This window comes from Hemicordylus capensis, chromosome 2 (genome assembly GCF_027244095.1).
Source record: "Hemicordylus capensis ecotype Gifberg chromosome 2, rHemCap1.1.pri, whole genome shotgun sequence".
Taxonomy (NCBI): domain Eukaryota; kingdom Metazoa; phylum Chordata; class Lepidosauria; order Squamata; family Cordylidae; genus Hemicordylus; species Hemicordylus capensis.
The window spans coordinates 344,529,681-344,640,877 of NC_069658.1; the positions used below are offsets into that span (position 1 = coordinate 344,529,681).

The 111,197-nt window shown below is 41.9% G+C and overlaps 2 protein-coding genes across 5 annotated transcripts; both read left to right on the forward strand.

Moving 5' to 3' along the window:
- The first annotated feature begins 1,043 nt into the window (after positions 1–1,043).
- On the forward strand, positions 1,044–30,689 carry GFPT2 (glutamine-fructose-6-phosphate transaminase 2). The gene is made up of 19 exons (XM_053303487.1): positions 1,044–1,225; positions 8,462–8,569; positions 10,429–10,527; positions 11,812–11,937; positions 12,406–12,464; positions 13,451–13,585; positions 15,651–15,712; positions 15,935–16,014; positions 17,331–17,448; positions 18,865–19,028; positions 19,823–19,918; positions 20,025–20,122; positions 20,528–20,648; positions 22,205–22,362; positions 22,537–22,651; positions 24,033–24,160; positions 25,009–25,176; positions 28,619–28,780; positions 29,639–30,689. The coding sequence occupies exons 1-19, from the start codon at positions 1,219–1,221 to the stop codon at positions 29,681–29,683; spliced, it is 2,049 nt and encodes a 682-aa protein (XP_053159462.1). The 5' UTR covers positions 1,044–1,218; the 3' UTR covers positions 29,684–30,689.
- A 3,689-nt stretch (positions 30,690–34,378) lies between these two features.
- On the forward strand, positions 34,379–107,187 carry MAPK9 (mitogen-activated protein kinase 9). 4 transcript variants are annotated; one of them, XM_053292597.1, is made up of 13 exons: positions 34,379–34,558; positions 51,867–52,041; positions 54,281–54,410; positions 56,751–56,809; positions 58,432–58,570; positions 64,324–64,489; positions 66,028–66,099; positions 83,582–83,764; positions 85,088–85,212; positions 85,906–85,969; positions 91,451–91,522; positions 95,669–95,874; positions 105,515–107,187. In XM_053292597.1, exons 2-12 carry the CDS (start codon positions 51,920–51,922, stop codon positions 95,809–95,811), a joined length of 1,275 nt encoding a protein of 424 aa, XP_053148572.1. In that variant the 5' UTR covers positions 34,379–34,558; positions 51,867–51,919; the 3' UTR covers positions 95,812–95,874; positions 105,515–107,187. The 4 variants fall into 4 exon arrangements, with proteins under 4 accessions (XP_053148572.1, XP_053148574.1, XP_053148571.1 ...); XM_053292596.1 differs by lacking the exon at positions 66,028–66,099 and adding an exon at positions 66,401–66,472 and having other exon boundaries at positions 34,386–34,558; XM_053292598.1 differs by lacking the exons at positions 34,379–34,558; positions 66,028–66,099 and adding exons at positions 46,469–46,586; positions 66,401–66,472.
- Positions 107,188–111,197: the final 4,010 nt, after the last annotated feature.

Here is a 111,197-nt window from a genome sequence, read left to right on the forward strand (position 1 = left end):
GAGTAGTTGGTGGGGGGGGGGAGGATATAAAAAATGCCTCTTTGAATCCCATCAAGGGTGCATCAAGTGTGAGAGAAAGGGAAATAAAGGCTGTCAGGTAGCAAACACCATATGAAATGGCTAGAGAAGAGCTTGCTTAGGGCTCTCCGGAGCCTGGATGTCGGAGAGGAGAGCTCGCTCAGGGCTCTCTGGAGCTTGGTGCGCATGATATCACGTGAATGGGGGCTTTCACCTTTTTGCCTTTTCCATTGGCAGCTTGCGTTCTTTGAACCCATTCACACAATGGTGGCTTCGCCACTCCACCCCTGGCAGGAAGCTACCTAGGTTTTCCTCCTCTCTTGCTTCCACACAACTGAAACTGGGGGCACACACAGAGTCCCAAACATGGGTAGAACAGTTTTTGATTATGTGAATGATCTCATGGAGAGGCACTCTGACTCCGCTGAATGCAGATATCAGGGGAAGATAATAGGCAGTGTTCAAAGGTGGGGCTTGTGGGTGCCCTGGCCAGGACACTTTGTCCTCCAAACACTGAACATGCGTGGGGGCTGATGTGTGTCTGAATACACGCATCTTCTAAGTGTGCAGAGGTTTGAATTCACTTCTCTGCCTTGAAAACAAAGAAACGCTCCGGAATGTTGCAAACATGTATTCAAAGCAGCCACACCACACATTAAAATGTCTGTAGTCTTTTCAGACGTCCACTCGGTGCAGATGTAAGAGGTTCCTATTTCCGTATCCCCCCCACGCGTGTTCAGACTACACAGACTGAAAAGGGCGTCTGGCCGTTTTCAGCCCGGTTCTCTGCTAGCCTAATCTGCCTGGCGGCGGATTGTAACAATAGAGTACTGTGTACGCAGTGAAATGAATACAGCCAGCACAGCAGCAGGAAAGCAGGTAGGGACATGAAAGCGGGGAACATCGGGGTGCTCATCGGCCCTTTGGCGAGAGCCGCCTCCCAGCGACGACGGGACTGTCCTTTGCTCCCCCCGCCCGCTGCCTTGCCTTGCATCACATCGCACGTTACTACAATGTGGTCCCCTCCTTCCTTCCACGGCACTGCCGGAGCTTGCGCTATCCGCCAAGGGGGCGGACCAAGCCACATTATAAAGGGCAGGCAGAGGAGCTGGGGGCTGATCCTGGACTCAGCGTGGCTGCTCCTCGTCCGGAAAGGAAGGCAGCGAAAGGGACTGCGCGGCGACATCCTCCCTCTCAGCCATGTGCGGTGAGTGCGCGAGCGGGGGGGGGGGGGGCCTCTGGCGCTCTCGCGCTCTCGGCATGGCTTCAGAGGCGGGCTGGGGGCAGATCGTGTGAAGGGGCTGGGGGCAGCATCGCCATCTAAGCGGGCTGGGGAGTGGACTCTCGGCTTCCTTGCTGAGTAAAAGCCCTTTTGTAATAATGCTTGTGAAGGGACCCTGTGTGGCTTTCCGGGAAGCAGTACCATCTTATTTCCAAGGGAGCCAGAAAGGTAAAATCTCCCTCGGATACACAATTTAAAAAAAAAACGCGTTTCTTATTTCCCCCTAGTCCTTTCCCATTCAGGTTTTTTCTTCCCATCCCAACCCGTTCCTTGTATTTCTGCTCCCCTCCCGCCACTGGGTAGGCATTAGCGACAAGCGGACGTAGAAATGCTCTTGTTTATGGAGAAGATGTGTGTCTGATGGCCCATGCCCTTTATGATGGCACAGTCTAGCCTCAAGCCTGTAGCTCGATGTAGTTAATGCATCCCTCCTCTCCCCCCCCCCGCCCCCAGCATAGGATACACGTTGCAAGGGAACAGAGACAGCAGGGGCACGATACACTTTATTTTTCATTTCACCTTTGCCCTTTAAATGCCTCTTGTCGTTAGCTAAAGTTTTTGAAAAATCCAGGCTTCTGCACTTACTTAGTTTGAAAATCTACTTATTATTGTTGAGGTTAATACACAAAACCTAACATGCTCTTGGATTGCCATTTCCTCCACGCTTTTCATTTCTTCTGATTTTCTTCAAGTACAATCAAATTTCACTTTCTTTACTTATCCAAGCTCCATTTTGATGCCAACCTCTCTTGAATTTTTAAAATGTATTTGTATGTTTCTTTATGGGACAAAGGACATTGTTACAGTGTTCACTACAAGCCCATTCCATATCCTTCCCTGAAATAAGCAAGCAAAAATGGGGTGAAATTCTGGTCCATGTAGTCAAGATGATGATTGTCATTCCCAGACAGCCATAAAGTCTGCTCAGTGGGACAGTCACTTTCCTTGTCTGGATGACTCAAAGAGGTCATCTGAATTGAATGATGTGGACACACAGGCCAGTTCTGCACACCACCATTCAAGCCATACTAGGAAGGTTTGCAAAGACCAGTGAAATTTCAGTTCGTGTTCATTTCAGCAAAAACTCTTTTGGAGACACTCAAAAGCGTTTTCAAGGAATAAGAAGGGTGGGTTCCAAATTGTGTAGATAGGGCATCCTGTGTGTATAGGCTCCATTCTGGTGTTGAGTGGATCAGGGGGTGGAGCCTGCTGCTGTGATGCTGCTTCTGAGCACATGTTTTCATTAGATGCACTTTTGAATCACTGAAAAGTGCTAAACTGATGCTATGATAATGGTGGTATCCAAGTAAGGAGGAAGAGTGTCCAGCCCCATGCACACAGGGAAGCTATATGACTGGATCTCTTTTAAAAAAACACCCTGTGAAATTGTGGCAGCAATTTCTTGTGTTTGTAATTATTGCTGAACTAAGCCAATAAAAACAAACAATTTAGAAACAATGACCCAGTGGATTTTAAAAGATTATAAAATTGAAGAGGACAATATTAAAATGAAAGGGATTGTTTGACAATGAGTATGTATGGGTTATATATCTGAACCTATATATTAAACCAATACACTCTCAAGGTGAACAAGAAGTGCCTTTTTTCATCTGCGTAAGATTCCATTCCAGCAATCACTAACCCATCTAAAATATTCAGTGTCCCCACTGTGTTTAAGAAAATCTGATTTTAAAATGCCATTTGTTACCATTGGCTTACTGATTCAAGATTCTGTAAATATACTGCAAAAGAATATCATCATATGTAACACATTTGTGTTTTGATTAGGAACTAGGGGTGTTGCACTGTTGAACTAAGTGCTAAGGAGTGGTGTGACTGGCTCAGTCTGCAGTAACAATGAATCTGGTGTGATTTCTGAGCATTCAACCTTTCTAACACCCATCTCTGCTGCCGTAGCAACCAGACTTTTTTTTGCTGATGTAAAAAGGATATGTAAATAGAACTCTGTTCCAAAAATGTCACTGGAAGTGGGAAAGTAAAGCTTTCTGCTCTTGACAGAAATTCTTTATAAACACCCCTGGCAAAAACAGACATGGCACTTTCTGTCATGTACATTTTTTAAAAACCTTTAATAAAATGGACACCAGTTTAAATTATTTTCACCAAAGGTGGGCAAATTTTTTCAGGATTTGGAGGGTGACACTGAACATGCACTGTGACGTACTGGGTTTTGATAAAGTTACCACCCTAGCTGTGCATGATTGACATGAATTGTAAATACTACCAACAGATATATGGAGCATCATACGGTCTGTCTTGTGACAGTCTTACTCCACATATACTCCACATATTGGAGAATTCTTGGTAAGCTCAAATCAAATGAGCTTTGAAGGAATGAGAAAAACCCGAGGAGCTTGGGAGCCTTTTGTTTGCCTTCAGATTTCTAAGCCACCATTATTATCATTTTTTTAAAGGTGGGACTTGGTCCTGTGAAATTCAATGAAGGCCTACCTTGTCCAGCTTTCTGTCTTCAATTGGTGCTACCCAAGTACTTCTGGGAACTTCTGGGCCTGTCCACCCCAGCATCAGAAATTCAGTGGTGTACTACCTCTGAACATTCTATTTAGCTATCAGGGCTAATAACCACTGATAGACTTTGTGTAACTTCACATATAACACAGCAAGTAAGGTTACTGCGAACTGCCAATTCCCAGAGCCTGCGCAGGCAGAGGTGTACCTAGGTAATTTTGGAGTCTGGGCCTAAAAGCCTTTGGAAGCCCCCCCTCCCCTGTGAATTAAGCATCATCTTGCTCCTCTGGGTGACCACACCATCCGGGACAAACTAAAGAGGATTTGGGGGGGGCAGGGGCTGTGGAGGCCCTGGACTTCGGCCCCGAAGTCCAGGGGTAAGAGCACCTCTGTGTGCGGGAACCTGACTTCCTGTATCAAGACAGCCATGCCAACAGTGAACATGTCTGCATATTTATCCTAGTTGTGGTTCCAAACCTGACATCTTGGGCCTAGAAATAAAATAGCATACAGATTCTGGTTCAGAACAGCGAGTAGGGTGGAACATACCAACAAACATTGCTGGGTTCAGTGTTGGCATGCCTGTCCCAATGTCAGAAGTTAGGCTTCCATGCACACTTTGTGAACTGGCAGTCTGTAGCAAGCGAATACTTGCCACATTATGTGTGAAGCTACACTTGGTCTAATTCTTTTTTTCAAGCCATTCAGCTGTCGTAAGATCTAGGGTTCAGCCAGGTGCATGAAGGTGACACATAAGCACATCTTGCTGCCATACCTGTATTTTAAGTCTCGCATCTGGGTGTTAAACCCTGCAGTGAGTAAGAAAGTATTGGAGATTTATAGTGAATTCAGCACAGAAAATATAGGAGTTCAGACTGACATCCATACTAAATTACTCTTGGTAGTCCTTTAGAGGAACTGCTGTATAATACTATTGAGTAACCTATTTTGGATGTCGGTCACAGTCCCCAGAATATAATATGGAAGGGAGACACAGTGAAGTTAAAATATTGCATAAGAACAGCATAGAAATATATGGGAGCATAATCCAATATAGTTGGGAGGAGGATGGATCAGCTTCAGTAGATTCTTTCCATTGTAGATAACATTTTTTTCATGGTACCTGTAATCCTCTCAGCAATACATATTTTAAAAGAATTGGAGAGGGTCGTTGTCACTACTTGTTAGGCTCGAAGTATGAGATAGTCCTATCTTGATCCTGGTTAAATAACTGCAAGCATTGATGTTCTTGTGGAATTTCCCCACTGAAACCTTTCAAGGATCCTTCCTTTACAAACTAGGTGTATTCCCGAAAGAGGAAGCAAGAACTTCAAAGCCTTGATGGGGGATAAAAGGAGGAGACTTAAACAAAGATTGGCTTGTACAACTTCTTGCTGACTCTTTGCTTGAACTTTTAAAGTTTAAATGCCAGCATAGATGCTCCCTCCCTCCCTCTTTAGCTGGAGAGTCTTTTCCTGTACAGAATTACTTCTGTGTAATCAGTTAAAAGGAATGTGATCCTTTTTGTTCTTATCAAACCTCATTATTAAGTCAGCTGTAAGTAAGCATGTTTAATGTCATCCGTTTATCTACTCCTTGATAAAGTCAGGAACATGATAACAACTAACATAGAGCTCTTCTTTGATTGGGAAATGGGATCTAAAGAAATAAAGAAAATAGATAAATGAAGATAATGAGGTCTAAAGAGAAATGGCAGAGTTAACAATGAAAGGTTTATTGTAGGTCAGAAGATTCTCCTCCCATGGTGTTTATTTTGTTAGGTGTTTGCAAGATATACTTCAACAACTCTGTATTTGTAAAATGCAATAGTATTGCTTTTTAGCATTAACAAAAGATAAAGCTCAGAAGCACATCTACATCGCATCCTAAAAAATCATACCATTAATTAACTTGCATTTTGTTTTTTGGTTTTTTTAATTATCTAAGATATTTTTAAAAACCAACCCACCCTGCCACCACACACACACAAGCTTCACTTTTAGCAAAGGGAGTGGGTCTGGTTCATATCTTTGCACATGTATGGTTCCTTTGCTGCTGTTGATGCTAAAAGACTTATTTCAGTGTCACTCAAAACTCTCCATCATAGGCCTTTGTCCACTCTGAGTGCAGATACTGGGGGCGTCTGTATTCAGTCTGATCTGGGTTGATTTTGCCATTGTCAATTTCAGAATGGCTGACTACAATGGAGGCTAGAGCTAAACAACATCTAAGAGCCTCACAACTTCCAACTTCACAGCACATAAACCCAATTACAGGGCAATCTGTTTATGGAAGGATGTGCGTGAGTGCATTTAAATAGGAGGCACTATAGAATTTGGCTACAATCTCGCAGAGAGTTAAGAGCGCCTGTTGAAATCAGTGGCTGACATCCAGACTAAGTTACTCAGGAGTTATAAAGGACTACTTAATTTCAATAGGACTTCTGTCGAGTAATTTAGTCAGGATGTCCACCAGTGGGCTTAAGTAACCTTAACTCTGTGTTAGATTGTGGCTTTTTTGTGAAAGTGAGCAGTGAATAAATCTAACAAGGCACAATAGAATTTGTGAGTTGAAAGTAAGATTTCTTTCCCATGACCCAAAGAATCTGTAAGCAGCCCAGCCTGCTGCTATCCTTTTCAGTGAAATAGTCTCTAGTGGCTTCGAGGTCTCCTGGTATGCATAAATAGAAGCCGTGCTCAAGTTCAGTATAAACAAGGAACCTTTACCAATTGCAGTACACTGGCTGCATTGTGGAGAGATCTCTCAAAGAGGCCTTTCCTAGAGTGACATGAGCATGAAGATACTGTGCCTTAACAAAGGAACCTGACAGGCCTTGAAATAGAGATGCTGTAAACACTGGTTCAGAAAGTAGCAAAAAAGGTTGCTTAAAAAAAATAAAAGCAGTTTGTAGTGTGCTGCGCTGGAAAAGTAGCAAAAAACTTGTACTGGGAGCCTGAAAAAACTGCTAACAGCTATAACTTTGGGGGATTTCCTACAGTCTCGGAGCAGTTTTGTTTAATTTTTGCAGATATTAGTATATTTGGTACCAGAACTGCAAAATAAAATAAAATAAATAAAGTATAATACATATGGGTGTGATTCCTTGATCAACTTGTGCATAGAATATTGGCTGTTCAAAAATGTGAAGTTTATGGATTAGGTTATTTGTCAAAAGTCTGCCTAAAATGTGAGTTTGCATATGGAAATCTAGCCGCTCTCTTCTGTTGGCCTTTCCTGTCTTTGGTTTTTGTATTAACTTGGGGCTGGTGGTGCAGAAACGGCGGGGTAGAGACTTACAGCTTAACTTTGGCTTTAAACACTCCAAGTCAGTTTGTGTAGCATACCTGCCAAAATGTCCCTATTTTCTCATTCACCTGAATGGGGAAATAGGGAGATGTTGGCAGGAATGGTGTAGTGGTTAGGGTCAGTGTTCTCTCTAATTTATTTCATCTGTGTACAGAATGAATTTTGCTCTGGGCAGCAGTATCAATGCAGTGTGCGTGCATGTATATTCAGTGTGGGACCATCCTGATTCTATCTGAGCGGGATCTAAAATTAACTGAGCGGACATCAAAAAACTTGTGTGCATGCCTTAGAGGTAACACTGGTTAGGGTGTCAGACTAGGCATGGTTAGTTCAAATAGTTCAGTTTAGGCCAGCTGCTATCTCCTTGCCTGACCTAGCAAACAGGGTGGTTATGAGGATAAAGTTAACAGGGAGTTCCTTGGAAGGTATATAATGTAAACTTTTGGTGCTAGAGAATATATATATATATTTGTCACAAGATATGACTACCAAGTAATGGATTCCTTCTTGTTTTCCTTCCTTTCATTTCTTTAAGAGGACTTTGAACACAATTTGAACAAATTTTGCATTAATTTACAGTATATTCTGAGCTGAGATGTTGCTAAGGAGAATTAAACTAGAATTAACTAAAAATGGCCCGACCCTGTATGAATGATTGAATAAGACTTTGAGGCTGTTCTCACGCGCAGGCAAAAATGGGCTAATGAAGCCAACCCCGGTCTTGCCCACAGGTGAGATCCGCCGGGATTGGTCCCAGTCTTTGTGGCACCTTGGTGGCAAATGCATCAAGCCATCCACCCTTCTAAAAGGAGTTAAGAGAGCAAGTGCACTCTTAACCCCATTTTCCGGATCACCTGACAGCTCCGGCTGCTTGCAGCCGGGGCTAGGAGACAGCAAGGTTCCCAGCGGGCATTGGGGGAATCCCCATAATGCCCTGCGCACTTGAGTGGGGTCATTATGGGAGTTCTGGAGGGGGGCGAGGAGATGCTCCCAGCCGCCCGGCCCTCCACTCTGCCTGAGGAGGGAGCTTCTGAGTGGCCAGACTCTTCACGAAGATTGTCTGCATGGGAGGTGAGCTTTTGAAAGCTTGCTCCCCTCGCCCCTTTTGAGCCCTTTCTCCAGTCATGAGGAAGGGCTCCATATCATCTTGAACAAGGTGAAGGTGATTTATCATGCAAAAGAAGTCCTGAATACAAGGAGATAAAATGGCTTTGCCAGGGCCTGCTGGTGACAGGACCAAACTTTAGAGGACTTGTTGGGAAATGTTTACAGTTGCACTTTGTCTTCAAAGGACTCTATTTTTTTCTTGTTAATATATTATATAAACATATTAAAATACTGACTCTGCCACCCTCTACCCAACAGGAATCTTTGCTTATCTGAACTACCGAGTGCCTCGGACCAGAAAGGAGATATATGAGACACTAATAAAAGGGCTACAAAGACTAGAATACAGAGGCTATGACTCTGCAGGTATGTAAACTATTTTGCTGTGGACATTAACCCTTTTTGCTGCTTCCTACCTTGCCTTGTTACCACATGCATATCCTCTTAGCTCACTTTTAGTTGGGTTAAAAAATCTGGGCTACCTGGCGCGGCAGTGCCAGGATCTGGCCTGATTCTGGTACTCCACAAGAGCAGCCCTATCCGGGTAGAGCTGTGCAAGCCTGGGTAGGACTGCCTGTGTGAACCACCTTTATATGTTTTATCATTGCCTTCTGTCATGGCAGGGCACAACACAGCTCAGTCACACAAACTAGATGTTACAAGGAGGGAGAAGGAAGAGACATGGGGGTGGTGACGGCTTCATGCCTTTTGTAATGCGGACCAGGCCATGCTGAGCCCTTTTGGGCATGTGTGGCGGCCTCCAAAATGGCTGCCATGACGGAAGACAGAGCTGGAACAGACCAAAGATCGCCCAAACCAGATGATTTGGGGCTGTGATGGAGGCCAGGGGGGCAAGGGGGAACCTCTGGAGACCCTCCCATGGCAGTGCCCCCCCTCGAGGGGGTATGTTAATTAAAAAAAATATATTTTACAAACATTTCACGATCCCTCCCAAACCGGGGGGGAGGGGTTCAAGGGGGTGCAAAACTGAACTGGTTCAGTTTGGATCCACACAGGCAGCCCTATCTAGGTTTGCACAGCCCTATCTGGAATCAGGCCAGATCCTGGCACTGTTCTTCCAGGTAGCCCAGGTTTTTTACTAAAAGTGAGCTAAGAAGACACACACATGCCCTCCTACCCTACCACCCAGTTGTGTTGCAGCACAGACTGCCTGCAGCCCCATTTGGGCTGCTGGCAGTCTGTGCTACCATAGAGGCCAGGGGAAGGCGCACCCTGGCCTCTAGAATGCCTTCAATGCACTGCACGGGCAGCAAGGTGCATTTTGGGATTTCTGGAGGCCAGGCATCCTCCCCATAGCCTCCCTGTTAATGCTCCACTCACTACAGCAGCAAAGAGTGGGTAAGTTAATTTTAAAAACTTCGAACCAACCCCGCCCGAATAGGTGGGGTGGGGTGGGGTTAGGATCAATACTGAACTGGTTTGCACATCCCTATATATAGAATATATTAATAGATAAATATTCTGTCCCTAAATAAAATTAACTCTTATTAAAGAGTTCTCCAAACTGAGAATCTGGAAATGCAAAGTAATTTTCCTTGTTGGATTCACCCCTTTAATTCCTCAAAGGCCTGAAAATTTGACTAAGGCATAATCCTATGTAAGTTTACTCAGAAGTAAGCCCCACTGTGTTCAGTAAGGCCTAAGCAAGTGTGCATATGATTGCAATAGCAGCATACATCCAAGTGTTGGCTGCATTTTAGAGTGATAATGAAAAGAAGCTTGTAATAAGTTCAGTTTGTTTAGAAACCTCTAGCTTCTACTTCAGAAGGTTAGTCTAAACTGATAATATAGGACCCAGCTTCAATAAATGAAGTGTTGTGGGATAGATCAATACTTGGCTAGTAAACCAAGAAGCTTGGTTAGCAAGCTAAACTGAAATTTGTGGACCGTTCGTGAGAATTGGTAATTTTATTTTAATTCATATGTCTAATGTCATTTAACAGTGATTTAATATCACTGACATACAGTGATACAGTCAGACATCAATCAAAGGAGTTTATTTCTTTAAATATTAATGTTAAGCTTGGGTTAATGCAACAAAACTAAATATAGCTTAGAATTAGGTAGACATTTTCAAAGAAATACAAGAGCTTTACCTTGGAATACTTGCCATTCAAACATTCATCTCACTGTTTAAAAGGCCATTTATCCAAATGTCTTCCCCATGGGTTAAATAATGTTCTAAACAGAGTTCTGTGTTTCAGGTGTGGCAATTGATGGGAATAATAATGAAGATAAGGAAAGGTTCATCAAACTAGTCAAGAAAAGAGGAAAAGTAAAGGCTCTTGATGAGGAACTGCAAAGTAAGTGTGCAAATAGTTATGTAATGTTTTGGTATGTGTATGGCTAATCTGACATGCAGAGCAATTGTAAGCATGTTTACATGGTGTATCACTTTAATAAGAGTTATTTTTGTTTATAATATTAACAATTAATTGATTAAATAAAAATAAGAAATATGAGATGTACATCTAAATAAATACTAACTATTTAAAAATGAGTTTTAAGGCCAAATATGTAAATAAGTAATATGTAAATAAAATAAGTAAATTCATATAGTAGATCTATAGAACATAATATAGTTCAAATATATGACTGATCACTAGAAGAGTATGCCTTATTCTGCTAATATAAAATGAAACGTCTTCAGGAAATCTATTGCATTTTTGTTGTCCTTCTCTAACTGTCACCATGACAGTTAATTTCACCATTACTGCAAAGTGAAATAACTTCTTTTCCCACTTTTCAAAATTTGAGGTTTCTCATGATTTCCAGTATTTTGTATACCACCACCTTCAGAGCTAAGCAGGATAACAAGGCTGGATAATGCATCATGAAACAATGAGTCCAGCAAGGTCTAGCAGCTGGCTGCTGGTTCTTATGGCCATGGACTGGGCAAGGCTAATTGGCCCTGCCTCTGCCCTTAGAAATGTGCTATTCTTAAAGGGGCCTTGCCTAAATTTTCAGGCATTGGCTCTGGTGACATGGGTGGCCTCTGCTACAGCTGGCAGATCCGTGGATAACTCTTCCAAATGAGAAGGAGGCAAGGCTGTGTTCTTGAGTCAAGGCGGGGGTGCCGGCTCAGGCTCTTCTTGCTCTTGGGTTGCAAGGGACAACCTAGGGTCTGGATCCTTGGTTGTCTCCGAACTCTCCGTGTCACCCCCCAAGTGTGTGTGTGATTGTGGGGGGAGTTTCCGAGGATCCAGGGTCATGTCACATAGTCCAGACATCATCTTCCAGGTTTTGCTTGAATATTGAATTTTCATAGTACCAGTTCAACTCTATTTTGTATCTAGGAATTTATGAATCTTCAGCTAGCATATCCATTGTTGTGGTGATTGTTGTTGGAATATGGTTGTGTAAATGTCTGGTGTCATCACAGCTGTCCCCTGTTGCTATTACTGAACTTTCTGCAGTCCAGATAGCATAGACAACCCAATTTCAAATGATTTATTAGAAATATAGAAGCTGATATAAGACAAATATTTTGAAATGTATAAATTCTTCTCTTTTGTAATCTTGACTTTAGAGGTTGGTTGGAATAAAGTTTTTCTTTATTGCTTATTCTTTTTTCTTTTCCTGCACAGAACAAGGTGGCCTGGACTTGAAAGCAGATTTTGAGACTCATTTTGGCATTGCTCACACTCGCTGGGCAACCCATGGAGTACCAAATGCAGTGAACAGCCACCCTCAAAGATCAGATAAACATAATGGTATGTTAAAAGTATGGTCAAACCTAAACATATGTTTGCAGTGAAATTCAAAGAGAATGCTTCTGAAACCAGTAGACTGCTGTCAGATTGATTGTATATCTTAAATGAGAGTCGTGATTCAGACAGGAAATTGTGTGGTTTTTATCAAAGTACATCTCCAACACTTATGACAGATGAAAGTAAGTGATCTTAAGGTGGAATCTAGTAGAATGCCCTTTTATCAACAGATTTCCATTCACAAATATATCAAGATAAAAATTCTTACCAAACCCTGTTATGAAAAAACAGAATCTAATGATGGAGATCTACCTGTCAAAGATGTCAGGAGAATGAGAAAGCACCATGAGGCACTTTGCATATTAAAAGTGCTATAAAACAATTATTATTTAAAATGTTCAATTTTAAACCACTAATTGAATTATAGGTGTGTGGATTGCTCTTACCACTTCCTCCTCTTCTTCTTTTCAGAATTTGTTGTTATCCATAACGGGATCATTACAAATTACAAAGACTTAAGGAAATTTTTGGTAAGTTTATAACTGAATGACTTAAAAAACCAAATACTTCATCTCTGTGGAATGGTTAGATTTCCCATGTGAAACTGGGGCTCCGGGTATTTTGGAAGATCTCTTCCTGCCTACCATTTGCCTTGACCAGGTACTATGAAGGTGGTTGTCCAAACACCCCCCAAGAAGGCAGTACCTTTTCCTCAGTTGGTGCTGTTCCTTCTCTCTTTGATGGGTCAGATCTGGAAAATGGGGAATGCACAGAACTAACTAAGGGGTACCACAAAGTTGCTGGAAAGCATTAACCACAGATTATTATGAAACAACATTGATTTCATACTAGCTGACCCAGGCGCAGAGCATCTGTGCCCCTAGTTCTTCCTTCCTCCCCCTCCATTTCAGGGCTCAGAAAGTTCTCCTCCCATCCCATCAGCCAGTCTCCCTCACCATCCTTTCCACCAGCAGCTCTCATCCTCCTCATGAGGAGGCTGGTGGCCCTGTTTTTACTGCCTGCTTGGCTGCTCGCAGTAGTAGCGGCACTGCCACCTCCTCCTCCCTCCCCCCGCCAGCTCTTGTTCTCCTTGCGAGGAGCCCAGTGGCCTGTCTGTCAGCTGCTCGCAGTGGTGGCAGCGCCTTCTCAACCTCCCTCGCCACCCCCCCCTCGCCAGCTCTCATCCTCACAAGGAGGCCAGTGGTCCTGTTTTCGCTGTTTGCTCAGCCATCCTAAGAAACTCGCAATGGAGGTGCCGCCTCCTCCTCTGTCTCCCTCCCGAAGTCGCACGAGAGCTGCCACACACAAGATTAGCCATGGGTACGCCTTAGAGAATTTTGATTGTTTGTTTGCTATTGTATGTATGCATGAAGTGTTTCTATGTAGCTTGAACATATCTTTTGATTGGTAGTTGGAATGGTAATTGTGATCAAGGTAAGTGGATACTTCTTGATGGTGTGATACGGGAATTAAAAAGCTTGAGAATTTCATATATAATCCCTTTAAAACTTTCTAGGAGACCAAAGGCTATGAGTTTGAATCTGAAACAGATACTGAAACCATTCCAAAGCTGATCAAATATATGTATGAGAACAGAGAGACTGAGGACATGAGTTTTTCTGCACTGGTTGAGAGAGTCATTCAGCAATTGGTGAGTGGGAAACTCCTTTCTTTTTAAAACCTCCTAGGATGGATAATTGTTAAGGCAATACTGAAATGATTGTCATAATAATGTGCGATTGTGAAATAAGTATTGAATTTAGAGAAGGAAGGTCACTTGCAATGCCTAGTTATATCTTGGTTTGTTTTGTTTTTGAATAGAGAACAAGGCTGTTCTCAGGGCAGCCCAGCCTTGGTTAGGCTGCTTCTGTGCAGCACCGGGATCTATTGCAGATCCCGGCACTGCCCGCCCACCTAAACCAGCTTTTTACTCAGCCTTTTACTGAAGTGATCATGTGGGTGCTTGGGCTGCTTGCACAGAGCACCCATCTCATGGAGATATCCCCTAATGCACTGTGCATTGTGGAATATGTGGAGGCCCGGATGCATCATCCTGGCCTCCAGAGATCCACGCTGCGTGGAGCAGCGTGGAGCAGCGTGGAGCAGAGTTCGCGCTCCCAGAAGCTTTTCCTGGATTTTCTGGGGGAAAGGTAAGTTCTGCACAGCCTTCCCCCTGCCCACCCACTCTCCCTGTCGTGTGAATATAGGAGAACCTTGTTACTCGCAGGGATTCTGTTCCTCACCTACTACCATGAGTAATGGAACTGTGAGTAAGGAGGCATTACGGCTATGGGGAAAGGGAGGTTAGATTCCAGGGTGGAAGGAAAAATAGGAAAAATCCCCCATACTGCCCCAAACATACTGTGGTATGTGCTACAGTAGACTTGAGCCCAAAACGTTTTGGAGGCCATTATAGAAGCCTCCAAAATGTTTCGGCCACTGGGGCTGTTTCAGACTTCGGAGGTGGCAGTGGTGCTTCCTTAGGGGCGGGGGAGGGTGCACTTACCTCTCCTGCTGCATTTCCCCTGCCGGTGCTCCATTGTACCAAAGCCCCTTGGGGTGGCAGCATACCTCCCTGCCGCCCCGTTGCCATCCTCGGCCGGAGGATATGCTTATGCATATGCCCGTCATGTGCGCACCCATCTGCCATGCAGGCACACGCACCCGGTACTTACGGCCACTTCCAGCAACTTCGCAGTGCCTGGACCAATATGAAGTAAATTGGGTACAGTTGTAGGGACACATAGGTGTAGTTTGTAATGTCATCATCTACCCTGGTTCAAGATGGCAGACATGTGAATGTTTAAGGTTGAAGTGGGCTAACTTGTGAGGATGGTAATTATCAATTAAGATTTTAATGAAAATAAAGTGTGCAGATTAGGTCTTACCTGAAACAACTTGCTTTGGTTCTTCAACCAGAGCCGGATACAAAATAGTTGCTCAGGGACTGAAACCAATTAGCAACTGCCTTTCATGGTTGGGGATTTCTTGGATATATAAGTAAACAGGAGGGGGGAAGCATCATGCCAACAGGAACAAGAGGAGAAAGTAGGAACAGTGCACTGAAGGTTTATTAGAAAGTTGGGTCCTGATGCCTTTCGAGGTTGTATACCTCTTCTTCAAGGGAAGAACTTCATAAAACAGGATGTAGCTTGGATGTACCTTACCTTAAGTGGCACAGCGCATCCTGTTTTATGAAATTCTTTCCCTGAAGAAGAGCCATACCACCTTGAAATGCGTCAGGATCTATCTAATAAACGATCAGTGAACCATTCCTGCTTTCTTCTCTGGATATACAAGTATAAATTGGCATCTTGGTTTCTAGAGAGCAGAGATTCTGGAAATAGGAAGCTGCCATGCAGAGTTAGACCATTGGTCCATATAGCTCAGGATTGTCTAAACTTTCTGCAGTGCCTCTCCAAGATTTCAAGCAAGATTGGACCTGGAACCCTCTGCATGCCAAGCGGATGCTCTACCACTGAGCTACAGCCCAATCCCTGATATTCTAACATGAAACGTCTTAACTGACCAGCTACGGCAGACATTTCTTTTACTTACTATTGTTAAGCTATTGCGAGTCAGAAATCCATGCCAATTGACTGCAGGTCAGCTAGAGACCTGCCAAGTGATCTCCCTTCTGCCTGCCTCAGTTTTGATATTGTTGATACTTCCCCATCTTTTAAAACCTATTAATGCAGACTTTTTTTTCTTCCCAGGAAGGGGCTTTTGCTCTGGTTTTCAAAAGTATCCACTATCCAGGAGAAGCTGTTGCTACAAGGTTAGTATAGGTGTTTTGTGCAAGAAATATACAGCGTAATATCAACTGGGGTACATGGAAAACACTGTGAAGGGCTGGTTTGCACTTAATACACAATGTGGTAGAAAACCAATATATGGGACTTGTGAAATAAATTGTTTTGCAATGGAAATGGTTATCGCTTCAGCTTTTCCTTCATGAAATGTTTGTAACTAACTTGCTTGTTGTTCCACTGTGTGACAGGAGGGGGAGTCCTCTACTTATTGGAGTTCGTAGCGAATCTAAGCTTTCCACTGAGCAAATTCCAGTCTTATATCGAACATGTAAGTTGTTGGACTATGAATATAAATGTGTGTGTAAGGGAATTGATTATAAGAAAAGAGAGTTCATTATAAAAGAGAGAGAGAAAGAAAATGGTTATGTCACTAGAAACCCCACAGACACATTTAGGTACTTGGATACCATTTGGCAATCTACGTATGTTCAAAATGGGTCCTTCTTGGTTAAAATGGCACACCGAAATGAATGTCCACCAAATGTATTGGTTAAATTCAGAGCACGGGGAGTCCAAATGTATGACAATGTGTGACAACAAGGACTTTATCTGAAAATTCTGTCAAATTCTTGGACATACATTTGTAACTTCCATTTGTAACTCAGTCAAGCCAGAGTTACACCTGTGCTTGCTTATCCCCCATTGACATCAATAGAAGTGCTTAGCAGATTTTGTTAGTGAGGTGATCTGGCTGAGATACTGACTCACCACACTCAGCTGTCCAAGGTCCATGGTGCTCCAGCATCCCTTCTTGGTGGAAACCCTGGCTTAGCCCAGAATAGGGTACCCTTCCCTTGAAGCTCCTCCGGAAGAACCTGGGAACATGGGGATCCTATGCCGCCCAACTAGCTCTTGGTTCCACCCTCATCAATACTATATTGAGCCAGAGCTGAGCTCCAACACTGGTGGCAAAGTGCCTGCATGGCAACCCATGACATCTCTCTCGATGGGCCTGTATGGGAGAAAGGAAGGCCAGTTCAGGTGCCTGCTGCAGATCTGGATCTATCTCAGCTCCAGGATGATGCAGAACCACAGTTCCTTGTATAAGCCCAGCATGTGTAAGCCTGACCTTTGCTGGTGCAACAGCTCCGCTTTGTGAGCTCCTCCTAGAACCAGCAACAAGTTCTAGTTCCAGCTCGAGTTCTGTTCCAGTCTCTGCTTTGGCAGCCAGCTCAAACCTCTCACCTAGTCACCCTGCTCCCTGATCCTGCCTCTCTGTATTGACCCTTCAGCCTAGACTGTATCGTTGAGCCCAGATCTGGGACCTCTATTTCGCACCAAGGTTCCTCACCCTGCCAGGCCAGACACAAGGTTCCTCACCCTGCCAGGTTTCTCCTTGCCATGCATAATTTTATAAGCCTCTAACCTTTTTTCAAACTAAAAAGCTCCAAACAGTTGAGCCTTTCCTTTCAGGGGAGGTGCTTTAACCCCTGGATCATTTTGGATGCCTTTCCTTTGCACTTCCCCCAACTCTACAATAACCTCTTAGATATTCTTTCTAATAGAAGGTTTCAAAATACCTGTTTTCAAACTAGTGGCATTGTGAGTTAAAATGAATATCTCTCATGTGTTTAAAATTGACAGGTAACATTGAGAATGTAAAAAACAGATGCAAAACACGAATGAAAAGACTGGATAGTTCTACCTGCCTTCATGCAGTTGGAGACAAAGCTGTTGAATTCTTCTTTGCTTCAGATGCAAGGTAACTGAAGATATCTGCTGTGGTAGCAGAATAGATATGGCATTGGTTTAGTTCTTAATATTGCCTTTGTAATATTCTCCTTTGTAATGGAGAAATTAATTCAGTGGAGGTTGATGGCCTGCTGCTGGCCAGTACATCTGAGCAGCCCAAGCAAGAGTAGCCTATATATAAGTCCCTTGCTCATAGATGCTAGGCCCCTTGTGGGATGCACAAGAATGTTCTTGTGATGTTATGGGCCTGAACTGAAGGTTGCAATGGAGCCTGCTTGGTAAGGCAGAATACTTGGCCCACCGGGAACACAGGGGCAGGGCTTGGGCCCCACCCTTTTTTCACCTATACTTGAGGAGGCTCAGGAGTCACCTGGTGGTCAAGATGGAGGGATGTGGCTATCTGCTGCAGCAGGAGATAGCTACAAGGCTCTGAGGGGTGGAAAGAAAAACCTGCCCCAAGACCAGAGAAGTGGGAACAATCTGAGGGGTAGGAAGCTTGACAGTCACCAAGGGAACTGTGACAGAATTAGCACCATACAAGCAGCTGGAGGGCTAGGGTGAGGTAACAACTATCCAGATAGTAATAGTTATGGTAAGAGCCCAATAAGGCATGTTTTTGAACATCGAAAATGCCTATGTCTGTCCTTTCTGGGTCCGGGTAGTTCCCTTAGGTTCCTTTGAAATGGAGTTAGTGGGGGAGGAAGACAAAACAGATGGCAGGAATATGACTAACATGGCTATGAGTAGAATGGGGTAGAGAGAAAATCATGTTCCTGAGACACTCGGTCACTGGGTGTGTACTTGACCCCTGCATCCTTTGGTGCACACAGAGACTCTGCAGTCCACCAACTACATGCTGCAGTGGTTGAACCTAGGTAGTGAAAAAACTGTCCCTTGGTTATTATTATTCCTTTACATTCAAGAAGAACAAAAGGACCTCGTTATCTGTGGCCCTGGCACCCACTGTTTCGCATATCCCTGGTCAGGCCATGTGCACCTGACCTCAGCATACATGGTTAAATAAAGGGTTAATATCTGTAGTTCCTAGGTGGCTGGAAATGATCTCCAAGATCATTTATGGCCACTATTTTGTTAAATTGAGACATTTTGTGGCTCTCGTTTTTAAAAAATAAAATAAAAATCCCCCCATGATTATTTGCGGGGAATTGGCAAAATTCAGCATTGGGGTGGGAGGGCATTGCTGGAGACCTGGAGAGCATGGTATGGCACTTTAATTGTCAGATTTATGTATTTTTAAAATTTCATGTTTAGCCTCCACAAACCTAACCACCCCAATTGCCATTGACTCACTGTCTCATTACCCACAGAAATCAGCGGGAACAGATCCCCATGGATAACTAGATGTATTTTGCATTGGGCATTCTGAAATTATTCTAAATTCCCTCCCCCACCCCCTTTTTTGTAGTGCTATAATTGAACATACCAACAGAGTCATTTTTCTAGAAGATGATGACATTGCAGCAGTGGCAGAAGGAAAGCTTTCTATTCACCGGCTGGAACGTTCTGCTAGCGATGACCCATCTCGAGCTATACAGACTTTGCAAATGGAATTGCAGCAGATCATGAAAGGTAAGGTAACAAGAGCATGTGAAGATAGGAATCCAGATTTCTTTCCATTCACACCTTGATTATGGGAAGCATAGTACTGGAGTTGGTCAGAGAGCAAACACAATTACCATTTCATAATACAGAGAAGCTGATATGTGTAACCTTATTACTTCAGTATCCTTTCTGGAAACTGGCCCTGTAGATATTAAAGACATTTGTGTTATCATGTATAACATTATGCATTATTATGCAGTAAAGTTATTCTGTCTTCATTTTAACTGTTATTAAAAACACTTTCTGCCTAAATGGCCTTAGTGCCATTTAGGCCCCCAAGGTTCCTTGCAGTCAAAGTAAAAAAATAAATAAATCAGTAATTATAAATGCAAAACAATAGAACTAAAAAGACAAAATAGTAACCAAAAGCTATCAATTAACAAAAAGACCACCAGCTGAAAACTCAAGAGCCAGGTGAATAAAGAAGTATTTAACATGTGCTCAATATTGGTAACCTGCCAAATGTTCCTCAGGTGGGTATTCCACTATCTGGGTGTTTGGACTGATTTGATTAAGTTGTGCTATGTCACTACAATGTTTAAATTATAGTTAATAATTTCATATGTGATTACAGCTCCTCTTTCACAATACACCTTTAACTAAGCTTCTCCTTAGGAAGCTTAAATAAATCGAGTGGAGTAAGTGGGCATAATCCCTTCTACATCCAACCTCTTGTTGTAATCCCCATTCTGTTCATATTTATTTCTTTGTACACTTCATTCATGTGAATGAAACTAACCAGTCATGTTTTGTCAAAATAGGCAACTTCAGTGCTTTCATGCAGAAGGAAATATTTGAACAACCCGAATCTGTTTTCAATACGATGAGAGGAAGGGTAAACTTTGAAACAAAAACAGGTAATTTGAGAGAGAGAGAAACAGTAGTATATTCTAACCCCAATCAACATTATCACCACTCTTTCTTGGAAACCTCTGCTGAGGCAACGTTATTTTTTCATTACAGTTCTCTTGGGTGGCTTGAAGGACCACTCAAAAGAAATTAGAAGGTGCAGACGACTGATCATTATTGGCTGTGGAACTAGTTATCATGCTGCGGTGGCTGTAAGTTGAATATGTGAGAGCTTTCTAGGACTCTTCAAAGCATGGACACAGGAGTCATGTTTTAAAAGTACCTTCGCAACTTTCCCTACTGAAGTTCTGCACGACAAATACATCATGCACTTGCAATTCAACGTTTTGGGCTGGCAGTTTACTCTCTAGATGTTCACTTCATGTAAATAGATTATGGGCAAGATCCAGACTAAGTTCCTTTATACTAATGGGAGTTAAGTATTTATGTCTAATTTATTTCAGTGGTACTTTGTCATGACTGGCTTAGTCTGGCTCCTGTCCATTGTCGCACAAACCTGAGTAGCTCCGCACTTTTATCCACTGTTTTCACTTAATTTTGCTCGTCTTTGAGGTTTAAGACTGAAGCTGATTGTAATATTGTTATGTTGACTATAGACTCGTCAAGTGTTGGAAGAACTGACGGAGCTGCCTGTGATGGTAGAGCTCGCCAGTGACTTTCTGGATCGGAATACACCTGTGTTTAGAGATGATGTATGCTTTTTTATCAGCCAGTCAGGTGAGTTGTACTCGACTTTATATGGGTAATCTTGGCCTGAGCTGATTCTCTAGTGAAGCATAGGTAGTGGCAAGGTTTTCTAATTTACATCTTGGATTTCTAATAGCTGCTCTAAGTAATTCCACATGCTTGTCACTTTCTGAACCAGTTTGGAGCATTTTTTTTAAATGCTCCCATGCAAGGCCAGGCCAACCTGACTGTGTGTCTATACCTGTCACCTCTCCAGAGGTAGATGATCCTGAGAGTCTAAAATTTAGAAAAAACATTATTTATAAAATTGTAGATGCAACCTAAAGGAACTACTTGAATCAATATGAAATACAGAGAACATGAGGCTGTCTCTGATGCTGTCATTTGTACTCAGTCAAAATTATTACTACTTTTTTTAATCCTACCCTTCCTTCAAGTTGCTGAGGGTGGTGTATGTGGTTCTCATCCTACCCTTCCCAATTTTGTCCTCACAAAATTGTTTCGAGTTTAAGTTTGGTTGAAGATAGTGTGTGGCCGAAGGTCAATGCATCACCTTTATGCCTGAGTGAGGATTTGAATTCGGTCTACCCAGTCATAGTAAATTGCATCGTACTATATTTCCCAGGGCTCTGGCCACCAGGATCACTTCCATGGCAGAATTCCCAGAACCAAATGGGGAGTGAGGGAGAGAGATGTCCCTTCTACTGTGACCAGGTGGGAGGGAGGAGTTTTTTTCTGACTCAGATTAACATTCATTCCAAAGAAGAACTCAGGGGATCATAGTACTCATGTAGTATTTAAGGCAAGTATTAGGAGTTGCCAAGGTTCACATTCCTAGCCAAGGACTTATGAATTATGAGGCCATCAATAACAGAAAGTAGGACAAGCAGGCATGAACATAGGAAGCTGCCTTCTACTGAGTCAGACCGGTATTGGTCTAGCCAGATCTAACTTGGTATTGTCTACACAGACTGGCAACGGCTTCTCCAAGCTTGCAGGCAGTAATCTTTATCAGCCCTGTCTTGGAGATACCAGGGAAGGAGCTTCTAACCTTTTGTATGCAAGCATGCATATGCTCTTCACAGAGCGGCCCCATCCGGGGATATCTTACAGAGCTCACATGTAGTCTCCCATTCAGATGCAAACCAGGGCAGACCCTGCTTAACAAAGGGAACAATTCATGCTTGCTACCACAAGACCAGCTTTCCTGCCATATACTACTACTACTACTACTACCACAATTAGTATAGGCTTTCTGTTAATCGGTAGTACATTTTCAGTTGCATTGCTCAAGCAGTGTTCTCTCATTTTTTCCATCTGTGTGCAGAATGAGTTTTGTTCTGGGCAGAAGGAACAAAGCAGTGTGTGCACACATGCATTCAGAGTGGGGCCTTCCTGATTCAACCTGAATGGCATCTAGAATTAACTGAGTGGGCATTAAAAATGTGAGAGCGTGCACACACACCTTAGAGGGAACAGTGGACTCAAGCCAATCTCTTTTATCTTGACTATGATAGATCAAACAATTCTAAGTGCTGTTGCAATTCTGAACTAAGCATATATGTCAATATGTTCTTGAATTGAAGGTGAAACTGCTGATACACTGATGGCTTTACGGTATTGTAAGGATCGTCGAGCTTTGACTGTTGGAATCACAAACACTGTTGGAAGCTCAATATCCAGGGACACTGACTGTGGCGTACATATCAATGCTGGGCCTGAGATTGGTGTTGCAAGCACAAAGGTAATTTGCATTTACAATTGTTGGTGCTTTTTAGCTCCAATCCTAAACATTCTCCTTCATAGAATGCCAAAATAATAGCCTTGCATACTAGTCATATTTACACTTCATCAACAGATGCAGTTATTTGTTGGTGCAATCAGTTAGCCAAACTTAATGTCTCTTTGTCATATTCAGGCTTATACCAGTCAGTTCATATCTCTTGTGATGTTTGGTTTGATGATGTCTGAAGATAGAATTTCCTTGCAAAACAGAAGGCAGGAGATCATAAGTGGACTGCACTCATTGCCTGGTATGCATTTCTTTACTATTCACTGAGAGAGATTTACTTCTCTCTCAACCTAACCTACTTCACAGGGTTGTTGTGAAAGAGAAACTCAAGTATGTAGTACACCGCTCTGGGCTCCTTGGAGGAAAAGTGGGATATAAATGTAAAATAATAATAAATAATACTCACTTATGTATGTGAGCTTCTATTTATTTATTTGATCTTGGAGAGGATTAAATCTAAAAATGTGAATGCAGTCTATGTGTTTGCATGTGGCTTGTGAAATTTTCTTTTAGGCACTGCCCTCACCAGATCCTCTAACTGCTTTCAAGCTCTGGGTTTCAAAAACAGTTTGGGGGGTGGGTGGGTCTAATGCAGGTATCCCCAAACTGTGGCCCTCCAGATGTTGCTGAACTACAACTTCCAGCATACCCAGCCACAAAAAATTGTGTCTAGGGATGCTGGGAGTTGTAGTTCAGCAACATCTGGAGGGCCGCAGTTTGGCAATGCCTGGTCTAATGTGAGTCTGAGAGTTAAGGAGAACTGCCTCTAGTTTGATTTGTTTGCTTCTGGACATCTGGAACAAAACCAACAATACTATATCAGTTTTGAACTTCCAGCTTAATTCAAGGAAACACAATTAAAAGCTATTGATATTTATTACTCCCAGAATGGTTTGGGGATTTTCTGGCAGAGTGAAGCTTCCAACTTTGGCTTAATGTGTTTGTTGAGCATTCTAGTTTATAAGTTTGTCAGTTTGCAATATGATAACTTCATCAAATATTAAGATATCAGAATTTTATTTGATATACAGACAGGATGCAGTTCTGTTTTTCATGTCTGAATACCAGCTCAGATCTTAGACCTGTTTTCAGAATGGGGAAGGAAAATACAAAACAAAACCCCACATCAGGGTGGATTTGATTTAAATCAAACTGATTTAAATCACGATTTAAATCACTAGCAGGGTGGATAAAAATCAAAAAAATCCGATTTAAATAAAAAAAATCTGATTTAAATAAAAAAATCTGATTTAAATAAAAAAAATCCAATTTTTTTGATTTAAATCGGATTTTTTTTATTTTTATCCACCCTGCTAGTGATTTAAATCGTGATTTAAATCGTGATTTAAATCAGTTTGATTTAAATCAAATCCACCCTGCCCCACATTGAGACATCAGAATGAAAAAAGTTCAGGACACAATTCTATATCTTGGGTTCAAAATTACTGTTGTATGTGCTTTCAAGAAGGCAGGAGGAAGCAATGCCTTTTAATAATCTTACTAATAAATAAAGATAAAACTACAAAAACTGAATTCATATAATCCTGATTATGTATGGTATTTAACAGAGACCTGTTGGTATTCTAATAATGTAAAATTTATCAATTCTAATCTATTGGCAGAGTTGATAAAAGAAGTATTGTCCTTGGATGAGAAGATACATGATTTGGCACTTGAATTATATAAACAACGCTCACTTTTGGTTATGGGTCGTGGTTACAACTATGCCACTTGCTTGGAAGGGGCATTGGTACGTATCTTTCATTTAGGTTTGCTCTAGTTTGTAAATCAAGGAATAGTCTTGTGTTGTTGTTTTTTAAAAAAATCTTTGTACAACTGCCTTTTCTTCCCCTTTCCTGACTTCTGTTTGTTTATCTGAGAACTTAATATAATCAAGCCATGCTTGAACTAAAAAATAAATAATGCTGCAATGTACAGCTGTTTGGTTGTATGTATATTGTATACTTGTTTTGAGAAAGTCCAGAGCAACCTGTCTATTCTTTTCAGGTCACAACTTGAGGGGCCTTTTAAGCTCTAAAAGTCCCATGTCACAGCAGAAAGGATTTCTCACTTGAAGCACAGTGCATGAAATATTGCTGTCATTCATTAAATCAAGGCTTGTGCAGGAGATGCCACTTAGCTTCCCTTGAAACATGTAGAAAAGATGCAATGTCAGTGCTTGACGGAACAGACTTTTACAGGGGTTTATCATCTCAGACTTGAGATATAGATGATATATTTATTTGCATTCAGGCACAGGTACTCTGTACACATAGAGACCAGGATCCAAAGGACCACATCACTAGTTGAAGTCCAGTGGGACTTTGGATGGTTTCTTGAAGAGCAGACCTTTTCTCATGCTGCAGGACAGACCACTTTTGAAACAGAGCAGTTTCAGAAGCCACTTGATATGGTGATAAGGGTTTTTTTTTAAAAAAATCAAAAATCCCATTGAGAATTACAAAGCACTTGATCACACTGAAAGTTCTTTTTGGGTCCTGACTACTGTTAGCATTACATTTTTGGTGTTTAATTATCCTGAAGAGTATAAAGAAAGCATTCTGCCTAGCATGTGAACTTGTCCCATTTGCTTTGCAGAAAATCAAGGAGATTACATATATGCACTCTGAAGGTATCCTGGCTGGGGAACTGAAGCACGGGCCACTGGCTCTTATAGATAAACAAATGCCAGTTATCATGATCATTATGAAAGACCCTTGTTTCACAAAATGCCAGAATGCTCTACAACAGATCATTGCTCGCCAGGTAAGCTGTCTAGCAAATATGTCATTATTATGAGAATTTCTATAAACTTTCTGAAGGAGGAACATAACTGAGTGTAGTTATGTAGCTTATCAAATCATGTTTGTTATGAGAAGGGGAAATTTCTTGCTCTCAATTCCTTCCACATGATGCTTAATTTTATATATCTCTGTCGTATTCTTGAACTAGTCCTTCTTTGACCTGTAGGGAAGGTGTTCCAACACCTGAACTGTTCTGTTTGCCATTTTCTGCACTCATAGAAGCCCTGTTTCTAAGGATGTGCACAAAGCATTTTGGTATCTCTATTTCAAGGCGCCGAAATGCTTTGACCTGCGCCTGCCAATTTGTTTCAGTGGGGGTGAGCGGGAGCTTTAAAAGGAGGAAAGCAGGTCCTACCTGCCCCCATGGCCCCTCCACTGCCCCTTGTTGCCACAGCATGGCACTGTTGGGATTGAATGTTCCTCCCAGCAGCCCATGGGCAGTGTCAGTGTTGCTGACCACTCAAGATGGTTGTCTGTTCATGCTCAGACGCCCATTTCTGTGCTTCTTGCACATTCCTATCTGTTTGTTCTGGTTGGTGTTTGTGGGTTAGGGTATTTGTCCTGTCACCTCTGCAGGTGTAGAATTCTAGCCTCCCAGAAGTTGTTGGTCCTTTGGCCATTTTCAGCCTAGGGAAACATGTGCTCAGCCACCTAATACTACATTTCCCTATGCTGGATCATCTCACATTCTTAAACTGGTAAATAGTTTTAGTGTGAGAAGTCAGATTTTCATATTTCAGTTTTCCCCACTTTCTGCCTTTTTCGTGGGGTGAGGGATGAAAAAAAGTAGTAAGATTTTCTGTATACCATATAAGTTATGGTAATGTTTTATAACTCTAGTGCAGTGGTTCTTAACCTTTACTGTAGCCCGCATGCCTTTGGTTCTCAAAATATGTTCTCATGCCCTATATAAAAAAATCATTGAAGTAGGTCAGTTCTTTAAACCTAAGATATATATCATAACTATAGAATGAAAGAGAGAATACTATATATTTTAATTTTGCAGTAAAATTAAGAATACATGAAAAAGTACACACTTTTTCAAAGTTTACCAGTTCAGTGACTCTTCTGCTACTGCTTTCATTCAATTATGTTTGAGAAATGAGGAACTTTTTTTTAAATAGCCACACTCATGTAATCACTCACATTTAAGCAGTTTCTGGAAATCTTCTCACACAAGTAGGTAGTTGCAAATGGCACAAGAATCTCCAGCGCTGTCTTCGCCAGGTGTGGAAATAATGCTAGTTGAGCACACCAGAAATTCTCAAGCTTCATTGTTTCAAACTCCATTTGGATTCATCCATTGGCTTGTAATTGAATGAGATCATTTTGCATCAAATCAATATCATTGATGGAATCCAGGTTAAAAAGAAATGGATCCACCACTATCCATTTCTTTGCCACATCAAGATCTCCAGTGGAAAAATATCCTTTGAAAGAGTCACTCAGTTGTTGTAAATACTTTGTCACTTTAAGTTGCAATGGTCATACCTTCATTTTCCAAACAACTGTTTCTTCAAGCAAAGGAAAGTTTGTGAAATTTCTTTAACAAGTTTTATCCTAACTGGAAGTTGCCGAATAATAACAAATATTTATTTACCGCTTTTCAACAAAGGCTTCCAAAGCAGTTTACAGAGAGAAATAATAAATAAATATGATGGATCCCTGTCCCCAAAGGGCTCACAATCTAAAAAGAAATGTAAGATAGACACCAGCAACAGTCACTGGAAGTACTGTGCTGGGACTAGGTAGGGCCAGGGTTTTTTTTTACATTTTATATCCCGCTCTTCCTCCAAAGAGCCCAGAGTGGTGTACTACATACTTAAGTTTCTCTTCACAACAACCCTGTGAAGTAGGTTAGGCTGAGAGAGAAGTGACTGGCCCAGAGTCATCCAGCAAGTATCATGGCTGAATGGGGATTTGAACTCAGGTCTCCCTGTTCCTAGTCCAGCATTCTAACCACTACACCATGCTGGCTCTCCCCCTGCTAAATAAAGAGAATCACCACATTAAAAAGGTGCCTCTTGGCCCATTTAGCAGGGGAATAAAAGCAGATGAGGCTATTCATGAAAGTAGTCCAACCCAAGCTAGGGCAGCCCAGTCTTGGTTGGGCTGCTCTTGTGGATCACTCTTGATCCTGGTGTGTCCGCCTCGCTAGCTCAACCTTTTAGTCCAGCATTTAAATAAATCTGTGGCTTGTTGAACCTTGGCAGGTGATTGTGTGCATGATTGCTGCTGGGTCAAATGGCTTCTCCCTGGCCCCATTTCCAGCAGTGAGCCGGAGGGAGGAGTGGCCACAGTGAGCACGGCAGCTACTCTAATGAAAGTAGCTGCTGTGCTCTTGCCACATGGCACTATGGGATGCAGGAGGGGGAAGTCCTGTTCCCTGATCCTGTCATCTCCATGCTACTGCTTGTTTGGATGTGTGGAGGGGAGGGCAGCCACTACTTATTTGCTGGAGAAGGCAGGCAAGTGCCTGTCTTCTCCGCAGCCACTAGTGGTCGTGTGCATGACCTCAACTTCTCCCTGGCCATTACTGTGTTCATCCCAGTTCCTTACATAGATGTGTTGAGTTCATTTAGATGTGTGATTACATCTGCCATGTATGCTACGCAAAGGATAAAACTCACTGTTTTTGAAATAGTCAACTAAATTACTGATTTGGTTACAAATAAAGTGACTTATTCCTTCGTGCATTTCAAAAATACGAGTAAGCATTCAGCCATAGGAAAGCCAGCACACTTCTGTATGGAAAAGGACAGTCTGCTCAGTACCAATTCCTTCACAAAAAGCACAGAAGAGGTGATGATTTAGAGCATGTCCTCAGGTTACCACAATATTTTCATTGTGCTTTGAGTAGCAAGAGTTCTGTGCCAGACTTTGTGGTGTTTAATAAAATCTTTTATTCTTTCAGACTGAATTGTGTTAAATAATTTAAAATATATAATGTTAATAAATACATAGGTATGATGAAACAAAGTAGATGTACTTACGTGCCTCTGCTTAATTAGTGTTTTCAATGATTTACCTTTTAAAATCTGGCATATCTCGCATCCCCAGAAAGGGCATCTCACACTCAAGGGGATGTGTACACCCCAGGTTAAGAACCACTGCTCTAGTGATATATCATTTATTAATGTTTTCCCCTTTGTATAACTGTTAGCCTATAATGGTGATTATTTAATAACATTAAGCTGCTAAGATACTAACTTTGTTTTACCATAATTGGTAGTTTAAAACTAAATCATAATAGACCTGCAAGCCACCCTGCTCAAAAACTCCTAGTGAGTTTAAAAAAAAAAGTAAAATGTAGCTTCATTGATTTCTTACTACAGGTTGGATATTCTTTTGAAATAAAAGTATAAAGTATAATTATCAGTATAATTTAATTTCTCACTTTATAGTGTCGCCCAGTTATTTTATGTTCTAGAGAAGATACTGAGAGTTCAAAATTTGCTTATAAAAGCATTGAGCTGCCGCAAACAGTGGACTGCCTGCAAGGAGTTTTAAGCGTTATCCCTCTACAGCTGCTTTCATTCCACCTGGCTGTTCTCAGAGGATATGATGTAAGTCCTTTCTAAATATAGGCACTCCAGTGAAAAGCATTTACACAAACACATTGGACACTTCCCCTATTTCTTCAGGCTGTTGCAGGAAGACTTGCATGGCATATAAGCAAAGAGCTAGTTTTGCTCTGTTAAGCTGGAGATCTAGTGCCAACTGTCTGATTTCATTTACTTTTCAACTGGGGCATAACCTCAGCTAAAAGTGGAGTAAAAAGACAATTAAAAAAAATAGTCATGGGGCATATGCCATTTTTCTTGACACATTTGTAGACACAATTCACATGAATGACAACAATCACTCATGCAGGATGTGCATAGCCTGTCTTTGGAGCTCCTCTATGGCTGATCACATGAGGAGGCCTTATGGGTGGATTGATGCTAATTATTGGCATATGCATTTGTGTCTCCATGAATACAGCTAGCTGCAATTATTATGACCCTAATTTGTTTCACAAACATTGAAATAGGCCACATTCTCTCTCTCTCACACTAACTGTATGTGTGTCAGATTATACCATACAGTTTCTACAAGGCCTGTTTCATACATATTTCTATCATCTGATAGGCATCTTGCTAACATGGCTGTAGAGACAGCCTGCAGTATGAATAGGACTGAGGGGAAGGGAACTCTGGACTCTGGAAGGGTTCAGTTGAGGCAAAAAACAGAAGGTTGAGGACAAGAGGAAGGCCACTGGGAAGGGATATGGGTCACTATGGCCACACTGTCTCATACATTCCTACCATTTGGCAGAAACTCAGCTGGTAATGCCTCGTTTATCCAGTGATGCATATGAATTTTTCAAATGGAAAACACTGTTTTAAATGTATAATATTCTGAGATTCTTTTCTTTGTTCTAGGTGGATTTCCCAAGGAATCTGGCCAAATCTGTGACTGTGGAATAGGAAATATGCCATAAAATATTTGCTATCAACAGTCCGAAGTTATATTTCCATCAGTGAGTCTCTAGCAGAGTGGACTTTCAATTCCCATCTACTAAGCATATCACTACAGAGCAAAACTCAATGGGAGTTTTGATGTGGAAAGCTTGAGCCAGTGTAACTGATACATCTACTGTACAGTGGGTTCATTGCTAACTGGAAAGTATTTGGGAAGGTGGGATTTTTTGTGTGTGTTTTTTAAAAATCTGCTTTAAGTGCCTTTAAATAGCTGTTACAGGCCTTGCACCTAAGTGCACTTGCTTATAGCCTATAGCATCTACAGTTGCCAAAGAAAAGAAGATAATTGTTTACATATGGTTAATGAATGGTCTCTTCTATTACAGTGCAATATGTATATAGCTTTCTTTGAGTTACTGTGAATAAGACAACACTCTATGTGGCCTGATCCTATACATACTTACTCAGAAATAAATCTCACTAAGATGAATGAGGTTTACTCCCAAGTAAGTGTGCATAGGATTGTTGCCTTGGTTTTGAATACAAAGTATTTATATATACACAAATGTATAGCATTTAAGTTATTTTTAGTAAACAGCCTGCCTGTAGTAGTGGTAATGCCCAGGATTAAGACCTGTGCTCATTAAAATTTTACTAATTGTATACAAATTCTCTTACACTTATATTTGTACTTTTAACTGGAATTCTAGGTCCTATATTTCCCCCTTTTCCCACCTACTTATGGGATTGAGAAAATCTGACCTATCAGTATCTTCACAGATCTTTCCTTTGTCCTTCCATCTTCTTCTGCACTATTGTGAATAAAAGTTTCTCAAGCATTATTCAGACTTAGCTCCGTTTTGCTGAAATAGCCAAAACAGCATTGTACTTGAGCCAGACTCTTGTCTAACCCCATAAATCTATTGTACATTGTGTGAGCTCAATATGTTTCTATTTATCTATTGTACAACTAAAATGCTATGCAATTAAAGAAAATATTGACTACAAAAAATGTCTTGGCTATATTTTAACTGATACCTTTCCATAACGTTAAGGATAGATTTTAAAAAATCACACTCTTCACATTTCTGTAACAGTCAAGCACAGAGGTTCCTAACTCATTGTTCTCCAGATGTTGCTGAACTACAACTCCCATCATCCCCAGGTACAATGTATTGTGGCTGATAATGGGAGTTCAGCAAAATCTGGAGGACCACAGGTTCTGAACCTCTGGTCTAGCAGGATGAAGAACTATGAGCCAGGATGAAACTATACAGAGAAGATAAGTCTTTGATTTCTGAAGATGGAATCATGTATTTTATTTACAAATAATTGCAACCTCAGTCCTTAGTTCAAGAAGTTTCAGAGTAGCTTAAAGACAAATAGTAAACTAAACATAATTAAGTAGCATTAGAACAGCCCCAGACTAAAACAGCTGGGCAGTAAGATCCAGTGGCTGACATCCTGACTAAATTTACTCAAGGAAGTCCCATTGAAATTTAAAAGGACAAGTAAGGCATCCCTGATGTGTCCTCTTGATTCCAATGGGACTGAATAAACCCAGTCAGGATGTCAGCCAGTCTTATTGATTGACTTCCGTATAGGAATGTTATGGGACACAGCCAGTTTGGGCATTGGTTGTATAGTCTTTATAAGATTTTTTCTACCAAAATGTGGGCAGGGATCAGTGGTAAAACTAATTTCACCTCAATATTTCTTAAGGAAGCTTGTTCCCAATCGAGTGATTTATGTGGCTCTAGGAATTACCACAAAATCCTGAATACTTAAGCCATTTAAGTTCAGAATCATTAAGTACTCTTTCTGTCAATTTATATTGTGTTAGCTGAACAGGATGAACATCTGCTTAGGATGACACCTTTGGAGGTGCAGTGTTTCACCAATGGCTACTTCTACAATCACAGCACTGAGGCATTCTAGCCATGCCTTTGGCCACTTTCTGACAAAAGTGGGCATGGAGAACTTGTATGTGTACCACTGGTTTACATAGAAAAAGAAAATGATTCTCTGCCCCCATAGTGCTCACGGTCTAAAAATGAAATGGACACCAGCAACAGTCACTGGAGGAATGCTGTGATGGAGTGGATAGCGGCAGTTGCTTTCCCCCTACTAAATGTAAGACAATCACCACCTTTAAAAGGTGTACCCTGGTGTCTAGCATAGTGCTGCCTAGTAGAGCTCCTACATATCCTTCAAAACAAATATCGTGCTAGTGAGGCCACTGACCAGTTTTCTAGAAAGGGTTTGTAAGCAGTGGAGGACCATGAGCAGTGGAGTGTCTCTCAGCTGCTTCTCTTTGCTTTCCTGAGGCTTTTGTTACTTCAGATTTCTTCTCATATGCTCTGACACTCTACATTCTCAGCAATTCCTTTGCTGAATGCTCATTTCACTACCCAAAATGACCATTCTGCCAGTGCCACTGAATAGTGTTTTTCAGCATGTTTCTGCTCTGCAGTTCTCAGAGTAGTCACTTCCTGCTATAGCTCATTCACCACAGTAACAAAGCCTATAAGATAAGAGTCCTCCTGACCCAGTTGGAGACGGTTGATTATTTCACACACAGACCACAGCCACACTGTAGACCTCTCCTGCTAGTTTTTCTGTTTCCTTTAAAACAATTCAGTTTCAGTGGCCATCTCCTATACTTCCTGTTTAGGGGTTTAATAAACACAGCTACATTCTGTTTCCCTTGCAAGATATGCTTCACAGAGTAGTCCTTAAAAAACAACTCACTTTTGAAGTATTTTTCTATCCTCCTAGCATGCCATTAAGACTGCATCCTTTATAGGCAGTACTTCGTTTCCCCTGATCTCCAACTCACATTGTTGGAGATGCTCCTGGATCAACTGCTGTACCTAGAAGCTCAAATTGCAATGTTGACCAAGAGCACTTTTCACCAACTCCATCTGGCTGCAACAATTTTTGCCTGCCTTAGGCCTAGAGATCTTTCTTTATGCCAGTATAATTTTAATGTGCTTTACACAAAATTCCCTCTGATAACTATTCAGAAGCATGACCTGGCTGGAGTGAACAGCAGAGAGAGCACTGTATACCATTGTACCAAAGTCAATACCCATTACCTTGTGCTGTCCCTCCCCCCGCACCAGGCAAAGTGCTGCTGGAACTTCTTTAAAGGTAAAGTGTGTCCTCGAGTCGGTGTCGACTCCTGGTGACCACAGAGCCCTATGGTTTTTCTTTGGTAGAATACAGGAGGGGTTTAGCATTGCCATCTCCCATGCAGTATGAGATGATGCCTTTCAGCATCTCCCTATATTGCTGCTGCCCAATATAGGTGTTTCCTATGGTCTGGGAAACCTATCAGCAAAGATTCAAACCGGCAACCTGTTGCTTGCTAGTCAAGTCATTTCCCGCTTTGCCGCCTTTAGCCTTACCAATATTTGACCATGGAATATTTGCAAGTGCTGCAAGAAGCTTTTATTGGGGTTTTTTGTTTCATTTATATCTAGGGTTAAGTAGACAGTCATTTTAATTTCCAAAACTTTTTAATGTTTTCATTGCTAAAAACAATGTGCCCCCCACCCCACCACTACAGAAAGAATTAAGTACTCTTTCTGTCAATTTCTACTGTGTTAGCTGAACAGGATGAACATCTGCTTAGATATTGCTTGGAATGCTTTGTTGCCAGACTGATCTCATGCTCAGTGAGGATAGAATTACCAGATGTAATTTTAAATAGAATATCCAATTATAAAGGAAACATAAGTTAATTCCATAGTTGGGTACACATTCTTCTATCTGTGACCATCTAAGCCACATAGCAGTTGTAAATAAATAGGTAGCACTCAGACAAACAGAAAGGATTATAAAGTTGGTTTAATATTGCATAAGCTTTCATGGGCGGCAACCCACTTTTTCAGATTTATTTAATAAATAAATCATCTAATTTAACAACTAAGATGATCAACTGAGATGCTGAGTTGTTACTAGAGAAACGGGCAGTTGAAATCTAGATTTAGATGAATCTACTGCAGGTACTGCTTGAAGTCTTATTCCTAGTTGTCAGGTGCGTATGCATGCATGTATGTATACATACATACATGCATAACACGTGTTTACTATTGCATCTGACACTTCTGTCTCTACCACTGTGAATTAATCTGCCTCGCACTAAAACTTGTATCCGTGCAAGCGTGCTTTTCAAGCGTTCCATTGAATGCCATTGCTTGTGACCAAGAATTGGTTTCGTTGTTAAAGGCTGAGCTACTGTTTCTGGCTTGCAAAAACCCTGTATATTTGCACACTTGAACATATTTCAAAGCAAGCCGGCGATCTGTACCTGAGCCTATTCTCCTAGAATAATGATATGCAACGAGGACGACCTATCCGTGTTATTGAAAAGAGGGTAACTCTTCGTGCCTGAAGTAGCTCATCCGTGTTTAACATCAGTTCGCCTCAGTGGTGGAGTGAACATCATAACACGAAGCCCGACTGGCATCAGAAAATAATACCACTTTCCCCCAAGATTATTATATTGGAAGAAGACCTACTAAACCGTAGTCACCTTATTATTATGCAACATTAATTTGAGCCTAACGGTTTTCTCCTGCTCAGGTGACGCTACCTGAAGCGCACCCCAACCCCCAGCCGATCCTCCGGTCACAGACAGAGAAAGGCGCTTGTCGCCCCCTACCTTATATCGTGGCCTTTAGGGTCCGCCTCCAAAGGTTGGTTGGCCGACCCTTGAAGGATCTAAGCGCTGATTGGCCCTCGCGGGAGCCTGTCAGCATGTGCAGGCCTGCTTGCGGCCTGTGAGGGGCTGAGGGAGGCCATTGCGGCTGGAACGTCTGGAGCTGGAGAAGGAGTCGGAGCGGTGGAGTGGCTCGCCCGAGGGCCTCCGAGGAGGTGAGGCGGGCGCCCGAGCTAGTGCCTACGGGAGGCATCGCGACGGGTGTGGCTCGAGGAGGCGGCCGAGCGGGAATGTGGACGGAAGGCGTGGAGGGAGGGGGGAAGAAGGAGGCGGCGGCCGCGACGGCGACCATCACAGGCGGCGACGTGGGGACTTCAGGCACCCCCCCCCCCACACACACACACCGAGGCTGCGGCTGGAAAGTTTCCCTGTTACCTGGCCGCCCCCTCCGCCTCCCGGGCGAGGTGTCGCGGAGGCCCCTCCAGCTTCCTGCCCTGCCCCTGGTCTCCGCCTCCCGTCCGCCGCCGCCGCCTCCTTCCCAGGGCTCCTTTCCTCTCCGCCCGGGGGGAGCGCTCTGGTGCCTGGGGAGGGGGCCGTGGTGGCCCAGGGGCAGAGGACACATGCCTGGCATGTAAACCTTTTCGGGCCCAGTGAAAGGGTCTTGGGGAGCAGGGCTGGGAAAGACCCACGCCCGGGATCCGGAAGAGCCACTCCGGTTGGATCTGGGCTAAGGGGCTCGATGGTCTGACTCCTCGGTGTAAAGGCAGCTTCCTATACACTGTAAGGCTGTCTTCCTCCCTTCCCTGGATGCCGCATTCATCCCCGTCCTCTGGTTTGGGAGGAGGAGAGGATGGGGATGTAGCTGGTTGAAGCGGATGCGGCTTTAAAGTAAGCAGTTGCTGCCTCTGCACAGGGCGGGTCATGCTAGATGACTCCTGGGGTCTCGTTCTTCGCCTTGGGTTAGTCTTCTTACTGGAGAAAGCATCACCCTGTTACTTTTGTGTTGCCCTTGTATATGGTTCCTTCAAGGGCTGAGCATTCAGGTGGACATCGTAACAGGTGAACATCGTAACTATGTTCAAGTGAACATAGTTACTTCAGATTTTAATTTAGAATGTAATTTTTAATGTTGTCTTGTTCGCATGGAGTGGGTGGTATATTAAATGTTACAGATAAATAAATAAATAAACAAACATCATACAATAATAGCCTTTTCATGTAAGATATATGAAAAGATGGTTTCAGTTCCAAATCAGAACTATATATGGGACAGGGAAGATGAAGACTAATAGCCCAGTCCAAATCATATTTACCTGGAAGTAAGACATGTGGATTTCTGTAAGATTGATTTACAAGTAAGTATGTGTAGGATTACAGCTAAAAATTGGGATTGCAGGTGCTGACAATCCAAGCAGCATCTATTTCTTAATGTTAAACTGAATTGACTCCCTTGATGTTCTCCTTCTTTGTGTGCAGGTTGCTGTGCTTAAACATTCATGTTTTCAGTGTGTTAAACTATTGGGTTTTAGGTGTGTTACAATTTCTGATATTATTCTTGCTCCTTGCATACCAAAAATACCATTAAGGAGAACATTCTGCATATTATGTAACTCTTTTTATAGTGCTTAGGGTGTGGGACTAGGATCAGGAAGACCTGAGTTCAAATCCCCACTCAGCCAGGAAACTCACTGGGTGACTCTGGGCCAGTCATATATCTCTCAGTCCAACCTACTTCACAGGGTTGTTGTGAGGATAAACATAACTATGTTTATACCCATCTGGGCTCCTTGGAGGAAGAGTGGAATATAAATGTAATTAAAAATAAATAAATTGCCAAGACAAAATTGAAATTAAGAACACTAGCTGAAAACTTTCTGATTAACATACAGGATAGCTGTTGGTAGAATTAATTTTGTTTGAGAGTATTTTTTGGCTATATGTTTCTTTTCTACCACTCTTACAGCTATTGCCCTTTATTCAACATTTTAAAAATTTGAATAGTATATTTACTTTCACTATTGAGATTGATCACTATTTATTCCCACTTTTATAGAATGGGAATCGAGGTATGACTTGTTCAAGGCCACTCACTGATTGAATGGTTGAGCAGGGAACTGAACCATAGACATTTGTTCAAATCTTATATGGATACAATTGTTCCATTTTTCATTGGATAAACTCTGCCAATCCATGGCAGAGTTTAAGCAGTTGACAGACATGCTAGAGGTGCACCTCTTTATCTTCTCAGGAACAAATCCCATTGAGAGCTGTAGGGCGTATAGCTCAATCCTATACAGAGTCACTCAGAAGTAAATCATGCAGATTTTCAGTGAAATCTATTCTCAAGTGCATATAGGATTGTGGCCCTAGAGCTATTTTGTGCTTTCCCTACATCACTGATCTTCACCATTTTTCAGGTAGGGGGCACCTTGGCAAAAAACCCCAAACCCTTCAATATGAGAGCTATTTCCCATTCTTCTGACCTCTGCTCAGTACTGTACTTTTTTCTGGGAGGACCCTTTAAGAAAGATGGGACCCTCATTTAAGAGCTCTATAGGGAAAGTGCTGGTAAGGGTTGTACTTCTCCATACTCTGTACACGCTTTCCAGTATGGCACAGGGGCTCAAGAGGGCTCCATTTCTCTTAAAGGAACCTCCTCCCCCGGCACTGGGCAGGACAGAACTCAGCACTACATAGTGAGAGTGGTCTGTGCAGAGTATTCCGCTTCTGTCAAAGCTTCACATAGGCCCAATAAGCAGTTAGTCAGCTAGCCACACTTACGGTTGATGGAGGCTGCCACTGGCCATATGAAGAACACTGCCATATATGAAAAATACATGTGTGTCAAGAATAATGTGAAACCTGATTATAGATGGCAAAATGTCTGCTGATCCCACATGTATTTTATGGTATGAACAAACACACACACACACACACACACACACACAAATTGACTTTCCAGTATATGTATATACTGCATAATAATGTGTAGAGAAGCATGGCTTATGTATTTTTTCATTACATAAAAGAATCATTACTTATGCAATCATTTATGAATGGATTGCAAGTTGTTCCCTGCACACAGTGGTCTTTCACATGTAAGAGAAACATAACATGAAATGGCCTTTACTGTAAAGTGCATATATTCTATTTATTTAGCATATTTTTTTAATACTGCCTGAGATATGTGTATCTCTAGGTAATGTAAACAATTTAAAACACAATAGATATAAAACAAAGTAAAAACAATTAAAACAATGTTACAGAATAAGAACAGGTAAAACAACTTCATGGAATAAAACAAACAGTTTAAAATGAAAATTAAAAGCCTGAGAAAATTGGTGTGTGTCTTGAGGCTTATAACTGTAGTCCAAGGAACTTACCTGTAGAAAATAAACATGCTCATTCTGTCCTTTCAGTAATGAAGTCAAATAAATGCAAAATATGTTTTAGGGAATGGTAGAGTATTGTATTGTATTTTGTATTGTGGCTTCATTTGGGGGGTGGGTACCACTTTTTGAGTACCACTGTTACCAGCAATGACTCTTATGCAGGAAGAGGGTGGCTTGCTGCATCGTTGTCCCTACAGTAAGCAACAGTTGCTTTTGCAGTTGCTGCTGCCTGCTGATCTCTTCTTTTCTCTGCTCCTTTCTTGCCCAACCTGTACCTCTTTTTGCAGGGGCAACTTGCTTCACGTTGTCACCAGTGCATAGATGCCCCAGCCATTTCTATTTCCAGTGGAGCTGGATCATATGGTCACCATGGCAGTGGAAAGGTCCATCTGCCATTCTGCAAAATACTACGAATGACTGAAAAGCACTGTTTTGTGTTGGCTTGTATTTACTTCTATATGAACGAGACTGGAGCATTTTCATATATCCAAACTGAAGTCACTCAGCTCCTTCAGTACTCTTACGGAGAAATTTCTAGATCTGTGCAATTCTTTAGCTTTGAAGGGCCAAAGCCAAATGATGTGCACAGTGGTTCTGGCCTTTTGTGGAGATAGCCATCCCCATCATCACCTCCATGTAAGCGCCCTTAAAAGGAACTGGAGCTATGGGAAGCCCCACCTGTTATCCAGCTTCAGCCCCTTGGAGCAAAAGAATTGCATGGGCTAAAAGCTTCATACCTGAACAACCCTGATGATGTTAAATAAATAAATAAATAAATAAATAGCAATAGGTAATCTTGTGTAAATCTGCTTTAGGACTTTCATTATGTATCCTAAAGCAATCAAATGTACCAAGCACTTTACAGTATTTTTTCCTTTGAACAGCTTGTGTGACATAAGCTACTATTGGGTGTATTTGCACTGGCACTCGACTGTTGGTTTATTGGGTGTGCTCCAATAACTGCATGATTCACACTTGACCGGCAGTAGTTTGGTGTTAAATCACTACTGGGAGATTGTGCAGTAGTTTATTGCTGTGTGTTCCCTTGACTGCTTGAAAGTGATAGTGAGAATGGCTCATGTCGAATATAACTACCTCTGTCATGCTGGGCCAAAATAGTTTGGTAGAATGTCCTTTTTCAACTGATGAATCCCATCTTCTTTTACACAGTGCAAGGATACAGGTCGACCTCATTAATCGTGGTTCCACGTATCCATGGTCACCCAATTGCTAGCCGACCTCATTATCCATTCATACAAAAGCATTAAAACCCAGGTATCTTTGGTTTTGGGGTGGCCTGAAATGACATTGGAGATCATTTCTGGCTGCCATTTTGTGAAGAGGAGCCATTTTGTAGCTAATTTAGTTTTTAAAAAAGCATCCCCCCTGTGATTTTTTCACAGAAAATTTGGGACATGGTGGGTGGGGCACTTTATTTCATATTTGATGGCCACTAGCTTGGATGGCTTTAAGAAGGTGTTTACACTAACTTTTTTCAACTGTGTGCAGAATGAGTTTTGTTCTGGGTGACAGTGTCAAGGCAGTGTGTGCGCACATGAATTCAGAGTGGGGTCTTCCTGATTCAACCTGAGCAGGATCTAAAATTAACTGAGTGGACATCAAAAAAATGTGTGTGCCTTTTAGTGCATGCACAGGCTTTAAAGGGAACACTGGTTTAGATAAATCCATGGAGGTCAGTCTATCAGTGGCTACTAGACTGGTGGCTGTAGGCCACGTCCAGCCTTGGAGGCAAGATGCCTCTCAATACCAGTCGCAGGGGAGCAAGAGTAGGAGAGAGGGCATGCCCTCATCTTTTGCCTGTGGGCTTCTCAGAGGCATCTGGTGGGCCCCTGTGTAAAACAGGATGCTGGACTAGATAGGCCTTGGGCCTAATTCAGCAGGGCTGTTCTTATGTTCTTATCGAAATCATGGGATGGGCAGTGTGGAACAGCTTTGGATTCTCTGTGAACGGATCATTTACAGTTTTGACAGTGGTAGAAAGCTAGACTCTTCGTGGAGTTGAGAAATGTGCTATGAGGCCCTTTTTACACTGACTGTCATTCAGCACAGGAAAACATTAATGTTGGGGACCCACTGAAGCTGCTGCACAATATGAAAGGCAGCCCTGGCGGTATAGTGTGAGGGTACCTGCAGAATGACTTAAAACAGCTTCCAGGCAGCTGGAGTCCCCAGCATCAGAAACGTTGGAACTTGCACTGCTCAACTGCCTGCAAGCTGTTCTAAATTGTTGCACAGGTGCCTTGTTGTGCCACACCATCAGAGCTGCCTTTTGCATTGTGTAGCAGCCCAGTAGATCCCCAGTGCTGATGTTTCACTGCACAGAATGCCAGCCACTAGGTCTTCAACCTACGTTCACCCCAGAGCTTCTGGCATAGCTGTGTAATGTTTGGGTTTGGTTTGTATTCTGTCTTATTGTTGGTTACATCAAATTCTATGTACTATGCATCAGTTCTACTAGTGATTGTCAGAGATTGTTAAATACTATATTTGACCTAATAACAACTTTAATTTTCCCTTAAGGTATTCTCAATTTATTGAAGAACTAGTACTTCATATCCTAGTTGTAGGCTGAAAACAATCTCAACAAGCATGGAATCAAACCATAAACTTTCAGGTTTGGTTTGGGTTCAGCTGTGAATTAAATGCTTCTTTTCAGGCCAGTAATGGTCTGGTAGCCATAGCCAGCTGAACACAGTTCTAGTTCACATGGGGCAATTTCAAACATAACAAGAATTATGTATATGAAATGTTAATAAATATTCTGTTGTACTCTAATCATACTAGATAACAGAGCAGCCTACAACATGTGCAGGAAGTTAGAACATGGAAAGGTTTCGGAGGAAGGGAGGAAATAAGGAAGCAACAAAGGGAAAATATGAAAAGAAAAGGAAAAAGGTCTTGCAACACCTTAAAGCAAAAAGATTGATTGTAGTATAAACTTTCTTGAACTACAACATACTTTTTCATTTATATTGCTGGGCAGATGCTTATCTTAAAAGATGGAATATGTTGGGAAAACATTTATCCCCCAAGCCTGTGTGGTGTGTTTGGTTAAAGTTTTATCTGTTTGTTCACTTCCATGCAGCTACCTCTGTGCTGTTGGTTTCCCTCTTTGAGAGTTGGTCACCTCAGAGTTGGACACTTGGAACTTGCTTCCATTGTCCTTCCTGAGACTTTGCAGAGCTGGCCACCACAGATGCAAGCCTAATTCTCAAAAGCAGTTAATGAGGTGGTAAATCAGTTCTTGGGCTGAAGTGTATCATTTCAGGCAGCAGAAAAGGGCTTACATGTTGAATGTTTCTCCATGCCAAAAAACTATCTCCACGTAGAAAACGAGATGTCAAATGGAAAGGCTGGCTTATTAATATATTTTATATCCCGCCTTTCTCTTTTACTTCAGAAACATTCAATGCTGCATATGTAAATAAATGACAGCAATTTAAAAGAAAAATGAATATTAGAACAATAAAGATAGAATAGATAAAGTTCAGTAAGTCAAGGGAAATAATACTTCCATCAGCCAGCCAGGCCAAAGGTCTGCTGAAATGGCAGCATGATGCTGGACTAGATAGGCCTTGAGCCTGATCCAGCAGGGCTGTTCTTATGTTCATATGGCAGGAGGTGGTCCTTCAGGTATCTTGAGGGCAAACAGTTCATGGCTTTAAAAGTAATCTTGAGCCTAGAAATGAATTTGAAGCATGATGCTGTTACAACCACTATGTTGGCCTACATTATGTTGGCCCGCAATAATTATATATTATTGGCCTTTGGGGTCCCACAAAGCTCAGTATTGTCCCCCATGCTGCCGAACATCTACATGAAACCACTGGGAGAAGTCATCAGGAGTTTTGGACTGAAGTGTCATCATCATGCAGATGACAGTCAGCTCTACCTTTCTCTGACATCAAATCTTAGGGAAGCAGTGGATGTGTTGAACTTGAAGCAGTGATGGGCTGTATGTGGGCTAGCAGACTGAAGTTAAATCCAGACAAGACGAAGATGTGGCTGGTCAGTAAAAAAGCCATTTAGGATAGGGTGATTCAACCAGCTCTGGGTTTGGGTTTGGTTTGGGTCCTGGATATCTGAAGGACTGCCTGCTCCCAAGGGTTTCTGTCAGCCCGGCAAGAATGTCAGAGGGGCCTTTGTTCCGTGTGCTTATGCGGAGAGAGGCTAAATTGTGGTGCATGTGGGACAGGGCCTTCTCTGTTGTTGTCCCCAGGATCTGGAATGGTCTCCCAGTGAATGTTCACTCCTTGACATCTGTGGCTGCTTAAAAAACAACAACAACAACAATATCTTTTTATTCAGGTTTCTACCCCTTAGGTGCTGCTGGGTCTCTCAGTTTTCCTGCTTCTGTTTATCTTTTTTATGGTGGTTTTTTGGTGTGTCAGGTTTTTTACTATTTAACTGATTTTAAGGTTTTAAATGTGATTTTTATGGAGTTTTATTGTATTTAACCTTTGTAAACTGCACACGTGACGTATGTGGTGCGCGCACGCGCCAGCGTCAAAGACGAGCACGCGTGCCGAGGAGGGCGCATGCGCGCCGCTAGCACTTGTCTCTTTTAAGCCATAAGGAACAACGATGGGGGCAGGGAGGAACTCTGCCGCCCCAAGAAGATGTTTAAAACGACCAGCGCCGGAGGGGGTAGAGCGGCAGCGGGGTGGGGGGGTAAGTACTACCACCACCACCACCCGCTTAAAGTAACAGTCCCGCCCATGCCAGACCGGGGGGGACTCCGGACCATGCACACCCCTAGACAACAGTAGAAAAACATTTCTTATACGATCAAATTTCTCCAAGCATGTTAAAGCCTCAGAGTTCACCAACATGCTTGGAGAAATTTGATCGTATAAGAAATGTTTTTCTACTGTTGACCTGTGTTAATGGGAACCAGCCCCTGATGAAGCCTACGGTGAAACAGCTTCTTGTCCCAGGGTGGCTGTCGTGATTTTTCCCTGGTGTGCCCTTTCTATCATCGCCAATCATCATCTGTCATTACAGAGCAGGTTGCTTGCTTTCTTCATATGCAGGATTCAGCATTTGAACTACATGTATTTACAACATCCTACTGAATACATTGTCTCCTCCAATTGAATTTGAGGACTCATTACCTGTACTGTATGCACTCCTTTATTTCTCTTTTTGAAGACATCTCAGACTGTGTTTGGTCACCTGGATATACTGGTTTCTCATTCTTTCATTGCATTTTGTAATTTCATTTGGTATTTTGTCATTGTATTTTGTTACATGCTATACAGATGTGTTTGATTAGTCTTACCTGTGTTGAGAGCTGGTTATTTTTATTTTCATTTTGTTTTTTGTTCACGGGTCTTTCATTATTTCCCCCCCTCCTCCATTCGGTGGACCCCAGTTTTTTCCTCGGTATAATAGAGTAACAGCATACATTTAACTTACATAAAAAACATCATTATCAAAATAGTTAAGGCCAGACTCCGAAATGATTCTGAAATTGTATTTCTGCATATTGTTAAAGCGTTTGTTGTTCTTATATACTACCAGATAGTGCAAAGTATTTCTGTGAATCCCAGTATTGAAGCATAAACTTAACATATACCAAATTAATTTCAGATGTTGCACCTCTGTCTACTCAAATGCAATGTATCAAATTATAAAAATATTCTTGGAAATATAGGGATCTCCTAAGAATTCAACATCTAGATATCAGTTGGATCAAGGCTGAATTATTTCTTATCAGGAAGTGATTAAGATGAATAGATCATTGGAAGGGGGAGGTATGTAAGTAAAAACACTGGTTGATATCCACATGCCTCAGAGGAGGGGCAGTATTTGCTGATCTCTCCCACCCACCCACCCCCTTCTGAAGCCTACTGTACCTCCAGGTAATAGGTCGCTGAGGGTTGCACGGTACAGTGGGCTTCAGAGGGGAGGGGAGATCAGTGAAAAGTACCCCTTGTCAGCCTCTATTTTGATTTGAACACTTATTGAAATCTATACCATGGATTATTTTGCAACATTTTTACTATATGGAAATCTAGCTATATAGAAGGGTTGACTTTTGGGGGGGGGGGGATAAAAATGGGAAGCAGACTTGCACCAAACAATTTCTTCTAAACAATATGTTGTTCCAAGCACATCTGTCTATCTACCTAATTTGTAGATTGCCCCAAACATCCATCTCTGGACAGTTTACAACAACGTAAAGCAAATTAAAACAAAAATGAAAAACTTAAAACAATTCAAAACCCCAGCCAAGTTAAAACGCTTGGGTGAGAAAATGAGTCTTTAGGGACTTTTAAAAAGTTGTCAGAGATGGGGAGACTTTTATTTCAGGAGGGAGTGCATTCCAGAGTCTCAGGGCAGCAACAGAGAAAGCCCGTCCCTGTGTAGCCACCAGACAAGCTGGTGGAAACTGCTGATGAACCTCTCCAGTTGATCTCTGTGGGAGATGGGGCTTATGGCAAAGAAGACATTATCTTAAATACCCAGGGCCTAAGCTGTTCAGGGCTTTGTAGGTTATAACCAGCATCTTGTAATTTGCCCAGAAACCTATTGGTATCCAGTGTAGTTCTTTTAGTATAGGAATGATATGATCTCTCCGAGATTACCCAGAGACCAACCTGGCTGCTGCTTTCTGTACCATCTGCAGTTTTCAGACTACGTACAAAGGCAATGCCACATAGAGTGCATTGCAGGAGTCAAGTTTGAAGGTTACCAGGATATGTGTACTACTATTCTGAGATCGTTTATATCAAGAAATGGATGCAGCTGGTATATCAGCCGAAGGTGATAGAGAGCACCCCAGGCTACCATGTCAACCTGGGGCACCAGGGAAAGGTTTAGATCCAGAAGCAGTCCCAAACTGCATACCAGTTCTTTATGGAGAATTGTGACCCACAAACAGAAGATGGGGAAAGTGTGACCCCATTTACAAGAAGTATTAAACTGAAACAGTGCTGCTCTAAACTTAAAATAATCTTTATCCTATATAAATATTTGTTATATTTTATCAACATAAAATTCTAAAATTTGTAAAACAAGTGCTGACTAATTCACCTCCTTCACAGTACACATTTACAAGAGTTATTTTGAAAAATTGCCTTTATTCACCTTTGAATAATATGTCTGTTGACAATACCACTTGTGTTATTTTCTGATTTTTAATAAATATTTTACATTTACTATTCTCTGTATTTAGACCGTCTAATAAAAAAAGTTGAAATCCAGCAAATGTATGTATTTACAGTGCTGTGTTCTGTCAATTAACAAGGAGCACAGTTTTAGACAAATTGCTTTTTAATTTTAATGTAATTGTAAATGATACATGATTTCCCCCCTATTCATTACAAGATGCATTTATTTTATTTTTCCTACTTAAGTGTACTTCTGACATGAGATTACTTGGGAGAACCAATATTTGCTCTTAACAGTATTTGCAGGTTTAAATCTCCTTAATAAAGAGGCACCTTTTAACATGGTGATTCTCTTTATTTAGCAGGGGGAAAGTAACTGGCCCTCTCCATCTCCAGCACAGTACCTCCAGTGACTGTTGCTGGTGTCTGTCTTGTTTCTTTTGAGATTGTGAGCCCTTTGGGGACAGGAATCGATCTTCCTTTTTATTTTTATTTTTTTCTCTGTGTAAACCGTCCTGAGTTATTTTTGGGTGGTATAGAAATCTAATAATAATAATAATAATTTAATAATAATAATAATTAATAATAATAATGTTTTGGAATGTATATTTTGCATGAAATTGGAGAATGATGGAATTGTTGTGTTGGTAGTATAAGACCTAGATATATTCCTGGATATAAATTCTATAGAAAGGACAGGGAGGGGTGAATTGAGGGTGGAGTAGCACTGTATGTTAAAGAAGGGATAGAGTCTAGCAAGCTAGAAAACCTAGGAAGATCGGAATCCTCCACAAAAACTCTGTGGGTAACAATACAAGGCCTGAAAGGAAATGTGCTATTAGCGATATGCTATCCTCCTCCAGAACAAAATGCTGACGGTGACTGGGAGCTGCAGAAGGAAATTGGGGAGGCATCAAAGAGAGACAGTGCTATGATAATGGGTAACTTCAATTACTTACACATAGACTTTTGTAAATTCACATTCAAGTAATGACAGAGAGACCAGATTTCTAGACACGCTGAACAACTGTGCCCCAGAACAGTTGGTCATGGAATCAACCAGAGAGAAGGTGACCTTGGACTTAATCCTGAGTGGTACACAGGACTTGGTGTGAGATGTCACTGTCATAGAACCTTTAGGGAACAGTGACCATGGTGTGATCAAATTCAGCATATATGCAAGGAGACAATTGTCAAGGAAGTTTTAACAAAGAAACTTTTAACTTCAGAAGAGGAAACTTCTCCAAAATGATGAGTTTGGTGAAAAGAACGCTGAAAGGGAAAATCCGGAGAGTCGCTTTGCTCTAGAATGCATGGAGTTTATTTAAAACCACAATAGTAGGAGCCCAGTTCGAATGTGTACTAAAAAGGAGAAAAGGAAGTTCTGCCTGAATGGAACAGAAAGGAACACGAACACTGGCAAAAGAAATGCAAGGAGAAAACAAGGGGGGGGGTGAAAGAGTTTGAGAGATATTTAGCTAAAAGCATCAATGGGAATAATAAAAACTACTTTAAAAGCAGGAAGCAGGAAACCTGCCAGGGTGGGGGTTGGCCTGTTAGTTGATGAGGGAGTTAAAGGGATTATTAAGGAGGATATGGCAATTGCAGAGAAGCTAAACAAGTTTTTTGTATCTATCTTTGCTACAGAGGATACTGAGCATATACCTGTACCTCAACCAAGCTTCTCAAGGACAGAGGCTAAAGAATGGAGTCAGGTAGAGGTGACAAGAAATGGCATTCTAAACTGTCTAGAATTAGCAAGTTCTAGTAAGATCTAATCTGCCTACTTTCCTTTCACTATTGCTAAAACAACTAAATTTGGTCCAGATTGGCTAGGCAGTTCACAAGTTAGCCCACTTGTGCCTCAAATGTTCATGCATCCACCATCTTTAATAATGGTGGATGATATCATCACAAACTGCACCATTAAGGAGTCCCTACAACTGTATTAGTCCAGACATTGTGAAGTTGATAGGTCAGTCTCTCTCTCTGTGCTTATGTGATCACATAAGCCTATGGGAAAGTATGCTAGGGCCAGATTGTATCCACCCAAGAGTCCTTAAATAACTCAAATGTGAAATTGCTGATCTCCTTGCAAAAACAAGCAACTTATCCCTACAATCAGGTACTGTACCTGAGGACTGGAAAGTAGCCAATGATTTTTGAAAAGAAATTCAGGGGAGATCTGGGAAATTACAGACCAGTTAGCTTAAAGTCTGGGCCAGGCAATTTGACAGAAAGCATTCTCAAAGATAAAATTGTTAAGCATATAACACCAAACTATTTAGGATAGGATAGTGAAACCCACAACAGATTGGACCTCACCATACTGGGAGAATGGGCAACAAAATAGCAGATGCAGTTCAGTGATAGCAAGTATAAAGTGATGCATGTTAAGACAAAAAACCCAACTTCACATATATGCTGATAGAAACTGAGCTCTCAGTGACCAACCAGGGGAGAGATCTTGAGGTCGTGGTAAACCTACCTTCTGTTTCCTGTCCTTCAGCCTGTTAGCAATCCACACATGTACTTGTCCCCTTATCCTATGACTGCTAAGTTTTCTCAAGAGTTTTTGATGAGGAACCTTGTTGAAAGCTTTCTGGAAGTCCAGGTATACTATGTCAACTGGATCACCTTGATCCACACACTTGTTGACACTCTCAAAGAACTCCAAAAGTTTTGAGAGGCAAATTTTACCTTTGCGGAAGCCATGTTGGTTCTCTCCCAGCAGGGCCTGTTCTTCTATGTGCTTTACAATTTTATCCTTGAGCATGCTTTCCATCAATTTGCCTGGAATGGACATTAAGCTAACCAGCCTGTAATTTCCTGGATCGCTTCTGGATCCCTTTTTGAAAATCACTGTTACATATTGTTGACATAATATGCAGCCGCTGTGAGAAAGGCCAATTCCAACTGGAATAATTATGAAGGGGATTGAAGATAAAATTGCTAATATCATAATACTGTTATACAATTCTATGGTGCAGCCACATTTGGAGTACTGTATACAGTTCTGATCACCATATCTCAAAAAGGGCATAGAACTGGAAAAGGTGCAAAATAGGACAACCACGATGATTAGGGGCCAAGAGCACCTTCCTTACAAGGTAAGGCTACAACACCTGGGGCCTTTTCGTTTAGAAAAAAGATTATTGAGGGGCAGCATGATAGAGGTATATAAAACTATGCATGGTTTGGAGAGAAAGAGAGAAATTATTCTGCCTCTCTCATAACACTAGAACCAGGAGTCATTCCATGAAACTGATTGCCAAGAAATTTAGGATTGACAAAAGGAGATACCTCCCCACAAAACACACCACCTGTAGAATTCTCTGCCACAAGATGTGGTGATAGCCACCAGCCTGGATGGCTTTCAGAAGGGTTTAGATAAATCCATGGAGGAGAAGTCTGTCAATGGCTATTAATTTGAGGGCTATAGGCCACCTCTAACCTAAGAGGCAAGGTGTCTCTTTATACTAGTTGCCGAGGAGCAACAGCAGAAGATAGGGCATGCCTTCATCTCTTGCCTGTGGGCTTCTTAGAGTCAACTGGTGGGCCACTGGGTGAAACAGGATGCTGGACTAGATAGTTCTTGGGCATGATCCATCAGGGCTGTTCTTATATTATGACCAGAGTGCTACCAACATAGCAAACTGATGGTTCACAGCCCTCTTTCTGCTTTTATCCATGAATCTATCTGAGTTCATATCTGTTCCTTATTAACTTATAACAAAATGAATAAATGCTCCAAATATCAATTCTTCCCCCCACCCGCCCCTTACAACATTCATGGAAGGTTTATTTGCACTGAAATAAAATAACTGCCATTTTACATTCAAGTAAAACATTTTATTTAGATAATGCTCATTTTGTGTTTTTTTGGTTTTTTTTTAATTACACTTTTTATGGTCTGGCTTCTGATCTTAGATATTTTTTGTTTCCTGTTGTTCAGTGTATTTATTGGACCAAGTAAAGTACTTTTCCATAATTTATGTTGCTGTATAAATTTATAAACTATTCAACCTATCAAAATAGCTATTCTCTCTCAAATGTTGGCAATGATGCATAGGTGGAAACACATTTTGTACAAAGGACAGAACTGGGGTGAAGATTACCTGAGGCGCAGTCAATTTTTGACAAAGTAATTTTTGATGGTTGCTTTCTGTTTTGGTTGGCAACATTAATGCATGTTGCTGTCACAGCTGGCACTTCTGTTTTGGTCACGATGTTAGAGATGAGTAGGTATAGGCACCCTCCAGTAGCACTGTGGGGGAACCCTGGGCATCTAGCAACTAAGCTAAGGGCATGAGGATCCACCTCTGCTGATCCATTGTCCAGTACTATTCTTTCTTCCATGTTTACCCAGCAGCTGGACTGGCCAGGGGGTTCCCTGCAGTTGAACTGGCAGGTAGGGATGTGCACAAATCGGTTTGGTACCTCCTTTGGGAAGCGCCAAGCTGGCTCAGGCGTCCGCAACTGGTGGTTGTGGCCAGTTCAGCAGGGTGGGGAACAGTTCCCTTAAGAAGCAGGTCCTTACCTTCTCCACTACTGCCATGCTGCTTTTCTGGGCGTGGCACTTGCTCTAGCAAAAGCTGCACGTGGCTGCAGTGCTGTTATCTGCAGCCTGTGTGCTTCCTAAGGGAACCACTCCCTGCCCTGCTGGCATGTGCACGAGCCATTCGTGCACATCCCTATTGGCAGGTTAAGATGGATGTGTCCTGGTATGTTAAACTAGCTAGAAGTATGGTGGTTGAGGCTCTGGCCCGTTATTCACCCAGTTCTTTGTGTCTGCTCCTCTTTATTCTGTGCTTCCAACTATAGGCACTGTTACTGTTGCTCTCATAGGTCTGGTTGCAACGTAATGTGGAGTGCTTCAGATGATGTTCCCTATTCTTGGACAGTCATGCTCTCTCCCTTCTTTCTCTTTGTGCTCGGAGAAGGATTCTGCTCCTGACTTGATATCTGAACTGGGTGATCCTGGCCTAGAACTTCAAAATAAACTCTAATCTGAAGATAGATTATTTAAAATTCTGGCTAGTATAATCCAGGAGCCTTTCCAGACAGGGCTTTTACCTTGAATCTCTGCTGGGAGGGAATGTGTGCGTTCTCACAGCCAGATTTACTCCAAAGTCCATGTGAGATCTTCGGGAGCATTTCACACAGAATTCAGGCTTTCCCTTCAGAATTTCACCTCACCCCTATTTATGTACGAGTTTTTAAAATCCTGTATTTTAGCAGTTTTCTGGATAAACCGGAGGGCCTGCAGTAGGCACTGACATAAAGTCTTCACATTAACATGATAAGAGCAAGTCAAATGCAAATAGCAAGCTGCCTTGCCTTCAAATCAGAGGCAAAGAGTGGAAAAACCAGTTTTCAGGCAGCATAGCCACCCATTTGCTCTTTGGAAGTTATTGGAGGGGGGAGATCCGGGGAGGAGAGAAGGTTTGAAGAGGGCTTTCCTTGCAGAAAATGAGCATGCAATCCAAGCTGAGAAGGGGGCTTCAAAAGCTGTGGCGGCGCTGAAGAAGGGCTGACATGCTTGGGACGTGTGTGTGGGGATGTGTGTGTGTGTGTGTGTCATGGTAAGGGGTGGAAGGAAATAGAAAGCCAAGGCTGATGGCTAACAGGCAGTCCAAGCCACAAACCAATTAAAAAGAAGGGTGGGTGGGTGGACTTCAACAGTGGGCATTTTAATCACTAAAACATCGCGGGGGAAGGGAGGCGCGTGACATCCTGCCTCCTCCTGGAAGTCATTGGCCACAAGCAAAACTTGGAAGTCCTGTCTGGAAAGATTCCTGGTTCACTCAGGACTTAGCTAGATATCCTGGCTTTTTCTAAGCCAAGGTCACCTTGCATGCAAAGTGGGGAGGGGGCGGGACTGTACATACCCAAGGCTAGGCGACAAGTGTGAAGCCAGGGTTCAGAGCCAGGATTCTGGCTCTTTATTATGATTGAGTTGGTCCATTGTTAGCAAATTAATGAAACCTGTATCTTTGAAAAGTATAATTAAATTCTGAATATTTCAGAAAAGGGGTGTCCCTGCCAACCAAGCAGCTACTTTTTGCTAAGCTATTTTCAGACACTCAGATGTGATGGTACTTTGGTTTGTTTATTGAATAGCTTTCCTTTCATTAGTGTCTTTTGAGAAAACCTTTGGCCTGTGGTGTCAACTTTATTTGGCCTTTCTCTATCTATGATAGTTACTTTCCCCCCATAAAGGTTCTCAACTCATGAGACATGAGACAAGATCTCTATGGACATGTACAGAAAGCAAGAGGGTGTTGGGAATAATATGATGGGTCTTTTGAAGTTGCTGTGTCTCACCCCTGTCATCCACTAGTGAGTTTAACAAAGCAATTGTGCTATACAAGTTCTTGAGCACATGTGATTAGGACTTGAAGACTCCCCGCACTTGATTGTTGGTCTGAGCAACTAGATACTTGGTGTGGGTGTCTCAGAGTTCAAATATTTTTCCAGCCTTGTGTAAAAACTACTCATGAGCTTCCTATTATAGAGTCCCCTTGAGTTAAAAAATATTAAATCTGTGGCCAATCTACTGCTTGTCTCTGTGAATTACAAATGGGGTATTTGTTTATCGTGACAAAACTACCATAAGGTGATATATCTGGTGTGCTAACAAATAGTATGAATAGTCAGGCTCATAGTAATATACTCTGGTATAATGTCCTGGAAAACCTGTGGAATTTGATGATAATGCGTCTAAGATGATGCATTTTTGGATAACAGAGTGTCTAGAGTGACAATATTGCAGTGCCCAGTCATTTACTCTAAAATTCCTTTTTGGTCAGGTATGCTAATTAAGCCTTTGAATAGTCATCTGAATTCCCAGTGTGTCTTGTCCCTTTCCCAATTATCTGATCTCTAAGGAAAGAGGTTATTGGTCATTGGTGTGTATATTCTTATAAAGCAGTAAGCAGAAAAAGAAATAATAGACATGTTAAAATGTTTCAAAATTTTGATTATCTTTATAGAGATCTTGAAAACTGTGCCAAATCTTGGGAAGAAAACTACATGACACTACATCATGAGCGAGAGTAAATGTGACAGTCAGTTTTACAGTGTTCAGGTTGCAGACTCCACGTTCACTGTACTAAAACGTTACCAGCAATTGAAACCCATTGGCTCTGGAGCTCAAGGCATTGTATGGTGAGTAGAATGAACCCAAAGTAGGTATAAATAACAATCAAAATATAAGCTCTCTCAGCACATTGAAAATATATACTGTAGATTGCCAAAATATAAAAGTCACTGTAGGTATAAGACTAGTTCTTATTTTGGTAATATGAAATAATCAGTACCTGTTTGCCACAAGTCTAGAGAAGAACATTTTTTTTAGTATTATTTGTAGGGTAAGTGAATATGTCTTAAAATAATGTGAGTCAGCAACATAGAATAGCTCTAATAATAATTTGCCTAGGAGCAGTAGTTCAATTAAATATTCATTCATTCATTCATTCATTCATTCAATTTGTATATCACCCTTCCAAAAGTGGCTTATGGCGATTTACATTAAAATCAAAAGCGCATAATAAAACAATTAAAACTTTTTAAAATTAAAATTATATCTTGCATAGAAATGTTAATCTTGGTTCTCTAAATTTATATTTGGTTGAATAATCTAGGATTTTAGCGGTTTCTTCAGACAGGGGAGTTCTTCTAAACCTGGAATGTTACAGTATATATTAAAGGATTCACAGTAGTGATCAAGAAGATAGAAAAATATCAGTCTGAGAGATTCTTAATTTTAGTTCTGGCACTTCAGAGCAAAAAATATACAATAGTGAATGTTGATGCATCAAACACCAATCAGACACGGGCTGTCATTCTGAATAAAAAAGTGTGCATGTTAGTAGAGTCTGTGTGGAGTTGCAGTCTCACAAGGATGAGTTGTACAACATACTCCTGTTGCACAGCACCATAGACGTGTGCGTTAGAACCCTACGGAGGCACAAGCTGTATTGAACCGCCCACACTATGGTGTGGGGCATGACAGCTGTTGTTTCTTATTGCATTTAAAATACAACTCACATCATCCCTGACTACTGGACACAGTGACTGAGGATGATGGGAATTGTAGTCCAACAGCAACTGGAAGGCCAAAGCTATTCAGCCCTGCTATAGACTTGTGAACTGCCTAGTACCATTTGGGTTAGAAGGTATAAAAATGTAATAAAATAAGGAAATAACAAATTTTAGAAGTGGCGGAGAGCGAGCGAGCTGTGGGACCTAGCTATATTGAATAAATTGTCTGGTATATTTGAATTAAGAATGGGATTGTTTCAGCAGATAGATGTGGGAGAGGATAGAAGGCTTTTAGGGAATTAGAGCACAAGAGCGATAGTGAGTAATCAATTTCCCTTATTATTATTATTATTATTTTTAATTTACATTTTATATCTCACTCTTCCTCCAAGGAGCCCAGAGTGGTGTACTACATACTTAGGTTTCTCCTCATAACAATCCTGTGAAGTAGGTTAGGCTAAGAGAGAAGTGACTGGCCCAGAGTCACCCAGCTAGTATCATGGGTGAACTCGGGTCTCCCCGGTCCTAGTCCAGCACTCTAGCCACTGCAATTCTATACAAATGAATTCTGTACAAAGTTATTTAAGCAGGGGTTTAGGAAATACATGATAAAAGCATTCTCAACTAAGAGAAAAAATTAATATTAATTTTGAGTGACTTGAGCATTTCATTATATAGCTTGGTTTCAATTTAACCTTAATTATTGTTTTTAGGGGTAAGAGATTTGAAGGGTTTTATGACTATTCAAATATTGTTTCTGTTATATCACTTGGTTCTTGAAAATGGCATATTAGTTTTATGACTACGTAATGATTGTTTATTGTTCAAGTTATGCTTTAATAAAAAGAAAAGAAAGGTTCCTTCCATTGAACCTTCTTATAGGTGAATTCACTCATTCATCCATGTGGTTTGCCCTTTACCTGGAGCAAGAGGCAGTTTCCTCAGGGTCATTGACCAAGCAGCATTATTCTAGGTGTCTGTCCTGTCTATTTCAAAGAGGTGGTCAGAATAGTCACATATTTCTTGTTTTCGAGTCAGGGAAACACATCACTTCAGTGGCTGTGATGTGTCCTGTGTCTAAAGTCTGAAGCTTGCATGTGCAGAGCCGCCATAGTACTGCACTGTACTCCTCAGCCAGTGACTGTAGAGCCATTATAGCTTGAAAGGTGATAGCTTTAAAAGAGTGGGTCAGGCACCTAGGATAGAACAGCAGCAAGAAGGGTGTGTGTGTGGTGGAGCTCTAATAGCAAGAAAATAGAACAGGAATCTAATAAATTGGCAGAGGGGGTCCTGAACTATTTGAAAGGATATTTTATTGCTTTCTGACTGCTTCAGTTAGGATGTCTCAATTTTCTTCTTTCAGTGCTGCATTTGATACAGTCCTTGCAATAAATGTTGCTGTAAAGAAGTTGAGTCGTCCTTTTCAGAACCAAACACATGCAAAACGAGCTTACAGGGAACTTGTGCTTCTAAAGTGTGTCAATCACAAAAATGTGAGTAATTTTAATAGAACATATGTAAAAATCAAATAAATATAAAATGACAATTGGATTAGTGTCAGCTGTAGTTGAAATATTGATATAGTGGTTTGGTGTTTTCAAATACTGTACTTAAATATTTGTGAAACGTTTACAACATCAAGTTCTAATTCAATTCTGTACTCCTGTAGCCAGTCTTAGGCTAAAGTCTTAGGCATTGTTGATGCAGCATTCTAATCACTGGGCGAAAAAACTGCTTCCCAGTAGTGTAGCAACATGTTACATCAATAACACATGGTAGAGACACTGATGTTGGGAGCTTCCATATGTTGTTGATGCAACAAAGAGCTGGACTGCAGCAGTTGTCATTTCTCATTGGTAACATATGAAACTGAGTCAGAATGGATTTGGGCCACAAGAGCATATAGTATCACTTGCATATAAACTGCATACCCTGAAACACCCTAGTAAATGTCCACATCGCTCCAAGAGGCAGATCACTATGGAGCAAACCCTAGTACCAAAGCATTTTCACTTAGGGAGATAGACACCAGGGGACACTCCAATAGTAGGGAGCTACATGGCAACAGGGACCCGGGGGAACAGAGAGAGTACTCTGGCTGAAAAGGAAGATTATTGCCTCTGGAATGAAAAGTCCAAGGAGGAGCATATATAGAGGAAGGAGAAGATAGATGTAGAGGAGTAAGACTGGAGAAAATAAGTAAACGAAGTTTAATGTGAAACATCGACTTGAGGGGAAACCAGTGAAGAGACCTATACAAAAGAGTATTATGAAACAAAAATATCAAGCAAGCTGCAGCACTTAGAAAAAGAATGAAGTTTAAGAGCAAAAGCAGGAAGACCAATGACAAGAATGTTACAATAATAAATACTGTAATATTGATATCTTAATGTAAGTATAATATAGCCTTCAAGGCAAGTAAAACTTTCTTAATGTGTACATTTAGGTTGACTGTAATGTAAACTTCAGCTATCTATTATATACTTTTTAATCAGAAATTATCAGAAGATAACCAAAATGAGAAAAGCGCATCACAAACTGAAAAAGTGTACATGCAGATGACATCCATCATTTTTATGAAAACATTTTCAATTAAACAGTAAATAATTGATAGTGAAAGTAAGTTAAATAATTAGGGTAAGAGTCACTCTCTTAGTCCAATGGCTAATGCTTCATGATCACCGCTCCCCAATGGTGCTATTTTATCCTGCTCTACTCACTTAAGAACATAGAGATTATATGGAGAGGAGAGCTGGTCTTGTGGCAGCAAGCATGATTTGTCCCCTTAGCTAAGCAGGGTCTGCCCTGGTTGCATATGAAAGGGAGACTAGAAGTGTGAGCTCTGTAAGATATTCCCCTTAGGGGATGGAGCTGCTCTGGGAAGAGCAGAAGGTTCCAAGTTCCCTCCTTGGAAGCATCTCCAAGATAGGGCTGAGAGAGATTCCTTCCTGCAACCTTGGATAAGCCACTGCCAGTCTGTGAAGACAATACTGCGCTAGATAGACCAATATATATGGCAGCTTCCTATGATCCTGTGATATAAAGTCAACAACATTCCTTCCCATGTGGCTGATATCTGGCCTTACCATATGATATCTTTTTTTTTTTTTGTATTACTGGAACTGCAACCATGTTCTTCTCAAAGTAATAATTAACCCTGTCTGAAAACATGTAGATGTTCCATTGATCATTAGTGTAGCTTTGAATTTATGTCATTCTAATCTGTCCATTAAATTGAGATCCTAAATCTACTTTAAAACATACCTCCTGGTCAGTCACCAATAGCTCAGATCCCATCATCATATACTGGAAGTTGGGGTGTTTTGTCCCAGTGTGCATCACTTTACACTTGCCAGCATTAAACCACATTTGACATTTTGTCACCCACTCACTCAGTTTGGAGAGATCCTTTTGGAGCTCCTCACAATCTGTTTTGGATTTCACTACCCGAAAGAGTTTGGTATCATCTGCAAATTTGGCCACCTCGCTGCTTACCCCTACTTCTAGATCATTTATGAATAAATTAAAAAGCACTGGCCCTAGTTCAATTATTACTTCATTCATGTTAAAATAGTTACTTTCTTTGCATATACTTTACAAAACAATAACACCAAAACAAACACTAAAGGTTGGTGATAATGAGCTCCTTCTGAAACATTTGAGGTCCACTGTGTTTTAACTTTTGTTCCTTGCTCTTCTTAAAACTGCTGCTATACTCCAGGTAAAAAGTTATTAAACAATCTGGCCTGCATGCTGGTGTTGTAATGCTGCAATGTCTGTTTTTGTAAGCATTTGTGATAATGATTATAAAGTTTTTACTTCTGGCTTTACAGATCATTAGTCTATTAAATGTATTCACACCACAGAAGTCCCTAGAAGAATTTCAAGATGTGTAAGTTTAGTATATTAGTTTTCTTGATAAATTTTTCCTTTTGCCAAAAGCACAAATGCAGGTAACCTGCAGCAGCGGCAGCCGGCTGTTGGGGGAGCGGCCGGAGGCACCTTTAACTGTAAACTAGAAGGTACTTACCTCTCCTCCTACCACACTTGAAAGCTGTTCAGACAGCGTTGCACTGCCTAGCACCCACTGTGGTGGAGGATCAGCTCTGCCACTCAGCTGGCCTTCGCACATGCGTGGAGGCCATGTGCTGGCCATGCAAATGGCCTCTGCCAGCTGAGTGGTGGAACCTATCTTCCACCACAGTGGGTGTTGGGCAGCGCGCCATTGCTCCAAACAGCTTTCAAGTGTGGTGAGAGGAGAGGTAAGCACCTCCTAGTTTACCGTTGTCTCTGGCCACTGCCTAGCGGCACCCACACCAGCTGCTACTGATAACATGAAAATCTTTTAGATTTAAGAAATACATTGGCTCTTTAAGGCCAGTTGGCAGTAAGTTTGCCTATTGATTTCAGTGGGAAGTGATTTGCAATAATGTATTGTGTGTATTCCTCAAATCTAGTAGCCTTCCAATATTTTTAAAAGAAATATAAACATTCATTGAACTGTTTACAGTGTATGCAGAGTAAATATTTTGTTAAGGAGCTGTGGTTTCAGTTTTTAAAATGGACCTTTCCTCTCTTTTTCTTTTTAAAAATTATATCTCAGCACTTCATACAGGTTCCTTCATAGTTTCCATTTATAAATGTTAGTTAAGTATGTTATAGAGAAGCAGCAGCAGCAACAGAACCAGCTTTGCTATAATGTGTGTCTAGGGAAGAAGGTAGTCATAGGTCCATTGTTATTTTGATTCAAAGTATGAAATAATGGCTGTGTGTCAGTAGTTTGGTTTTTTGTTTTTAAGCTCTTCTTTACTTTGGCCAGTGTTTTTCTTTAATGGTAGCAACAGGGAAATATATGCATATATTAATAGGTCATGAGGTGGCTGGTGAGGCTGATTTTTGTGTCGTTATGTAGCAATCCTTTGGGGACTTCTATATACCAGATTTTTTTATTCTATTTAGTATAGTATCAGAAACTATCCAACAATCAGGCAAAGTATTATGGGTGTATAAGTTCTAGGGCAAAACATAACCACTCCTCTTCAAGAGTAAGAACAACAGTTTTCATGGGAAAATATCACAGTCTCTTCCAGTCACTTTGAACCTTCTGGGGCAAAAAATATGAAGGTTATGGCCCCAAACTCATACACTGAGCGGGTACACATTTGATTTCAGGGCCGTCCCTTTGAACAGATCCTACCAAACAATTTGGAAAGAACTTTTAAATCAAGGACTGGGGATTTATTGCCTTAAAAAAAAGAAAGAAAGCATAGATTATGTAATTCCAGCGATCGGGGATACCAAAGCACTCATTTCTAAGGATCCCCCCCCCATTTGTCTCATTCCCTATAAGTGCTATTAGCAATTTCTGTTGGAACTTTCTCCTGTCCAAACCAGTTGGAGTTCTCATAAATGAAGCTGTAATCTTGCAGACTAATCCACTTCCGATGGATTATATTTGTGTGCTTTTGCAAATTATACAAATCTGAAAAGCTGATGTTTCAAAAACTATTTCAGGTACTTGGTTATGGAACTGATGGATGCTAACTTGTGCCAGGTCATTCATATGGAGCTGGATCATGAAAGAATGTCCTATCTTCTGTACCAGATGTTGTGTGGTATTAAACATCTACATTCAGCTGGTATCATCCACAGAGTAGGTAGTGCTATTACAAACATACTAGTAATACCAATTTTTAAAAGTTGAGAATTTCTGCCTTTTTATATTTTCCTCATTCATAATATTTACCTGCATTTGAAACCTTACTTGATGATTAAAATGAAAAGACTTGCCTTGATGGATTGAGCTAAAAGTTGTGTCTCTGAATATTGCCTCTGACCAGAAAAATGATCTTGGGAAGCTTTCAAACTGTGCAAATGTGATCCTATTCCTTCTCATTTGTACCCAATATCTAGTGATCAGAGAGAGTTAGTTAATATAGATACTTCAAACTATGACTGACGTACCTTTCTCCCATGTACTGAATCTAATCCTTTTTTATTTATGCGAGAAGACATCATCAAGCCTTACCCTATGTCAGTTAATTCTGTAGATTAATTTGATGTAACATGACTCAGAATTATTATCCTGGATCCAAAGAACTGTAAGTGAAGTTCTGTCTATGCAGAAGAGTTTTCCCACCCCTTGTGCCTGCTGAAAAACTGCTCCTGAGGATTAAGGGCATGCAGTGTGGGGGTCTTGCAGCTATGGGGGCAGGATCAGTGGACATTAGAGGTCTCTTGCTCCCTTATGTGCAAGTTAAGGAGCTTGCCACTTGTGTCAAGCTATTGTATATAAAGGGGAGTGCATAATTTATTTCATGCTACTCTTTCTATGTGCTTACAATCATATAAATCTTTGTCATATCCCCTTCAGGAACCTAATTTTAAAATCCCATTATTTATCCCCCCCCTTTTTTGGCACGGAAGATACCCCTTTATCCCCTATAATGTTAGTTGCACTTTTGTGTATCCTCTGCAGTTTTTTTCTAAAAATCCATTTTACGATAGGGTATCCAGAAATGTCCACAGTATTCTACAGGCGGATGCACTGTAGTAGCTTATTTTTAAAAATTCCCTAACATTGAATTTATTTTTTTATTGTAACGTTTATATTCTGACCCAAGATATTGTTCCTATTTAATTACAATTTCCAGCCATCTATCTATATGTGAAGACTGCTTTGCATATTTGCTTATTGTGTTGGTGTACTTGCAGTGAATCTTATCTGCCACTGTATTGCCCAGACGCACACTCTGAAAAGATCTTGTAGGAGTTGTTCTGAGGATTTTGCCGCTCATCCTGGTAATTTGACATCCATTTAGTGAAGTATCCCCTGTTAAATGCAAGTGGTCATTCATTGAGCTGAGAAACAAAATTACATCTGTCAGTGCAATGTGAGAGTTACGATGGATGAAGTTTAATAGCTGAAACTATAGAGATCTCTTTTTTGCATTCAAAATTAACTATTATAGAATACTTTCCATCACACATAACTAATATTAATAAGGAACAATAATTAGTGTCTGATTTCCCCCCACTCCCCTCATCATAGAGCAATAATTAGTGTCGACACCCCCACCCCCCAAATTGGGCCAAGTCTCTTGCTTTGGTTTCATTTAGAGTTTGTAATGGTTGCCCCAGGTAAGTTACAGAAAAGCATGCTGCTGAGACAGTATGCTACAATTCCAGAGCTTAAGGGCAAGTTAAGCAGTATTAACAGTCATAATGACATGACATAAGAACAGCTATCCAGGTTCGGGCCCAATGTAGTCCAGCATCCAATTTCACACAGTGGCCCACCAGATGCCTCTGAAAAGCCGATAGGCAACAGGTGAGGGCATATTCTCTCTCCTGTTGTTGTTCCCCTTCAACTGGTATTTAGAGGCATCTTGCCTCTTGGACTGGAGGTGGCCTATAGCCTTCATACTAGTAGCCATTGATAGACCTGTTCTCCATGAATTTATCTAAGCCCTTTTTAAAGCCATCCAGGCTGCTGGCTGTCACCACATCATGTGGCAGAGAATTCCATAGGTTAATTATGCGTTATATAATAAAGTACTTTCTTTTGTTGGTTCTAAATTCCTCAGCAGTCAGTTTCATGGGATGACCCCTGGTTCTAGTGTTAGGAGAGAGGAGAAAATTTTTATTTCTCCACCTTTTCCACACCATGCATGATTTTATAGACCTCTGTCATGTTGCCCTTCAGTCATCTTTTCTCTAAAAGTCACAAGAGCATTATAGCATTCTTCCCGGGTCTCTTACTGCTGACACCTTTCACCACTCTAGAGTCATAGATTTGGGAAACAGTGCAGCACTGTAAATCTCTCTCTCTCTCTGGACATGAAGAAACAGCATTTCATATCCAGTGGCAAAGGGAAGGAGGAGCAAGCAATTGGGTATTGATGAGGACTCTCAGATGTGTCTGCAAAGTTGCTTTGTGTTCTTCAAACCCTTTACTTTCTATAGGTGCCAGCCTTCTTTTACAGAACTGAGTTTTGTTTTGTTTTGTTTTGTTTTTTAAAAAAAACCCATGTGATATAAGGGAATATGTTATACTAGCTGACCTGGCGCAGAGCATCTGTGCCCCAAGTTCTCCCTGTCCCTCCCCCCATCTTCATTTTGTTCTCCCCTCCCAGCCCCATTTAATCCCCCCCCCCAGTTCTCTCTCTCTCGGCGGGCGGTTGGTCTGGCCACCGCTTCTCCTTCCCGCTGCTTCTCCCAGTGGCCAGCTGGCCTGGCCATTGCTTCTCCTTCCCTCCGCTTCTCCTGGCAGCCGGCCACCCTGGCTGCCACTTCTCCTCCCCGCTGGCCAGCCTGGCTGCCGCTTCTCCTCCCCGCTGGCCAGCCTGGCTGCCGCTTCTCCTCCCTGCCATTTCTCCCAACAGCTGGCCTGGCCACCTCTTCTCCCTGCCTGCACAGCCATTCTCCTGGCCAGCAGTATCCACCTGCCCCCATTGCTAATCGGCAGTTGCTCATGAACTCTTGCGAGAGCTGCCACACATGGGATTAGCGCTGGGTATGCCTTTAAATAAAATAAAATAGAATTTTTATATAGATATAGATATAGTGTTTCAAGCCCATGTTCTCTTTGCAGTGTTTACATTTTCACAGGGCAGTCAGGGATGAAGAAAATGAGCTATTTGTTTATTTTACCACCTTGACTAGCTGTCAGATGGGCAGGAGCTGGGGACACAGTCCTCTCAGAATTTAGTTCAGTCATTTCTCCGCTCTAATAGCTGAGTTCACTTGTGGACTGGGAACGGAGACAAAGGCTTCCCGCACAGATGTGCACACAGCAGTTTCTAAGTGCAAGCTCTCCCCCTACTGCCATGCAACAGTTCCTTGATCTTTCACTGTAGCAGGAATATGTGCATAAACCTGTTTTCATGCAAGGACTGTTACTACAGGATTAAATTATTTATATTTAATTTAAACAATAGACCATCTCTGTCATTGCTTAGTGAAAATTTAGGTTGAAAGGTAGGGTATAAATATGTAAAATAATAGCAAGACAAGACTGCTTTTGAAAAATCGGTTATTTTATTGCCTCAGTAGGCTTTTCATATGATCAAACCCCAAACCCAGTGACCACACTTTTTAAGGCTTAAAAGTTTTATTCAAAGACTCATACAGAATGGTATATGTATAGCTTAAATTAATTTAAATTAAGGTATAAAAATATGTTAAATAAATAAATAAAAATTAAATTTAGTATTGAAAAGGGTGGACTTTATTATTCACAACAGCACTCTTAATAGTAGCTTCAAATGCCACACATTTTGTGCTTCTTAGAATATTTTAGTTTGTTCATTGTAAATGTATAGCAAAAGATGCATCAAAATATAAGCATGAGTGAACTATAATATTCTAAGAAGCATAAAATGTGTGGCATTTGAAGCTACTATTAAGAGTTCTGTTGTAAATAATAAAGTCCACCCTTTTCGATATTAAATTAATTGAAGCCCTTAACCTACACCGTAAAAGAAATCATTTACCCTTCTGGCAGCTTGAGGTGTTTTCAGACTTTTCCAGAAAGTTTCAGGAAAACTTAAAATAACAAACTAAGTAAAGAATTCACTATTGAGTGGATAGATAGGTCTATAGGAACTGTACAGATTAAGTTTGTATAATCAGAAGAGGATAAAATACTGATTGTTGTAGAGGAGAGAAGGGAAGAGAAAGAAAATAGTTTTTGAGAGCTTGGATAGAAAGAGAGAAAATAAGGGGAAATGTGCAAGAAGGGAAACCTAAAATATAAGAGAGCAAAGGATGAAAATCTACTTCCCTGCTGACTCTACATTTTATACCCCGAACGAAAACTTCTCCCCTTTGTCTTCTTAGCCCCTGATTGGTTTCCACCTATTGCTCCCAAGATTCTTATTGGCTCTTTGGGTTCCCCCTTTCCATAGATATTAAAATTTAATTTCTGTTTTGATCATGGCCACAATCCCACCATCATCCATTCCCCCAGATTTTTACAGGACTTGCTAATGCTTAATCTTCTAGTTCACTGCCTCCTTCCAGTCTCTTGGTCCTCCTTTTTTATCACTCCAGATAAGGTACTGGATGCCATATACTAAGATGCAAATAAAGTGAGTCTTCCAGTCTACTCCTTACACATGTTCCAAGACTTGTGACCCCAAAATTCATTAGCTGCTTTATCTTCAAGGAGACTCTGGCTAAATGGTATCCTTGCTGAGAGGCCCCATTTCGGTGGTTAACCTGAGTTTGACTTTGCTAGCATGAGTCTTTCATGGTAAAGATCAAAATGTTAGGCTTCTCCTTATTTGGTTCAAATTTTGGTTTCATTGTCCCTTTTCATTATGAGCTTCCACAGTGCAGCATAGTCAAGAAAGTAGAGTCCTCATCAACAGCTTTGACTGGATATTTACTTCAGTGCAGACTTACGCATTTATTTATCCCACAAATGGTGCAGAGACACTGCATATAAAATGCCTCTGCAGCATTTAGTAATTCTGCTGTGGACTCAGGATGATTTTCAGCTTTCTCTCCTTCCCCTGAAAGTGCTCTTTAATGACTCTAAATAGGTACCTATGAGACCCTTTGAGACATATTTAGGGTCATTAAAGAACACTTCTGGAGAAAGGAGAGATCAGTAAAACCCACTCCCCACTGCACATGCATCCAAGAGAAGCTAGGAAATTCTTCCTGAGAATGCAGCATAGTACAGTATTGTGAATGCACACAGATCATTCAAATATAACTAATCACAGGTGAGCAACCTGGGGTGTGTGTGTGTGTGTGTGTGTGTGTGCGCGCGCGCGTGTGCTCTTTTACTAAATGCCTATGCATCATTAGTGGGGGTGTTGATCAGTATTTTTAAAAATGTATCAATATTTGCTGGTACATCACATCATCAGCAAATACTAACAAAATACTAATAGAATAATAAAAATATAAAATATAAAAGCATAAAATAAGCACATAGTGCAGCATCAAAACGTCCTTGGTTTCCAAATGCCATTTAAAATCAAAGCAATTTGTTCCATTATCTAAACCCAACCAAAGTTGATGATGGTTAGTTCCAAAGTGATGGAGCTTTGGCCACGAAGTCCCTACTGGGCTCCCCACATGACCGAACTTCCTGAACAGAGGGGAATAAGTGTGCTGTCCCTGTAGTCCTCAGATAGTTTGGTTTGTATCTGAGGAGACACCCAGTGAGTTTTTATTGGGGTGGGGTGGAGGACGAATTTAGGTCTTTGTCACTGAAGTTAAACACTAAATCCACTTTACCACACAGGCTATGGCTTTGCTGTTTAATTTAGCAAAAGGTTTTGCGTTGAAAGTTCCTGTCAAGCGGGTAACTGGAAGTAGAGTAATAACCTGTGCTGATTTTTGCGAATCATACAGTTTATTAAACTTTTAATTAATAACATTTTTTCTTAGGATTTAAAACCCAGTAATATTGTAGTAAAATCAGATTGTACTCTCAAAATCCTTGATTTTGGACTTGCAAGGACGGCATGTACTAATTTCATGATGACACCATATGTAGTAACACGATATTACAGAGCACCAGAGGTTATTCTTGGCATGGGATACAAAGAAAATGGTAAGTTACAGGATTGATATTGTGTGCTTTTATTTGTGGAACACTTAATCAATTGTTAGCTTTTTCTTCTTTTTTCAGTTCTTATTTTAGTTAGAGAGCCAGCTGTGGTAGAATAATCACCAACCAGTCTGACAAGTGTGTGTGTGAGAGAGAGAGGGAGGGAGGGACAAGTGGGGTGGGGATTGCCTGAATTAGCATTGCCAGGTTGGCAATCTGAAGAACTGGTTTTATTTTTATTATCGTTAAAAGGTTTTACCCCACCTGACAGTATTAAAATAAGCACAAGCACAATGAACAAACCCAAGTAAAAGCAATAAAATGCAATATCAAAAATACAAAAACAATACAGCCAGTATAAAAGTCACAGCAAAATACAGTGAAGCAATATAAAAGCTGCAGAAGAATAAAACAAATAGTTTCACTAATAACAGCAGTGACCAACACAGGGGGCCCCTGTATTCTTATTGGTGAGCATGAAGAGGTGGAGTTGGAAGCAGGAGGCACCTGCACCATGCTGGCCCAGCCAGTTCCTGCATCCAACACCACCTCTCCGTATCCACCAGTAAGATCATGGGAGTCCCCTTGTCCTCCACTATCATAGTGGACTAGTTCCTTCCCTGTCTCACCAATTGCCAGGGACTTAATGACAAAACCAGTTCTCCAGGTTGTTAGCTTAGTGATGAGCCTGAGACATGGTAAGGCACAATAATCCATGATGACAGATTGTGCATATCATTGACTAGTAACATGTAATAACTGTGTACCATGCACACTTACAGAGAGGGGCTCCATCTAGAGAAAGCTGGCTGAGATTAATCTGCATTGAAATAAGTAGGACGTGTTAGTCATGATTCACTTAGTTTCTGCTGCCAAAATTCCACACAGCAGAACGCTGGTGTTAGGGATCAGCCAGGGCGTCTACACAATGTGAGAGGCAGACCTGGTTGTGTTGTGGGGGCAGGAAGTTGTGCAATGACCTAAAACAGCAGGTGGCCACCAGTGTTCCCTCTAACAGGGATTCCCAGATGATTTTGACTACAGCTCCCAGCATCCCCAGCTGCAATAGTCTTTGCTTGGGAATTATGAGAGTTGTTGTCAACAACATTTGGGAATCCCTATTAGAGGGAACACTGGTGGGCACTTCCTTCCATTGAAATAGAGCTGCAAAGTGCCCACACACTGTTTTAGGTAATTCATAACTTCCGACCTCCGCAATGGTACCAGGGCTGCTGTGCAGTGTGCAAGGCAACCCCAGCTGGTCTCTAATGCCAGCATTCCACTACGCGGAATGTTGGCCATTGATTTCAGTAGGTCCTGAGAACAACTAATTTTTGTTTGGATTGGGGTTATATTTTATAAAAGATTGTATAACGGAATCCATGGGAAATTTTTCATGTATTGGTAGATCATACTAGATGACTACTACTTTCCTGTGCAATATTAAGTGTTAAATGTGTACTTAGCACTTGAAAATGTATCTGTAGAATTTTAAAAATAAATCTTTAATTTTTGTCCCCATTACACCTAACATTTGATAGTGGATATCTGGTCTGTTGGGTGCATAATGGCAGAAATGGTCCTCCATAAGGTCCTGTTCCCAGGAAGAGATTGTATCCTTCACAGTGCTTTCAGGGAGCATAACATGCAAATGATTAAAAACAAGATACAAATTAAATATTGAGGGACTGAAGGATCTATCACCATAGGATGGTTTAGTATTTTTTAATGTATGCCCATCAATGTTTTAAATAAGATGACTCTTTTAGATAAAATGTTCCTGTTCATAATGTTCCAAAACATGTGTGAGCAGTTTCATTTTCTGCATTGTTGTGTTTTTAATGTAAATATGTTTTTCTTTTCCACTTTTGTTCATGACACTTCATAATTTTATCATTTCACTTTTACTTTCAGTTGATATCTGGTCAGTTGGTTGCATCATGGGAGAATTGGTGAAAGGTTGTGTGATATTCCAAGGCACTGATCGTATCCTTCCCTAATAATCTTTGAATCTTAATCCGCATTCACCAAAGAGTTATCCCTGCCCTCAACATAATACTACTTTTTCCTGAATGGTTCTACCACACGTTTGAAATTTGTGATATTAACCAAGCACCTAAGCCTTTGTCCTCTTCCTGATTGCATTTAACTTCACTGTTTGAACATTCACCATTCTTGTTAGGAACTGCATCTGTTTGCGGTCTTAAAATGATGCTGCAAATTTCCTTAACATTGTTATTACTGGTTAGATTACAGTTTAAACTGAAAACTCAACACAGTTACTGCTCAAAATTCATACTGTTTGCTTTTTTGCATTTCTCTGCACAATGGAATTAGGTGCACAACAATGGTTTTGTCTTGTCAGTTCTTATCCTGTTATCTTCAAATGGATAGTAAAGGCATGCAGGTTAGAAAAATATAATTTTAATGCTTAAATTTATTAAATCTTAATGGTTGATCATGTGCTAAACTAATAACACCACAAAATAGAAGAAGCTTGACTCTCATTTTTTCAATTTTCTCCCATATATATTATTTTGTCCTCTAAAGCCTTATGACCAACCTAACACAATTCTTCATGAATGCTGCTATGTCTCCTTTCAGTTGCATGCTAACACTAGCTTTCATATTTGCTGTCTTTGTATATGTATCTTTCATGCGTAACAAATCTTTATTCAGTAAATGAATTTTGCTTGTTTGAGCTCCACCAATCTAGTACCTTTGCCTTTGCTCTTTCTCTGATTTCTTATTGGTAGCTTAACAGATCTATTAGTCACATCTCCTCCAGCAGGAAATAAACTCTTTTAATATCAATCAATCAATCAATCTTTATTAGGGTCATAGATCAGCATAAAGTATAAGGGTGATTGATCTTGTAATATATTTCAACAGAAGTCAGTACTTCTCATGATTAAACATAGACAGTTGAGAAAGTCCCCATGCTCATACTCCCCCCCCCACACACACACCAGTATTCTCTTCCATTTATGTGATTTACATGGGAACAATACATCTTTTCTATCTGAGGAAGTATTTGGCTGCCAGTTTAGATTTGCAAGCTGGTGATCCGGCAGGAAATAAGAGTGCTTTATAGGATAAAGAAGTTGCTGATGCAAGTACTCATGAGAGCATAAGAAGAGACCTGCTGGACCAGGCCAAGGCTTACCTAGTCCAGCATCCTGCTTCCCACAATGGCCAACTAGATGTATCTAGGAAGCCCACAAGCAGGAGATGAAGGTATACCTTTCTCCTGCTGTTGCTCTCCTGTCACTGGTATTCAGGCATAAACCATCAAGACTAGTAGCCATTGCTAGACATATCCTCCATGACTGTAACTTATTCCCTCTGAAGGCCATGTAAGCAGTCACTGTATGTTGTGGTAGTGAATTCCATAGATTAATTATGTGCTTTGTGAAGAAGTACTTCCCTTTGAGCAGAATCTCCTGTCAATCTCTGGCTCATCCATTGAATCAAGTTGTGAGAGAGGACTCCTTATCCACTTTCTCCACAGCATGCTTCCTTCAGTCATGTCTGCCCTTAGTCTTCAGTCATGTCTGCCCTTAGTCGCTTTTTTTCTAAACTAAAAAGGAAGGAAGGTGTTCCAGCCCCCTGATCATTTTGGTTGCTCTCCTCTGAATCTTTCCCAGGTTTATAATATCCTTCTAAGATGTGGCGATCAGCATTGCATGCAGTGGCTGACATCCTGACGGACAATACGTGGTCACTCCTAACATCAGCACCTGCACAGCACTAGTCCTTGCACTGGTCTCTGCACTTTCTGAAGTATTTGTACAAGAGTGCAAATACTTTTTGGAGCTCATGCATGCTCCAGAATCTCACTGTTAGAGCATAAACATGCCACTTGACCTTAGTGATGTGTTTCTGCTCTAAAGGAGCTATTCCAGAGCTCAGGCAAGCTAAACTATTGAAGCTAGATACTGAGTGCTGTGTAACTTAGGACTCCGGCTATTTCCATTAGGAAAAATAGGGGAGATCAGTTAGGTTCTTACCAATGCTCAGGTTTGTTTAGTTTGTTCCAGCACAGAGGGAGGGAGAAGCTGGGGAATTGGTAAAATCAGCAAAGTGAAATATAGTGAAATGCTGTACTTATATTTCATTTTAGTGTCCTTATAGCTTTAACTTAAGCTATAACTTAAGTTTTACTTAAGCTATAACTTAAGACTCCAGCTTTTTCCATTGGGAAATGGAATATAGGGGAGATCAGTTAGGTTCTTACCAACGCTCAGCATTTATCTATCTGGTCACTGAAGATTTTCCCCTTAGCCTGGAGGTTCTTTGCTCTTCTCAGTACACTGTGGCCATACTACATGCCTTTATTCCTCTGCTATTTCTCTAGAACTGCCGCTGCAGACAGTACACCAATTTATTTATTTTATGTCATATTATATATACTGAGGTGGTAGTGGGGGGCTCTCATGTAGATCATTTGGGGGGTTTGCTTGGATGGCCTTATTTAGTTTGTTCCAGCATGGAGGAAGGGAGAAGCTGGGGAACTGATAAAAGCAGCAAAGTGAAATATAGTGAAATTCTGTACTTATATTTCATCTTAGTCTCCTTATAGCTTTTAACTATAACTTATGATATAAGTTAACATAGTTAAGTTAACTATGAGTTGGCTTTTAATTCATCAGCACTGTAATATTTGAGCCTAGTATCATCAGTTCTCAAAGAGAGAAATGGATTGATTCCTTGGTTCACTTCTGTGTGTTTGTGGGAGCTTACATCCATGTTCCAGGGGTATCCTGTAGACCAGAACCACACAGCGTTGGCCACCCAGATGTTGTTGGATTACAACTTCCATCATCCCTGACTATTGGCCACTGTTGTGCAGCCCTGCTGTAGGTTAAAACAAATGTCTGATAACCCTTCTTGTCATTCTGCTTGATATATATCTAGTATTTGAGTATACTTGGGAGAGCAAGTATATTGACAAAAATATACTATATATTGACAGAAATAGGAAACCTCTCCATCTACCCACCCAATAATTGATTAGTTATGAGATAGTATCTTGGTTTTTGTAGCGTGGTCAAAAGTTTATATTTGTGTATATAATGTAGTGTCAGAATAATGAACACCTTGGGAATGGAACCTTTCCCCAGTGCTGTATGTAGCACTGCTACCAGTGCTCAGGCTAGCCTATATACTACCAGCACTGAAGATCCTGTCAGACAGATTGAAGCCCATTCTTGAAAACCTTCTTTGTGCGGGCAGAAGGCTTTCTGTAGCTTTCTGAGTAAATAAACTTGTGCATGAGAATCTAGTTGACCCTGTTACTACTTGTACCAGTGATTCATATCTTGGTTAAAAATATTATCCACTTGTTTCTACGTGACTGTTAGCAAGTGACAGTGACTGACATCCTGACTATTTGAGTGTACATGTAACAAGGGACTGTGAGGACACAACTGTCGCTCATGTGCAACTCCCCCAGCCCCTGCACACATGGGCTGCCACGCAAGCAGTAGAAACATTTGCACTCCGGGAGCAATCTGGAAGAGAGGAAGCATGTCCCTGACCCTCAGTGACATGTTTCCAGATCACTTCAGGTGTGTGAGCAGTGCAAAGACACTTCTACAGCTTGCACAGTCCCTTGTTACACATGTGCTTTGGTAGTCAGGATGTTTGGCACTGGATCCATTTACTTTCATGCATATATACCTCCTGAAGAAAAGATGTTTTAAGAAAAGATGTCTTTTCTTCTTCTTCTTCAGGAGGTATGTGCGCATACACATTTATCTGTTTGAATGTTAGAATGCTCCATTTGCCATCTGTCTTAGATGTTAGGCACAACAATTGGTTTGTAAGTCATCCATTTACACATCTCTTGTGGTAGTTAGTGGGCCCCATGCCATTCTTGGTATAGAATTCAGAAGGGGGGGGGAGAGCACTTTCCCCCTTCATCTCAAATGTCATTAACTGTGACCCATGAGTGAGCGTATAGAAGCCATTGTTGAAGGTTGTTCCTCATCCTCTTCTACAAACAGGGGCATGTTCTGTGCCTCTGCAATATGTAATCAGTACGCACACACGGTGTGCTTTTGTTCCCAGAAGATGAAGGGGACCTCTTTTCTGCATCTGGATCTGTATTGTGACTGTTCAAGTCTATGCTGTTGGAGGTTTATAGTATGCCCAACAGACCAGAAATGATGCATGTTTTTGAATTTGTCTTTTGTCAGTGTCTTACAGAGACATAGAGAAAAGGTTGTACAAAATAGTTTCAGTAACTTAAAATAGGCTTATGGAAATACTAAAAAGTGGAACTGCATGATGTTTGAGGGGTTTTTTGTTTTTGTTTTTTAAAACGCTCATACTGTATATTGCATCACAATTGTAATATATGGTTTCTACAAAAAATCTATAAATTATGTAAAATAATAGGATTTCTTTGAATCTACATTGGTGGAGTTATTCAGTAAAATGCATTTATCTATGCAGATAAAAATTTCCTTCTTTGTCTTCTGAAGCTATCTTTTTGTCTGCAATTTAGCATGTGTAATTTAGAAGTTCCACATTTTTTTGTGTATTAGTTGTCAAAATTTCATCTGAATGTGTATAAGAAAGTAGAAACTAAGCAACCTTTAGACTGTCTAAGCGAATAGATCAGTTGATCTCAGGGATTCTTAAAAATTGCTTATAATGGCAGATGTGCTAAAATTTTCTTTTGGGGAAATAACTTAGAAATACTTATATAGTAAAGTCTGTGTGTGTGTTCATTATTGTGTTCTCTGTGTAGCCCTACATCTGGAATTGTTCCTGCAAAGCCTACAGAAATACAACATGAATGACAAATCAGTGCACACTGCTGCTTGCATCAGATGCACTAATGATGCATGTTGAGAGGTGGAACCAGTGTCCTTTTTGTTCATATTCTTTGTGTCATAGTTAAAAACATCTCTCTGATTTTTACCAGATTCTAACACTGAGTCTTACATGCTGCACAGCATGTGCAGGGCAGTTCAAAACCAGCCACACTGCTGCGAACGTCTGGCAAACAAGCCCATGGTACTGCGCAGCAGGATTCCTCTGCTACTACTTACTCTTGTGCAGTTGTGTGCTGCATCATTACTTGCATTAGGGAAAATCCTGTCACGCAGCATGTTTAAGACGCTGGCAACATTGCAGGCAGGTTTAATTGGAGGTTGGGCTAGTGAGTAGGAAGCAAAATATAGCAGACTGATGAAACTCTCCTGTGGTTTGGTGCCGTCACCTAGCTAATGCAGGACTTTGTATGTTATAGTAGCTCTGAAATTTTGTTTCTTTTTAGAAAATACCCAGTTTTGCATATCTGCAGCTTCCGCTATCAATTTCTCGGTAACTGAATAATCTAGGTGAATCTTGACAGTGGGTTCAGACATATGGCTGCACAAGTTTGTACAGCTCCTCCCTAAGTGTGCACCAAGTCCCCCACATGAGCCTCTGCTTCTATTTCAATATGCTGAGATTGGTGGGCTTGGATGACATGACCAATATCAGCATACTGGAAGCTGGAACAGAAGTAGAGGCTCATGTAGGTATGGGAGGGAGAGGAGCATGTGCGTATGGGGCTGTGCAAACCTCATGTGCTGCCATAAGTTAACCTGCCCAATTTCTTTTTCCAAAAATGTGTTTGCCACAGGCCCAAATGACAGCAAAGAGAGGCAGCACATATGCTTCCATTGACTATTATTGGTTTTGTAGTGTTTTGCCAGTGCAGCCTTTTTTGGTGGGGATGACGACACATTCTTGATATTTCAGCTGTTTTTGCAAAACAGTCTGGTAGGAGATCCAAAATAAAATACTAATTGGTTCCACTGTCCTCATATCTAGTGAGGAGTTGGCAACTGCTTCAAAGAATAGTAAGTTAATGGAGGGTGGGGGTTAGGCTAGTGAGATTCTGTCAAGTACTCCAGTTATTATTATTATTTTTTTAAAAAAAACAACTAGTGGAAGGTGGATCTGTCAGGTCCAAGGCAATGAAAAGTTCCAGGGATTAAGCCAAGCCATTAACGCCCCCCCCCCCAAAAAAACCACCCACAAAAAACCCCACACACACCACCAAAGAGGCCATTCACACAATCAAAAAATGTGTTGTACCCAGGTTTGGGAGCTGTGTGTGCTCCTAATTTCTGGTTGTGTGGAAGCAAGTTAGGAGGAAAACCTGGGTAGAAGTGATTCTGTGGAAGCAAGGTAGAAGGAAAAGCTACCCAAGTTTAAGCTAACCACCTCAAAAAAAATTAGATTAAGGGGAAGTCAGACCCTATTTGGATTTGGTATTTGGTGTTACACTGGGAGACATAATGGAACATCCAGATGCTATATTCAGGTTTGTTATGTAGTTCAGTCCCTCTGCTTATGCTTTTAAAATGTGTGTATCTAGGAGTTCATCCCATGGCAATTTGAAAACTGCTTAGACGATCATTCATGTAGATACATCACACCATGTGATTTAAAGCAACAGAAGCATTTCATAATTCCATCAGGCTAAGGCTTCAGTAGAAACATGCTAAAAAAGAAGTTTGGGTAATATACTTGACCTGTGAAACATTTAGATCTGGAAGTGATCTGTTGTCATCATGAGAAATGGGTTACTGTGCCTGCGCAGGGAACTTCCAGGTGGATTAATTAGCTCCTCTCTGGCGCGCGTCCCTGCCATGCATGTGCTCAGTGTCTTCCTTTACTCGGCAGTCAGGCACCATTTTGATTCAGTTTCTTTTTGACCACTGATATGTCAGGATTTTGCTTCTCAGTGATTAGAAAAGAAAGCTTTATTTGATCGGATTTGACTTTTTTTTTTGTCCTACGGACTGTGAGTTTACTATCTGGACGTCGGACTTGGTTGTTTGGAATTCTATGGCTTTACCATTAGAATGGAGGAAGCGGAGAGAAAAAAAGACTACTTTCAAATGTTGCTCTCAATGCAATTACCTTCTACTGAGGAACATGACCTGTGCATATTGTGTTTGGGTGAACACCATGTCCCTGCTGCTTGTAGGATTTGCAAATTGTTTTCAAAACAAAGCTTGAAAAATGGATTGTTAAGCCTCAGAGCGGCTTTGTATGGTGATGTGCTGCATCCACCAACACTGAGACCAGAGTAGACATCGAGATTGACATCTGTGGGTTCAGCGCTGAAGTCAACATCGATAGTTTCAATGTCAGGGTCAGTGTGTGTACAGTCTAAAACCATGGAGAGTGACATGGAAGAGATGGTCTTCAGAAAGCCGTGAAGCTCCGATGCCAGACATAAGAAACATAAATGAGTCTCTTCCAACACCGATTCTCCACCTTCGAAGAAACATAAATCGAAGACTCCATGTCAGTCAAGATTGAGGACTCCCTTGCTTATGTTGATTCAGTGTCGAGATTCGTCAACATCAATGGATTCTTCGTTACCGAACCCTTCAACATCGGACTTCTCTACTCTCTACTGGCCCTTTAATGTGTCTTCAACATCGACGGTCATGTCAATGTTGACATCAGTGTTAACCCTGATACAGAGCATGTCGGTATCGATGGCTGATATTGAACATGAATTGACTCAACGGAATGTTGTGAGTTCACCTTTGGCAGCGGTGCCTCCGCATTCCTACAAGCCTCTGACGTTATCTCAAGCGCAGACGCCGGTGAGGTCTCCTCTGCTGTTGATTGACAATACTGATAATATCTTCTCAGATCAGAGCACTGTGAAATCGCTAATGAGTATGTTGGACTCTGCCACCAGCACTCCTTCTGACTCCATGTTTCAGGGATTCCTGAGTGGCGGCTTGGACGTGGATGTTGATGCGGATGGAGACTCAACTCCTAAAACTCCATCCATGTCACTTTTTGCAAGTTCTACAACCAGAATGGGTCTCTCCTCTTTCCAACCGGTACAACCTGCTACATCAACAACCACTTTACCGCCTATCTCCACTGCAACTCTGTGGAGGCTGTTTTCTACGTTTGTTGCTTCGCAACCTTTAGTGCCACGAAGGGATTCTCTATATGTGTGTGGTTTTAGACACACAATGTCTCCTGTGACACAACTGAACTTTGCAGAATTTCAGTTATGGAAGACACAGAGTATGCTACAAAGCCATATTGCGCAACAACAGCCTGTCTCGGTACAGCAGCGTGTGCTGCCTCTTCAGCCTGCTGCCTCTTCAGCCTGCTGCCCCCCCCCCATCTCCTTGTTCTAAGCCTGCAGCAACCATGGAGGTGAGCCATGGTGTTCAAACTACACCCCTTCTAGTTGATATCTCTGTTGCACCTGCAGCACTGTCCTTGCCTAAGTGTCCAATAATGCCACCTCCTGCTGGAGATAGTACACATCTGCCTCTACCTGCATGCCCAGTGGGTGTCCCAGTATTGGTTCCGGTGGTGACATGAGAGATTGCATTGAAAATCTGTCATTTGACAGCAAAGTCTCTTTAGTGAGGCAACAAACTCTACAATGGAGACTTTAAAGAAGTCAAAGTTTACAGCGAGCTTTTTGTCTGCTACAATGACTACTCAAGGCTCTTCCTGCTACTGGAACTTCAATCAACAACATTCTGGCTTCTGGTATCAAGACGGTAAGGATGATACAAGCTGTATCACAAAAAGGGCTTTGGACAGAAGAACAAAAATCAAGCACCCTGTTCTGGAAAAGATGCCTCCAAGCAGTCCCTTTTGATTCCCAAGATTGTCCACCGCACATACTATCATCGCCTGCCAGAGTTTTGAACTCCAAAGTACTGGCTATCAGTGGCATGCCTGTAATACCACCTCTTTTGCCTGTGTCATTAGACTAGTTAGTCATGCTTCGGCATGGCACCAGATAACATCAAACCAGTGGGTTTTAAGAATTATCAATACGGGTTACACAATCAAGTTTGAAATTTTGCCATATTTTGAGGGTGCTTCGCCGTAGGAAGCTCAGTATTCCAGTATAGGGTCTTGCTCTTTGGTTTGTCTACAGCACTGAGGGTGTTTACCAAATGTATGGTGGCAATTGTAGCTTACCTGCACACACAAAGTATTGTCATGTTCCCATACTTGGATGACTAGCTCCCGATGCACCAAGACAGGGCAGGATTGGAGTCCCAGATCCAGTATTTCTTGTGACTGTTGGAGGACTTGGAAGTCCAGGTCAGTTGGGCAAAGTCAAAACTGCAACCAACAAGATCGATAGACTACATTGGAGCAGTGTTGGACATGCTATCGAAGCCAGCATACTTATTGGAAGAACAGTGTCTTCACATTTGTTCTCTGGTGGAGGCATTTGAAAACCAACTGCTACAGTGGGCCGTTTAGGTTCAGAAGTTGCTTGGCCTCATGGCCTCTTGCAAAGCAACCATCCTCCATACTTGCCTACGTGTGCGACAACTGCAGCTTTGGTTTCTGCAGTCATTCCGCCCAAATGTCGACAGTCAGCAGATGCTGCTGGGAATTCCCCTGCCTATACTGAAGTCCTTGCAATGGTGGAAAGTGTGGAAAAATCTACTTCAAGAAATATCTTTCAAACCTCTGACTCCAACAAGGTAGGTTACAACAGACGCCTCCTTGATGGGGTGGGGGGCACATTGTGGGAGTCATCAAACTCAGGGCTTGTGGGCAGCACAACAGTGGAAGATGCATATCAACTTCCTAGAGCTGATGGTGGCATTTCTGCCTCTAAAGTCTTTTGCACCCCTTATAAGGGACATCACAGTACAGCTCCAAATGGACAATACTGTGACGATTGCCTATGTCAATTGACAGGGAGGCACAGTTTCAAGATCTCTCTGTGTGCTAAGCACACAATTTTGGAACTGGTGTATTTCCCAAAATGTGTTCCTGCTTGCCATCCACATCAAGGATGTGGAGAACGTCTTAGCAGATGACTTGAGCATTTGAGAATCAACAGCATCACAAGTGGGAGCGCAAGTAAGAGTGCCTGGACCGTTTGAGTGCCACGTGGGGTATTCCCCAAGTGGATATGTTTGCAACGGAAGAGATCAGGAAATTTCTGCAATTCTTTTCCAGAGCGGGTATTGGGCAAACGTCTCTTGGGGATGCTTTTCAGTACAACTGGAACAAGGGTCTACTGTATATGTACCCTCCACTGCTCCTAGTCAACAGAGTGGTAGGCAAGCTGCTACAAAACGGTGCGAAAGCTATTTTAGTGATGCCATGGTTTGTGTCATTACTCAGACTGCTGGAGAACAATTATTGCCATCTACCTCTCGACTCAGATTTGCTAACAAGAGACAGAGGTCGAATAATGCATTCGGCTCTGCAGACGCTGTGGCTGACGGCATTGTAGGTCAGCTATTAAAGAGAATCCTGCTAAACTGTCGTAGGCCTTCTGCACAGAAAAGTTACACTAGTAAGTGGAAGCATTTTACCACTTATGCTAAGGATCATGGATTTGACCCGTTCAGAGCTTCAGCATACCAGGTCCTACTGTACCTGACCAGTTTGAAAGAATCGGGTCTAGCAAATGTATCCTTACGGGTGCACCTTGCTGCTATTTCAGCTAAGCATGGAGGCTGGCAAGGCAGGACCACCTTCTCTCATCCTCAATGCAAAAGGTTTCTGCATGGCATCAATAATCTATACCCTTCTATACACCACCTGGCTGACCAGTGGAGTCTATCTCTAGTACTGGCTTCACTAATGGAACCTCCCTTTGAACCACTTCATGAGGCAAACTTGCATTATTTGATGCTAAAAACTGCCTTTCTCGTCGCCATAACTACTGCCTGCTGTATTAGTGAAATGGCTGCTTTAAGGCGGATTCACCATGTATGCAGTTCTTCCCCAACAAGGTGGTTATGCGTACTGATCCATTTTTCTTACCTAAAGTGGTAACAGAATTCCACTTGAATCAAAATACCATACTTCCATTGTTTTTTCAAGAACCTGAGATATGTCTGGAACAGGGTTTACATTCATTAGATATCAAGCACTGCCTTCTCTATTCCCTGAAAAGGACAAAAGACTTTCAGCCTACAAAGCTGCTTTTTGTATTATTTAAAGGAAAGAACAAGGGCATGCCGGTGTTGAGACAGAGGCTCTCTCATTGGTTGGTTGAACTGATTTTCTTAACATACAAGTTACAGAACTGGCAACCTCCAAAGGTGGTGAAAGCACACTCCCTGAGAGTGTACGCTACTTCTGCTGCTCACTTATCTGGACTCCGTTTTAAGGGCTTGTATGCAGCTGCCACTTGGACTTCACATATGTCTTTCATAAAGCATTATGCATAGACCTACATATGGCTGCTGAAGCCAAATTTGGAAGTGAGATACACAAGAGAGTTTTAGAGTAGTGGGTGGAACGGCTGCACCCTCCACCATAGGGGGGAAAGCTGGTTAGTCACCCATTTCTCATGATGACAGTGGGTCTCTTCCAGATAAACAGGTTGCTTACCTGTAACTTATGATCTAGAGGTGCTCCCTTGTCATTCATGAGACCCACCTGTACCTCCCCACTGCAGCATTGTAAAACTGGCAGATGACTTTCCTGTATGGACAGCTGATTGGACACTTCAAGGATCGTCTGAACATCAGGCGTTCTGTAAGAAACTGAATCAAAATGGCACCAGACTGCCAAGTAAAGGAAGGCACTGAGCACGTGCAAAGCAGAGACGGGTGCCAGAGAGGAGCTAATTCATCCATCCGGAAGGTCCCTGCACAGGTGTAACTTATGATCTGGAGGTGATCCGTTGTCGGTCCTGAGAATTGGGTTCATTTCTCATGACTGACAACGGATCACCTCCAGATCATGTTACAGGTAAGCAACCTGTTTCTCTGCACAGCCAGAACAACAACAACAAAAAATCGGCACAGCTCTGCTGGCACTGCAGAGATGAGCATTTCTAACCACACCTCTGTGCAGGGCCTGGGTCCTTGCTAGGTCTGAGGGCCTCTTAAGATGAAAGAACCATGCTGCATTCCAGCACTGTCTTGGAAAGTGGAGTATAAGCTTGAGGGGCTCTGGCTTTACAGCCTTTTGGATCCAAATTGGACAAAGGGTCTGTGTGATAAATCAACACTTTGATTTTCTTCTGAATTAATAGGTAAACCACCAAAGAATTTTCTCGTACTTTTGAAGTTTCCACTTTCCATCACTTTCTCCCCCCGCCAAACTACTAAAGGAGAGCCCAAGGGCAGCTCTAGGGAGTGCAAGAATGGACAAGAGCTTCCTCAAACTAGTAGTTTGTCCCCCTCCCACATTTCTTTTTCAGAAAACGAACATGTGGAACACAGGTCGCCCACCCACAAATATACTTTGCCCTTCCTGTGACTCCTCAATTTTTTTTCTGATGCCACCATTGGGAAAGCCTGGTGTTGAACTCACTGCACCACACAATCAGTGTAAAAGGATCTGAAACTAAGAATACAAATCAAAACCCAACAGATCCAATAATTTAAAAAATGCATAAGAAATGAATTGACCATGAGTGTATCAGAAATCATAGTCATATGACTGTATATGACTCTATAATTTATGATACAGTCAAGGTTAATACATTTCATTTCTTATGCATTTTTTGCATTTGTCGAAAGCTATGCGGCATCAATTGATCCAGTTTGGAATCCTGCACACAGGTGATGAATTTCATATGCTTACACAGATCAGAATAGTTAACAGCTTTAGTGAGACCAGTTCTACATGTTTTATATGTATGTTTCTTCTGTTTCTTCTTAGTAACCATTCGATCTCTGAGGTGATCTATGTTCACTCACAACTGGGTCTTCTGCACCTCTGCAGTAGTCCTGCGGAGGAATATCAAGCTCCATGAGGTGCTCTCCAGCATTGTGAGGCATGTGAGAAATGTCTGTTAATTTATGTGGGAGAGCACCTTCTCTCTCAGTTCCTTCTCATCCGCTGCGCTTGTCATATTATATCTCTCCTCTCTCTCTCTTTACCTGTGGAAAGATTGCATTTACTGTTTACTCGGTTTGACTTCGGACTGTTTTGTGCCTATTCTTTGGATTTCCCTCTCAATTCTGGTCAGTTTTACAATCTTTTTGTTTTTCAGCCTGGCCTGGCTTAGACTCCCCTCTTGCCCAATGGACTCAAAATAGATGTTCAAGTGCTGTACGTTCTGCAGGCATACCCGTCCTCTGACAGGCTTCATTGCTTTATTTGCTTGGTGCGGGGGACCACAATATTAATTCCTGCATGATCTGCCTTTCATTCTCTAAACAAACATGAAAGAGCAGAGAGCTTTGTCTATGAGCCACCTTATACAAAGCTGCACTCCGACCCCCAGTCCCAATGCCGAGCTCATCAGCCCCAGCATTGATTGAACATCAGGCATTGGCATTGGCTTCACTCCAATGCCACTGGATAGCCAGAGTCTAAGTGCCATCATGTGCCATCTTCCATTTTGACAACTACATTGGGGGCTCCTATCTTGCTGACTTCCATGTTATTGCCACATACACCATTGTCTTCTACAGCTCAGTGTCATGGGACCTTTTTGCCTACATCAACTGGCCATGCTGTTTCTGATTCTCACTGTGCTTTGTCGATACTAAAGACTGCCGTCTCTTCTGTGCCTTTGGACCATGTGTTGGCATTGACAGTGGCGCTTTCGACATTCGACACAACCCATCTGGAAGACACTGTCGACATCTACCATCTCTAAGCCTTCAGTACTGATACTAACGGTGTCAACAACTTGTCTGTCTTTGTACAAACAAAGCCTCCATTACCTAGTATTATAGACTACTCACCTGCTTCCTCCCCAGGCCACTCTCCTCATAGGATTTGAAGAAGGACCACTGGTGCTCTCCCGTAGAGCCTTCCCTGGCTTCTTCAATTTCTTCTGCGAGGTGTCTGGAATCCCTGATGGGTTCTACCAATACGGCCCTTTCAGTTTCTACCTTTTTAAGGAATTCCCCTTGCATGTCCCGCTTTAATTCCACTTATGCCAAAAAACCCTTCAGCATCTCCAGCTTGTCATAATCCCAGGTGCTCTCCTTCTTACCCTTGGAAGGAGAGGTTCCATTACTCTGCTTTGCAGTTCTCTTCTCAGCCACTCAACTACCTGAGTTCACCGGGTGTCCTTGACCCTGGTCATGTTTGTGATCGTGAGCGCTACAGAGATCGTTTTGCCTCCCCTGGTCTTTCTAATGAATTTTGAGGACTGTAGGTGGTGGAAGACTATGAAATTAACTTCTTTCCATACCATAAACACCTGTTGGCAAAGAGGCCATGCCTACATCTGAATCCCCTTTAAGCAACCAGCTGCCCCTGCGGCTCCCTCTCCTCCAGTTGTCCCTGTGCTCTCTGCAGAGTTGGTTCTTGTCCGTCTTCCAGCCGAAACTGGACAGAGTATGTGGCTAGCCCTACCAACTAATGTCCTTGGACAGTACTACTGCAATAGCATATATAAATAATCAGGGCGGCACCATTTCCAGGTATCTCAATGGCCTGACAGTTCAACTGTGGAAGTGGTGTCTGAGCAATCATGTCCACTTGGTTGCTCTCCACATCAGGGCCGTCTAAAATACCCTAGCCGATTCACTAAGCAGGGATTTGGCTCTTTCCAGCCAACACAAATGGGAGTTGAACAACGGTGTTCTCCAGGACATTTTTCACCTCTAGGATATTCCCCTTGTACACCTGTTTGCAACCCAGACCAACAGGAAGTGTGAGCTTTTCTGCTCAAGAGCAGGGGCGGGAAGGACGTCCCTGGGAGACACTTTTCAGATACCCTGGAAATACCATCTTTACTATTAATTTCCATTGCTCTCAAAGGTCGCAAGCAAAATCCTCCAGGAGGGGACTCTCTGAATCCTCCTGTCTCCATCATGGTACAAACAACCATGGTTTTCTATTGTGGTTGTCCAAGGGAAGGCCTTGTCTTTTCCCCCATCGACAGTACCTACTGTTCCAAAAGTCCGGATACATTCTCCATCATGGTCTCAGGACCCTCAACCTTACAGCATGGAGAACAAATTATTAGATGAGATCTTCTTAATCAATGGAAGGAATCGATCAGGAGAAACTACGTGTACAAATGAAAACACTTTACTTCTTATGTAACCTCACAACACTTCCATTGGTTTTCTGCCTCCATCTGGCAGATTCCTCTGTATTTGACATTTCTCAGTCGATTGGGACTTTCCAACACCTCACTCAAACTTCACCTGGCCGCTATCTCTGCGTGCCATCCGGGATGGGATTGCTATTCACAACCCAGATTCTAAGAGGTTCCTTAGGGGAGTTAGTGTCCTCTTATATGAGAACCTATTGAACCCTGGAGTCTGTCTCTAGTTCTGTCTTCCTTGGCTGAGCTGCCCTTCGAACCTCTTATCTCTTCATTCCTAAGGAACCTTTCCCTAAAGACCACCTTTTTGATAGCCATCACGTCATCCAGACAGGTCAGTGAACTTTCTGCTTTAAGAGCTGATTCGCTGTATACCAGGTTTTACCCTTATAAGGTAATGATTCTTCATTCCACTCCAAGGTGCTCTCCAATTTTAACCTTAACCAGGCTATTATTTTGTCTACCTTCTTCACTAACACTTTGATGTCCTTAGAGAAGTCTCTCCACTCTCTCATATCTGTGGATGACTACTCTACTATTTGTACCATACTAAATCTTTCTGTAGTCCAAGTTATTTATCTCCTATATGGGAGGTAACAAGGGGCGCCCTATCTCATGCCAAAGACTGTAGAACTGACTAGTTGATCTCCTCTACAGAAAACAGGGAGTCAAGCCACCAGCAAAAGTTAGGGCTCATTCTACCAGAGCCGTGGCCAGCTCAACTGCCCATATATCCAGCATTAGTATGGCTGATATCTGCAAGGTTGCTACCTGGTCTTCGAACTTACCTTTTGTGAGACGCTGTGCTATGGACCTCCCCTTTACTGCTGAAGCCAACTTTGGTCAGGCAGTTTTGAAAAAAGTGCTCTAACCACACTAGCACCTGCCTCTGTCTCCAGAGCTTGTCAATCACCCAGTTGTGAGGGTACATGGATCACCTCAGAGATAAACAAGTTGCTTACCTGTAACAGGTGATCTTTCTGGTGATCCATGTTCACTCATAACACCTGCCTGACCTTCCCTACTGCTAGTGTGTCTCCATAGCTTTCGTGACTCACCTTTCTTGAATCTGGACTTTGTCAATCCTCTTTTCCTCACACATCACAGCTGCCAGTTCAGGAACTGAGAGAGAAGGTGCTCTCCTGCTGAAATTAACAGATGCTTCTTGTGTGCCTCAGAATGTCAGAGAAAGCCTCATGGAACTTAATATTCTTTTGTGGGACTATTGCGCAGGTGCAGAAGACCAGTTGTGAGTGAACATGGATCACCAGAGAGATCACCTGTTACAGGTAAGCAACCTGTTTCTAATCTATGCCCAGAGGCCATAAAACCAGTTCACATTCAAGTACCTCTGTTGCTGTCTCTCATATTGCCCTGCTCCTTCATAAGAAAATGATTTTGTTATGACAGTCTCCACAATACTAAGAGGGTACTGAGCATGAAGGACAATGAGCCCTGCTTTTCAAAGAGTACCAGTAGATATGAGTCTCTGCTGCTTAATGAAGTGACTATATACTCCAGTCCCTTCACAACCCTGCTAAAAGATCCTGTTGGTGTGTGGTGTGGAGGCACATTCTTGTATATGGATTTGCACAACAGGCCACTTGAAAGGATATAGTTACAGGTAACCTGCCTCCTTGTTCAGTTGCCGGTACTGATGTACTGCATTCCATATATAAAAATGAACTTAGGCTGGAAATATTTGCAAATGCACTTGAATGATGAGAAAGCTTATGGTATAGAATTTTCTGTGAAATCTCTGGATGTTTGACATCTGGGTGCTTTTAACATGACACAAACTTAACTAACTCTGAGTTCTATTATTAAGGAAGAACTCTCCTTGCAAAATCTGCTTGTATGTTGAAACAACACATAATTAATCCAAGAACTTTGCTTACCTGTCTTCATCTTTTTCCAGTATAGAAAGAACATATGTGGTTTTAATACTATTTCAGCACAGCCTGTGTGAAATAAAGATTTTTTTCTGAAATAACACTGTTGGAGTTCAAATTCCTAATCTTTCTAATGTTCCTAGACATATTCAGAGGAAAAATACTTTTAATTTCCTAAATGAAATATTTCAGATATTGACCAGTGGAATAAGGTTATTGAACAGTTAGGTACACCATCAGCAGATTTTATGAAAAAACTACAGCCTACTGTGCGGAACTATGTAGAAAACAGGCCAAAATATCCAGGTATCAAATTTGAAGAGCTCTTCCCAGACTGGATATTTCCATCAGAATCTGATCGTGACAAAATAAAAAGTAAGATTTTATCTCTCGCTCTCTGTGTTAATAAACACCAGTCTATCTAGAGTCTATGCAATATAAATATTTTCATATTTACATGCTTTATTAAGCAGGTAATTTTTTGTAGAAGCATTTACTACTTCAGGTTTACAATGCAGAATTGAGGTTACCATGATACTATGTTCAAGCTTGCATTCTTGCTCTTGGGACCATTAAATTGTCCTAACTATATGTCTAGTTTTCAGATAATGGTATTGGGGTGTGAGTAAGAGAGAGAGATGCACTTGCATCACGCTGCTGTTGGCAGAAGTCAGTGAAATAAATACTGGATTGTGTTAGTAAAGCAATATGAGGATTGAACTTTCAGACTTCAAATTCTAATCAGTTGTTAATCCCAACTAGGTTGTTCAGTAAAAAATGCTATGGAAGCTTTTTGTATGCCCCAAAATAAAACTTTTCTGGCTGATTCAACATTCTATTGCTATTGTTTGCCACTTAACTAAATACAGATACCTATTTACTTATAGTTACATCAAGATTTTTTGCTTGGATCATTTTGATTATTTGATATTGTAATATTTCCAAGACCCAGTGGCTGATATCCTGACTAACAGTAGGTTTGTGCAATGAACAAAGTTCCACGCACTAAAGAAGGTTGCAGACCTACATGAAGCTGTGCTGCTCAGTGATGTTGCACAACCACTATTGGAAGACCACCTCCAGGGCTCTTTCCAGACTAGCTGCTCAACAGCAGCAAAATGTCTCTGTTCAGGCAAGTCACATTCGAAACATGAACAGCAGGGGGAGCAGTCTCACGGAAACTAACAACCCGAGAAAACAGCAACTTGTTTACGCTGGATATACAACGTCCTAGCTCTATATCTCAGCAATTAAATTCAAAACAAGGCACTGGAAATGTGAACGGCACCCTGCTGTCCTCATAGGGACTGTGGTGTCAGGTCTCAGGAAGTGTGGAAGCACACTTCCGAGATACGACGTGACCCCGTTGCAGGGTCTAATCTGGAAAGCGCCCAGACATATAAAAGGTTTTACAACAAGTGTCATGTAACAGTCAGTGTGCAACTTGTCACCATCTTTTGCAATGACTAGTTTGGAATGCAAGTTCCCAGCTTACTGAAACTCACCTGCACAATGTCCTTCCAGAAGTGTACTGTAAGTCAGGATCTCAGTCAGTATTTCTTGCTCTTTATCAGCAAATGCAAGAATGAAATTCCTTAATTATAGTGTGTCTTCCCCATGGTTGTGCACTTTGTACCTTGCTTTAGGCTTCAAAATGTTGTCTGCTAACAATTGTGTTTTCCCTTCTCCATTTTCTAGCCAGTCAAGCTAGAGATTTGCTATCAAAAATGCTAGTAGTAGATCCAGACAAACGAATTTCAGTAGATGAAGCTTTACGTCATCCATATATCACAGTTTGGTATGATCCAGCTGAAGCTGAAGCAGTAAGTCTACCTTTACATTTGAAGTTTATTCAAAAGAGATTTGTAGTCATCATGACTTCAGCAATATCGTTTATCTTGGTGGGAAACGCAGTGTACTTTGAATTTTCTCTCCCACACTAACAAATGTTAGGTATACGTGCTACAGTAATTACAGTGTGGACTACTAAATAGTTTGGATAGTTTCTTGAAATTAATCTTATGTTTAGAGAGAGAAATTTGCTAATACAATTTAAAAAGCTGCATCTTTCTCCTCACAACAACAGGCTCACTCTGGGCTCCTTAGAGGAAGAGCAGAATATAAATGTAAAAATAAAATAAATAAAGAAATAAATGAAATGAAATCTTTGAATAATGCCAGATATAGCGGGCTTGGATTTCAAAATATTGACTTTATGCCATCTCAACATCTACTTGTATAATATGTCAATAATATTTTTTTTCAGTCAGAAAATCAGATTATTATGCAATAAGTCTAGAAATGAATCAAGATGAAAAGTTGGTGAAGAACTGGAAACATGCACTTCCTTGTGCATCTCCCATTTAGTTCAGTGTAGCTCACAAAAGAGAGCTTTCCAAAGGGTTGTTTCCTGGCTCAGTAAACAGCTGTTCCTTTTAAGGTCTTATATTTGCACAGTAGCTCCTCTAATTCACACTGAAATGGAAGTAATATTTTAAACCTTATTCTCTTGGTAGCCACCACCTCAAATATATGATGCACAGTTGGAAGAAAGAGAACATGCCATTGAAGAATGGAAAGGTAATCAAAATATGACTGGTATATTGAATGCCTCAGTAAAATCAGAACATGCTAGCTTAGTTTACCAGAGCAGCTACTAAAACGAGTCTACTAAAATTCTCCTGCTGTCACCAGCTTGTCTGGTGGTTATACAGAGTCGGGCCTTCTCTGTTGCCGCCCTGAGACTTTGGAATGCGCTCCCTGCTAAAATAAGAGCCTACCCCATCTCTGACAGTTTTTAAGAAGTCTCTAAGGACAAATTTATTCATCCAAGCTTTTTAACTAGACTTGTGGTTTTAAATTGTTTTAAGGTTTTCGTTTCTGTTTTAATTTGTTTTATTTTGCTGTAAACCACCCAGAAGTGGAAGTTTGGGGCAGTGCACAAATATAATCAATAAATACATAATGTATTATGGTAAGATGTCTGTAGTGTCCTGACTACAGTGGCACTAAGTAGGATTACTTAGTGTTGACACTAAGTAGGATTAGGCTAAATTCCCAGTCATCTGAATGCTGGATTGTCTAGCAAGCTGAAGGCTAGTTTAGGAAATAGTTAATCTGGGCCGAGATCCATAAGGATGGGCTCTTACTGAGCCAGGGAACAGGAGACCACACGGTAGCCATGCCGCAGCTTGTCTAGGCGTCCAAGCCACGCCCCCCACGTGTGAGCATACTATTTAAGGGGCGGCTGGATGTCACGTTCCTCAGTTATTTTCCGGCCGCCTTAGTGTTTGAACCTCGGTCTGCAACTCCTTCGTTGGAAAGCTTCTCATGAGTTTAATCTGGGGGCGGGGGGTGGATTATTATCTTCTCTGTTTGAACCTTTGTGTATGACCTTAATCTTCTGGCTGACGAATATTGAATTGTGTTTGATCTGGACTGGCTGACGGGAATTGTTGTGTTTGACTACTGGACTGGCTGAGATGAAAGTTTGGTGGTTTTTGACTTCGGAGCGGACTTGGCTATCCCTACGGAAATGTCTGAGGAGAAAAAGACCTTCAAGAGGTGTGAGGGCTGTAAAGCGAAATTCCCCTCGAAGGATTTGCACGATTTGTGTCTCATTTGCTTAGGGGAGGAGCACAACTTATCGACGTGCAAAATATGCCTCTCGTTTTCTAAGCAGACACGCAAGAACAGCACCCTGCAAACGCCTCGGAAATTGCCACCGAAATCCACCTTGACATCAACATGCACCAGATCAACATCGAAAGCCTCAAATTTTGCGGCTTCGACCTGGAAACCGTTGACATCGACATCGGACAAGCTGTCGACATCGACGTCGAGTTGTCTAAAAGCCTCGACGTCGGGGTCCGCCTCCTGTCACGTCTCCTCGACATCTAGAGCATCAATGTTGGACGACGATCGTGATAAAGGTCACTCCAAGGACCGCCACGTACAGAAGAAACGCCCTGGCATCGATGACCTGTCGCCGCTGCCTGAGAAGCGTCAACATCTGATCGACCTGACCTCACACCATCCCCTGCCGGTTTACAAGAACCTCCAATACCTTCGACATCGACCCTCAACGTCGATCACCAATACCTTCGACATTGACCACGTCCTGTCGACGTCAATCTAACCCTTCAACATCGATGACCGGATTGGTGAGAGCCAGATCGCTTTCTCCGGCATCGACCCCGATATCCTCGTCCCCCCCATTGACATCAGTGGCCTGGCTCCCAGCTCTACCGACATCGACTCTCCATACACCAATAGTGTCGATGTCGAAACCGATGACTCCACGTCTTCATTGGCCCCTGAGGACTTCAGGTGAAAGTTCCAACGAACTCTTGAGCATTCAGCAGAATTGACTAGACAACAGCTGAGCATAGCCAAGCATTTGGCTGAATCAGAATCTCGTTCTCTGATGGCGGCTGTAACACTACGCAGACATGCTTGGTTGCGTTTGACCAAGCTCCAAGCAGGCATGAAGGACAAGATTGAAGGCCTTCCATTTGATGGCTCTGGTCTCTTCAGCAACACCACAGACAGTACTATGGAGCAGATGAAAAAATCGAAATGCACAGCAAAGACCTTCACGGCGCAGCCTTCAACATCATCTTACACGCCAAAGTATCACGCTTCATATTCAATACAGCGGCCACCCTACCGCCAACAGGATCGCCGTGACTACGGGTGGCAGTACAACCCATACCATAAATGTAATTTCCCGAACAAGGGGAAACAGACACAATCTTGTTCCACCAAGTCATCGGATGCTCAGAAGCATCTTTGAGAACCATGTCCATCCATTGGCACCACTTATTCTCGACATCTCTAGCTACGGAACCCACCATCGTTCCGATATTGCCATCTCCCACCATCAGATTGGCAAACCATGCCCCCTCATGGCACCACATAACATCAGACCGTTGGGTTCTGAAGATAATCTCTTCCAGCTATGACGTAGAATTCAAATAGATACCATGGTTCACGGGAATGAGATTCACTCCTCCATCTATCACTCTTCAGGAGGAAGTGAAAGAACTGTTGGGGAAGAAAGCAATCACTCCAGTGCCATGGACGGCCAGGTGGGAGGGATTTTACTCCCGCTACTTCCAAATTCCGAAACGGGACGTGGGAATGCGTCCCATTATGGACCTGAGCAGCCTGAACAAGTTCATACGAGTCAGGAAATTCCAGATAATGGCGTTGCATCAAATACTGCCACTCCTCCAGGAGCGTTACCACTGTATTCGGGACCTGGTAGCAAGTTTTCAAGATCACCCAATGCAACCAGCACAGTCTATCCAAAGGCTTCTGGGCCTCATGGTGTCCTCCAACGCGGTAATTCGCTATGCGTGCTTTTGTATTTGTCCAAGCTGAAATCTCAAGGCTTGGCCAACGTTTCTTTGAAAGTCCACTTGGTCTCTCTCTCCTCAGAACATGTGGGGTGTGCGGGCAGTTCGTTGTTTTCACACCATCCATGTAAAGCCTTTATGAAAGGCCTTACTAACGTCTTTCCACCAGTTAAGGCTCTGATAGGACCCTGCAGCCTATCATTGGTACTATCTTCTTTGATGCAAGCCCCTTTCGAGCCTATGGCTATGTCATCCTTGCAACTGTCTCACTAAAGACAGCCTTCATCGTGGCAATCACCACAGCAAGACGGGTGGGCGAGCTCAGAACACTGAGGATAGACTCGCCTTACACCAGATTCTATGCGGATGCATTTGGACCCTCATGCATTTGGACCCATCTTTCTTGCCTAAGATTGTCTCTGAATTTCACTTGAACCAGGACATTGTCCCCCCAACCTTCTTCAGGGACCCTTCAACTAGCTTAGAACATTGCCATGCACTCCCTGGATGTACATCGTTCACTCCTATACTACCTAGACCGTATTAAAGAGTTTAGATCTACGTAACGTCTCTTTGTAGCCTACCAAGGGTTCCTGTATCTCCAGACAACGTCTGTCAAGGTGGCTTGCTGAACTGATCATACTTACCTATGAGCTCCAGAACAACTCCCCGCCAGCAGCCATCAAGGCCCACTCCACTCGGGCCTATGCTTCCTCGGCAGCACACCTCTCGGGGATCACCTTCCTGGACATCTGTAAAGCAGCGACATGGTCCACAGATATGCCTTTCATTAAGCACTATGCCATAGACTTGCGCTCTGCTGCAGAGGCAAGCTTCGGAAGAAGTGTATTAAAAAGGGTATTGCAGTAAGCACTCCTGCACCCTCCTCCTCAAGGAGCTTGCTAATTGCTCATTCTTATGGATCTCGACGGATCTCGATCCAGTTAAACAGGTTGCTCACCTGTAACTGATGATCTGGTAGAGATCTTTCGATATCCATAAGACCCTCCCGATCCACCCCTCTGCAGTAGTGCTCTGCTATGTGCATACATGTGTGCTCGCCGTTACCCTTTTTCACCGTGTCAACTTACGAACTCACATGTTGGACTGGATGGTCGTCCTCTTTGGCAGTTGTCCAAGAACTGAGGAACGCGACGTCCAGCCGCCCCTTAAATAGCACACTCAGATGTGGGGGGCGTGGCTTGGACGCCTCGACAAGCTGCGGCATGGCTACCACATGGTCTCCTGCGCAGGTGCTGAGCCCATTCTTATGGATGTTGTTGGATCTCTTCCAGATCCATCGACATCCATACAGTTACAGGTGAGCAACCTGTTTTTTTGTAGGCTGCCTTTATATTTTGTGCAGTGTTAGTGTACATACTTTTTCCTTTTGTCATGTGTCATCCAGTACTCCGTTACTGGGTCTGGTTTACATATGGTAGATTATTCTGGAGCACAGAGTCCCACATAGGGCTGAATGGATGTCATTTTGTGTCTGATGTCCTTCCAAACAATTTTCTTAGGTCTGTGTACTACATTTACCTTCAGGTGCCCCTATAGCAGTGTTCTTCATTGCAAGGCCTGGAAGCCCGTGATGGCTCCTATCAGCCCTAAGTGTGGCTTCCTAACTAATTGTTTATTAGACTGGTGCGAAGCTTCAACTGGTGCTGAATACTCAGCGCAACCCACCTGGCACTGCATGGAGGCAAATGTTCCCACCACACAGTGCCCAATGCTGATGGGGGTCCTTTAAGGAAAACAGAGCCCTCTTAAGCCCCATCACCATCTTGGGGTCTGTGCACAGAGTGCTAGAAAGTGTGGTCCCTCTCAGTGCTTTCCCCATATGGTGAAAGCATTGGGAAGGACTACACTTCCTAGTACTCCATGCGTGCCATGTTGCTGGGCTTGACAGGCCTCAGTTTCTCTTAAACTGCTCCCTGGCACTGGGAAAAGCAGAGGCCGCGCAAAAGGAAATGGCTCCCACATTGAAGGGTTTTTTTGCCAAAGGGGCCCCTTCCTGAAAAATAGTGAAGATCACTGTCCTATAGTATACATATTTAGTTAAGTATCCTTTTTATGTTTTTGTTTGAGAGTCATGTATCAGATTTGCACAGCTGAGCTGAGATGGGAATTCTGGCGCCTAGTTGACAATGTGGGCAGAGTCGGAGCAGCTATGGGAAACTTCTGGCACGGTTTTTCTCCCTCTGTCCCCAGCTACTTGGTGCTAGCATTTAAAGTTAGATTCTTGCAGCTTAAAGTTACTGCTGGAAAGAAGTAACAAAAGCAAAACAAAAAACTGAAGAATGTAATCATTTTTATTCTACTTAGTGGGAATATCAATTCTACTTATTATTGTTTCTCTTGAAAATATTAATAATGTGTGTTTTAGCACTTCTTGTTAAAACCTTTTCAAAAATGGTTCGACGTCCTAGTAATAAGTTAGTATTTCTTTTCATATGTGTATACGGTACTGTAGTTGGAGCTGATATGTGATGAGACTCCTTAACTCTGTTAAACATTGTAGATGTCTATTCTGATGGCAAAAGGTATATCTTTATGACAATAAAGATACAGTCCTATGTTGTTTTAAACTGTTTCAAGATCTTAAAAAGCGATGAAAGCACACTTGTAATGTGTTTATTCCTTGTATAAACACTTGTAATGTGTTTATTCCTTCTCTCCCCCCACTCTTTACATAAAGAACTAATATATAAAGAAGTAATGGATTGGGAAGAAAGAAATAAGAATGGTTTGGTAAAAGAACAGCCTTCAGGTTAGTCATTGATGTAATGGTCTGCTTTTGTTTTCAGAGGTTGTTTATGATGGGCTCAATCTACTGTCATTAATGATAGAGGTGTGCCAAGGAACTTGTGCCATCCAAATTCTTGTCTCAGTGCAATTTGCTCAGCTTCGGAGCACATACAGATACCTTGCAGTGTATGAAGTGAACTACGGAAGCATACAGGAATCTGACATTTCATGTTTAGCTTTTGAGATAAGAGGAGGGAGGGAGCTGTGAGTAGAGAGATGCATTCTTTCAAAAAATCAAGACATGGAATTGATTGAAACAGTTTCGCTTTGAGAAAACATGCACATACAGTAATCCCTCGACCTACGAACTACTCGACATCCAATGTTTTTGAGTTACGAGCGACAAAAAAGACCGGAAGTAGTTGCCGGTTTAGATTCAGCTTACTCGACCTACGAATTTTTAGATGCGGTTTCCTCGACTTACGAATGTTTCCAGACTTCCGTGGTGCGCACTTCGACTTACGAAAATTTCGACCTCCGAACGTGAGTTCGGAATGGATTAAATACGTAAGTCAAGGGACCACTGTATGCCTGTTTCAGGGGTAATGATCCTGGGTGGTAGGGGAAAGTATTTCACTTTCACTCTGGGGTCAGTCACTGCTCTGGCAGTGGGGAACAAAAGTTCAGTTCCCCCATTGCTTTGTCTGACAAGTTTGGGAAAGAAGAGGAGATTTCTCTCTCTCTCATTGTTCTGAGTGATCTGTGTTGTTTGGAAAGCATACTCTCTTCCAGCAGCAGGCAGGTCCACAATGACAGGAAACAGACATGGTGTGATTGCATTCTTTGATGCTTTGTAGAACAGCGCTCAATGCTTCCTGAAAGATCTCTGCCTGTAGGGCAGTGGGGGAAGACAACACTGTCTGGCATCCCCACCCGCCAGGGTCTGGAGGCTCTGTAACTAGATGTACTGTCTGGCTTGCCCTCTTCAGTAGTGTGAGACTTGTATTCCAAGGAATGTAATGGAGAAGGCTGCATGGGATCCTACAGCTTGGTGACTCTAAATTTTTTTTTTTTTTAAACGTTCTCAGTAATCCCGGTAAGGCAGTGTGAATTGTGAAAGCTGGATAGAATGGAATTGGTTGTGATCTCTGTATGCTTCATTGTCTCTTTGCAGTCCCATATATGGGGTTCGCCATGCACTGACTTGTTCACAGAACCTTCCAGAGGCTGAAGAATGGGATATGCCTTCTCACTAGCATTTTTGGTGTTAAGTGTATCAGCTGAACAGAGAGAGAATAGCCCCTATTCAGCCATTTTTTTAAATGGTTGCTGTAACCGTGTATAGCAGCGCAAATGGATTAGGAACATAGGAAACTGCCATATACTGAGTCAGACCATTGGTCTATCTAGCTCAGTATTGTCTTCACAGACTGGCAGCGGCTTCTCCAAGGTTGCAGGCACAAATCTCTCTCAGCCCTATCTTGGAGAAGCCGGGAAGGAACTTGAAACCTTCTGCTCTTCCCAGAGCGGCTTCATCCCCTGAGGGGAATATCTTGCAGTGCTCACACATCAAGTCTCCCATTTAGATGCAACCAGGGCAAACCCTGCTTAGCTATAGGGACAAGTCATGCTTGCTGCCACAAGACCAGCTCTCCTCTCCCAGACCAGCTCTCTCTCCTGGAAGTCCCACTTCCATCCCATCGCTCACTGTTGTGCTGCACCATCATGCTTATAGGGGCGTTTATTTAGCAGTAGCCCCAGCCTCACAATCACAGAAGTGCCCACTATCATGGAAACAGAGCTTTCTTGTTCAGCCAGACACCACTGTGAGCATGAGTGGCAAAGTACAATGGTAAGTGACGAGTCAAGGGTGGGATTTGTGACCTGTTTGTGCCACTGTACATGGTTACAGCGGTGCTTTTAAAAACATCTGAATAGGGTTAAAGTCTCGCCTGTTCAGTTCCTTTTTGCTTCTTTGGCTGTTTCAAAGTAAGGAGCTTGTGGATTGGAATACACACACACACACACACACACGTAATTTTGCTACTTCATGGAGTAACTGCTGTTTGACTGTCTTTTATGGCACAATGAATTCTTCTCATGAAGTGTGAAGAATTCAAGCATCGCCTCTATTTTAATGTGCCTTGGAGAATGAAACAACTTTGGAGCTTGTACAGTTTGTCAGAAACTTACTAAGAAGACATGAACTGTCTGATGGCCAAGGTTGCCCTGTGAAGGGAAAGCACTGACAGCCACAGAGGTACCCTCACCTAAGACCTCATCCAAACTACCAGCCCCGAGTGCTACACCTCCAAATGTATCAATTAAAATATATTCTGGAGATGGGAGATTTCCTTGCCCACTTTCTGGCTCTTTCATTTCCAAAACCCCTGGGGAAAAGGATGCATGAGATTACTATAAGGGGCTTGGTTACAGAAAAGCTGTCCAAGCCTTCTAATACTAAAGTCTCCCTGAGTTGGGTTGTCACCATATATCTGACTGAACATCTAAAGAAGCACTTGTTGAGTCGGAAAAGAAATGTTATACAGGAAAGAGAAGGCTGAACATACATAGGACTCAACAGAACAACAGGTCTTGGAGAAGTTGCATGGGATACTTGCCATGATAATGAGCCCCTCTCTGTATCTAGGGAATCCAGCAGACAAGGAACTGTATTATTACCTTGAGATTATCCCCCAGAAGTCAGAGGTTAAGATTGGGGAAGGGATGTACTGCTGATCAGCAAACTCCTTTTGAAGTGGAAAAATCCACCAGAAGAGTTGGTAGTTTGGAGGACCCTGTACACTTACCCCTCTTCTCCCTGCCTATCCCCACTCCATGCCCCCCCCCACACACACATACACACACACACGCTATATTGCAGCATGATACTAACAGCAAATAATGCATCACAAGAATAGAGCAGAGTAAATGCTTTCATACACTTGATCCTGCAGACAGCTATAATGCATTATATTGTTTGGGGGGAAATCTCAGAAGCCTTCTTTTCAGAAAGGATTCATGGGAACTCAGGATTACCCTTGGTTATTTGCCAGACTTTTTTGAGGCTGGTTCTTCACCTCCCTTCCACACACCAGTAACTTAGTAAATTTTGGGAAGGGAGAGAAAAGGGAAACCTTCAGCAGATATAACTGATGCTACTGGAGGACTGGGGCAGAGCCAATGAGGTTGTTTACATGACCTCTGAGAGCAACAAAGAGAGGGGGCGAGGAGGCAGGCTAGCACCTAACTCCCCTCGCCCCAGACAATCTGGCGTGGTCCCAGCTGTGCAGCTTGCACGCCACATGACCAGCACTTTCGCAAGCCATGCAATGTTCTGGAGGCCTGGGAAACGCTGCCTGTCCTCTAGAAATCCCACAGTGCACCACATGACGAGCATGGTGCATTGGGGGATTCCCCGAGAAGCAGGTGCTCTAGGCGCCCGGCTTTGTGTCTGCACGTGCCTGGGGACTGGGATAAGAGTCCTTCTTACCCCAGTAAAAGCCCAGAGGGAAACCCTGGGCTACTCAGCAAGGCAATGCCGAGATTGGCCCTTCACATGAGCAGCCTTACCCAGGTAGGGCTGCTCACGTGAATAGCCTCATGATCAGCTCAGCTTTTAAGTCTGAGGCTTCTAAGCTGAGAGAGTTCAGTGCTTGGTGTCAAGTTAGTCAAGTGGATAAGGAATACCTCAAACTCTAGAAGGCTTTGCGAGCAAGTTGGTTCATTCATGTTAACTGCACAAATAATCACTAGTTTGCAGGTATGTGCAGCTCTTGATTTCTGTTGTGACCATTAATTGCAAACAGCTCTGCTTTTAATATATTCAAACAGAGGTCTGCCCATATTTTTCATGGAATAATTGGTGATATTTTTGCATGAAGCTATCCAAAGGAAAAAACAAAAACTTGCTTGTTATAAAGGTGTGCTCTACACCATCCGAAACACAATGTCTTTCTCTTCAAATTTGTTCAAAGTTCAAATAGATGCTTGATTTACACAGCTATTTGCTCTTGAGGCAAACCTTGCAGTGCTGTGTATAACCTTAATAAATAAAACAGTACACTGTTGTGTTTGGCTAACAGATTATTATGGCTCCTAAAATATCATCTATGTTTTCAACCATGTCTTGCCTCAGATTTTCTTATGCTTGGTTTACTTAGCACAGATGCAGCAGTGAATAGCAACACCAGCCCTTCCCAGTCATCATCGATCAATGACATTTCATCCATGTCAACAGAACAAACATTGGCTTCCGACACAGACAGCAGCCTTGATGCTTTGACAGGAACACTTGAAGGATGCCGGTGATCAGCTTTTGCAGATTTAACATTGGCAAAGAAACTTTTTGCTTCTGTTGGGCCTGAATTACTTGTAAGTTTATGGAACCAAGTAGAAAAAAACTCCATGTTCTGCATGTTCCTCTAAAGTGATGCCTGTGATTTTTACTCAGTTGCAATAAGATTCTCTGCTTAATATTATAGAATGAAAGCAACTTTGAATCTCAAGAGGCAAAACATAGTATAGACATTGTCATAACGTATTTCTGTTTTGGCCTATATTATATCAGGTGAGCAGTTAAAGTAATTCCAAACACAAACTAGTTCATGAGCATTTGGTCAGGCTTCTGAAATATACACATAGTCAATGCAAATTTGCAAAAAACCAAACATACAGCAAAAACACCAAAACCATTGTAGGTGGTGTTGAATGTATATCCTCTTAAATGTGTGATTACAGACATCTGCTATATTAGTATATCTTGCTGGAATTCTCAGTACTGTAAAATACAGCGGCAATTGTATCACTCTTCGAGGTCTTTTACTCTTCACCTCTCAATAACTTTGTATACCTTCCCACAGAAGAGACAAAATTGTGAACTTTTGCTTCATCTGTATATCTGAATGTGGCTTTGCTTCTCTGAATGTGCTCTTTCAGTGCTCTTATTTCAAGGGGCAGGTGGAAAAAGTTAAAAAAAAAAAAAGGTAATGGGGATTTTTCTTAAATCTTGCATGCATCTATGAAGTAATCATTAGTGTATATATTTTTTTAAAAAAATAAGGATGTTTTTGTCTTTTTATAAGCAATTCATAAACATGTGTAGGAATCCTTGCCCCCTTCCAACTTCTTTTTAGAAGATGCTCCTGTAATTCTTCTTATTCCTAGTTTGATGTTGACATATAGAATATGATAAAATATGGAGGGGGGGGTGAGTGGAGAGGTTTTGAAGCTTTTCCTGACCACTTAAATCGGTATACAAGTACTTTCTTCCAGTGTGTGTTAAAGGGACCATTGCACAGTACTTCCGGTCTGCCACACACGAGGACGGCAAGGAGGTAACTGCTGCCCCGCGGGACCGTTTTAAAACACAGTGCCAGCGGGGAATACGTGGCGGGGGCGGGGTAAGAGCACCCTCCCCTGTCGTTAAAGCTACTCCCCATCCACCTTGGAACCGGCAGTAGCTGGCTCCGTGCACATCCCTAGAGTTGACATCCAAGTGCTGGTGTTAATGCTATGTGCACCCTGCAGGGAAGGAACGGTTTTGTTGATATGTCCTTCCCTGTGAAACAAACTCTGACTCCTGCAAATATGTACCTGGGGTCACACAGCCCTTAGGGACATATTTTCTGGAGTTACAGTTAGCTTCAGAAAGAAGGGAATATAAATGAAATTGGCCTTCCTCCGTAGTGTGTGCAGTGTTACTACACAGACACTTTATTAGTCTGGATGTTGGCCAGTGTAGATACTTGACATTAAAATAATATTTTCAGGGAAATCCTGAGTGCATCTGCTGGGTGAGGGATGCAGCCCTTCACCCATTTGGCAGCCCTGCTCCATTTACCTAAAAGTATAGTGAAAAGCTGCAGCAGAGTAACTTTTTTCCTTGCTTGAAGTGATGCTTTTATTAAGCCATCAATATAAAACCTGAATGTTTTGAAGACAAGGAGCCCTTTCTCATGAACAGAGAAAGGGCTCCGACGGGGCGAGGGGAGGAATCCTTGAAAACCTTACCTCCCCTGCCCAGACGAAATCCGGCTGCTGCCAATTGCTCCGAGGGTCGGGGTGTTGAGATGTGGCGCCCCGCCCCGCAGAGCTCCAATAATGCACTGCGCAAGTGCATGGTGCATTATGGGGAACCCCCCTCCCCGAGTCTGCTAGCCACATCTGCTTGCAACCGCAGCTGACAGATGATCCAAAAAATTAGATTAGGAGAGTCTAAATATACTGGCTGGCATGTAGACTAACCTGCACCACTAGTTTAATTAACAAAAATGCACACTCAAGAAGGGCACATAGCTAAGCAGCTGCCCAAAGTTGTTCAGTCTCTTGCGCTCGCGCTTCACTTGCACAAGCATTGCATTTGTGCAGCAAGAATAGAGGATAGCTTTGCATCATGCCCTGAAACATAGAGATGGAGGAAGGGGTTTTACAGCATGATTGCGGACACACGCCCTGTTACATCAGTGCAACACTAATCTGGAAGACAAGCTCTGATGTAGTGGAATTGACTGGTGCAGTGAAGCTCTGATGTAGTGGTTGCACTGGTGCAGTGTTAGTCTGGTTGTCAGCCACTGTTTTTGTTGCAGAAGCAGAATTATGCTTACAAATTGAAGGATGGAAGTTTTCACTGAGAATGCATGCTTAAAAACTTGTTTCCCATCCAGATATGGATTTATCCAGTGTAAAATTAAATTAGAACAAAAATAAGGTTATAGGATGTAATGTTAAAGTGTACATTTGATATGATATACATCTTTTTGAAGTTTACATTGTAGTTCTGAAATACAAAAAAAAAAAAAAAGGTGTGTGCGAACTAGCAAATTTTATTTGTCATCCGCCCCATAACAAATTGTTCTCTGGGTGGCTATTTTTATATCTTATACATTTTTATATATGTAGAGCATTCAGAGATTAAGTGTGTAAGAAATTATTTTCTGATTAGATAATGGGGCTATGCACATGGCCGTGCAGGTGGGGAAGAAGGTAGGGTTCAACCACCTTCCCCCAGACAACCACTCGCAGCTCACAAGCCGCGCACCTCCATGACCAGCACTGCCGGGAGCAGCACACATTAATCTCCAGAGATTCCACAATGCACTGTGCGACACATGCAATGCATTGGGGGATTCCCTCAAGAAATGGGCACTCTAGACACCCGTCTCAGTGTGCAGCCAGGTTGGAGGTAGCCCAGCTCACACACGAGCGAGTTAGTGCTCACTCCCTTAACCTCAGCTAGCTGGGCTAAAGATCTGAGCTAGGTGGTGCTGGCCCGCTGGGATCAGGCCCAATTCCGGTGTTTCACACACAGCCTAGCTCAGGCTGGGCGTCCCTAGCCTGGGTTAGGCTGTGCATGAGAACAGCCTGGTCTTGTAGTCAATATATACTAAATGTTGTATAAAATGTGTAGTAATTGGAGTGTGGTCTCATTGTCTTTGCTGTACTCGTGGTAGCAGAAGTGGATGGGACTGCATACTGGATTCATCCTGACCCAAAAAGGGACTCTCCCGCACAGGGTTCTCCTCCCCGCCCCCCCCGCCCCCAAGTTGCGGAGGGAAGTGTTGGAAATATCTCTAGTGAGACAGCGGGCAGGTTCACATGATTTGCCATAAGGCAGTAATATTTAGGAAACATTCTGGGAACTGGGAGCATGCATGACGGCTGAAACTGATGACTGAACCTGCATGACGACTGAACCTGCCCAAGTCTAGTTCCCGTGCCAGCTTATCGAGTTCTGCCTGAGTTTGTCAAGCCAATTTCATAATTTGGTGACAGAAGTCTGCTTGAAATTGGGCAGAACTTGGTAAGCCGGCATAGGAACCAGACTTCAGCAGGCTCAGACATCAAACCTAACAGGAGTGTGTGGTCCTGGTTCTCAGAATTTTACCTAAATATTATCAACTGATTGGGTTGCAGCAGATTGTGTGAACCCACCCAGCATGAGGGCTGGGCTAGCAGGCTTGTCTGTTTAGTGTTGCTGCAAATTTGCACGAGCACGTTTGAGTCGTATGGCATAGGAGCAGGAGGGTTTAGTCATGCAGAAATTACCAGCTGCACACTACTCAACACCTTAAGCAAGCACTTGAGATGTTAAGGCTATGCACACAGACAGCCAAACCCAGGCTAGGGCAGCCCAGTCTGGGTTGGGCTGCCCATGTGCACTGCCAGGGTCAGTTCCGATCCCAGAGCTGCCCTCACAAGTAGCCTGACTTAAACCCTGGCCTTTAGCAAGGTTTAAGGGTGCGAGTGTGCCCTTAACCCCAACGCCGGGATCATGTGTATGCTCTGGCTGCACGCAGTCCAAGCCCACACAATCGGGCGCCTCGAGTGCCCAGCTCCCAGGGGAATCCCCCATTGCACCATGCTCATTGCTTGGCGCATTTTGGGATGCCTTGTCCCAGCAATCCACACTGCTGGATCATGTGGGCATGCAGTGGTATGCCCAAAGGAGAATAGACTGTTGTGTGGGGCAAGGAAGGTCCACCCCTGCCTCCCCACCCGCCACTGCCCTGTTGGTCATGTGAATAGCCTTGTTATGTATAGTTTGAGGTATGGGCTGTATCTGCTTGAATTGATAGAAGCAGGCTGTTGGTGAGCAAGTTCAAATTACAAGAACTTAACTACTGCTCTCCAGTTGAACTTGAACCACCATCATTTCCAGATGCTTATCCTGGGGAACACCTCACCATCCGCACGTTCTGATTTTAAAGAAGCATAGCTTGTGTATCATATCTGCTTCTTTATAGAAGTTAAGAGAGTAAGAATCTAGAAAAAGCTGCCAGTCTAAATTATATATAAGCCTCTGTATGCTTGGGGACTACGCCAAAAACTGTAATTGATGATGATATATATAATTTAGATATCTCCCTCAGGTTCAAAGTACACATTGTACATGGCGCTTCCATCCTCGTATGTTTAAATAGCTGTGCAGGAGGCTGATCAGAATCAAGACCACAACAGAGAGGGGAAAGATACTTACCTCTTTTCCTTTGAGCCGCAGTCTCAATGAAAATTCCGGCTCCAAAGTGCTATTTGCCTTGAAAGAGAATCTCCCATTGCATCTCCCAGCCTAGAGGTATTTGGAAAAATGGGAGGGCAGGAAGAACTCGTTAAAGGAATGCTTGGTTCTGCCCTCCACTCACTTCCTTTTGTCAGTACATTATCTCAATTAAAGATGAACTTTAAACATGAGAGAGTACCTGCGTCTCTGTACTCATAAATTTGTTGTAAGAAGGAAATTGTTGTAAGAAGGAAATTGGTATTTGTAAATTGGACTGCTAGAACAAGGAAACTGGAGGGAGAGGAACCCAGGAATGTTTTTGTGTGTGTGAAAGGAAAGACGTGGCCTTTATACTGAAAACCCTAGGCAAAGCATGTGCTCAAAGGCAACCTGCTCTAGAATTTTAGGTTTGTGAGGAAAAGGGAAACTCTACTTGTTCAGTAGTGATGGGGAGCACTCTGCACATGTTCAGAGGCAATTTAATCTATATATTTCAAGACTCCCTTGTATTAAAAACAGTCTTGAACTAAGCCCTAATGAGTCTTGGCACAAATGAAGTTCAGAGGAAATGGGCAAATGGAGAGCTTGCCTGTTACAAGAAGGCAGGAGGATGGATTGTAGGGTGGTGGTGGTGGTTGTTTTTTACTTAGCCAATTTTTGTGACAAGTTGCTGAAGGAGAAATAGGAGAGAAAACTGAGAGTGGATTGTGAGTGGAGAAGCAGACAGTATGTGTTCTCTGCTTCATTGGCAAACTGGTTAAATCACAAGTGCTGGGATTTTCATCTGTGTGAGAGATTTGCCATTGCTCTGAGCCCTACTTTCTTAGTTTTAAGTGTGTGGATACACTTGTTCAGTGACGAGGGGAACGCACTCTGCATGGCTCAGAGCTCTTTCTCATGATCGGGAGAAAGAACTCAAAAGTGTCGAGGGGAGAAAGCCTCAAAGTGCATACCTCCCCCGCAGACAATCTCCCTGACCTTGCTGGGCGGCCAATTGCCCACCCAGACAACTGCCAGCTGCTCCTGGCAGCATTGGGGGTTTGGGGGCCAGGAGGCCCCCGGAACTCCCATGATGCACCACACAAGTGTGTGGTGCATTATGGGGAGCCTCCCAGCGCAGGCCGGGAGGCGGCAACTCATGTGTAGGTGCTGCACGGAGCGGCACAGCACTGACACACGATCGGTTAGCCAGGGGTAAGAGCGTGCTCAGGCCCTTAAGCCTCTAGCAGCTGGGGTTCCCTGTGGGGTGTGCCACCTCCAGGAGCCACATGGCTCCCAGCAGTTCCCATCTGCAGGAAAGACCGGGCCTGGCTGCTGAAGCGCAGTCTTTGCTGCCCTTGTGAACAGCCTCATTCTCTAGGATTCCTTAGCTGCTCTTTTTCTTAAGTATTCTCTGCCATGGATTCACTAAACTAATCTTTGATTAGTAGTTTGCTGCTGTATACCTTTGCTGTAAATAGGATCAGTACAGTTTCATAGCTTGTTAGTTATAAGTTTATTCGGTCATTGACCAGTAAACATTTACAATAAACCAGTACATATTTTACAAATAATATAACAAAACCTGGCCATAACAGAAATAATATCAGTGTCCTCATTAGTTAAAAGCTAATTTAAATAAAATTCATCAGACTGGCCAGGCAAATTGTCTAACATAGGAGATAAAAGTCTTAAACGGGGTTCCCTATAAAAATCACAATAAAGAATAATGTGCGAGGTGGATTCTATAACCCCTTTGCCATAGCTTGTCTCACTGCTTTTCTCATCTGGACCCAGCTGCTTACGTGGACTTGTAGTTCTACGTTTTGCTTGTTGCTATGTTTGAATTTGAAGATGTTTGGATTTGGAGTGAATTGGCCCTACTGTTGCCCACCTGACTGCACTGATGGGCAGCTGGATTCTGCCCCTGGCCTCATCTACTCATGCACTGATGTGGCCCTATTTTCATCTATGACCTATTGGAGGATATACAGCTATACAGTGGAACTCCTCAGGAGCAACCAAGTGATTGCCTCGACCCAATGAATGACAAACTTGCCAGCTAAAACAACAAATCATTCTATGAGGTAGCGTGTGCTGTCTCCTCATTTTCAGCTATGGATGCTAACCATTTTTATGTTTGCTGTAGAATACCCTCACAACGCTGTCTAAACAGAAAACTGAAATGAGAGGTACCTTCAATCTCTAATCACATCTTTCCCTTGGTATAATGCTATAGCATGTGCCTTGTTCTCACTTTAAGTGAGAGCCTGTGTCTGGGCTGTAGCACTTCAGACTAAAGGTGGTAGCTGGCATGATTGAATGGTCAGTAATAATAATTTAGTGGGGAATAGTCCCAAGACGAAATGGTATAGAAAACCAGTGAAGAAGGATTTGATAATAAATAGTGCATCAGCATACCCACAGATGATAAAAACTCGCATGATGGAGAATATAGTTAAAAGAGCAATAACAGTTTTAGCAGAGGAATATAAAGGAAGGGCCATAGATTTGGGACAAAGTAATGGTTATAGATTTCCCCTAAGGAGAATGAGAAGAATTGAATACGTACCCGGTCTTCCTGTCTGGAGGATTCCATTTATATCTGATAACTTTATTAGACAAAGTCAGAGAACTTTACACAAATATGACATCAAAGCTAATGTAGTAGCCCATTCAGCTCAGACACTGAAACAACAACTGGTGAGAATGAGTTTATATGATAGGAAATGTGAAAGGACAGATTGCCCAGTATGTGAAGTAGGGGAGGGGAGTTGCATGAAAGGAGTCGTGTATAAAAAAACATGCCAAGGGTGTGGGGAGTTTTATGTAGGAGAAATGGGAAGAGAGTTAGTCATCAGATTCAAAGAACACTTGGCAGACACAAAATATATTAATAGAGAGAGACCATGGTCAGTGCACATGGCAAAACAACATGATGGAATAACAATGCCTATTAAAGTGAATGTGTTGGAGGTAGAATGATGCCTGGTGTGAAGAAAAAACAGGGAGGCAGTATATAGAGATAAATTAAAACCCAGTGTAAATGGAACGGAAGAGTTAAGAGAGACAGTTAAGTACATCGGTTATTCAAGGGTGTGTAATGGAATGAAGATAACACAGCTGCATGTCCTTGGCTCACATTTTACTTTCCTCTCCCCGCCTTCCCTTCATCTTTCCATCTGCTTTATTTGTTGATTAAGAAATTCCTACCTGGTTGTGTGTAATTAGAGTGGAAGCTTGAACAATATAAAATTGTGATCCACAGAGAGTTGGAAAAACACGGAATCTGACGTAGTTGATGTTGAATCGTTTGTTTTTATCTGCTTTTTTAATGCAATAAATGAAGGTCCTTAGGGAGAAAGTAATAATTTTTAAAACCCTTCACACTGAAAAGCAGCATGCCAGGGAGAAAGATACTGACTTAGTCTTTCTCTTGATATCTAATTGTCTGTGTGCAGGGAATTTCTTGTCTAGAGGAGCATTTAATCATGTAGAAGGGTACAACTCTAGACTCAGGTTTACCACCTTAGAGTGAATTAGAACATGGCAGGAGTAATATACTGATAGTATTTGTTTTCCCCGCCATTCACTAGCTTTTCACCTTTTTGTGTTTAGAGGTTCAGTTGGTAGATTTCTCTTTCACTCCCTTGTTCACTCAGGGACCCAACTGAAACAGTGCTCCCACCAATTCAGAGGCCTTATTTTGTTGCTTCTTAGCCTCTCTACCCTTCTCTGCTTTGGGCCTATCTGTCCTTTGAGTTGTGAAGAAAAATATACTATCTTGGTCTAGGGCTCTGTCAGTGACTGTGAGATTCAAACCTGCAAGCTGTCTTTTCCCAGTATAGGTAATGGTCTTCAAGACACTACATCAAGTGACAAGGATAACTTTCGCGAAAGCCCAGTTTGTATGAAACTCGCTGAGAAACTTGTTAAGAGGGCAGGTGGGAAATCAAGCACAAGAGGGAAGGGGTGAGGAGTGGGAGTGCATGGTCCTGTAGCCCACTCCTGGTCTTCCTGATCTTTAACCATAGCTAATGTTTGGATAGTGTTATGTCTACACCAGCCTTAAAAATAGTAGTTCAGTTCTAGCACTTACTCATTGAATTTTGGATTTCAGATTCTTAATTGCATAATGGAGACTGATGTGTAAGTATTAGGACAGAGATCAAAGCCTGAAGCGTAAATTTGCACAACTGATCTTGTTGCTACAAAAGAATGTATGTACTGATATAACATGGATTCTAACTTATCCATATTATTTTTAAAGGTCTAGCAGCCAAGCCTATAATATTTTTAGTAAGGTCATTTCTTATATTTAGATCAAGTATATTAAGCATTTTCTGTCTTCTGTTGTCTGCTGTGTCTGAGAAATTTAAATACTGTATTCACATTTCTAAAGCTATGTATGTAAATGAGTACGGTTCTGTCAGTACTAAAATCCCATCAAGAAATTGATTACTGTAGCATGCTCTGACGTATCCCTGAAAACATTTAAACAGTCGTAATTTGACAACAGTTATACTTAACTGCTCACCTGAAAAAGAATATTAAGTTTATTGGCTAGATTCTATACTCTACATACTACTTAAACATGTACTGAGTTGCTGAATAACATTGCAGAGATGGAGTACATTTAAAAACTGTTTTGTTTTGGTATGTGTCCCATGCAGGGGCGTAACTACTATTAGGCAAGGGGAGGCGGCTGCCTGGGGGCCCCCCACGCCTCGAGGGGCCCCCAGAGGCAAGTCACATGTGAAGTGTGTGTGTGTGTGTGTATCAGCGAGGGGCCCGTTTTAAAATTTTGTCTCTGGGCCCACTCCAGCCTTGTTACGCCCCTGGTCCCATGTCATTTCTTCAGAAACATTACAGAAAACAGACACAACCCATTCTCACTCTGAACTGTTTGTAGAAAGTGCTTTAAGGAAATGATTTAGTATGAACATACATATTTATGTTTAATTTATATAAAGAGAGGCATGTGTCTGCATAGATCATATCAAAGAGGTAACTGAGAGCTTTTTTTGTACGTTACAGGAAGCAGTGAAAAAGGAAGCCAGAAGACTTTCTGTGGGGAGATGCATGAAGTGTCCCTTTGCATGATGTTGCAGTAGAAGTTTGAAAAGAGAGCACAAGTTACTAGTGCTTCTTTTGCTGCTTCCCATAACGTGTGAAAAAGCCCTGAGTATTTTGGTGTACACATAGCCTTTGAAATAGTGCCATTTTATTTTAGATAAACCTTTATGGAAGAACACAGGCTGGTTCAACCCAATTACAAGAATGTATGGGCCTGAAAGTTGGTTTTTAGCCTGACCGGGTGTGTGCGTTATGTTTGGTATGGGACTGAGAAAACAAAATGCCTATACCCTCACCGATTCCTCCTTTCAAGTCCCTTGTTGCAGCTGAGGCAATGTAATTTTAAACTAGTTGCTGTTTATTTCTGCATTATTCTTTGTGGAAAGCATATAGAAATTAGAGAGAGTGCCCAGGATCCAAAATGCTAATTTAGGCTCGGGTGTGCCCAGGGGAATGCTTGCTTCTTTTTCCTTTGACTGCAAACACCAGGCTATATCACAAACTGTTTTTGAAACGCCCCTTGATCTCAGATGGAGCTTGCCATGGACTGGGATGTGGGTGGGCTGTTTTCGGTGGAATGCAAGTCGAAAGCTCATTGGACATGTGGAACTAATTGTTCAGTTATTTGGATACAAGCCACAGGGTAGTTGAGTGTGATACACACACAATATGGATATATAGACCTGGGCTACAATTCAGCATTTAATGAATTAAATAGAAAAATCTGTATGCAATCTGCAGACATAGGTTAAGTTGCAATAGCATTCTCCAAAGTTCAGCATCTCTAAAATGAGACATTGGTTTCCTAAAGAAAATTGACCCTTATAATGTGACAGATGTCTGTTGTATGGTGTTCCATATAAAATTTCTTCCAAGTGCAGAAATATCCTTCCCTGACCATGCCACATGGAATACTGGTCGCTGCAGTGCAGTTTATGTAGAGTGACTGAATTGTAAAACATAGAGGTACAGAACTGTAAGTTTAAAAACCTCAACCAACCTTTGTAAATCAAATATCAATGCTGTCTGTAAATTCTACATATAGATGAAGTCAGTGTATGTGGCATGGGATTGATCGGGGCTTGATGCTACACTTAGTGATACTGTTGGAGCCAAATTCTTTCCTGGAATTTGTGTACTTAGATCTTTCTTGAAGTTAATGTGAGGTGCACATCTGCTTCCAGGTGCAGAACTTGGACTCAGAGTCAGTATTCACAGCTCACTCATCTGATCTTTAATTTCATTACTTCACCTTGAATGTTACTGAGATCACTTTTAATTGTTGGGATATGACAAAAATGAACAAAAAATATAAGATAACTTGTTTAGTTCTTCTCTTTCATACTTTTATGTAATTCCATTTTATGCTTGCTATGCATGTTGAGAATCTCTTGTGGTAAAGAATTACAAGACATCTTCTCATACTATAAGTGCAAGACAGGAGAAGAACCCTGAGATATAAGGAGAACCCCTTCTCATTAATGAGCTATAAAAATGTATTTTATTTTTTATAATTGCAATTCTGGTTGTGGATTTTATTGCCACTAACTCATTGTGGATATTGTAGATAAGTTTGAGTCCTCTGATTTCAATGCTTAGATGAACTTTTAAAAATAAAGTACAAAAACACTGTCTTGGAAGTAGTAAGTTAATTGGTTCCCAAACTCATTTGGTTCTAAAATTCAAAACTAAACTGGTTCCAAAACTGAAGAGTAAATACTTAAAATGTATTTAAGATTTAAATTGTATGTTTAAAACTTTAATTTTCACGTTGTCATGCTGCTGCTTAACTTTTCTGAAAGAGTGCCTGCATTTTTGCACAGCAATCTGTTCTGTTTGTTTTTTGAAGCACTTTAGGATTCTTCTAAACACAACCATGCCTTCATTCTATTTTTACACCATTTTTACATATTAAAATTGTTTAGGGTTGATGTAATCCAGCATGAGTGCAGGGCCAGGATATGGAGGGATTTCCATTGCATGTGACAGCCATATCCCCGCAAGAGCATATGCATGGGCACCTTACCAGGCCTGTTGCATCCTTCCCAGATCGTCATCCAGTCTGCTTCCTCTAGTCAAGGAGTGTGAGCTTGGAACTCATACTCTGCCCAAGCGATGCAGGGAGGGCAAGACAGAAATGTTCACTGAAATATCCCAGCATATCGCCTACCTGTCACTTTATGTGCATGCTGGTGGGGGAGGGTGGAAACAGAGCTCTCATTCTCCATGCAGGATCCCTTCACATGTTGGCTCTGAGTCCATTGTAGGATAGATTAAGTTTTTTGTGCTGAGGGGTTTGGCAGGGCACGGGGAAACTCTCTAGTTTAAGGCAGTAGGCATATCACTTTTTTAAAAAAAAAAGTTTTATAACATTTAGGGCATGCATTTTTAAGGTTAGCTGGGAGTATCTTTTCTGAAATATCAGGCTAAATGTCAAATTCCAGAGTTAAGTGCTCATTAAATCTGACTAAAATCAGTGCTCACTGACCATAAACATTTAGGTGTGAGCTTGTTTAGTTTATTTCAATGGGACTTCAGTGCATTACATCTTTCTAGGTTAGATTAGGAGTATCCATGCTAGCAATCAGGTCCTTGGTTAGATTTTTGTTTTTAATATTTATAGTACCGAAGTACCCAGATAAGTGTGCAGGAATCAAACTCCTTCTTGAACATGAGGATCGGATCCCATCTCAATGAGAAGCCCTGGTCCTGCCAATGTTGTTGTTCTCACAAGTGCACATGAATGTTTGCAGAAATAGGGCTTAAGTGCTGCACTGTGTGCCTTAGACTGAAACACAGGGGACAGTTTGATCATCTTTCTCCCATTCATAATGAAGGTGAACTGTGTGCATTAATGGTGGCCATATTTGCTGTGGGAGTGCACATGAAAGATGAAGCTTTTTCATAGCTGATATACTTTCATAGCTGATATACTTCCAGCTTATTCATATAGCTGATATTGCAGTGAGGTGCTCTCATCTCTTAGGGGAAGCAGTGGTGGCTAAAACAAATGTGCACAATTTTTAAAATGAATTTTTGATGCCTAGATGACTTTTTCAACAAGAATTGGCATAGCAATATGGTTGACATTTTTATATACATATATTTTTTACTGGTTGACGGTTTATGTTTAGCTATTGTACTTTTCCAGAGTTTCTGAGTTTTTCTTCTCAAAAGATAATGTGGCATATTAGAGAAAGTGTAGGTTTCTACAAAAGGCTGTTGCCTCTTTGGAGTATTTTACTGGGTAATGCATGAAGCTTATTTTCAAGGGCCAGACATAACTGGTGAAAAGTGTCATAGATCTACCTTTTGGTCAGTGAAGTACTGAAATAAAGGCAATACACAAAGCCATCCGGTATAACAAAACCATCTGAAGTTTTAGAGGAACTTTTGAACATTTCGCTGTATTTTCCTTCCCTAAAACCAAAATATTATCTAGTGGCAAGCACTCGTGGTCTGGTTAGTACCCGCCCCCACAAAAGGTCTCTACTGCTTTCCAAAAGTTAGCTCGCATTACCTTAGCATGCTGCTGCCAGATAGCTTTTTGCAATATTTTGCAGTGGCATGCTAATTCCAGTGGCAGGATGCATGATGTTTCACTTGGGATGTTTTCATGGGCAGCATCCAGACTATGTTAGTCAGGACTAAGTCCCATTGAAATTAACTAATGTGGTCATGACTAATTTGTCTCACTGGCCCACTTGTTGCGTAGGCTTAGGAGGATGTCGCAAGAACCCTGCCTCGCTAGGAGCTGGTAAACTACCTGTGCTCAAGGCTAGTCTTGTAGCGCAGCACATGAGGAAGGGGTGAAGATGCCATTTTTGCCTCTCCACCCTTCCTGCAAAAGCCATTTTTGTTGCCAAGAATGGGTCCCTTGGATCATGCAACCCCCAAGAACATATTCCTGGCAACAAAAAGGGCTTTTGCAGGGAAGGGGGAGAAGCAAATATCAGGCCTTCACAGCGCAGTACACAGGGATAGGGCATGCCTTGACTTCTCTCCTAAGCCTGCTTAACACGTGGATCATTTATTTTGATGGTGCTTAGTCATAGTTAACTAGTCTGAATGCTGGTGTATCTGTAATAATCCCCCAAACATCACTATGGATTGAAAGGAACCCCTAGTTCTTATGTGAATTGACCTGAATTATCCTGAGTCATTATGGAAATCAGGATGCAGCCACAGTAGTTGACAATAGAAGCCTTCACCTAAAAGATTTTCCAGTCACATTAAACAATCCAGATAAACTTCTGGCGTAGGGCAGATTGCATTGGAAACTTCGCTGCACAAGCCCTATAGAAATAAATACACTTTAGAGAGCTCTCATTAATGTCAGTGTAGCTTACAGAAAAGGACTGAGTACACTATGCCTATAAGCTAAGTAAGTGAACTGTTGAGTGCTCTGTGTTTAAAAAGTTTAACAAATGGCCTTAAAGATTGTTTCCTCATTTGCATTTTTATAGTCTCTTCAGATTTTCCCCATAAGCCTCCATTTTACAATATTGTTTATTCCCTGCAAAATGTGTATTGCAATGTATGTGCCTGTATTCAAATAAATACATATATAAATTATCACAGAAAAATAGCATCAAGCCCTAATATCTGTATCCTGTTTGAGTATCTGGCCGTTATTTAGTTTGATCTGTGCTTTTGGACAAGTCCTTTGAAGTCTAAGTGTATATATACATAAAGTGGCCTGTTCTGCCTACTAAACGAGGCTCTTGACATATTTCATTTTTTATGCTTGTGCAATAAGGAAATGTTATGTAGAAAATGGGTGAACTATTTTATATCATGGTAACGTCAAAAAGATTTGGTGCCTGCCCATAACAAAACTCAACTTTCAAAACGAATGTCATTAGTAAACTCAAGTGGTGGTTTTTAGCCTTCCTTAAATTTGGGTTTCCATCCCCTCCCCCCAATTGTCTTGTCTTACAACATCAGTAATAAAACCACTGTAAAAACAAAATAAATGTGGACTTAAAATGTACATAAGATTCCTGGTTTGTTTTCTGTGTCTTGGTTTTATATTGGATTTGTATAGGGAGAGGTAAAGGTAGGGAGAGGTAAAGGTAACTAGTTTTGGAGGGAAAAACAGCACCTCAGACTTGGTGTGAATAACATTTAGAAAGTTCTAGATCAGGCTTGCTCAACTTTGGGCCTCCTGCAGTTGTTGGCCTACAACTCTCATAATCCCTGGCTATTGGCTACTCTTGTTGGGGATTATGGGAGTTGTAGTCCAAAAACAGCTGGGGTGCTAAAGTTGAACAGGCTTATTCTAGATAATGTGGGACACGGAGAAAATAATGTCACTGAATATATTGAGGTATGGACTGTTTCCCACAGACAATATTAGTAAAACAGTTAATATAAAAAGCAAAATACAAAATACATGCCAAAGGTTCCATTAACTCCACCTTGGGAGTTTTACCAGCTTGACCAATCTCTTGCCATTTAAACATAGTGAGATATATGCAAAATACAAAGCAAGCAAATTGACCAACTTTATATAATGACAACATGTATAGAACCTTTTTCATGACTTGTCTCAAAAGCAAAATCTCCGTGTTTGAAATATAAAACCGGGGAGAAGTGTATAATACATTTTTATTTCCCCAAATTCTGTTGTGCCAAGATTTTT

What these genes read in the sequence shown, in the direction of transcription:
- GFPT2 (XM_053303487.1), top strand. An exon ending in TTCTTTGCTTCAGATGCAAG is followed by an intron (nt 17,449 to 18,864) that starts GTAACTGAAGAT and finishes CCTTTTTTGTAG; the next exon opens with TGCTATAATTGAACATACCA. An exon ending in ATTGCAGCAGATCATGAAAG is followed by an intron (nt 19,029 to 19,822) that starts GTAAGGTAACAA and finishes TTGTCAAAATAG; the next exon opens with GCAACTTCAGTGCTTTCATG.
- MAPK9 (XM_053292597.1), top strand. Translation starts at nt 51,920, where the DNA reads ATGAGCGAGAGTAAATGTGACAGTCAGTTTTACAGTGTTCAGGTTGCA. An exon ending in GGAGCTCAAGGCATTGTATG is followed by an intron (nt 52,042 to 54,280) that starts GTGAGTAGAATG and finishes TTCTTCTTTCAG; the next exon opens with TGCTGCATTTGATACAGTCC. An exon ending in TGATCGTGACAAAATAAAAA is followed by an intron (nt 83,765 to 85,087) that starts GTAAGATTTTAT and finishes TCCATTTTCTAG; the next exon opens with CCAGTCAAGCTAGAGATTTG.